A 143,389-nucleotide genomic window follows, 5' to 3' on the forward strand; every position below is an offset into this window, starting at 1 on the left:
GGCTCCTGATCAAAAATTCAGATGTTACTAATTGAACCAATGCAATGATTCACATCACAACGGTGGCAAGAAAAGTAAACTGGGACGAACTCGCAAAACAATTTTTTTTCACTTGGCAACATAGACTTTTGGGGTCGGAACTCGAAAGCTACCTTGTATGATGGAGATAAAAGGGAATAAAATAAAATTCCTGCTAGAACCCTCACTTCTCTCAGCTCGATCCCCCTAGCAACTTTGTTGTTGGGGAGGGAGGGGAATTAAGAGCTGGGAGTGCTGGTGGTCCTGAACTTATCACTGCAGTTGGTAAGTTGGTAACATGATTGTAAAGTAAATCTGGCTTCCCCATCAACATAACAGCAATAATAATAATAATTTGGAAGAGACCTTGGAGGTCTTCTAGTCCAACCCCCTGCTCAGGCAAGAAACTTATACCATTTCAGACTGTCCAGTCTCTTCTTAAAAACTTCCAATGTTGGAGCACTCACAACTTCTGGAGGCAGGTTGTTCCACTGATTAATTGTTCTGTCAAGAAATTTCTCCTTAGTTCTAGGGCAACCTTGGCTCTTTTATGACTCATGGACTTCAACTCCCAGAATTCCTGAGCCAGCCATGCTGAGGAGAAATGGAGAGGTTTTCATGCTGAGCCATGCTGGCTCAGGAATTCTGGGAGTTGAAGTCCATGAGTCATAAAATTGCTGAGGTTGCCTACCCCTGTTCTAGGTTGATTCTCTCCTTGATTAGTTTCCATCCGTTGCTTCTTGTCCTGCCTTCTGGCGCTTTGGATAACAGGTTGACTCCCTCTTCTTTGTGGCAGCCCCTGAGATATTGGAACACTGCTATCATGTCCCCCCTCATCCTTCTCTTCATTAAACTAGACATACCCAATTCCAGCACCCGTTCCTCATATCTTTTAGCCTCCAGTCTCCTAATCATCTTTTTTGCTCTTCTCTGCACTCTTTCTAGAGTCTCAACATCTTTTTTACATCGTGGCGACCAAAATTGGATGCAGTATTCCAAGGGTGGCCCTAACTAAGGTGTTATAAAGTGGTATTAACCCTTCACATGATCTTGATTCTATGCCTCTGTTAATGCAGCCTAGCACTGTGTTGGCTTTTTTGGCAGCTGCAGCACCTATACTGTACCTGTGCATTTGGTTCTTCTTGCCTAAATCCAGAAATCCTTCCCAGCTGACTTGAGTAGAGACTTAATTGCTCCAGGCTGCTCCAGATGACACAAAACCAAAAATGCATTGAGCACTAGAGGGCAGCGTTGCACTTCTTCTCTTTGACTAGTACCAGAACCAATTGGAAAGAAGGGGAAATGGGGAGAAAAGGTGGGTACATTGTTTAACTTTAGCAGATGCCCAGATCATGGCATCCGGCCCTCTCAATTCCTGGCAAATAGATGGGGAAGAAATGGAGGTAGTGACAGATTTTATTTTTCTGGGCTCCAAGATCACCTCAGATGGGGACTGCAGCCAAGAAATTAAAAGACGCTTGCTCCTGGGGAGGAAAGCTATGGCAAATCTAGACAGCATTCTAAAAAGCAGAGACATCACCCTGCCAACAAAAGTGCGTATAGTCCAGGCCATGGTTTTCCCAGTTGCAATGTATGGCTGTGAAAGTTGGACCATAAGAAAGGCTGAGCGCCAAAGAATTGAGGCCTTTGAACTATGGTGCTGGAGAAGACTCCTTCGAGTCCCTTGGACTGCAAGGCGTTCAAACCAGTCAGTCCTAGAGGAGATCAACCCCGACTGCTCTTTAGAAGGCCAGATCCTGAAGTCAAAACTCAAGTACTTTGGCCACCTAATGAGAAGGAAGGACTCACTGGAGAAGAGCCTAATGCTGGGAAAGATTGAGGGCAATAGAAGAATGGGGCGACAGAGAATGAGGTGGCTGGATGGAGTCACTGAAGCAGCAGGCATGAACTTAAATGGACTCCAGAAGATGGTAGAGGACAGGAAGACCTGGAGGAACGTTGTCTATGGAGTCGTGATGGGTCAGACACGACTTCGCAATTAACAACAAGAACCAATTGAAAAGAAGGGGAAATGGGGAGAAAAGGTGGATACATTGTTTAACTTTAGCAGATGCCGAGATCAGCAACAAGTTACAGTGAAAAATTGCAAAAAAAAAAAAAAGGTGTACTTATGCACACATGTATATGAAATTAATTTCCAACTTCAAAAAGACTGCTTTTTCAACTGGGATTTTTTTTCCCTCAACAAATCTTTTAAGGTTCCAGAACATATGCTAGCTAGGTTATTCCGATTTGTACCAAACAAAGTCAGAAGTCATTCCTTTTCTGCTATTATTTTTTTCTTTTTTTGCATTTCCATCTTCTTTCTTATTTTTTTTTCTCTTTCTTATATAGTTTTTCTGTTTATCTTTTTAATTTTTGAGTTGTGAAAATCAATAAAGTTATCAAGAGCAATATATACTGGCTATTATGTTAATACTATAGCATCAACAATGACGCACTTTGAAAATTTCTGAAGGGGCTGGATTGAAGCTCATTGCAGCTGTCCAATCAATTGACCGACAAATGAAAATAGCCAACAGTGTACAAAGACCACAGAATAACAGAGCTGGAAGCGACCTCAGAGGTTTTCTAGTCTAACCTCCCGTTCAAGCGGGAAATCCTACACAATAATTTGAATGACTAGTGTTGTGAAAACAATCCAATTTAAAAAAAAAATGACTAAAAAACCCAGAAAAATGTTTAATTTTAAAACTATGGCTGCTGAACGGAGGACAATCCAAAGGAGCATTTGAGGTAATAGGACATTCAGTAACCTTATTAGTTCTGTGGGTTCAACCCTGGAACAATTTGGTGGCCCATGGTTCAGGGGAAGATCTTGGAAAAAACAGCAGCCGGTCAAGTGAAAAAGATCTGCATACCATGGGAAGCTAAGGTGAAGGATGGAGATAACAGAGCTTACCTCTCCTGACATAAAGGATAGTCCAGATTATTTTTCTGACCTCTGAGCCCTCACTTTTTATCTATTCTCCTGTTGAAATGACCTTGTTTTTCTGCTTGGGTGAAATGATTGTGGGAGTTGTAGGTGTCCCAGGGGTCATGTGATCCCCTTTTGTGACCTTCAATGGGGAAGCCGGAATCACTTAAGATAAGATGATAAGATAAGATAAGATAACCTTTATTGTCATTTTTATACTGTGGGCACAATGGCATACATAAAAAATGAAATTTAGTTGCCCCGCTCTCAAAGTGAAACACATACATGACACACACCTAAACATACTATGAACAACATATGTATAGACCCACATAAATATTGTCCATCTTGAATATATAACGGAAAGAGGAAGCTTGAGAGTTTGCAAGGTTAATGCTGTATGGAATGAAACTATGGCCGAATCTGGATGTTCTGCTACGGATACCACGAAGCCCCTCTCCTCCCAGAAGGTAACAAGATAAACAGGTCGTGAAGAGGATGTGTAGTGTCCCAGATAATCTTACGGACCCTGCTCAAGCAGCCCTTCTGTGCTATGTCCTGGATGGGAGGGAGGGAACAGCCAATGATCTTTTCGGTCATTCTCACCACTCTCTGCACCGCCTTCCTGTCTGAAGCAAGGATGCCTCCAAACCAGACTGTGATGCTATATAACAGGATGCTCTCGATCGTCCCCCTGTAGAAAGTGGTCAGGACAGGGGAAGGAAGATGTGCTTTTCTCATGCGACGCAGAAAATGCAGGCGCTGCTATGCCCGCTTCACCAGTTTCTCACTCTTGAGCAACCAAGTCATTAGCTGCACACCCAGGAATTTGATGCTGCTAACCATCTAACAATCATGTTACTAATTTAAGAACCGCAATATTTTTTTTTAATTTTATTTTCAATTTTACATTACATTCATAAAAAATACTTCAGATAAAGAGTAAAATAAATTTACACACACAACTTTCAGTATTGCTCACCCATTCCCCCCCAAACCGCATCCATCCTCTAACCTCTTCTCTCACTTCCCTCTTTTCCTCTTCTTCCTCACTCTCCCCCTCTCCTTCTTCTCCTCAACCTTCCTACTTACTTCTCCCCTTCCTCCTATCTTCTCACTCCGGATGCAGTCCAGGGGAAATGCCCAAGCAATTCCTCTCTCCAAATTAAAACATCAATATTATATACAATAAAACTATTTCTACTTATCTGAGCTATTTAATCTTCAACCGCAATATTCACTTTGCAACAAAGGTTGCAAAATGGGGCAAGGTTCACTCAATAACTGTTTCACTTAGCAACAAATTCTGTGCTCAGTTGCGATCTTAAGTTGAGGAGTACCCATGCAAAGATGCTTACATATTATGATCATTATAAATGTGTCGCCAAGTTTAGAATGTTGAAGAAGGCCCAAGAGTAGCCTCTTTTGTTTTTTTTTTAAAATCTTTTTTTTCAATTTTACTTCAAGGATTACAGGTTACACCAACGCCTTTTGAGATATTTGCAGATATCCTATTCATTTTCTGATTGTCCATACTACGCTGGACCAAGTGATTCCATGTCACGATCCAATCTGGATCAGTCACCGGGATTAGAGGTATAGTCTTCCCAGCTTTCGGATTCGCGTTGGAGCCCATCCTCAAGGAACTTCTCTCACTAGAATTATCTAAAACTTCTCTCACCGGGGAAGTTCCTTGAGGATGGGCTCCAGCACAAGTCCAAAAGGTCAGAAGACTTCACCTATGGTCCCGGTGACCCAGTGGATCCTGCAATATTATCCTTGGACATGTATATTTGCTTTCATTAAAAATGCTTGGAATAAACACGTCCATCATCCCATAAAAATTAAAATAAATTAAAAAAGAAAACAATAAAAAACTCAAAGGCAGACTCAATGGACCACTAGGCCTTTTTGTCATCAAAATGCAACAGAGGAGGAGACATACGACATCAATATCTCCAGTCTATAACAGTCCTTTCACCTGTTCCCAAAAGGCTCCACATACATTTGCACTACTCAGGTGACTCTGATAACACAGATAAACCTCCAAGTGGCCTCAATGACTCTCTAAAAGGCAAATGACCAGCTGTCTGAAAGGAGTATAAATCCTTCCATTCCCCACCATCCCGTCAGAGCCGAAGAAGCTTCTTGGATGAAAAGTGAAACGTCTTCAAAGAAAAACAAGAAAGTCCAATTGCCTCATGAAAAAGCACCTTTGGGTTTTCTGTTATCAGTTTTCTATGTCTTGCTAAGTGCCTGAATTGCACATGACCATGACCAGAACTTTGAGGACCAGTTGTACGATTCCTTATTGAGCATCACTGTATGAAGTCAGTGAATGAACAGTTATTAAGTAAGGACTAAGTAAGTAACTCAGTGAGCTACTGCTGAGTGAGGCTGGATGACTTTGTGCCAATAACACCCTCATCTCAAACCACCTCACAGACTTGTTGTGGGGAAAATAGGAGGAAAAATTCTTGTGCATGTTCACAGACGTGAGTTAAAGATTGTTAGAATTTTCTTTGTCTAGTTTTCTGAGCTGGATCATGAATAAACACAAATGGCAACTGTTGGAAATAGTTTAGTCATTCGACCACATACAGTGGTTAAAGGCAGCCTACATTGGGGGGGGGTCTACCAGTACAGAACAGAACAACAGAGTTGGAAGGGACCTTGGAGGTCTTCTAGCAGGTTTATATAATGACAAGCAGGTTTTGATCTTTAGGTGTGCGGACTGAGGTGCTCCTGCCCTAGGCTTTGATCATGAGGGCGTGTTGGATATCTATATTTGAATGCAGGTAGTCCTTGGCTTACAACAGTTCATTTAGTGACCATTCAAAGTTACAACAGCATTGAAAAAAGTGACTTATGACCAGTTTTCACACTTAATGGCCATTATAGCATCCCCATAGTCATGATCAAAATTCAGACACTTGGCTATTGACTCATATTTATGACGGGACCAACAAAGCCAATGGGAAAGCCAGGATCACTTAACAGTTTTTCTACCGTCATTCACTTAACAACTGTGGCAAGAAAGGTTGTAAAATGGGGCAAACTCACTTAACAAATGTTTCACTTAGCAATGGAAACTTTGGGACAATTGTGGTCATTAAGTCGAGGATTACATGTATTGTCCTGAGGATGTTGAAGTCTAGGAAGGAAGATCGCCTTCAGGTATGTAGATTCCTTCCTAATTCTGGATTTATTATGAGGAGGTCAAATTGACAATTATTAAATGTATTTAATTATTTAATTTAATTTAAATTATTTTAATTTAATTATTTTAACTTATTTTTATATATTAATTTATTTCATCAATTTAAATATCCTACCTTCATTATTTTTATAAATCAACCCAAGACAGTGAACATATCCAACACATTTTTCCTATTTTCCCACAACAACCCAGCCTGTGCTGAGAGAAAAGGACTGGATTCCTCCTCCCAATTTTTACTTGAGGAGATTCCGTTGTTTTTACTGGAGTCATTGAGGTATTCTTCATTTTAGGCCAAGTTGTCAAATGCGAATCAAGGTGATGTCCTTTATTAAGGTGATCAACTTTTTTACAATGAGAAGGACACAAATAAATTGAAAAAAAAAATAATCATAAGTAAAAGAAACATTTTATTCATTGCAACAATAATACAGAATACCCTGTAATATGATAAATGCATAATAAAAACATTTGTAACAATAACATTTTATATTGTAATTATGCTTACATGCCTATTAATTACTATTTAAATGAGTACTTTTTCATTGAATGAATATTTTTGTCAATGTATCATCTTCTAACAATATATTGGAAATATCTGAACAAGAAATATCCTTCATATTGAATTTTATGGCAAGTGCTGCAGCTAGAGTATCAACATTCAATCTCGATTTCTCACTTTTCCAAAAATCATTAGCAATTGAAAAAACCCTTTCAACTGCTGCATTAGTTCCAGGGCAGCACAACATAAATTGAACAAGAATAAATAAATTTTCACATGGAATATGTTCATTTTTTGAAATGTCTGAATATTTCCACCCATCTTTTATCAATTTCAACATGTTTATTTTCCCATTGTATTAATTTTTCAGAATTTAAAAATACATTCAATCTTCTAATTTCTTCAAAGAGACAATTGTTGTCTATTTTAATGTCTGGCATTTCTTTAGATAAAAACTCAACACAAGATTCAATATCTGTCCAATATACTTGCGATGAAGTCAAAAAACACCATTGAAAACTGTTATTTCCTATGATGTTTGTTTCAGACCATTCTTTGATATACTGAAAACATGTTTGGTAAAAATTCTGCACTTCTTTGATAAACTTTTCTGTTATGCCCGGATTTGATTCCTCTAAGTCTGACAATTTTCTTTTTATAACTAAAGGAAGACATTTTCTTCAAATTGAGTTTTATATTGAAGGATAAAGTCATTCAAAATAACACTAACTTCTGTAGCTGAAATGTGTTCACCTTTAATCTTTTGAATCGTTTTGTGAAAAATAGTTGCTTGATTATGTACAAAATACATTAATATTTCAGATATTTCATTATTGAAAAATGATTCCAGGATTTTAGGACATTTGTCTAAACTTAAAAAATATGAACGGAGAGGCTCAAATAATTGTAGAACACGCTCTATAGCAGGTATTAGAGCAAGCCATCTAACTTTTGAATATCCTAAAAGTTTTTTGTATTGAACATTCGCTTCTTCACAAAATTGTTTTAAAGTAGCCACACGAACGGTAAAATGACTAAAATACAAATAAATTGTAGTTATTATTACTTCTACATCAATTGGCATGGCACATGACGCCGTGTTGATTGCATTTGACAAAATATGTGCATTACAACCTATTCCTAGTATTTTCTTTTTGAGTAAATCTTGTAATTTTACATACACATTTTTCACCCCGTTGCGTCTTCGCCCACCAAAATTTGTGTTTGTATTATCAGCTGTTAGTGCAACAACTTTGGATTTCAAATTGTTTTCATTTATTACTCTGTATAGATGTTTTGACAAAATTTCAGCAGTTTCGGCCTCAATGGATTCTAAATTTAAAATTTTTACTTGAATGCCCTTGGTAACATTAAAATATCTTACTAGTAATGGATACAATTTAGTTTCATTATGATTGGATGCATCAGATAAAACTGTTACAAATGCTGCAGTTTCCAAGTCTTCTGTAAGTATTTTGTCACAGTAATTTTTAAATACTGATTTAATAATAGCCTCGCATTTTGTCCTGGCGCATGAAAATTTAGCATTGTGAAACTTTTCCAATAATTTAGTTGTACAATCCATACTACAAAAACTTTGATTGTGAATTATGGTATGAAATGCAAATGTTCCCTCCATGCAGCTAACTCTTTTTCATCTTCAGAATAATTTGAAGTTTTAAAAAAACTTGTTACTTTACAACCGGAAGCAGATGCATCTGATGATTGCTTATGTTTCTTGGTGGTCAAGTGTTTCGTAATAGCTGCTCTGCCCCCAACTGCAATACAAAATTCTCCGCTGCAAATATTGCAGAAAACAATGTTATCCTTCTTTGGTGTGAGGAATGGAAATTCCTTATTCAATTTATCGTTGAAATGGCATTTCCTCTTTTTTGATTTTCCCATCCCTAAATGAAATTTAAAATTAAAAATAAAATATAGAGCTACATGAACAATGCAAGCACATTCGTTATGAATAAATAAAATTATTAAAACTGAAACAATAACATAAGCGAATAAACGTAAATAAAATTATATTTGGACATTATTAAATAATGAATTAATAAAATGTGAATTATTGTGCTCACCTGTGTATGATTGAATATTCATTGAGAAAGAAGTGAGTCTAATGCATGCATGTGTGCCATGTCGTGTTTTGGTAAGAAGTAAACAAAGCCACTTGCACGTGACGCACTCTTGCATGCAACGCACTCAAAACAATTCTCCTGTGCGGAGCGCATGTGTCTCATAATCGCGTCTCACCAGTGTACCGAGCCTTGACAAATTGTCATGTCAAATACAAATACGTCACATCACACGCAACAGATCAGATCGGCATAGATCGAATACTGAGATTTACAGATTAGTCTTCAAATATTGAAAAGGAGGACATGTGGGAGGACACTTTTTTGAGAGAGGACAGAAGTTACAAAAGAAGGACTGTGCTCCCTAAAGGAGGACAGCTGGTCATGAAGGAAATAAAAGTTAGCAATAGTAATAGTAGTAAAGTTGGAAGGGACCTTGGAGGTCATCTAGTCCAACCCCCTGCTCGGGCAGGAAACCCTACACCATTTCGGACAAATGGCTGTCCAGTCTCTTCTTAAAAACTTCCAGTGTTGGAGCATTTACTGCTTCTGGAGGCAAGCTGTTCCACTGATTAATTGTTCTCACTGTCAGGAAGTTTCTCCTTAGTTCTAGGTTGCTTCTCTCCTTGATTAGTTTCCACCCGTTGCTTCTTGTCCTGCCTTCAGGTGCTTTGGAAAATAGCTTAATTCCCTCTTCTTTATGGCAGCCCCTGAGATATTGGAATACTGCTATCATGTCCCCCCTTGTCCTTCTCTTCGTTAAACTAGACAGACCCAATTCTAGCAACCGTTCCTTATATGTTTTAGCCTCCAGTCCCCTAATCATCTTTGTTGCTCTTCTCTGTACTCTTTCTAGAGTCTCAACATCTTTTTTACATCGTGGTGACCAAAACTGGATCCCGTATTCCAAGTGTGGCCTTACCAAGGCATTAAAGAGTGGTATTAATACTTCACGTGATCTTGATTCTATCCCTGTTAATGCAGCCTAGCACTGTGTTGGCCTTTTTGGCAGCTGCAGCACACGGCTGGCTCATATTTAGGTGATTGTCTACTAGGACTCCGAGGTCCCTCTCACAGTTACTACTTCTTATTATACTTCTTATTAATAAGTTACTTATTCTTTTATAAAATATAATAATGTATGAAACTGTATGTTTAGCACAAATGTGTTAATGTCGAAATGTCCTAATGCTTACTATTTCCTGTCCACGGGAAGTGACCACAAGTAATCAGCAAAGATAATTATGACCTACTTGAGTAGAAATTACAAATAAACAAAGAATGGAAGTGAATGGAATGGAAATTGCTGATGAATGGAAATTGCCAGGATGACCTTTTAAATGTAAAGCAACTTCAAAGAATACAGAGAAGTTGGGAGGGTTTCTTAGGCACGACTGCATTGTAAAAGGTATAAATTGTATAGCTTGGAAACTGCTTGTTGCCCTCTTTTGAACACAACCCAACTTGGGAAGGGTTGAAGAGGCCGCATTTGCAAACGCTCTTTTTTTTTTCTTTTCTTTTTCTATTTTTTCTATCTTTTCTATTTCTTTTCTATTATTATTATTATTATTATTACTATTATTATTATTATTATGTTTTTCTCCAATAAAACTTTGTTTTGTTAACCAGACTTTGTCTTCCTATTGTGAGTATCAAAATTTGGGGTCTTTACATCTCACAGTCACCTTACCTTTGTCCGTTCCTTCTGAAAGGCACGCCATCGTCTTTTGACTTCTAACTTTTAAATTCTAACGGTATAAAGAAGGTGGGATCTAGTCGTCGTTCATCATCATCTTAAACTGGAACTATCGCAATGGCAACTCGCAATATTTCCACTGTCTTCACGGCTGAGGCGCCATTCAGGGACTCCTCTGAGGGGACAGCCAAGTTACCCAGCTTTTCGGAGACAGCCGTTGGCGCCCTTTCTGCGCGCAGGCGCCGTGTCGCCGGGTGACGTCACGGGCAACGGTTGCCCGCCCGCGCCTCCCTGACCGTTATTTTTTTTACCGCCTGGGAGCTCCCAGCGGCCACGATCTCTCGCGCATGCTCTGTTTTGTTCTCTATTAATGCCGTTGTGCTTCTCTCCGGGGATTCTGCGCGCAACGCTGGGAGGGGCCGTGAGGTGGAGGGAGGGGCCGTGAGGTGGAGGGAGGGGCCGCTCCGCGCGACGTAAAATTGTACTGGCTGTACGCTTCTCGAGGGAGGCAGGGCCAGAAGGGACTTGGCCGCTCCTCTTTCCCCGCCCCTTTTTCTCGGCCGTAGGGAAGTTGAGAGCAGCTGGGCTTTTTTGAACAGGCAGCCGTGATGGGTTTCAGGCGGTCCTAAGAGGCTGTGGGAATTGGGGAGGGGTTGGGGGGGGGAATAACATAATATTTTCTTGGTCTCCTCTTTTGGCAGAGATGGGGGGGGTGAGGGGGGTGGAGTCTCTTTTGGTGCGTAAGCGCCAAAGATGGAGGGAAACGGCACTGGGTGCCCCTCCCCGTGGGAAAGGAGCGGTGGATTTTCCCACGCTTAGCAGGCGCACACCTGGCTACCGCAAATTGTGCCTTAGAATTATAATTAGTAGTCACTCCCGCTGAGGTACCTAATGATGTTCCTCTTTCACATTAGCAGGAGCCCCAAATGACTCTATTCTCAGCCAGTGCCGCTAAGTTGTAAGAGGGTGGCAGTTGTTACCTAACTAGAGATGGGAAGGTCTGGGGGGGGGGGGAAACCCTGGAAAACTTGGGGGGACAGGGTTTTTTTCCCGTGTTTTATCTTTTTTTTTTTTCAAAACCATTTGGGGGGAAAAACAGGAAAAAAAACCCTTGTTTTTCCCCAAGTTTTCCAATTTTTTTCCCAGACCTTCCCATTTCTATACCTAACCACATCTGGAAAGCTCTGGGACCACCACCACCACCCCCCAACCTCTTTGTAAAACAAAGGGGGACTTGGGACGTGGACAAGGGAATTGAGAGAGGCTTGAAGCATACAAAGCGCTACCCCAAAGGTAGAGTTCATATTTGGGGAAAGATAATGGAAGGGGCTCTTTTGGGGGCTCCAACATTGGAGGTTTTTAAGAAGAGACTGGACAGTCGGTTTCCTGCCTGAGAAGGGGGGTTGAACTAGAAAACCTCCAAGGTACCCTTCCAATTCTGTTATTCTGGAGGTGACCCTTGCAGGCAGAAACGAGTCCCTTTGCACTCGGCCTTTATTCTCCCTAGCATAGCACATTTTGAAGTGAAGGAATATGACTTGTTTTTCTCTATTTGGGGAGGGACATAGGAATCAGAAATCCAGAGTCTGAAATTATCTACTGACACTTATTTTTTCACCCCTAAATCAGGAAATATTTACACGAGGGCTTCAGACTTTGTGTGGGAAATTAACCTTGTTTTGATTTCTGTGTTTCAAATTACTTCGATCATAAGACTTAATGGAGGCATTTAATGGCTCTAGCTCATAAGGGAGCTATTTGAGGTTTCTCAAGTGCTTAGGCGTTAAATTAGCCACCGTTGCAAGCTCTTTCATCATCACATCTTGGAAAGTCACTACATTTGCCCCTCACCGAGAAATTTCAGCGGACTTTCAAACCAGGTTTTGTTTACAGGCTCAGCTTCTACAGTGGAGTTGTGACAGGCTTCACTTTTCTCCCCTATAATTATGAAAACTAGAGGGGTTTCTTTTCTCGCTGCTTTCTCTCTGGAGAGTTGATCATCTTTTGAGGCCAACAACAAGCCAAATTAGTAAGAGATGTCCTTAGATGCACAGACTTACAAAAAAGCTTTCAGCCATGCTGTGTTCTAAAACTCTCTTGAGACAACCTTTTTGCCAAATAGCAAGGGTAATGTTAGGCTAACATCCCACTGAATCTGAAGGCCTTAAATGTAAATAGCTCTTGCCTGTTTACAGTTTAACTGAAGCATAGGCTCAGACAGATACAGAATCAGTGCTGGAAATGGCCGTTTAGAACTTTGAGTGCAAAATCATGTCCAGGAAGCTGAAGGATTTAAGCTTAAACTGAAGGAAAGTTTTCTTTTTTTAACTTTCCTCTATGAAAATGTAATGAGTGAACAAAACAGAATAGAACCGAACCGGATCTTGGAGGTCTTCTAGTCCTTCTAGTGATGATCTATAATAATAATAATAATAGTAAAGTTGGAAGGTACCTTGGAGGTCATCTAGTCCAACCCCCTGCTCAGGCAGGAAACCCTATACTATTTTGGAAAAATGGCTGTCCAGTCTCTTCTTAAAAACTTCCATTGTTGGAGCATTCACCGCTTCTGGAGGCAGGTTGTTCCACTGGTTAATTGTTCTAACTGTCAGGAAGTTTCTCCTTTGTTCTAGGTTGCTTCTCTCTTTGATTAGTTTCCATCCATTGCTTCTTGTCCTGCCTTCAGACGCTTTGGAAAATAGCTTGACTCCATCTTCTCTGTGGCAGCCCCTGAGATATTGGAACACTGCTATCATGTCCCCCCTCGTCCTTCTCTTCATTAAACTAGACATACCCAATTCCAGCAATCGTTCCTTATACGCTTTAGTCTCCAGTCCCCTAATCATCTTTGTTGCTCTTCTCTGTACTCTTTCTAGAGTCTCAATATCTTTTTTACATCGTGGTGACCAAAACTGGATGCAGTATTCCAAGTGTGGCCTTACCAAGGCCTTGTAAAGTGGTATTAACACATCATGTGATCTTGATTCTATCCCTCTGTTAATGCAGCCTAGCACTGTGTTGGCCTTTTTGGCAGCTGCAGCTCATATTTAAGTGATTGTCCACTAGGACTCCAAGGTCCCTCTCACAGTTACTACTATTGAGCAAGGTACCCCCAATACTATATCTGTTAGAAACCAAAGATCAAGTCAAACTATTTTTCCTTTCAAATTGTTTGACATTATACGATCCTTGGTATACTCTGAGTTTGGTTGTTGTTGTTTGCATATGTTTCATTACAAAACTGGGTAATATCATCAGTGCCAGAAAGAAGTGGGGTTTGCTCCCTCTTAGCTTACAGATCCATATTCTTTGTTGAAAGAATATATAATAAATCAAACATTTGCTGTATTTTCAACCAACAGTGGCATCTTTTGCATGTTTATGTGTCCCCAAAACACACATTTTTATAATTAGTCAGAAAAAGCAAAGGCATGTATTCGGAGCGAAGCACGAAAAGGCATTTTTATTTCCCTCACTGCCCGCAGCCACTAGAACTGCCTGAAAACAATCCGGCAGTCTCGGTGCAGAATCCCGGGAGCACTCAACAGATCCCAGGCCAAGAAGTTCAGAGATGGGAAAGGGGAGGGGCAGATTCTTCCTGGCCCCACCTCCCTGCAGGAGACTATTTTGCCTAGACCTGTAGCCCCCAACCTTTTGAGCATCAGGGACTGGTTCCGTGGACAGAGTTTTTTCCACGGACTGGAAGGGGCGTGGTTTCGCGTGCTGTCTGCATCCCCCAAGGGCTTTGCTTATTCGTGTGGCCCTGTTTCTGGCATGCCGAGGACCAGCGCCAGTCCACAGACCGGGGGTTACGGACCCCTGGCCTAGATCCAGCATCAGGCGAAGAAGCCGAACATCTCTGCAGCTTCAGAGAACAAAGAGAGCATTTGCAAGATAATGTTGTCCATAATACAGGCAGTCCACAACTTATGACCACAATTGAGCCCAAAATATTTGTTAAGTGAATTTTGCCCCATTTTACAACATTTCTTCCATTGGTTGTTAAGTGAATCACTGCAGTGGCTAAAGTTAGTGACACGGTTGTTAAGTGAAACTGGCTTGCCCATTGATGTTGCTTGTCAAAAGGTCACAAAAGGGGAATCGTGACTGCACAACTGTCATAACTAAGAGTAAATGGCCAAGCGTCTGAATTTTGATCATGTGACCATGGGTCATAAATATGAAAAATGGTAATAATTCACTTTTTTCAGGGCTGTTGTAACTTTGAACGGTCACTAAATGAACTGTTGAAAGCCAAGGACTACCTGTAACTCCTGGTAGGGGGAGAGAGATTTTCTCCTTGGGAGAAGAGGTTTTCTCCTTGGAGGATGTATTCCAAGGAAGGCAGAAAGCCTGCCCTCGTTTCACCTCTAGGACTTAAACTCTCTGTCTTTAACCCATACATGGCTTCTATCTTTCTGCATTAACAGAGGGAGAGAATGAAGATCACGTGAAGTGTTAATACCATTTTATTATGCCTTGGTAAGGCCACACTTGGAATACTGCATCCAGTTTTGGTCGCCACGATGTAAAAAAGATGTTGAGAGACTCTAGAAAGAACATTGCTGGCTGTGGAATTCTGGGAGTTGAAGTCCACACATGCCTTAAAATTGTCAAGGTTAAAAAACACTGCTCTAGAAAGTGTTAAGATAGCAACTTCTTCACCGGTGCTTGTGGCTTCGCTTGTGGTATGTAGGTTGTGATAACTGAATCTTCGCTGTATGCTGCAGCTGCCAAAAAGGCCAACACAGTGCAGGGCTGCATTAACAGAGGGATAGAATCAAGATCACGTGAAGTGTTAATACCACTCTTCAATGCCTTGGTAAGGCCACATTTGGAATACTGCATCCAGGTTTGGTCACCGCGATGTAAAAAAGATGTCGAGACTCTAGAAAGAGTGCAGAGAAGAGCAACAAAGATGATTAGGGGACTGGAGGCTAAAACATATAAGGAACGGTTGCTAGAATTGGGTATGTCTAGTTTAATGAAGAGAAGGACAAGGGGGGACATGATAGCAGTGTTCCAATATCTCAGGGGCTGCCACAAAGAAGAGGGAGTCAAGCTATTTTCCAAAGCACCTGAAGGCAGGACAAAAAGCAACAGGTGGAAACTAATCAAGGAGAGAAGCAACCTAGAACTAAGGAGAAACTTCCTGACAGTTAGAACAATTAACCAGTGGAACAACCTGCCTCCACCGGTAACATAGAGTGGGGATGAATATGCTTTATATGAGATGCTTCTTTGTGATCCCTTAGTGCATCTCTACATCCATTTTTCCATTTTTCAGTGATTGTCATCCCTACATATTCTGACACTCGTTTTATCCTTGTCCCCTCTATTACCAAGTTTAAGGTGTGCTTTTCTTCATGTAGTAATAGATACAATAATCATCTGAATGAAATCCTCCCACTCCAGTCCACTTTAGTTTACTGAGTCCCAAGTTACTGATGTTCGATCGCAACATCTCATGTTTGATCCCATCCAGCTTACCTTGATTCATGGATCTTACATTCTACTTCTGCTGACTGCCGTCTGCCAGCAGTTCAGCAGTTCGATTCTCACTGGCTCAAGGTTGACTCAGCCTTCCACTTTTCCGAGGCCGGTAAAATGAGGACCCAGATTGTTGGGGGCAATAGGCTGACTCTGTAAACCACTTAGAGAGGGCTGTAAAGCATTGTGAAGCAGTATGTAAGTCTAAGTGCTATTGCTATTCTAGGTTCCTATGCGTGGCACAGTGGACATGATCTTTGTAGCTCGACAGCTCCAGGAGAAATGTCAGGAGCAGAATTGTGAACTATACACCACCTTCGTAGATCTCACCAAGGGTTTTGACACAGTTAGTTGGGAAGGATTATGGCGCATTATGTCGAAGTTTGGGTGCCCTGACAGATTTATTCTGATGGTACGACAGTTCCATGATGGCATGGCGGCTCGTGTTCTGAATAACGGTGGAGCCTCAGAAGCCTTCCCTGTTACTAACAGCGTTAAGCAAGGCTGCGTGCTGGCACCAACCCTGTTCAGCATGATGTTTTCAGCCATGCTGTCAGATGCCTTTCAGAACAGCTCAGTGGGAGTTAATCTGAGGTACAGAACTGATGGGAAACTGTTCAATCTGCGAAGACTTCAGGCTGTCATCAAGGTAAAGGAGACTGTGCTACGAGATCACAGCTGATGACTGTGCCCAACCATCCTATGCAATATTGTCCTTCACAGCATTGGACTTTCCTTTCTCCCACCCCCACCTCCGACACACCCACAGCTAAACCAGGAAATGGGAATGAAGGATTTCTGGGAATTCTGGACTTTTTCCTGGAGCAAAAAGAATTCTGGCGCTCTGCTTTTCCCCCCTTTCCTCAACCATGCATGCAAAGGGGCAGCAGAGGAGCTGGGTTCTTCCCCTTCCAGGATTCAGGGAACCTGAAGGAATTTTTGCATTCACGTTTTAATTCCCCATGTAAACCCCCTTTGTTTTCCTGCCTGCAATTGGACAGTCGTGTAGGAACCTCCCTCTTTACAAAACTTTCCCTGCAACCTCACTGACTTCAGCAGTGCTGAAAGGGTTATCACAAGTGAGCACAAAGTCCTAGAAAGGCAAGACGTTCAGGGATGTCACACATTCCTGGACATCCTCTGGATGAGCCAAGGGAGCATCAATACGCTTTCCAGGAAACGAATGTTCAGGCGCATTATTTTCCTTTGGCAAGTTTGTAGAGGTAGCCCTCTGCTGGATTCTGCATGTAATGCAGGGGACCTGCAATGCAAAGGGGAGAGATTTTTCTTGTAGGCGGGGTTGGAATAGATCAGTGTTGGAGAACCGATGGCACGCATGCCAGAGGCAGCACTCAGAGCCCTCTCTGTGGGCACATGCGCCATGCCCCGGAGATGGCAACCGTCTCTTTTCAACCAGCCGCCCGCTAACTCACCGAGGTCCACGTGGCCAGATGCATCCCAGCACCCATGCACTCACTGGCCTCTGTGTGCAGGGGCTGATGGTGTCAGGCAGTAGCCCCCCAGTCCCTGCCTTGCCTTGCCCTGCGACAATGGCTCCCCTGCCCTGCCTCGCCTTGCCTCACCCCACAGGATGAGCCTCCTGCCCACTGCCCCACCTGCCAGAGACCCCCTGGATTTCCCCCAACCTTGCCTGGCCCCCACAAGTGTCCCTCCCCACAAGCAACATCGAGGTGATCACGCCCACCTTGGCCACACCCACCCAGTCTGCCATGAGCACCACAGCCAGCCCACCCAGTGGGCCACGGCCACCTGGCACCCGGTGATAAATAAGTGGATTTTGGGTTGCAGTTTGGGCACTCGGTGGCGCAGCAGTTAGAGTGCAGTACTGCAGGCCACTTTAGCTGACTGTGTTCAGCAGGTCAGTGGTTCAAATCTCACCGGCTCAAGGTTGACTCAGCCTTCCATCCTTCCGGGGTAGGTAAAATGAGGACCCAGATTGTTGGGGGCAATGTAAATATATATATATATATATATATATATATATATATATATATATATATATATATATATATATATTGCTTACTGGTGTACACCGCTTAGAGAGTGCTTGCACTTAAAGCGGTATATAAGTATCATAAATAAATAAATAAAAGGTTTGCCATCACTGGAATAGACTATATGGGAATAGGAGGGAAGTTTACCAGTTATTATTCAGAGTAGAAAGCAGAAGATGCGGGAAAAAAATAACCAACTTTGAAGAAATGATCTGTTTTTGCATGTAAAAGAAAGCAGAGATGACATCACAGCAAAGAACAAAAAAAAAAGGAAACGCCCGTAAAACAGCAAGCAAACAAAAAGTTACTTTAAAAAAAAGGCATATTGCAAAGCTACAAAAGTAAAAACTAAGAGTACAGTGGTGACAGTTATAATAATAATAGTAAAGTTGGAAGGGACCTTGGAGGTCATCTAATCCAACCCCCTGCTCAGGCAGGAAACCCTACACCATTTCGGACAAATGGCTGTCCATCTCTTCTTAAAAACTTCCAGTGTTGGAGCATTTACTGCTTCTGGAGGCAAGCTGTTCCACTGATTAATTGTTCTCACTGTCAGGAAGTTTCTCCGTAGTTCTAGGTTGCTTCTCTCCTTGATTAGTTTCCACCTGTTGCTTCTTGTCCTGCCTTCAGGCGCTTTGGAGAATAGCTTGACTCCCTCTTCTTTGTGGCAGCCCCTGAGATATTGGAACACTGCTGTCATGTCCCCCCCTTGTCCTTCTCTTCGTTAAACTAGACATACCCAATTCTAGCAACCGTTCCTTATATGTTTTAGCCTCCATTCCCCTAATCATCTTTGTTGCTCTTCTCTGTACTCTTTCTAGAGTCTCAACATCTTTTTTACATCGTGGTGACCAAAACTGGATGCAGTATTCCAAGTGTGGCCTTACCAAGGCATTGAATAGTGGTATTAATACTTCATGTGATCTTGATTCTATCCCTCTGTTAATGCAGCCTAGCACTGTGTTGGCCTTTTTGGCAGCTGCAGCACACTGCTGGCTCATATTTAGGTGATTATCTACTAGGACTCTGAGGTCCCTCTCACAGTTACTACTATTGAGCATGGTGCCACCTATGCTGTACTTGTGCATTTGGTTTTTCTTGCCTAAATGTAGCTGTCGGAAGCCGATTCATTTCAGGCTATTCCTTTCATCTGTCCGTATTTCTTTTGAGTTTGGCAATTATTTTTTAAACTGCCTCTTCTGCCAATTTAATGTGATAAAATTATACTGATGATACCGAACAAACCAGTGGCTTTTATCCAGTTTGAGCAGCAACCGTGGCTGAGCGCTCTTTGAGAAAACGCTTTCAAGCCAACCCCCAACTCCAAAACCTTCAGGCTCCCAATAGCTTTCCAAACATTATTATTCATATTATTTATTTACAATATTTGTCAGATCTCTAGTTTTCCAATGTGACTAAACTGAGAGAGAATTAAGTACTGACCAGAAATTAATCCTAACAAGTGTCTGTCCCAAATATGCTCTTTCATGTGGCAACTGGTCTTTCTTGGAGGGTTTTTTTTGAAGACATTTCACTTCTCATGCAAGAAGCTTCTTCAGCTCTGACTGGTTGGTGGGAAATGGAAGGATTTGTATTCCTTGCAGTCAGCTGGTCATTTGCATTCTTTTATTGCATTCTTCAACAGTGAAGGGACACAGCAGAAAACATCCTGCAGCCAAGAAAGCTCCACACACATTTACACTATTCAGGTGGGCTCAACGACCCTCTAAAACAGGGGTGTCAAACTCAATTTCATTGAGGGCCACATCAGCATTGCGGTTGCTCTCGGAGGGCCTAATGGGTGGGTGTGGCCTAATGGGTGGGCATGGACAGAGTGGTTGTGGCCTATTGGGTGGGCATGGACAGCTCTACATCATTTGCGTCAAGGGTGCCTGTGGGGGCCTGGGCAGGAATGGAACAGATCTGAGGGTCTCTCGCAGAAGGGGGTGGGACCGAGGCAAGTGACAAGGCATGGTTCACTGCCTGCTGAAACTCCTCCACCGGAGCCCATCAAGCTGGATATGTGAAGTAGGCGAGGGTCATTTGCTGGCCACTTCCAAGCAATGGTGCATTTCTTCATTCCTCACAAAGGGTGACACCTCCCCAGCATGCACTCAGGGGGCGGGGCCGACATAGCAGGGGCTGGTTCCTCGCTGTTTCCAGATGGCCTTGTGGAGCTAAGACTCAATGCATTTCAGCATAGATGGCCACCACAAAATTGTATATTGGCTCCTGGCCGGCCTGGGCCAGGGCCAAGGCAGTGGGGGCCGTTCCCTCACTGTTTCCAGGATGGCTTCACGGGCCACATGAAACCACTTTGCGGGTCACATCCGGCCCCGGGCCTTGTATTTGACATGTCTGTTCTAAAAGAATGCAAATAACCAGCTGTCTGCAAGGAATATAAATTTTTCCATTCCCCACCATCCAGTCAGAGCTGAAGAAACTTCTTGGATGAGAAACAAAACATTTTAAAGAAAAACAAGAAAGTCCAGTTGCCTCCTGAAAAAGCACTTTTGGGACAACTATGACCTGAATGACTGAGAAACTCCACAGACATGTAACAAGTGTCCTTGACTATTTTAATGTTATTTTAAAATGTCGTTTTTGTTCTGGCTCTTGTCACACTACAGAAAGGCAGAAGCGGCCCTACTGCTGTAAAGAAAGGACTTTTGCATATGCATGTACAGGATATAGGATATCTGAATTCTATAAAATCTTCCTGAAGCAATTTCCACACTCCAAACATTTATTTGGTTCTTCCCCAGGGTGGGTTCCTGGGGCAAAAAATAAAAAAAGAAATTGTTGACTAAAAGTGTTCCTTGCAATCTGTCTTCATTCTGGTTGCCTCCAGCCTTTGATTTTTGTTCCGCACAAAAATAACTGCAAAAGGCAAATTCTCTTCTTGTTCTTCTGTGATCTTATCAGATCAGTAGAAACCTCTGGGCCACATCTTCAGAATGTCTGCCAATGTTTTTTTGAAAACTTATCCCTTCTTTCCATTTTCTCTATTTTGATTCCCCAGGACTTCCAAATCTCTCTTCTCTCATTTCACGTTTCACTATTTGCGATGTCAATCAGCTTGACTTCTTTTTTGTTCTCATTCTCCTGCATGTCTCTTACTTGGGACAAAAAGGAAAAAAAAACCTCATTAGAAATGTAAGGCTACAAACTACAAAGAGACCATAGATGAGATTCAATGCATGAGCGCACCATTTCCATGAATGGAAATAGGACACAATTCCAAATTTATCCAAAGATGGATAAAATGGCGGTTCTACTGGTTTTCGAAGCAAAACTGGACATTCCAAACATCTTCAACTCCAAACTTCTGAAAAAAAGGATTTTCTCTTATTGATATGCCACATGGTTGGAACTGTAAAATGATAAAACTTTTTTTTTAAAAAAGGAACCCATAACTGTGTGATATATGTTTTCTGGAAATCCACTCATATTCCTGCACCATGTGCAGGATATCTCAGATTTAGCTAGGCCACAGGTTGGCAACCTGCGGCTCCAGAGCCGCATGCAACTCTTTGAGCCTTCCCCTGTGGCTCCCAGCCTCCTCTGCCATTTGCAGAGAGAGACAGAGACAGAGAGAGGCAATTGCGCTTCCCTGCTTCTCTCTCTGTCTCTCTCTGTCTCTCTGTCTCTTTCTCTGTCTGTCTCTCTCTCTGTCTCTCTCTCTCTCTGTCTCTCTCTCTCTCTCTCTCTCTCTCTCTCTCTCTCTCTCTGTGTGTGTGTGTGTGTGTGTGTGTGTGTGTAAAAGAGAGTGCACTCACAGTGTTCTCCGAGGAGCTGAAAAGCTTATTGGGCGGAGTTCCTCCCTTTGCTGCGTCTCTGCAGAAAGCAGGAAGGGCAGGAGAGAGCTAGCTAGCTCGACTATGCTGACTCAGGAATTCTGGGAGTTGCATGAGTCATAAAAGGTTGCCTATCCTGAGCTTGTTGGAGAACAGCTTGAAGCCAGCTGGCCAGGTGAGCAGCAGAGAGGAGAGGGGGGGGGGAGAGAAAGAGAGAGAGAGAAAGAGAGAAAGAGAAGGAGGGAGGGAGAGAGAGAGGAAAAAGAGAGAGAGAAAGAAAGAGAGTGGGGGAAGAGGACTGGCAGACCAAGGGCAGATAGATAGAGCGGGAGGGAGACAGAGAGAGAGAGAGAGACCCTTTTGACATCTAAAATGAAAATAACACTGCATATATCCTTTTTTACCTGTGTGTGTGTGTGTATACACATACACACACACACACACACACCTATAATAAAGGTAAAAAAGGATATATGCAGTGTAATCTTCATTTTAGATATCAAAAGGCTTTTGCGGCTCTTTGTTTTGGGTTGCCTACCCCTGAGCTAGGCGCTTTGGGATGAACACCCTTCGAATGGTGTGGGAGTATGAACGGATTTCCAGGAAACATTGTAGACTACAGGAACTGTTTGCGCTTCAGTTTGATATGCAGACAACACAGACTCATCCCCAACAACCTGCGCCTGTCTTCAACAGTGAAGAGACCCAGGGCAGAAAACATCCTGCAGCCCTACTCAGGTGACCCTGAGGACAGAAGTAAACCTCCAAATGGCATCAATGACTCTCGAAATGAATGCAAATGACCAGCTGTCTGCAAGGAATATAAATCCTTCCACTCCCCACCATCTAGTCAGAGCTGAAGAAACTTCTTGGATGAGGAATGAAACGTCTTTAAAGAAAAACAAAGAAAGTCCAGTTGCCTCCTGAAAAAGCATCTTTGGGACAACCATGACCTGGATGACTGAGAATCTCCACAGACAAAAGAAACACACAATTCTGATTGTACTTTTTTGACTATACCTTTTGGACACTCACACAGTTTTTAATCAGAACTTCACAGTGAGAAAAGTACCGTACTTTCCAGCGTATAAGACGACTTTCGCAAGCATTAAAATCAACGCCGAAGTCGGGGGTCGTCTTATACGCCGAATCATCTTATACGCTAGAAATAACGGTAGTTTCCGCATATAAGACGACTTTCTAGGCATGCGACTTGCCGCTGAAGTCGGGGGGTCGTCTTATATGCTGGGTCGCCTTATACACCGGAATATACGGTAGCTTTTCAGGAAAATACATTATATATTCAGGGTCCAAGTAAATATATTCATACCTAAATGGATCCTCATATGGGATGTAAGGTTACTGCTGGTCGTGAAGCTCTTTCCACACTCCATGCATTTATAGGGCCTCTCCCCTGTGTGGATTCTTTTATGGGAGGTAAACGACCCATTTTCACGGAACCTCTTTCCACATTCCAAGCATTTATATGGCTTCTCCCCCGTGTGGATCCTTTTATGAATAGTAAGAGAAGTGTTTTCACGGAAACTTTTTCCACACTCGAGGCATTTATGCGGCTTCTCTCCTGTGTGGATTGTTTTATGGGAAGCAAAATGACTGCCCCGGCTGAAGCTTTTCCCACACTCCATGCATGTATACGGTTTCTCTCCAGTGTGGATCCTTTCATGAAGAGTGAGGGAGCCGTTATTACGGAAGCTCTTTCCACATTTCCTGCACTTGTATGGTTTCTCCCCCGTGTGGATCCTTTTATGAGAGGTAAGTTGAATCTTTTGAGTAAAGCTCTTTCCGCACTCTTTACAGTCATACGGCTTCTCCCCCGTGTGAATCCTTACGTGGGATGTGAGTTGAATATTTTGAGTGAAACTCTTCCCGCACGCCGTACATTTGTACGGTTTCTCCCCCGTGTGGATTCTTTTGTGACAGGCGAGGTTGCTGGTTGTATTGAAGCTTTTGCCACACTCGGTGCATTGGTATGGCTTCTCCCCGGTATGGATCATTTTGTGAGAAGTAAGTTGGATGTTCTGCGTAAAGCATTTCCCACATTCCGTACACTTATATGGCTTTTCCCCTGTGTGGATCCTTTTGTGGTAGGTAAGCGAACTGCTCATGCTGAAGCTCTTCCCACATTCCTTGCAGTCGTACGGTTTTTCCCCCGTGTGGATCCTCTTGTGGAAAGTGAGGGAACTGCTCTCACTGAAGGTCTTCCCACATTCCATGCATTTATATGGTCTCTCTCCTGTGTGGATTCTTTGATGGGAAGTCAGCTGAGTGCTCCACCGGAAGCTTTTCCCACACTCCATGCATGTATATGGCTTTTCCCCTGTATGGATTCTCTGGTGCGAAGTCAACTGAATATTTTGGGTAAAGCTCTTTCCGCACTCCTCACACTTATATGGTTTCTCCCCCGTGTGAATCATTCTATGGGAGTTAAGATTGACCTTCTGAGTGAAGCTCTTTCCACACTCGTCACACTGATAAGGTTTCTCCTCGGTGTGGATTTTTTTGTGGGAATTGAGATTACCACGCTGGCTGAAACTCTTTCCACATTCCATGCATTTGTACGGTTTTCCCCCCGAGTCAGTCCTTTCACTGGGAACAAGAGACGTGCTCCCGCCGAAATGCTTTCCGTTCTCTGCATTTTGATATGCTTTATTTCTCATTTTGCCTTCTCCGCATAAAGTAAGGCCAGACGTCCAACTGTAGCTTTTTTCAACCTCTTGGCATAGATCCTCTTCTTTAATGTGAATTGTGTACTGTTCATATAAATCTAAGCTCTCTTCAAATGCTTCCCCATTTTCCACTTTTAGTTTTTCTTTCTGATCTCCTTTGGGAAGAAAATCTTGAATTTCAATGGATGGGAAAGTTGAGTTCCTCTTACTCCCGTCTTTTGACAGATTTCTTTCGTTTTCCATTGTTTCCATTGGGTATGAAAACTCCTCTCTTCTCTCTTCATCCCTGAACATTTGGAAGGCTTCCTTGTTCTCTTGAACATTATTACCTTAAGAGAAAAAAGAATGAATGGAAATTGAGGCAAGGTAGAGGAAGCAAACTAATAATTCATAGCGTAGTAAAGTGTGAATTTCCTAGTGAAAATCTGCCAAGGATTCTCCACTGTTTTGAAAGGTGTCCTGCTGACCAACATTAAATACTCTGGTCAAAGCCTTACAAAAGTTGGATTTTGAATGGCAGGTCGTTATAACGGTCATATAAGAAAACTGCACAGTATAATAATAAAACACTTCTATCTTATGAGCTTCTTAAACTGTCACAACAACATCCATTTGTGCCTAAGCAGGGGGTTAGACTAGAAGACCTCCAAGGTCCCTTCCAACTGTCTATTCTATTCTATTCTATTCTATTCTATTCTATTCTATTCTATTCTATCCCATCCTATCTTCTATTCTATTCTATTCTATTCTATTCTATTCTATTCTATCCCATCCTATCTTCTATTCTATTCTATTCTATCCCATCTTCTATTCTATTCTATTCTATTCTATTCTATTCTATTCTATTCTATTCTATTCTATCCCATCCTATCTTCTATTCTATTCTATTCTATTCTATTCTATTCTATTCTATTCTATTCTATTCTATTCTATTCTATTCTATCCCATCCTATCTTCTATTCTATTCTATTCTATCCCATCTTCTATTCTATTCTATTCTATTCTATTCTATTCTATTCTATCCCATCCTATCTTCTATTCTATTCTATTCTATTCTATTCTATTCTATTCTATTCTATTCTATTCTATTCTATTCTATCCCATCCCATATTCTATTCTATTCTATTCTATCCAATCTTCTATTCTATTCTATTCTATTCTATTCTATTCTATTCTATTCTATTCTATTCTATTCTATTCCATTCCATTCCATTCTATCCCATCTTCTATTCTATTCTATTCTATTCTATTCTATTCTATTCTATTCTATTCTATTCTATTCTATCCTATCCCATCCCATATTCTATTCTATTCTATTCTATTCTAAATAAAGGAGTATACCTTTATGCAGTGGTGGGATTCAGCCAGTTCGCACCAGTTCGGAAGAACCAGTAGCTAATTTTTTGTTGCCCAGGCTCAGAACGGATTTCCAGAAGCGGCATCCACACAGAGAACCAGTTGTTCAATATCTGAATCCCACCACTGCCTTTATGCTGTTACACCTTTTACTCGATAAATTAATTTTATTTATGGAATTCTACTCACAGCTGGAATTCCATTTAAGAAAGTGAGGAATCAGGGAAAAGAAGTTTGTAACATTTATTGCCAAGGTGGAGAAGTGGGAGAACGGGAGCAAGGAGTTGTGCTAACTACATCTGATTATTATTATTATTGCTTATCTTGAAATATTTGCTATTAACTGAGAAAAGAACAAGAGGGAGGAATTTGAGGCACAGAGACAGCAGTCAGCACAGTAATAACATTTACATCTAGTATCACTAAATGGCTTTTTTCCAACTGTCAGATGACAGATCCCCTCCTTTTCTTAGCCAGGTTAAGATCATTTTGTGAACTTTTGAAAAGAGAGAAACAAGTGGCTCTATTTATTCATAAATGTTTTTTTTCTAAGCATCTGAGGACAGGATAGGGGGCCTTACCCAAAAAGGCCACATTTGTGGAGTTCTCCAGCATGACTTCTCTGTGCAGGTCTTTCTGAACAGGATCTAGCTGAGACCATTCCTCCTCAGAGAAACACACAGACACCTCTTCTAAAGAGATAAGAACCTGCAAAAAAAAAAAAAAGCTGTACCCCTATGAGCAACCAAATTTAATTTAATTTAATTTAATGTATTTATTTATTATTTATTTATTTATTTATTTATGATTAAAGGCCTGGAGACTAAAACATATGAAGAACGGTCGCAGGATTTGGGTTTGGCTAATCTAGAGAAAAGAAGGACTAGGAAGGAACACAATAGCAGTATTCCCGTATTTGTGAGGTAGCCGCAAAGAAGAGGGAGTCAACCTATTCTCCAAAGCACCTGAAGGCAGGAAAAAGGAGCAATGGATGGAAACTAATCAAGGCAGACATGTCAAACACAAGGCCCGGGGGCCGGATGCGGCCCACAAAGTGGTTTCATGTGGCCCGTGAAGCCATCCTGGAAACAGTGAGGGAACGGCCCCCGCTGCCTTGGCCCTGGCCCAGGCCGGGCGGGAGCCAATGTACAATTTTGTGGTGGCCCTCTATGCTGAAACGCATTCAGTCTTAGCTCCACAAGGCCGTCTGGAAACAGCGAGGGACTAGCCCCTGTTGCGTTGGCCCGCCCCCTGGGTGCATGCTGGGGAGGTGTCACTCTTTGTGAGGAATGAAGAAATGCACCATGCCTTGGTGCTTGCTCCGGTCCTACCCCCTTCAGCCAGAGACCCTCAGATCTGTCCAACTCCTGCCCAGGCCCCCACAGGCACCCTTGACGCGAACGATGTAGAGCTGGCCATGCCCGCCAAGTAGACCACACCCACTCCATCCACGCCCACCCAGTAGGCCGCACCCACCCTGGCCACACTCACCCACCCCACCCCCGAGGGCAACCGCGATGCTGATGCGTCCCTCAATGAAACTGAGTTTGACAACCCTGAATCAAGGAGAGAAGCTTCCTAATGGTGAGAACAATTCATCAGTGGAACAGCTTGCCTTCAGAAGTTGTGGGTGCTCCAACATCGGAGGTTTTAAGAAGAGACCGGACAGCCACCGATATAGGCTCTCCTGCTTGAGCAGGGGGCTAGACTAGAAGACCTCCAAGGTCCCTTCCAGCTTTATTCTGATTCTATGCGAATGCTCTCCTTTTGATTCAAGAATCCCGAAGCAAAGTTTTGCAGTGGGTTAAATGGACACCTTCTACGGGGCTAAAAATCTGATGTGAAAAAAAAAAACTGTCAAGAGTTCACAGCATTTGAGGGAAGCAAGATTGGTGGATGAAGCTAATTATCTAAGGCAGTGGTTCTGAACCTGTGGGACGGGACCCCATTTGGGGTCGAACGACCATTTCACGGGGGGTCGCCAAACAACGCAGTCCGCCATTTTTTCCCTCCTTTTCCTTAGCTGTGCTACTCCCTTTTACTCTATTGGCTTTTGAAAGCCAATAGAATAGACTCTCTTGAATAGAGTCTTAATTCCATTGGCTTTCAAAAGCCAATAGGAATTGTCCAGGCTGTCTCTGCCCTGCTGAGCCCGCCAAAAGTCCCATTCTGCAAACGGTGCTGCGCCAGTTGAGTAGTCCTCGACTTACAACCGGTTGAGTAGTCCTCGACTTATGACCGGTTGGGGGTCGCGGCATTAAAAAGGTTGAGAACCACTGATCTAAGGAAAGGGAGTCTTTAGATCTGTTTCAAGTCAAGCTTCAGGTTCGTACAGTCCAGATCTGGAGACCTTTACAGATAGGCCTTGACTTACAAGGTTACAGCCTGCCTGAAAAAGGGGACCTATGACCCACATTTAAAGTTCTGAGGCTCACGCCTCCACCACCACATGGTCACATGACCACGCTTTGGGCCCACAGCAACATGGCTGCATTTACTGCCATTTGCCATGTCCAGCAGTCATGTGACCATGGTTCGGGATGGTTTTTATTTATTTATTTATTTATGAGACTTATATACCGCTTTAAGTGCAAGCACTCTCTAAGCGGTGTACACCAGTAATCAATGTATATATATATATATTTACATTGCCCCCAACAATCTGGGTCCTCATTTTACCTACCCCGGAAGGATGGAAGGCTGAGTCAACCTTGAGCTGGTGAGATTTGAACCGCTGACCTGCTGAACATAGTCAGCTAAAGTGGCCTGCAGTACTGCACTCTAACTGCTGAGCCACCTCGGCTCTTTTACCAAAAACCAGCACTAACTTCAGTTTTCGACAAAACTGCATCCAGAGCAAGCAATGGGTTCACCCTTATGACCATTGCAATCCACTTAAAAACCAGACGTTTGCTCTTGTAAATGCAGTTATTCGCTTAATAGCCCCCTCCCCTCCAAATGTCATAAATTCTCTCTTTTGGGATTCTCAAATCCCTAAAGGCTTCCAATGGATTAAAATAGGCATGCTCTGCAGCACGTCTATGGAGATTCTCAGTCACCCGTCTCATGGTTGTCCGAAAGATGCTTTTTCAAAAGGCAACTGGACTTTTTTTTTTTTTCCCTAGAAGACATTTCGCTTCTCATCCAAGACGTTGGGTGAAGAACTGGGCTGAAAAAGCTTCTTAGATGAGAAGCGAAATGTCTTCAAGGAAAAAAAAAATCCAACTCCGGTCGGCTTTTGGAAAAGCACCTTTGGGACATGCTCTGCAGGGTTAAAAATCTGATGTGAAAAAAAAAAAGAGTTCACAGCATTTGACTGGTGTAACATTTGTGGATGAAGCACAATATCTGAGGAAACAGATTATCTAGATCAGTGGTTCTCAACCTTTTTAATGCCGCGACCCCCAACCGGTCGTAAGTCGAGGACTACTCAACCGGTCGTAAGTCGAGGACTACCCAACTGATGCAGCACCGTTTGCAGAATGGGACTTTTGGTGGGCTCAGCAGGGCAGAGACAGCCTGGACAATTCCTATTGGCTTTTGAAAGCCAATAGAATTAGACTCTATTCAAGAGAGTCTATTCTATTGGCTTTCAAAAGCCAATAGAATAAAAGGGAGTAGCACAGCTAAGGAAAAGGCGGAAAAAAATGGCCGACTGCGTTGTTTGGCGACCCCCGTGAAATGGTCGTTCGACCCCAAATGGGTTCGCAACCCATAGGTTGAGAAACGCTGATCTAGATCTCTTTCAGCCCGCAGCCACTCAGATCTGGAAGATATTTCATCTCTGATCTTGATGAGGTGGCACATCCCCTTTCAAGGTTGGTGCACAACCTGAAACTTGCTCAATGACCAGAAAGGACTTCGCAAACCTTCAACTGGTGTACCATTTGCCTCTTTTCCTAGACTGCAAGGCCCTTCTGTCATCCCAAAGATGCTTTTTTCATGAGGCAAGTGGACTTTCTTGTTTTTCTTTGAAGACGTTTTGCTTCTCATCCAAGAAGTTTCTCATCCAAGATAAACCTCCAGGTGGCCTCAACAACTCTCTAAAAGAATGCAAATGACCAGCCGTCTGTAAGGAGTATAAATCCTTCCCCCCCATCCAGTCAGAGCTGAAGAAGTTTCTTGGATGAGAAGCAAAACGTCTTCAAAGAAAAACAAAAAAGTCCAGTTGTCTCCTGAAAAAGCATCTTTGGGAAAGACACTTGTTAGGATTAATTTCTGGGAATGGAACGATTTATATTCTTTGCAGACAGCTTGGTCATTTGCATTCTTTTATTGCATTCTTCAACAGTAAAGGGACATAGGGCAGAAAACATCTGCAGCCAAGAAGTCTCCACACCCATTTGCACTACTTCCTGACAGTTAGAACAATTAACCAGTGGAACAACCTGCCTCCAGAAGCGGTGAATGCTCCAACACTGGAAGTTTTTAAGAAGAGACTGGACAGCCATTTGTCCGAAATGGTATAGGGTTTCCTGCCTGAGCAGGGGGTTGGACTAGATGACCTCCAAGGTCCCTTCCAACTTTACTACTACTACTACTACTACTACTACTACTACTACTACTACTACTACTATTATGGATCATCGCACAGTCAGCCAGATGTTGGATTTGGCATTTTGTCTACCTATCGAGTCCTTACCCAGGACCCTGGATAGGCAAATGTGGATGTTTGATGGTATTACAGATATCGTCACAGGATGGAAGCAGTTCCTAGTAAGGCCGCCTTTTGCAATTGACTAATAGCGAATTTGTCAATGCCAATGGTGTTTAAGTGGTGCTCCAGTTGTTTTGGGATTGCACCCAAGGAGCCTATGACTATTGGTACTACCCTTGCTTGCTTTTGCCACAGTCTTTCTATTTCTATTTGTAGGTCTTTGTACATCATCATCATCATCATCATCATCATCATTATTATTATTATTATTCGGGTGACCTTGAGGACACAGGTAAACCTCCAAATGGCCTCAACAACTCTCTAAAAGAATGCAAATGACCAGCTGTCTGCAAGGAGTATAAATCCTTCCATTCCCCCACCATCCAGTCAGAGCTGAAGAAGTTTCATGGCTGAGAAGCGAAATTTCTTCAAAGAAAAACAAGAAAGTCCAGTTGCCCTGTAAAAACCATCTTTGGGACAACTATGACCTGCATGGCTGAAAATCTCCACACACATTTAGCAATGCACATTGGGATGAACACCCTTCAGTCACTCACTCACTCATATACATACATGGGGCTGGCCTGCATTGCCACCTACACGTTTTAATTGGTTCAGAATGCAGAATTGGTTCTTGGTATGGTTCAGTTCTGCTTTATCTGGCCTTACAAGGGTAGGAAATTTGAACTGAATTGTTGTGACCTATAAAGCACTCTATAGCAAAGGACCCAGATATTTAAGAAAACACCTGTCTCCCTTTGTATCAGTCCAACTGGTTCAATCTATGAAAAGACTGCAAGTTATAATTAAACGGTGTCGTTTATTGGTCTCTCAGAAGCGCTGGTTGGCAATGGCCATTGTGTCAAACAAACTATGCTTGCACAACTTTTATGGTCCTTCTATAAATGAATCAAAGTAGCTTTTTGGATCAATTCACAGATAGGCATATCTAATAATAGTAGTAAAGTTGGAAGGGACCTTGGAGGTCATCTAGTCCAACCCCCTGCTCAGGCAGGAAACCCTACACCATTTCGGACAAACGGCTGTCCAGTCACTTCTTGTGACCCCACTCGTGCGAGCATCGCCGGGAATGTCGTAGGTGCTCACGCACCCAAATGCGCCTGCCCCTCCCACAAAATCATCCCTTCTTTCCCCCCTCCCCCCCCATTCCAGGCTACCAATCCAGAAAGGTTGCGGAACGCTGCTCTAGACCAGTGGTTCTCAACTTGTGGGTTGGGACCCCATTTGGGGTCGAACAACCATTTCACGGGGGTCGCCAAACAAAGCTGTCCGCCATTTTTTCCCCCTTTTCTTTGGCCACGCCCCTGGCACCCGGTGATGTATAAGTGGTTGGGGGTCACCACAACATGGGGAACTGTATTATGGGGACGCGGCATTAGAAAGATTGAGAACCACTGCTCTAGACAAAATGGGCAGCACGCAAATCTAGTAAATTAAAATAAAATAAATAATACCTGAGTTGGGAGTTCAACTGTTTTTTCAACTCCATCAGAAAAAGGAGAAGAACCTATGAATACCGACTTTCCATCCTCTGTGAGCAAAAGTGACACAAGCAGAATTTTAAGACACATCGTTAGTAACATAGGGAAGCAAAGGAGATCCAAAATAACGAGATGCAAACGGCTTTCTCCCCGAGGAAGCTTCTCTTACCGCAGGAGGTGTCTTGACTTTGATCTTCATGGAAGATCCTCCTGAAAGGCAACACTTGGGAAGGATCTGGACGATCCCTCCTTTCCTCGGGGTTCACAGAGATGGACTTCAACTCTGGCCTCTGGAAATGAAGGATCTGGAGAAGCAAAGAGGTGCACGTAAGAGAATGTCTATGGAGATTCGTAGTCATCCAGGTCATGGTTATCCCAAGATACTTTTTCAGGAGGCAACTGGGCTTTCTTGTTGTTTTTTTCTCCTCTGAAGACGTTTCGCTTCTCATCCAAGAAGCTTCTTCGGCTCTGACTGGATGGTGGGGAATGGAAGGATTTATACTCCTTGCAGACAGCTGGTCATTTGCATCCTTTTAGAGTCATTGAGGCCACTTGGAGGTTTATCTGTGTTGTAGACTGAAGATAAATTTATTTATTTCTTTATTTATGAGACTTATATACCGTTTTAAGTGCAAGCACTCTCTAAGCGGTGTACACCAGTAAGCAATGTGTGTATATATATATATATATATAATATAATATTATATATATATATATATATATATAATATTACATTGCCCCCAACAATCTGGGTCCTCATTTTACCTACCCCGGAAGGATGGAAGGCTGAGTCAACCTTGAGCCGGTGAGATTTGAACCGCTGACCTGCTGAACACAGTCAGCTAAAGTGGCCTGCAGTACTGCACTCTAACTGTTGTGCCACCTTGACTCTTGAATGAGCATATCATCCAGGTCATGGTTATCCCAAGATACTTTTTCAGGAGGCAACTGGACATTCTTGGTTTTTTTTTTCCTCTGAAGACGTTTCGCTTCTCATCCAAGAAGCTTCTTCAGCTCTTACTGGATGGTGGGGAATGGAAGGATTTATACTCCTTGGAGACAGCTGGTCATTTGCATCCTTTTAGAGCAGGGATGTCAAACTCGCAACGTCACGTGATGTCGCGCAATGTATCGGAGCTTTTTCGCCATTGCCGGCAATGGGGTGGGCGTGGTTCCGGTATGATGAAACCGGCCCACGGGCCGGCAGTTTGACACCCGTTTTAGAGAGCCATTCAGGCTCCTTTAGAGCAGTCGTTCTCAACCTGTGGGTCAGGACCCCATTTGGGGTCGATCGACCATTTCACGGGGGTCGCCAAACAACGCAGTCCGCCATTTTTTTCCCCCTTTTCCTTAGCTGTGCTACTCCCTTTTATTCTATTGGCTTTTGAAAGCCAATAGAATAGACTCTCTTGAATAGAGTCTAATTCTATTGGCTTTCAAAAGCCAATAGGTATTGTCCAGGCTGTCTCTGCCCTGCTGAGCCCGCCAAAAGTCCCATTCTGCAAACGGTGCTGTACCAGTTGAATAGTCCTCGACTTACGACCGGTTGAGTAGTCCTCGACTTACGACCGGTTGGGGGTCGTGGCATTAAAAAGGTTGAGAACCACTGCTTTATAGAGTCTTTGAGGCAAACGACCAGCTGTCTGTAAGGAGTATAAATCCTTCCATTCCCCACCACCCAGGCCTGTCTTCAACAGTGAACAGACCCCGGGCAGAAAACATCCTGCAGGCAAGAAGGCTCTACACACATTTGCACTACTCAGGTGTCCCTGAGGACATAGGTAAACCCCCAAGTGGCCTCAACAACTCTCTAAAAGAATGCAAACGACCTTGGTGCAAGTAAGAGAATTTACGGGAAAAAATCAAAGCAAATTCTCACTGACTACTTAGTGGAATAAGTTGCCTTGAACATCTTTCCTTAGCAAGGTCCCTGTGAGAGGGACCTCGGAGTCCTAGTAGACAATCACCTAAATATGAGCCAGCAGTGTGCTGCAGATGCCAAAAAGGCCAACACAGTGCTAGGCTGCATTAACAGAGGGATAGAATCAAGAACACGTGAAGTATTAATACCACTCTACAATGCCTTGGTAAGGCCACACTTGGAATACTGCATCCAGTTTTGGTCACCACGATGTAAAAAAGATGTTGAGACTCTAGAAAGAGTACAGAGAAGAGCAACAAAGATGATTAGGGGACTGGAGGCTAAAACATATAAGGAACGGTTGCTAGAATTGGGTATGTCTAGTTTAACGAAGAGAAGGACAAGGGGGGACATGATAGCAGTATTCCAATATCTCAGGGGCTGCCATAAAGAAGAGGGAATTAAGCTATTTTCCAAAGCACCTGAAGGCAGGACAAGAAGCAACGGGTGGAAACTAATCAAGGAGAGAAGCAACCTAGAACTAAGGAGAAACTTCCTGACAGTGAGAACAATTAATCAGTGGAACAACCTGCCTCCAGAAGCAGTGAATGCTCCAACACTGGAAATTTTTAAGAAGAGACTGGACAGCCATTTGTCCGAAATGGTGTAGGGTTTCCTGCCTGAGCAGGGGGTTGGACTAGATGACCTCCAAGGTCCCTTCCAACCTTACTACTATTACTATGCAAGAGTTAAGAAACACCTTTAAAACATTATTAAGGGAAACTGTTAAGAATCCCAACGTATGGTTATTCTTTCATATCCCGCTTTGAACTTGCCAGCTGAAGATCCCTCACCTGAACTTCTGGCTTCTCCTTCTTTTCCTCCATCTGGCTCAGGAGGAAAGCTTCAGCCAGGGCCACCGCCTGGGAACTGGTCTCTGCTCCGCACTCCCGGACCCAGCTCTCCATCTCTGAGGGCAGGATAGCCAGGAATTGCTCCAGGATCACCAGGTCCAGCATCTGACCCTTGGTGTTCTTTTCGGGTTGCAGCCACTGGCAGCAAAGCTGGTGGAGATGGCTGCACATCTTCCGAGGGCCCTGGTCCCACAAGCCGGATGGCAGCGCACCCATTTTCCCCCTGGTTGTTTCACAGAGAACGTTCTGAAGGCCTTCCACTTTCCTCCATGGAGCATCCTTCAAAGAGGGAGCGTCCATCTCCACCTGTAGTTCACATGCCTCCTTCAGAAGGTGAGAGCTTAAGTCAGCTGGCACCATCTTTCCTGGCGCAAGGTGCTCCTGGTGGGGACCTCTTGTGGAGTTCTCCCTCCCTGGGATGTCCTTCAGACGGGGAGCGTCCATCTCCGCTTGCAGCCCAGATGCCTCCTTCGCCAAGGGAGACTTGAAGTCCATGGCCACCATCTTTCCTGGCGCAAGGTGCTCCTGGTGGGGGCCTCTTGTGGAGTTCTCCCTCCCTGGGATGTCCTTCAGACGGGGAGTGTCCATCTCCGCTTGCAGCCCAGATGCCTCCTTCGCCAAGGGAGACCTGAAGTCCACGGCCACCATCTTTCCTGGCGCAAGGTGCTCCTGGTGGGGGCCTCGTGCGGAGTTCTCCCTCCCTGGGACGTCCTTCAAACAGGGAGCGTCCATCTCCACCTGTAGTCCACAGGCCTTGGTCTTCGGAAGGTGAGAGCTTAATTCAGCGGGCACCATCTTTCCTGGCACAAGATGCTCCTGGTGGGGGTTTTCCGGGGTCCTCTCTGCAGGGACCTCTGGGGGGGACCTGTGCCCCAGTCCCGCCTCCTCCAGGGAGACTTTTGGCACGGTCCCATTTGGAACCTCATCTTCATCATCATCATCATCCTCTTCCTCCTTCACCAGCATCTGCAACGGACTTGTTCGCACAGCGCTCTCCAGCTCCGCAGCCGGGCAGCTGGGCGCTCTCCTCCGCGCCAGGCGCAGCGCCTTCTCCAGCAGCGGGCGCAGCTCCTCCAGGGGCAGCTCGTCGGCTCGCTCGACCCAGCCTTCCTCCCGCAGGGCCTGGAGCAGGGCCGGCAGGCGCTGCCGCCCCGGCCGGGCGCGGTCTTCCTCCCGCGGCTCCAGCGCCCGGAGCGCCTCGCGCGGCCGCCGCTCCAGCAGCGCCTCCAGAGCAGGCGCAGCACTTCCGGACAGGTCTGCTGCCTCCGCTCCCTCCAGCTCTGCCGCCAGCCCCAGCAGGGCCGCCCGCAGCGCCGCCCCGCCGGGCTTCCTCCCGCGCCTCCGTCCCGGTGGGGCGGCCGGGCCGGCGCCCAGCGCTCGGATGCCGCGCAGGAGCGCCATCTCCAGCCGCAGCAGCCCCTGCAGCCGCTCCTGCTCGGCCTCCGACAGCGCCGCGTCGCGGGCCAGCAGCGCCTCCCGGCCTCGGCGGGCTTGGCTGAGCTGCGCGCAGAAGCGCTCCAGGTCCGGCGGCTCGTCCAGCTTCACCGCCCAGCGCCAGCGGGCCTGGACCGGCGGGGAGACGCGCGCCGCCAGCAGCGCCTCGGCTTCGGCCAGCCTGCGCTCCAGCTGCTCCGGGGAGATGCCCAGCGCCGCCTCCGCCGCCATCGCCTGGCCTGACCGCGATTCCTCCGCCCTCGCCGGCCGGCGCCTTCTCGTGTGGTCCGCCTGAAGCCCCTGTAAGCGCCCCTTTGGTGGGGTATTCCCCCCCCCCTTGAATGGCATCTGCTTGCCCCGCCCTCTCTTCCAGGCCCCTCCTCCCCAGAGGCGCGACTTCAGCCTCCCCCCCCACTCCGTGAAGGGGGGGGGAAAGGGATTCACATGTGTTCGCCTTTCAACCGAGCGCCCGCGGGCGCCGCCTGCATCTCAACCTCTTTCGTCCCCAAAGGTGCTTTTTCTTTCACGAGGCACCTGGACTTTCTTGGATGTTTTTTTTTTTCTTCTTTGAAGACGTTTCTCTTCCAGGCCAGCGACGGGACTGCCATCTGTCAGAAATGGTAGGGTCTCCTGCTTGGGCGGGGGTGGGTGGGGTTGGACTAGATGACCTCCAAGGTCCCTTCCAACTCTGTTATCTGTTATGTTATCATCCAAGAAGCTTCTTCGGTTCTGATTGGGTGATGGGGAAGAGCTTTTTTCTTTTTTGACAGAGAGAGATTGAGAGATTGAGAGAGAGAGAGATTGAGAGAGAGAGAGAGAGAGATTGAGAGAGAGATTGAGAGAGAGAGATTGAGAGAGAGATTGAGAGAGAGAGAGAGATTGAGAGAGAGATTGAGAGAGGGAGATTGAAAAAGAGAGATTGAGAGAGAGAGAGATTGAGAGAGAGAGAGAGAGAGAGATTGAGAGAGAGATTGAGAGAGAGAGATTGAGAGAGAGATTGAGAGAGAGAGAGATTGAGAGAGAGATTGAGAGAGGGAGATTGAAAAAGAGAGATTGAGAGAGAGAGAGAGATTGAGAGAGAGATTGAGAGATTAAGAGAGATTGAGAGAGAGAGAGAGAGATTGAGAGAGAGATTGAGAGAGAGAGAGAGATTGAGAGAGAGAGAGAGATTGAGAGAGAGATTGAGATTGAGAGAGAGATTGAGAGAGAGAGAGAGATTGAGAGAGAGAGAGATTGAGAGATTGAGAGAGAGATTGAGAGAGAGAGAGAGATTGAGAGAGAGATAGAGAGAGAGAGAGAGAGATTGAGAGAGAGAGAGAGAGATTGAGAGAGAGATAGAGAGAGAGAGAGAGAGAGATTGAGAGAGAGATTGAGAGAGAGAGAGAGAGAGAGATTGAGAGAGAGATTGAGAGAGAGAGATTGAGAGAGAGAGAGAGAGATTGAGAGAGAGATTGAGAGAGAGAGAGAGATTGAGAGAGAGAGAGAGATTGAGAGAGAGATTGAGAGAGAGAGAGATTGAGAGAGAGATTGAGAGAGAGAGAGAGATTGAGAGAGAGAGAGATTGAGAGATTGAGAGAGAGATTGAGAGAGAGAGAGAGATTGAGAGAGAGATAGAGAGAGAGAGAGAGAGATTGAGAGAGAGAGAGAGAGATTGAGAGAGAGATAGAGAGAGAGAGAGAGAGAGATTGAGAGAGAGATTGAGAGAGAGAGAGAGAGAGAGAGAGAGAGAGAGAGAGAGAGAGAGAGAGAGAGAGAGAGAGAGAGAGAGGGAGAATGCCACAAAGAAGGGGTGGGGTGTCAATTTATTTTCCAAAGCACCGGAGGGCAGGGCAAGAAACAATGGATGGAAATTAATCAAGGAGAAAGGCAATCTGGAATTAAAGAGAAACTTCCTAACAGTGAGGACAATTAACCAGTGGAACAGCTGGCCACCAAAAGTTGGGGGTGTTTTATCACTGGAGGTTTTAAAGAAAAGACTGGATAGTCATTGATCTGAAATGCTGTAGGGGTCTCCTGCTTGAGCAGGGGGCTGGACTAGAAGACCTCCAAGGTCCCTTCCGGCTATATTCCGATTGATTCTGCTCTGTTTTGCGTCTCTGATGTCTTCAATAGCAATAGCACTTAGACATATATATTGCTTCACAGTGCTTCACAGCCCTCTCTAAATGGTTTACATCCTACCCCCAACAATCTGGCTCCTTGTTTTACCGACCTCCGAAGGATGGAAGGCTGACTCAACCTTGAGCCACTGAGAATTGAACTGCCGAATGGCTGGCAGCCAGCAATCAGCAGAAGTAGCCTGCAGTACTGCATTCTAAGCCCTGCGCCACCATGGCAAACAAGAAAGAACAAAGTTGCCTTGTGAAAAACCATCTTTGTGACAACTATCACCTGGATGACTCAGCATCTCCATAGACCAGTGGTTCTCAACCTTTTTAATGCCGCGACCCCAGCCGGTTGTAAGTCGAGGACTACCCAACCGGTCATATGTTGAGGACTACCCAACCGGTCGTAAGTCGAGGACTTTCCCTGCCCAGGAGCGCCGGCATGCATGATGCCGCCCCCTGCGCTGGCCGAGGCGCAGCTGGCAAGCGGCAGAGACGGCGCAGGCCGACCACCGGCTGGGCCACCAGCTGGCCCAGCCCAAGGGAGGTAAGGCACCCACCGGGCGCCACGCACACCAGCAACCCTCCCTGCGCCCGCCGGCCTCCCACCTCCCACCCCTGGCCCTCTTTTCCTTACATTGTTAGTAGTTGCTCAGCAGGAAGGGGTGGAAACTTCCAGACAGCTCGCCTTTGCTGCAGACAACTTGCAGCACCGTTTGCAGAATGGGACTTTTGGCGGACTCAGCAGGACAGAGGCAGCCTGGACAATTCCTATTGGCTTTTGAAAGCCAATAGAATTAGACTCTATTCAAGAGAGTCTATTCTATTGGCTTTCAAAAGCCAATAGAGTAAAAGGGAGTAGCACAGCTAAGGAAAAGGGGGGGGGGAAATGGCGGACTGCATTGTTTGGCAACCCCCGTGAAATGGCCGTTCGACCCCAAATGGGGTCCCGACCCACAGGTTGAGAACCACTGCCATAGACACTCAGCCCCTTTTATGCCGAGATCAGCAAAAAAGAAGGGAATCTCCCACCTGCCTCGGTTTGCATCCTCTGAGCCACAGGCGTCCGGGGATGAAATGGGGTGCACGGTGGACCTAAAACCTCAATGGCTTCCCAAACAACATCTGCTTTGGCCAGCTCTACTGAGGGAAGAGGGTGTCAAGTGCTTCTCCTTTCAAGGAAGTCACTCTAGTCTAGACAGAAGCTGGAAAGTGGTTTATTTTGGGCCGAGCAAGACTTAAAACTCCTTAACTTGGATTCAGTGGCTGTAGAGAAAATGGAGTCTCCGATATGGACCTGTCAAGAACCAATTCAAAAGTCCCAAAGGTGCTTTTTCATGAGGCAACTGGACTTTCTTTTTTCTCCTTGAAGACGTTTCACTTCTCATCCAACAAGCTTCTTCAGCTCTGAGTGGATGGTGGAGAAGCTGAAGAAGCTTCTTGGATGAGAAGCGAAATGTCTTCAAAGAGAAAAAAAGAAAGTCCAGTTGCCTCGTGAAAAAGCACTTTTGGGACCACCATGACCTGGATGGCGGAGAATCTCCATAGACCACCAATTCAAAACTGAGCCTCTATTGGACACGAAGAAGAAGAAGAAGAAGAAGAAAAGCCTTCAGAGGCTTTGGAGAATAGCTTGACTCCCTCTTCTTTGTGGCAGCCCCTGAGATATTGGAACACTGCTATCATGTCCCCCCTCATCCTTCTCTTTGTTAAACTAGTGACATACCCAATTCCAGCAACCGTTCCTCATGTTTTAGCCTCCAGACCTTCTCCCCAAAGGATCCTGAAGGAAAAAGTCTCCACATCTGAGGAACAGGATAAATATTGTACTAAATACTGTGAAGCAGGATTCAGAAGTGCAGCATAAAGGTGTGTCGTCCTTCTGGTAAAATAGCGCATTCGAATGATCTTTGCTCTTGCGGCTCTTCTGAAGAACCAAGGGTGGTTTTTTCCAAAAGGCAACCATGCTGGCTTGGTTTTTTCTTTGGAAACGTTTCTCTTCTCATCCAAGAAGCTTCTTCAGTTCAATTTATTTATTTATTTATTTATTTATTTATGAGACTTATATACCGCTTTAAGTGCAAGCACTCTCTAAGCGGTGTACACCAGTAAGCAATGTATATATATATCTTTACATTGCCCCCAACAATCTGGGTCCTCATTTTACCTACCCCAAAAGGATGGAAGGCTGAGTCAACCCTGAGCCGGTGAGATTTGAACCGCTGACCTGCTAAACACAGTCAGCTAAAGTGGCCTGCAGTACTGCACTCTAACTGCTGCGCCACCTCGGCTCATTCAATTCAGCTTCTTGGATGAGAAAGGAAACGTTTTCAAAGGAAAAAAAAACAAAAACCCAAGGAAGTCCAGTTGCCTTTTGGAAAAGGCACCTTTGGGACAATCATGACCTGAATGATTGAGAATCTCCATAAACATCTCTCTGGAGAACCAGTTCTAAACTTATAACTTGTTTTTCGTTCTCTCTCCCACAGCTTACAATCATAAAAAATTCTCTCTCTTCGTATATATATTGTTTTTTTTGATACACCTGTCAGCCCAAATATGGGAGGAAGAAATCTTTTGCCTGTATCAGCTCAATCTAGAGCAGTGGTTCTCAACCTTTTTAATGCCGCGACCCCCCAACCGGTCGTAAGTCGAGGACTACTCAACTGGTTGTAAGTTGAGGACTACTCAACTGGTGCAGCACCGTTTGCAGAAGGGGACTTTTGGCGGGCTCAGCAGGGCAGAGACAGCCTGGACAATTCCTATTGGCTTTTGAAAGCCAATAGAATTAGACTCTATTCAAGAGAGTCTATTCTATTGGCTTTCAAAATCCAATAGAATAAAAGGGAGTAGCACAGCTAAGGAAAAGGGGGAAAAAATGGCGGACTGCATTGTTTGGCAACCCCCGAGAAATGGTCGTTCGACCCCAAATGGGGTCCCAACCCACAGGTTAAGAACCACTGATCTAGAGCTATCCACAGGCAGCAGTCGCTACTGCGACATCATTTGTGCGCTAAATTTAGCTGATACAGGCAAAAGATTTCTTCCTCCCATATTTGGGCCAACAGGTTTATCAAAAAAATACTTAAGACATATCTCCTCCCCTGTCTCTTCCCTCCCTGATGCAGCTGACAAAGTGAGAAAGAGCCTGTGGTGTAGGGGTCAACACAGCAGCCCAGATTCAAATCTCAGAGTGGTATGGCTGGCTGATGAGAGCTAATCAGCTCGAAATAGCTATCCCAGTCCCCCTTTAACTCTTTGTTAGCAACCCAAAAATTTAGCGCATATATACACACACACACAAAAAAACCCCACACACACATCCAGGCAGTCCTCAATTTGCAAGCCCAACTGACCCCAAAATTTAGGTTGCTAAGTATTAAATGAATTTTGCCACATTTTACGACCTGTCTTGCCACAGTTGTTAAATGAATCGCTGTAGTTAAGTTAGGAGCATGGCTGTTAAGTGAATCTGGCTTCCCCATCAACTTTGCTTGCTGGAAGGTCACAAAAGGGGATCACATGACTCTGGGACACTGCAACCGTCATAAATATGAATCAGATGCCAAGCATCTGAATTTTGATCTCATGACCATGGGGATGCTGCAACGGTTGTTAAGCGGGAAAAGCGGTCACAAGTCACTTTTTTTCAGTGCCACTGTAACTTTTGAATGGTCACTAAAGGAACTGTTGTTAAGTTGAGGGCTATCCGGAGAGAAGAAAGAGAGAGGGAGAGAATTTTTATGATTGTAAGCCGCCCAGTTATCCTGCAGTAAAATGGGCAGCCAATAAATTTAATAAATAATAATAAACTGAGACTCAACTGGAACATGGAACGTCAGAAGACCTATCTGTCTAAAGGGTCTGAGGTGAAAAGTCTCCACACTTGAGGAACATGGCCAATATGAAGGGTTCAGAAGCATAGCATAAAGTTATTTCTTCTTGAAAATAGCACTTCTGAATTTTTAGCCTCGTACTTCTTTTCTAAAAGGTTTCCCTCAGTGATTATAAGCCACTTTATTCAGAGGTTACCACAGATCCAGGATAGGTAGAGATGGTGGCCTTGAGTATGGGGCCAAAGGGTGGGTAAGGGACGAAAACTCTGAAGAAAATGATAAATATTTAAAGAAAAAGATCTGAAGGAGAGAAAAAATGTATTTAAAAAAACACCCTTCTCAAAATTTTACCTCAGGAATTACAAGGTAGGGAAATGTAAGGCTGCAAAGGGCTAATTGTAAGAAGTTTAAAAGAGGAATAATTTGAAAAGGAGAAACATCAGCCCAATATTTTGAACACAAGAAGCACCCATCATACTGGTCCTTTAGGATGGCATAAGAATATAAATGGATAAAAAATAAAAAATAATGGGATCGCTCAAATAGGGAAAGTCCCCTTTAAATCCTATGTGAATCTTTCCAGCAGCAGTGGCTCAGTCAAGAGAAGTTATGTTCCAACAATGGAGGTTTTTAAGAAGAGATTGGACAACCATTTGTCTGAAATGATACAGGTCTCCTTCTTGAGCAGGGGGTTGGACTAGAAGACCTCCAAAGTCCCATCCAACTCTGTTATTCTCTTTTATTTGGGATATCTGAACTGGTGGTGTGACTTGGGGGTAAGCAGATGATTAGGCAGTGTCCGAGGTGGAGCTGCCTGATCATTTACAGACAAGAATGGAAGGCAACAGAATAGGAATAAGACTGGACTGGACTAGAATAACAGAGTTGGAAGGGATCTTGGAGGTCATCTAGTCCAACCTCCTGCTCATACAGGAAACCCTATACCAGGGATAGGCAACCTCGGCTCTTTTATGACTCATGGACTTCAACTCCCAGAATTCTGGGAGTTGAAGTCCATGAGTCATAAAAGAGCCGAGGTTGCCTACCCCTGCCCTATACCATTTCAGACAAATGGTTGTCCAATCTCTCCTTAAAAACCTCCAGTGTTAAAGCATTCACAACTTCTGGAGGAAAGTTGTTCTCACTGTCAGGAAGTTTCTCCTTAGTTCTAAGTTGCTTCTCTCCTTGATTAGTTTCCACCTGTGGCTTCTTGTCCTGCCCTCAGGTGCTTTAGAGCAGGGGTCTTCAACCTTGGTCCCTTTACGACTTGTGGATTTCAACTCCCAGAATTCCTCAGCCAGCCATGATGGCTGAGGAATTCTGGGAGTTGAAGTCCACAAGTTGTAAAGGGACCAAGGTTGAGGACCTCTGCTTTAGAGAATAGCTTGAGATGTCACCCCTAGTCCTTCTCTTCATTAAACTAGACCAGGGGTAGGCAACCTCGGCTCTTTTATGACTCATGGACTTCAACTCCCGGAATTCCTGAGTCAGCTATGCTATGCTGACTCGGGAATTCTGGGAGTTGAAGTCCATGAGTCATAAAAGCCGAGGTTGCCTATCCCTGAACTAGACATACCCAATTTCTCCAAATATATTGTCTGGAATAGCCTTAGAACAACTTGCCTTAAACATCTATTGTTATTAGTCAAGCTATTCTCCAAAATGCCTGAAGGCAGGACAAGAAGCAACGGGTGGAAACTAATCAAGGGGAGAAGCAACCTAGAACTAAGGAGAAACTTCCTGACGGTTAAGAACAATTGATCAGTGGAACCACCTGCCTCCAGAACCGGTGAATGCTCCAACACTGGAAGTTTTTAAGAAGAGACTGGACAGCCATTTGTCTGAAACAGTATAGGGTTTCCTGCCTGAGCAGGGGGTTGGACTAGATGACCTCCAAGGTCCCTTCCAACTTTATTTTTATTATGTTTAACCCCAACAATTCAGATAGGAAGTCCGTTAAGAATTCAAACATACAGTTTTTTATTATTCAAAACTTCCAGGTGCATCTGAAAATGTGGTTGTCTTCCTGGATTCAGCCACTTGATGGCAATAGTATAGCTAGGTGGAAATCTCTTCGGGCCCATTATTGTCCCTGGAAGTGGACACTTCTGAAGCCCCGGACCTCTGAATTTATGGTTTCGTGGATTTTCGCAGAATCTCTCCACATTCCAAACATTTACATGGCTTCTCCCGTGTGGCTCATTCTGGGTAGAGTTAAGGGACCCTTTTTTAATGGAATGCCTTCCCACACTTCTTGCATTTATGAGGTTTCTCCCCGACATGGACCCTTTTGTGGGATTTAAGGTTACCCTTCTGGGTAAAACTCTTTCCACACTCCGTGCACTTATGCGGTTTTTCCTCGGTGTGGATTTTTTTATGAGAATTAAGGTTACTGCGCTGGTTGAAACTCTTCCCGCACTGCGCGCATTTGTACGGTTTCTCCCCGGTGTGTATCCTCTTGTGGGACGTAAGTTGAAAGTTATGGGTAAAATTCTTTCCACACTCACCGCATTTATACGGTTTCTCTCCTGTGTGATTCATTCTATGAGAATTAAGGTTAGCCTTGTGGTTAAAGCTCTTTCCACAATCTATGCACCTAAATGGTTTCTCCCCCGTGTGGATTATTTTATGGGAAGTAAGGTATCTGCGCTGGCCAAAACTCTTTCCACATTCCATACATTTATATGGTTTCCCCCCTGAATTGATCTTTTCATCGGGAGCAAGGGAACTGGTCTCTTGGTAGGGTTTATTTCCCACACTGGCTTTTCCATGTTTAGAAAGGATATTATTGTAATGTTTTTCATCCTCTTGGCATGGATTCTCTTCTTTAGTTCGAACTGGGTATTGCTGACATAAATCTAAGCCTCCGTCAATGGTTTCCACACTTTCCACTTTTATTTTTTCTTTCTGATCTCCTTTGGGAAGAAAGTCTTGAATTTTAGAAGGTGGCGAAGGTGGGCAAGCCTGGCTGTCATCTGCCGATAGTTTTTTTCCGTTTGCTCCCACTGGCTTTGCAAACTCCTCTTGCCTCTCTCCATCCCTGAACTTTTGGAAGGCTTCCTCGTTCTCCTGCGCGTGATTTCCTTCAGAGAAAAGGAATGAATGAAAAATTGAGGCAAGGCAAAGGGGAAGCAAAATGAGAAATTCATAGCACAGGAAATAAAATTTCCTAGTGAAATTCTGTCACGGGGTCTGCGCTGTGTTGAAAGGGGTTCTGCTAATTCACATTAAACACTCTGGCCTAAGCCAGTGGTCCCCAACCTTGTTGGCTTTGCGGCCTAGCAAGTGGGGGGGGGGGAGAAAGAGAGCAGAGTTCTGTGCGAATGGCGAGCGCGCACCTGCTGTTCATATGAGTGGAGCTGCGCACGTGAGCGCAAGCAGCCACTGCTCGCACATGTGTGCTTGCCTGCCGCTTACAAACGGGGAATTAGTGGGCTGTGGCCCGAAGATTGGGGACCCTTGGTCTAAGCCAGTGATGGCAAACCTTTTAGAGACCGAGTGCCCCAAAACCGCCGCCTCCCGCCCACCCCCGCTCTGCGCCCCACCCACCCGCAGGGCCACCCACCTCCTCCATGGCCCACCACAGATCACCCAGGCAGCCTAGCAGTGCCATGGCAGCCACGTCCTCTGTCCACACGCCAAAGCATCATCTGCGTGTGACAGGGCGCGAGGATGGAGTCTTGTCCCCGCTGCCTGGCTGCCATGTCCTTGGCTGCGCTGTTCTGCGCGTACCGCGCTTGGGGGCGACTCTCCTGGGGGGGCTGCTGGTGAGGAGGGGGCTGTGGGGGGAGGCGGGGCTAGGGCAACGGCACACGTGCCCACAGAGAGGGCTCTGAGTGCCACCTCTGGCACGTGTGCCATAGATTCGCCACCACTGGTCTAAGCCTTACAAAATTTGGACTTTGAGTGACAGGTTATTACAACATTCATATGAATAAAACCACCCAGTATAGGAGTAGATTGCTTCTATTTTATGAGCTTCTTAAAGAATAAAAAAAAAATATACTTGTTTAAATAAAGCACATGCACTTATTTATATACACCCCACCCCTCCATTATTTTTGCAAATAACTCAAAGTGGTGAACATATCCAACAGAACGTCCTCCTCCTCATCCTCCTATTTTCCCCACAACCACCACCCTGTGAAGCGAGTTGGGCTGTGTGTGTGTGTGTGTGTGTGTGTGTGTGACTGGCCCAAGGTCATTTGCACCATTACCCCATTTTGTTCAATAAATTAATTCTACGTATGGATTCCTATCGAAGTCATAGCTGAAATTCAGTTTAAGGAAGTGAGGAATCCGGGAAAAGAACTTGGTAATATTTATTCTGGAGGAGAACAAGGGAGATAATGGCGGCAAGGAACTGTGCTAACTAGATCTACAGGTACCATGTTTCCTTGAAAATAACCAGAAAATAAGCCCAGCGTGATGATTCAGGATGCTCGCAATATAAGCCCCACTCCCAAAATAAGCCCCAGTTAAGATTGGCAGCCTGACGGATGCATTTAGTACTGTGTTTCCCCGAAAATAAGCGGATCTTTTTTTTTTTTTTTTTGCCTCCAAAAGCGGCACCAGGTCTTATTTTCGGAGTAGGCCTTACCTCACCTCCGGCACTGACAGCCCCACTCAGCCGGTCCACTTCTTCTGGGGCCAAAGTTCTGCAGCTGCATTCGGGCCTGCATTTTGCCTTTCCAGGAGGCCTAAGCAGTCGAGTACTGAGCTCGGGGCTCGGCTGCTGAGGTCTTGCAGAACCGAGCTATGGATTGAATCCATAGCTCGGTTCTTGGCTGCACAGGCCTTCCGGAAAGCCCCGTGACTGAGAAATGCAGGCCTGGCTGCAGAGGAGGCTTCGGAAGAAGAAGTGGGCCGGCAAGGAGAGGCCTGGCTGCAAGGGAAGTGGGTGCGGGGCGGGTGGTGCAGCTCCACCTCCCACCCCCGCCCTAGCTTGATTTGTAGGTGTGTGCCTCACCCCAAAACTAGGGCTTATTTTTGGGATAGGGCTTATATTAGGCCCACCCCTCCCCAAAAAATCAAGCTAGGGCTTATTGTTGATGTAGGCCTTACTTTTGGGGAAACATGGCACCATATTTTCCCGAAAGTAAGCCCTAATGCAGGGGTTCTCAACCTTGGCAACTTTAAGACTTATGGACTTCAACTCCCAGAATTCCTCAGCCAGCTTTGCTGGCTGAGGAATTCTGGGAGTTGAAGTCCACAAGTCTTAAAGTTGCCAAGGTTGAGAACCCCTGCCCTAATGCGTCTTTTGGAGCAAAAATCAACATAAGATCCGGTCTTATTTTGGGGGTGGGGCTTATATTACGAGTGTCCTGAAAAATCATGCTAGGGGGCTTGTTTTCCAGTTGGGGTCTTATTTTAGGGGAAACGCGGTAGTCCTCGACTTATGACCGCAACTGAGCCCAAAATTTATGTTGCTAAGTGAGACATGTGTTAACCGAGTTTTTGCCCATTTGACAACGTTTCTTGCCACAACTGCTGAGCCGTTACAGTTGTTAAATTGGTAACACGGTTGTTAAGTGAATCTGGCTTCCCCATGGACTTTGTTTCCTAGAAGGAGATCGCATGATCCCGTCATAAAGATGAACCAGCTGTCAAGCATCCGAATGTAAATCACATGACCCTGGGGATGGTGCAAGGTTTGTAAGTGTGGAAAAAAAATGATCATAAGTCGCTTTTTTTTTTTAGTGCCGCTGCAACTTTGAACGGTCACTAAACGAACTTGTCGTAAGTCAAGGATTACCTGTGATTCGTTGCTTGTCTTGAAATACCTGCCATTAACTGGAGAAAAACAATTGTGGATAGTGAAAACAGGGATCAGGGATTTTGATAAAGAATTAGCAGTCAACATAATAACAACATTGATTATCTGTTGCCATTTAATCAATCTCTCACCAGGAAGGTAAAAAAAAGAGTCGCATTTTCCCAACCATTTTTTCTAACCATCAGAACAAAAGCAAGGGTCCTTACTCAGAAAGTCTAAATTTCTGGAGTTCTCCAGCATGATTTCTCGGTAGAGTGTTTTTTGATCGGGATCTAGCAGAGACCATTCCTCCTTGGAAAAATACACAGCCACCTCTTCAAAAGACATGAGAACCTGTGTAAAATAGTAGACTTAGTTTTATATGTAAGTTCTCTCTTTTGGTTCAACAATATGTAAAACAAGAGATCTGCAGTGGGTCAAATGGATGTTGACTGTAGGATTAAGAATTATGGAATGGAATGGAATGGAATGGAATGGTATAGAATAGAATAGAATAGAATAGAATAGAATAGAATAGAATAGAATAGAATAGATGGAATGGAATGGAATAGAATAGATGGAATGGAATGGAATGGAATGGAATGGAATAGAATAGAATAGAATAGAACAGAACAGAATAGAACAGAATAGAAAATATGGTGTGGTGTGGTGTGGTGTGAAGTGGAGTAGAGTAGAGTAGAATAGAATATATGGAATGGAATGGAATGGAATGGAATAGAATAGAATAGAATAGAATAGAATAGAATAGAATAGAATAGAATAGAATAGAATAGAATAGAATAGAATAGAATAGAAAATATGGAATGGAATGGAATAGAATAGAATGGAATGGAATGGAGAGGAATAGAATACTTTATTGTCACTTTAAATCTACACTGATAAATGAGATTTCATTGCATACATCTCAATGCAAGAATGTCACTTCACGGATTTTGATTAATGCCAATATTTGTGCAGAAAAGCACATTATATGAGAAAGTGGAAAATATTTTGATTAAAGGTCTGGAGACTAGAACCTTTGAAAAACGGTTGCAGGAATTGAGTATGGATACTCTAGGGCAGGGGTAGGCAACCTTGGCTCTTTTATGACTCGTGGACTTCAACTCCCAGAATAGCATAGCTGGCTCAGGAATTCTGGGAGTTGAAGTCCACGAGTCATAAAAGAGCCAAGGTTGCCTACCCCTGCTCTAGGGAAAAGAAGGACTAGGGGGGAGGACATGATAGCAGTATTCCAATATTTGAGCGGCTACCACAAAGAAGAGGGAGTCAACTTATTTTCCAAAGCACCAGAAGGCAAGACAAGACACTAATCAAGGAGAGAAGCAACCAAGGAGAAACTTCCTAACAGTGAGAACAATTAACCAGTGGAACAGCTGGCCTCCAGACCTTGTGGGTGCTTCATCACTGGAGGTTTTTAAGAAGCAACTTGACAGCCACCTGTCTGAAATGGTATAGGTCAGGGTATAGTCAACCTTGGTATAGGCAACCTTGGCTCTTTTGTGACTCATGGACTTCAACTCCCAGAATTCCTGAGCCAGCCATGCTCCTGAGCCATGCTCAGTTGCATGGTTTTGTAGGGTGCAAATGGGCTCAATGCCATCTCTTCTTCTGCTAAACATCTACAGGTAGTTCTCGATCACAATTGAGCCCAAAATGGATGCTGCTAAATGAGCTAGACTGCAATAACAGAGGGATAGAATCAAGATCATATGAAGTGTTAATACCACTCTACAATGCCTTGTTAAGGCCACACTTGGAATACGGCATCCAGTTTTGGTCACCACAATGTAAAAAAGATGTTGAGACTCTAGAAAGAGTGCAGAGAAGAGCATCAAAGATGATTAGGGGACTAGAGGCTAAAGCATATAAGGAACGGTTGCTGGAATTGGGTATGTCTAGTTTCATGAACAGAAGGACGAGGGGTGACAGGATAGCAGTGTTCCAATATCTCAGGAGCTGCCACAAAGAAAAGGGAGTCAAGCTATTCTCCAAAGCTTCTGAAGGCAGGGGAAGAAGCAACGGATGGAAACCAATCAAGGAGAGAAGGAACCTAGAACTAAGGGGGAATTTCTTGACAGTTGGAACAATTCACCAGTGGAACAACCTGCCTCCAGAAGTTGTGAATGCTCCAACACTGGAAGTTTTTAAGAAAAGACTGGACAGCCATTTGTCCAAAATGGTATAGGGTTTCCTGTGAGCAGGGGGTTAGACTAGATGACCTCCAATGTCCCTTCCAACTTTTTTATTACTATTGATCATCGCACAGTCAGCCAGATGTTCAGACTGGATTTGGCATTTTGTCTACCTATCGAGTCCTTACCCAGGACCTGGGATAGGCAGATGTGGATGTTTGATGGTATTACAGATATCGTCGCAGGATGGAAGCAGTTCCTAATAAGGCCGCCTTTTGCAATTGACTAATAGCGAATTTGTCAATGCCAATGGTGTTCAAGTGGTGCTCCAGTTGTTTTGGGATTGCACCAAGGAGCCTATGACTATTGGTACTACCCTTGCTTGCTTTTGCCACAGTCTTTCTATTTCTATTTGTAGGTCTTTGTATTTTGTTATCTTCTCCAGTTCTTTCTCTTCTATTCTGCTGTCTCCAGGCACTGCCACGTCCACTATCCAGACTTTTTTCTCTTTCTTATCGACAATTGTTAAGTCTGGGGTGTTATGTTGCAAGTGCTTGTCTGTTTGAATTCTGAAGTCCCAGAGCAGTTTAATTTTATCATTTTCTATGACTGGAATGCTTCAAAACTGGAAGTTTTTAAGAAAAGACTGGACAGCCATTTGTCCGAAATGGTATAGGGTTTCCTGCCTGAGCAGGGGGTTAGACTAGATGACCTCCAATGTCCCTTTCAACTTTTTTATTACTATTATTATTATTATTATTATTATTATTATTATATTTGTTAAGTGAATTTTGCACCACTTTACAACCTTTCTTGCCATTGTTAAGCGAATCACCGCAGCTGTTAAGTTCATAATCCAGTTGTTAAGTGAATCTGGCTTCAGCTCGCCAGAAGGACACAAAAAACATGATCACATAACCCCAAGACACTGCAACCATCCTAAAAACGAGTCAGTTGCCAAGTTGTCTGAATTTTGATCACGTGACCACGGGGATGCTGCAACGGTCGTTAAGTATGAAAAAGGGTCCTAAGTCCCATTTTTTTTTCAGCACTGTTGTAACTTTGGAACGGTCACTAAACAAACTGTTGTTAAGTCAAGGACTACATGTACATGAAACTGAATTGGGTGTAGTTATTTGGCCTGCCTGGATTTGGGACGATTTCATTTCTGGCCTTAGATCGGAGGGCACCTGTCTAGTCAAGAATATTGCAAATTTTGCTCCAGTCGAAGTTCTGCAAAGACTTTCCATGTCACTGAGCAGGAGCTGTGATTAATAGAATAACAGAGTGGAAGGGACTGGAAGTCTTCTAGTTTAAACACCTGCTCAAGCAGAAGACCCTATACCATTTCAGAGATATGATACAAAATGTGATGACCCAGGGCCCCGCACAGAGGCAAAGCAGTCAGCTGGCGACAGAAACAGTCCTTTAGTAACTGCCAATGTTCCCCAAAAGCTCCCACATATGCTGGCAAGCCTTCAACAAAAGTGCAGGCAAGCAGCGCGCGCACACACAAACACACACACATATTCCTTTTAGCTGCCTTTGGCTGAAGACAATTTCAATACAGCTGGAGAAGTATACAATGTCCTCAAGGCCAGGCAGATAACAAGAAAACAAAACAGAAACTTAATACCGGTAAGTCCTTTTAAATCTCAGCTTGCCTGCAAGTCTGCAAGGACAGACTCAGAAATGCAGTCTGCAGGTCGTAAAGCAGGAAACCAGCCGGACTGGTATTCAAGGTGTCCAGGTTAAACAAAGGCAAGAGCACACAATTCACAACTGTCCCAAGACACCACATTTGTTCCCGGCAAATGCCCCACCCCACAGCATCTCTTTAAATCTTAATCCCCAGGGGTGCCTTGTGGAGTGGGGCTGGCGACGATCTCCTCCCGAGTAATTGAGCCTGCCTAATTGAGCCTGCCTACGTTGTTCTCTCCTCCTCTCAGCTCTCCTTGCTCTAGGATCAGGTGGGGGGGGCTTGCTCCTCGCTTGAACTCTGCCTCCCCTGTTCCAAACCTGAAGGGCCCTGGCCTGCCTCAGCCTGCTCTTCCCCACAGTCCTCCGAAGCCACAGACACCTCCTCCTGGACCTCAACAGGGTCCTGCTCCCCCTTCGATTCAGGCTGGAGGGAGGCATGACACAAAATCTGCATCCTTTCCCAGATAACTGAGCTGAGGTGGTGCAGCAGTTAGAGTGCAGTACTGCAGGCCACTTTAGCTGACTGTGTTCAGCAGGTCAGCGGTTCAAATCTCACCGGCTCAAGGTTGACTCAGCCTTCCATCCTTCCAGGGTAGGTAAAATGAGGAACCAGATTGTTGGGGGCAATGTAAATATATATATACATTGCTTACTGGTGTACACCGCTTAGAGAGTGCTTGCACTTAAAGCAGTATATAAGTCTCATAAATAAATAAATAACAGCCCTTCATTCATTCATTCATTCATTCATGAATCACTAAAGTATTCGACATGCCCTTTAAAACCACTTCAAAGTTTCAACCAGTCCAGAATGCAGAAAAATTTCCTGATATGCTTCTAAAGCAGTGGTTCTCAACCTGTGGGTCGGGACCCCATTTGGGGTCGAACGACCATTTCACGGGGGTCGCCAAACAACGCAGTCCGCCATTTCCCCCCCCCCCCTTTTCCTTAGCTGTGCTACTCCCTTGAATAGAGTCTAATTCTATTGGCTTTCAAAAGCCAATAGGAATTGTCCAGGCTGTCTCTGCCCTGCTGAGCCCGCCAAAAATCCAAAACGGTGCTGCAAGTTGTCTGCAGCGAAGGCGAGCTGTCCGGAAGTTTCCACCCCTCCCTGCTGAGCAACTACTAAAAATGTAAGTAAAAGAGGGCCAGGGGTGGGAGGTGGGAGGCCGGCGGGTGCAGGGAGGGTTGCTGGCGCGCATGGGGCCTGGCGGGTGCCTTACCTCCCTTGGGCTGGGCCAGCTGGTGGCCCAGCTGGTGGTCGGCCTGCGCCGTCTCTGCCGCTTGCCAGCTACGCCTCGGTCGGCGCAGGGGACGGCACCACGCATGCGTGACACTCCCGAGCAGGGAAAGTCCTCGACTTACGACCGGTTGGGTAGTCCTCGACGTACGACCGGTTGGGTAGTCCTCGACTTACAACCGGCTGGGATCGCGGCATTAAAAAGGTTGAGAACCCACTGTTCTAAAGTGAATTAAATGCTGATTGTTATCTATAAAGCACTACATGACACAGCACCCAAGTATTTAAAGGGCCACTGATCTCCCTTTGTACTAGCCCAGTGGTGGCGAACCTATGGCACGGGTGCCAGAGGCGGCACTCAGAGCCCTCTCTGTTGGCACGCGCGCCCTCGCCCCAGTCCTAGGCCTTCAGCTGGGTTTTATAAAACCTTTTCGCTTTAGGCCTCCGCCGCTGTGTACAAAAAAAAAGGTTCAATCAGTCTATTTCAACTTCTCATGGGGAAAAAAAAAGATCTTGCAAAGTTGGAATTGATTGATTGAACTTTTTAGTCCCACCCAGTTTGCTGTTACCACCGCAGCCACGCCCACCCAATGGGCCACACCCACCCAATGGGCCTCACCCACCCGGCACCCGACAATGCGTAAATGGGTTTTGGGTTGCAGTTTGGGTACTCGATCTCTAAAAGGTTCGCCATCACTGTGCTAGCCCAATTGGTTTGATTGGACAAAAGGCTGTGGGTCCCTTCAATTAAATAATGTCATCTACTGGGACATCGGAAGCTTGTGTTCTCTGAAGTGGCACCTGTCCTCCGGAATGAGGCCCCCTCTGATAGCCACATTGCTGGCATTCCTCAAAACATTAAAGATCTAGCTGTTTTCCTAATCCAGGGGTAGGCAACCTTGGCTCTTTTATGACTCGTGAACTTCAACTCCCAGAATTCCTGAGCCAGCCATGCTGTCCTAAACCTTTAATAAGGATATTATAGGTCAGGGGTCCCCAACCTGTGAGCTGTGGACCACTTGTGTGCCACGGCCTATTGGCCACAGGGCCAGGTGAGTGGCTGGCCGGTGAGCGCACGCACACAGCCCCACTCGCACGAGCATCGAAGCGAGATCACGGGCATTCACGGCCCCACTTGTGCAAGCGTTGCGGGCATTAATGCGAGCAGTGCTATGAGTGTCGTGGGCATTTGCAGTCACATTTGAGCAAGCATCACTGACGTTCACAGTGCCACTCATGTGCCACTGGCGTTTGCGGCCCCACTCACAGATCTCGGTCCCACTCTCACAAGCAATGGGTGATTGTGCACATGCATGCATGCATGCGTTCACCCCCCTCCTCCAAACCATCCATTCTTTCCCTAGACCCCCCCACTCCAGGCCATCAACCCCGAAAGGCTGGGGAACTCTGTTCTAGGTCCCTAACAGATTAGGATTTAGATGGTTTGTGGTTATCTGGATATAATATTGGTTGCTGTGATTCTTTATTGAGTTCTATTTTAGTCCTGTTGGCTTTGTTGCATAGTGTTCAGTTGGTTGGAAACAGTTGGTAAATCAACTCCCACCAGTCTCCAAACTGTGGGAAATGGCTGGCAAGTGCACGCACATGTGCGCGCACCCCCCCCCCCACTCGCGCTAGCAGTCCCGTTTGTGCATGCGTGTTGTGATTCCTCATCAACCAGTGGACCCAGCAGCTGAGTCTGGGGAATCGGAGGAGGAGGAGAAGGAGGCTGGAGTGACGTCAGAGTCAAAGGAAGGCTCTGAGGAGCTCCAAGACTTACAGTCTGACGAGGAGCCTGGCCCCTCTACTCGCGCTCAGTCTGAGACACAGCTGTGCTGGGAGGACAGTAATGACTCACAGCTGGAAGACATCCAGGATGCTTGGTCAGAAAGCCAAGAGGAATGCAATGGGGTGGCTCCAAAGGCAAAGGAGAAGGCATTAGGAAGACACGCCTTGGCTGCATAATAAAAGGGGAAGTGTGGGAGGTGCTGGTAATAATAATAATAATAATAATAATAATAATAATAATAATAATAATCCCCCAGTGAGGCACTACCTTGACGTGGTTGTGGGGCTTGTGTACTCTGAGGAAGTTGAGAGCTAGGCCAGAGGTTCAACCATACTGGACAGGTCTCATCAGAGGAGTCAGACAAAGAGTGTCTCTCCCATAAAAAATATGGTGAGACGTAAATTGCAGAATGCCATACCGGCTCGGACGTCGCCCGGGTTAACAAGGTCCGCACTAGATATTGAAGTTCCTGGATATCTGGTGAAAAATGGGTTACAGGACTCAGGACTGTTGGCTGAGCAACCAGGGCCAGCAGCTGCAGAACTACTGGAAGAAAAGGTGTTTACCCGTCGCAGATACACAGTGATGGAAAACAAAGAAATAATGATCTGTTACTACAGATCAAGTCCAACAAGACGAGGATATCTAAAACGAATGCACCAGTTCTGGAAAGAACAACATCCAGAATCAGAAATAACAGAACAGAGACTAGCAGATCAACGCCGATTTATAACACGAAATAAAGTATTCACAGAAACAGAATTGGACGAACTGCAAAGGTTTACCCAGGGCAAAGAAATCAAAGCCTTACCAGAAGTAATTCAGAATGTAGAGGCAAACCAGGGGGAGTTGGCAGTGAAGGAATCCAGCAGAGATATACAACTGTTCTCATTTGGAAACCAGGCACCTCTTCCTCAGGAAGAACAAAACCCTCTAACTAAAGAAATAAAAGAATTGAAACAAAGAATAACTGAGCATCTAGAACAGCACAAAAACAACAGAATAAGGCTGCCTGCATTGAAGCTTGTTCCAAAGAAACAGCTAGCACAAGCATTAAAAGATGCAAATACTGCAATATCAAGTATAAGCACCAATTCACTGCAAGAAACAAACCAACTAATGTACAGCACAGCTGCAGTTATAACTGAATACCTGGGATGCAAAATCAACAAAGAAGAAAAACAAACAAACAATGCACCACAAAATTGGAAGGTTAGACTAGAAAATAAGATCAGCAAGTTAAGATCACATGCAAGCAAGCTAGAACAGATGAAAGAAAAGAAGCTGAAGAACAAGAAGACCAAAGAATACCTAATCAAGAAATACCACTTAGAAACAAGGAAGATCAAGGAAGCACTGGAAATAATAAAGCAACAAATAACAGCTATAGCCAGGAAAATCAGTAGATATGAAGCTCGAATTGCAAACTATAGGCAGAACCTCCAATTTCAATCCAATCAGAAACGTTTCTACCAATCCATCAATGGAGAAACTGCAAGGAATCAGTCAGTACCTGACAAGGAAGAAACAGTGCAATTCTGGAAGCAGATATGGGATAACCCAAAGAAATACAACAAGGATGCAGCTTGGTTAAAAGAGGTGGATGCAAATAAAACAGAAGTTGAAATGAAAGAACTAGTAATAACAACAAAAATGGTAGAAAAAAGAGCAAAGAAAATCAAAAATTGGTCAGCACCAGGTGAAGATGAACTGCATGGGTTTTGGTTGAAACATCTAACTGTTATACACCCACTCATTGCCAAGCAGTTCAACAATATACTACAGGAGGAGAAATTGAAAAGTGGCTAACAACTGGGAAAACCTACCTAATAATGAAAAATCCAGCAAAAGGGGCAACACCAGGTAACTACAGGCCAATTACCTGCTTACCAACAACTTTCAAATTACTAACTGGTGTGGTAGCTGATGCAGTACAACAGCATCTAGTTGAAAACAATCTCTTTCCACCTGAGCAGAAAGGAAACCGCCCCAATAGCAGAGGAACAAAAGATCAACTCCTAATAGACAAAATGATCTTGGAAAACTGCAAGAGAAGGAAGACCAACCTGAATGTGGCATGGATTGACTACAAAAAGGCATTTGACTCTCTGCCACATGATTGGATAATAAAGTGCCTAGAAATAACAGGAGTCAGTAGAAACATCAGAAAATTTGTGCAAAGATCGATGGCACAATGGAAGACACAGTTGCAGATCAATGGTGAGAGGCTGGGAGAGGTTAATATCAAGAGAGGAATATTTCAAGGAGATTCATTATCACCATTACTATTTGTTATTGCACTGTTTCCTCTGTCAACAATACTGAATAACTCAGGACATGGCTATCAAACATCAAAAACATCTGCTAGACTATCCCACCTCCTCTACATGGATGATCTGAAGCTGTATGGAAAAACATCATCTGAAATAGAATCGCTGCTCAACACTGTCCGTATATATAGCCAAGATATTGTAATGGAGTTTGGCTTGGACAAATGTGCCACACTTACTATCAAACAAGGAAAAATAGTGAAAACTGAAGGAATCAAGATGCCCCACGAAAATAACATTAAGAGTCTGGATGAGGAAGAGTACTACAAATACTTGGGTATCCTTCAAGCTGACAACATCAAGCACACTGAAGTCAAGAAAAAGATTAGAGGTGAATACATCAAGAGAGTGAAGAAGATCTTAAAGTCCAAACTCAATGGAGGAAATACCATAAAGGCAATCAACACCTGGGCAATCCCAGTCATTAGGTACACAGCTGGAATAGTGGACTGGACTCAAGCAGAACTAAAAGCAATGGATAGGCAGACCAGAAAAATAATGACAATGAATCATGCCCTTCATCCACGCAGTGACATTGATAGACTTTATCTACCAAGGCAAATAGGTGGGCGTGGAATGCTACAAGTACATCAGATGGTTGAAGAAGAAAAAATGGCTTTGGAAGAATATCTGAAGAACAATGATGAAGATGCACTGAAATTAGTATATCAGGAAGGTTTACTAACTACTGGAGAGACCAAACTGGCCTACAAGAAAGACCAAATGAAGAACAGAATAGAGGCATGGGAAGACAAAGCACTACATGGCCAATACATGAAAAAAATAGCTGGGAAAGCAGATAATAATAAAACCTGGCAATGGCTAAGAGCAGGAAAATTGAAGAAAGAGACCGAGGGACTAATTCTGGCTGCACAAGACCAAGCCTTAAGGACAAATGCATACAAAGTCAAAATTGAGAAGACAGCAACAGACAGTAAGTGCCGCCTATGCAAAGAAGCTGAAGAAACAGTGGACCACTTGGTAAGCTGTTGCAAGAAGATTGCACAGACTGATTACAAGCAGCGGCATGACAAAGTAGCAACAATGGTGCATTGGAAGATCTGCAAAAAATATCATTTGCCTGTAAGCAAAAACTGGTGGGATCATAAAATAGAGAAAGTCATAGAAAATGATAAAATTAAACTGCTCTGGGACTTCAGAATTCAAACAGACAAGCACCTGCAACATAACACCCCAGACTTAACAATTGTCGATAAGAAAGACAAAAAAGTCTGGATAGTGGACGTGGCAGTGCCTGGAGACAGCAGAATAGAAGAGAAAGAACTGGAGAAGATAACAAAATACAAAGACCTACAAATAGAAATAGAAAGACTGTGGCAAAAGCAAGCAAGGGTAGTACCAATAGTCATAGGCTCCTTGGGTGCAATCCCAAAACAACTGGAGCACCACTTGAACACCATTGGCATTGACAAATTCGCTATTAGTCAATTGCAAAAGGCGGCCTTACTAGGAACTGCTTCCATCCTGCGACGATATATGTAATACCATCAAACATCCACATCTGCCTATCCCAGGTCCTGGGTAAGGACTCGATAGGTAGACAAAATGCCAAATCCAGTCTGAACATCTGGCTGACTGTGCGAGGATCCATAATAATAATAATAATAAAAAGTTGGAAAGGACATTGGAGGTCATCTAGTCCAACCCCCTGCTCAGGCAGGAAACCCTATACCATTTCAGACAAATGGCTGTCCAGTCTCTTCTTAAAAACTTCCAGTGTTGGAGCATTCACCGGTTCTGGAGGCAGGTTGTTCCACTGGTTAATTGTTCTCACTGTCAGGAAGTTTCTCCTTAGTTCTAGGTTGCTTCTCTCTTTGATTAGTTTCCACCATTGCTTCTTGTCCTGCCTTCAGGTGCTTTGGAAAATAGCTTAATTCCCTCTTCTTTATGGCAGCCCCTGAGATATTGGAATACTGCTATCATGTCCCCCCTTGTCCTTCTCTTCGTTAAACTAGACATACCCAATTCTAGCAACCGTTCCTTATATGCTTTAGCCTCCAGTCCCCTAATCATCTTTGTTGCTAGCGCCACCGCTAGCGTCCTGCAGTCGCGAGTGACCCATTTGCGCATGCATGCACAGGCACCAGAACTGCCACAGTGGCTTGCGGTCCACTTACGCATGTGTGCAGCTGCTGGTGCTGCCGCTGGGTGTGCACCTGTTTGGGCACATATGCAGCGGACATTTTTCTGCTCCTCCCTTTCCCTCCAGGACAATCCGGAAAGGCTGGGGAACTCTGAACTACACTGAGTACAGCTAGTCCTTAACTTACAACTTACAATTGAGCCCAAAATGTATGTCGCTAAGCGAAACATCTGTTAAATGAGTTTTGCCCCATTTTACAACCTGTCTTGCTACGGTTGCTAAGCGAATCTGGCTTCCCCATTGACTCTGCTTCTCAGAAAGTCACAAAAGGGGATCCATCACCCAGATACACTGTAACGGTCATAAATATGAGTCAGCTGCCAAGCGTCTGAATTTTGATCACGTGGCCATGGGGATGGTGCAACCATCATGTGAAAAATGGTTTAAGTCCCTTTTCTTCCAGTGCCGTTGCAGCTTTCAATAGTCACTAAACAAACTGTTATAAGTTGAGGACTCTCTATATATAATTTTCAGGGCTCTTCTGTGAGTGCACAGAGTGCACCTTTCTGGAGCACCTTTCACAAATAGGCCCATCACTGGTTCTCATCCTACCTGACAGTTACAGGAGGAAATGCTGGTGCAATCGCTAACATTTTAGCTGATATACTGCAAAGTCTCCTGAGGGATTGAGCCCATGAAAAGGATTAAATATGGAATGGAATGGAATGGAACAGAAAATGAATAGAACAGAAAATGAACAGAACAGAATAAAATAGAACAGAAACTGAATAGAATAGAAAATGAACAGAACAGAATAAAATAGAACAGAAACTGAATAGAATAGAAAATGAACAGAACAGAAAATGAACAGAACAGAACAGAATAAAATAGAACAGAAACTGAATAGAATAGAATAGAAGCAGAAACATCAGAGTTGGATAGGACCTTGGAGGTCATCTAGTCCAACCCCCTGCTCAGGCAGGAAACCCTATACCAGTGGTTCTCAACCTTTCTAATGCCGTGACCCCATAATACAGTTCCCCATGTTGTGGTGACCCCCAACCACTTATACATCACTGGGTGCCAGGGGCGTGGCCAAAGGGGGAAAAAATGGCAGACAGCCTTGTTTGGCGACCCCCGTGAAATGGTCGTTCAACCCCAAATGGGGTCCCGACCCACAGGTTGAGAACCACTGCCCTATACCATTTCAGACAAATCATTGTCCAGTCTTTTCTTAAAAACTTCCAGTGTTGGAGCATTCACCACTTCTAGAGGCAGGTTGTTCCACTGGTTAATTGTTCTCACTGTCAGGAAGTTTCTCCTTAGTTCTAGGTTCCTTCTCTGTTTGGTTAGTTTCCACCTGTTGCTTCTTGTCCTGCCTTCAGGCGCTTTGGAAAATAGCTTGACTCCCTCTTCTTTGGGGCAGCCCCTGAGATATTGGAACACTGCTATCATGTTCCCCCCTCGTCCTCCTCCTCATTAAACTAGACATACCCAATTCCAGCAACCGTTCTCTATATGTTTTAGCCTCCAGTCCTCTGTTGTGAAGCGCTAGCAACATTCTGAATGCAGACTAATTTCGGTGTCTTGTCAGACTAACAACAGTTCTGAGAGGGGATTTAAGTTAAATATTACTGATCAGCCATTCTGAACCTCTATTTCATGTTTTTTCAGAGCCAATAATATCCTATGTCAGTATTTCTCAACCTTGACAATTTTAAGGCATGTGGACTTCAATTCCCAGAATTCCACAGCCAGCAATGCTGGCTGTGGAATTCTGGGAGTTGAAGTCCACATGCCTTAAAATTGTCAAGGTTGAGAAACACTGTCCTATGTAGATGCATCAAAAGTGGCTTTTATTTTGAAAAAGCAACTGGGCTGATTTTTTGAGGAAAAACGAGACATTTGGCTTCTCATCCTGGAAGATTCATCAGTTGTACTGGATGCTGTGGAAGATGGAAAGACAGTTACTGACAGTTGAGATTAGTTGATGGGAGGGGGAAGAGGTCTGACAGATGGGGGGGGGAGATGGAAAGATTGTGTTTCCTTTGCAGTCAACTGATCTTAACACTCTCCGAGACACCATTGTGGTTACTAATTCAACTGATGGAGCTTCCAGGATAGGAAGCGAAACGTCTCTCGTTTTTCCTCAAAACCAGTCCAGTTTTCCCTTTCAAAATAAAAACCCATCTTTGATACTACTAGGACCCGGATAACTGAGAATCTTCATAGACGTCGTACGTAGAGTATATGACAAAAATCACCTCCAGTTGATCTATCATCGTTGACCCTTTGGCTCCTACCTGAGTTGGACGTTCAGCGGCTTTTTCAACTCCATCAGAAAAAGAAGAAGAATCTATGAATGCCGACTCTCCTGTGAGATAGAAAGCGAGAAATATTTATTGATTTATGTGGAAAAATTTATATTGCCGCCTACTCGCACACGGCGACTCAAGGCGGCTTACGCGGACATAGAAACACCATTTTAAAAAAGTAAAAATAGTTAAGAAAAATAATAAAATAACAACCCCACCCCACCCCTGATGACAACACGCATTCATACTAGCCATTTAATGGGCTCCATCCCGCTCTGGGGTCCCCAGACCCGCTGGCAGAACCACGTCTTCAGCGCCTTCCGAAAAGAGTGTTTATTTATTTATTTATTTATGAGACTTATATACCGCTTTAAGTGCAAGCACTCTCTAAGCGGTGTACACCAGTAAGCAATGTATATATATATTTACATTGCCCCCAACAATCTTGGGTCCTCATTTTACCTACCCCGGAAGGATGGAAGGCTGAGTCAACCTTGAGCCGGTGAGATTTGAACCGCTGACCTGCTGAACACAGTCAGCTAAAGTGGCCTGCAGTACTGCTGCGCCACCTGTTAGAGTGGGGGGCTAGTTTAATCTCTGGGGCGATGATGTTCCAGAGAAAGGGAGCCATCACAGAGAAGGCCTTTCTTCTGAGTCCCACCAGATCAGTGGTTCTCAACCTGTGGGTCGGGACCCCATTTGGGGTCGAACGACCATTTCACGGGGGTCGCCAAACAACGCAGTCCGCCATTTTTTTCCTCCTTTTCCTTAGCTGTGCTACTCCCTTTTATTCTATTGGCTTTTGAAAGCCAATAGAATAGACTCTCTTGAATAGAGTAATTTTATTGGCTTTCAAAAGCCAATAGGAATTGTCCAGTCTGTCTCTGCCCTGCTGAGCCCGCCAAAAGTCCCATTCTGCAAACGGTGCTGCACCAGTTGAGTAGTCCTCGACTTACGACCAGTTAAGTAGTCCTCGACTTACGACCGGTTGGGGGTCGCGGCATTAAAAAGGTTGAGAACCACTGTACCAGATGTATCTCCTTAGGGCAGAGATCCCCAACCCCTGGTCCGTAGACTAATACCAGGCCGCGGCATGCCAGCAACTGGGCCCCACAAACAAGCAAAACCCCATCCGCAGGATGCAGGCAGCACACAAAACCACGCCCCCTCCGGTCTGCAGAAAAACCTCTCGTTGTGTTAACCAGTCCTTGGTGCCAAAAGGTTGGGGACGTCTGCCTTAGGGGACGGGACCCGGAACGTTCCTTGCCTCCCCGCTCTACTGGGTCGGGTGGGTCAGCGAGAGACAGTCCCTCAAATAACCTGGTCCCAAGCCATGAAGGGCTTTAAAGGGGATAATCAGGACCTTGGATTGCACCCGGAAGCAAATCGGCAACCAATGCGGTTCCCGCAGGAGAGGTAATACATGTGCAACCAAGGTTTGTCCAAAACCATGCGGGCTGCTGCGTTTTGCACCAACTGGAGCTTTCGGATGCTCTTCAGGGGCAGTCCCATATAGAGCGTGTTGCAATAGTCAAGACGGGAGGTGACTAGGGCAAAATTTTAGAGATAAAATTTCCAGAAACATAGTAATTATGTTATTGGTTAAGGCAGTGGTTCTCAACCTGTGGGTCGGGACCCCATTTGTGGTCGAACGACCATTTCACGGGGGTCGCCAAACAACGCAGTCCGCCATTTTTTCCCCTTTTTCCTTAGCTGTGCTATTCCCTTTTATTCTATTGGCTTTGGAAAGCCAATAGAATAGACTCTCTTGAATAGAATCTAATTCTATTGGCTTTCAAAAGCCAATAGGAATTGTCCAGGCTGTCTCTGCCCTTCTGAGCCCGCCAAAAGCCCCATTCTGCAAACGGTGCTGCACCAGTTGAGTAGTCCTCGACTTACAACCGGTTGAGTAGTCCTCGACTTACGACCGGTTGGGGGGTCGCGGCATTTAAAAAGTTGAGAACCACTGGGTTAAGGATTCTGCAAAACAGGGCCCAGAGAATGGGGGGGGGGGAAGTGCCTCTTTCTGAGGAACGTTCTCTTACTGGGAGAGATGGCTTGACTTTGATCTTCATGGAAGATCTCCCTGAAGAACATCTCCTGGGAAGGCTCTGGTGGATCCCTCCTTTTCTCCAGATCCTCAGGGATGGTCTTCAAGTCAGCCCTCTGGAACTGAAGGATCTGAAGAAGCAACAAAGTACAAATAATGGAACGTACAAAAAAGGAAGCAGGTGCTCACAGGAACAATCGGCATTAAGCATCTCCTTCCTTTCGTATCTTCGTAACACTACAAGTAGTCTTCAACTTACCACAGTTCATTTAGTGGCCGTTCGAAGTTTCAACAGCACTGAATAAAGTGACTTACGACCATTTTGCACAGTTACAACGTTTACGGCATCCCCAGGTTCATGTGATCAAAATTCAGACGTTTGACAACCGGCTCGTATTTATAACGCTTGCTGTGTCCTGGGGGGGAGGGGGGGAAGGACACGTGATCCCCGTTTGCGACCGTGTGACAAGCAGAGTCAATGGGGAGGCCATATTGTCTTCACGACTGGCTTAATCACTGCAGTGATTCGCTTAACAACTGTGGCAGGACAGGCTGTAAAACTCACTTAACAAGTGCCTCACTTCACCAGAGAAATGTTCGGCTCCACTGTGGTCGTAAGCCGGGGACCGTCAGTATTCAGTTACAGTTGATGTACCCACTGTTTCCAATCAACTCCACAGTACACAATAAAACCAACAGGACTAAACTAGAACGCAATAAAGAATCAACCGGCTTACTAACCTCTTTCAGCGATTCACTTAACGTCGTGAAACGGGTAAAACTCACTGAACAAATGTCTCCCTGAACAACAAAAATGTTGGCCTCCATTATAGTCATAAGCCGAGGACTACCTGTGTAAAGTCAGCCTGTAAGAATCCTAACCTATGGTTATTCTTTGACGTCCATTTTGAGCTTGCCAAGTGAAGGCCTCTCACCTGCAGCTCTGCCTTCTCCTTCTCCTCCTCCGCCTGGCTCAGGAGGAACCCTTCCGCCAGGGCCACCGCCTGGCAGGTGGTCTCTGCTCCACACTCCCGGACCCAGCTCTCCACCTCCGGGGGCATGAAGCCAAGGAACTGGTCCAGGACCACCAGGTCCTGCATTTGATCTTTGGTGTTCCTTTCGGGCTGCAGCCAATGGCGGCAAAGCTGGTGGAGATGGCTGCACATGTTCCGAGGGCCCTGAGCCCACAAGGAGGAGGACAGGGCCTCCATCTTCCTCCTGGTGATTTGCCGCAGGGCATGCTGAAGATCCTGCCCTTTCCTCCACGATGCATCCTTCACAAAGGGGACACCCGGATGGGGACAGCAGAAGTCGGGGACGCCACTCTTAAGCGACTCGAGAAGCTCCTGTTGAGGATCTCTGGTGGCTTCCTTCCTCCATGGGATGTCCTTCCAACAGGGAGCATCGTCGCTCTCCAACTGCGGCTCAGGTGCCTCCTTCGCCAGGGAAGGCCCGGAGTCAGTGGGCACTATCTTTCCTGGTGCAAGATGCTCCTGGTGGGCCCCCTCCATGGCCTTCTTCCTCCACAGGAAGTCCTTCCAACAGGGAGCATTGTCCCTCTCCACCTGCAGCCCGCAGACCTCCTTCGGATGGGGAGAGCAGAAGTCCGGGATGGCAGTCTTTCCTGACTCAAGAAGCTTCTGGTGGGGACCTGTGGTGGCTTCCTTCCTCCAGGGGATGTCCTTCCAAGAGGGGGCATCCATCTCAGCTGGCATCCCACATGCAAGGAGAGACTTTAAGTCAACGGGCACCGTCTTTCGGGGCATAAGATGCTCCTGATGGGGGTCTTTGGGAGAGCTCTCCCCGGGGGCCTCTTGGGGGGACCTGTGACCCAGTCCTGCCTCCTCCAAGGAGATTTTTGGCACGGTCCCATTGGGGTCCTCTTCTTGTTCTTCTTCATCATCATCATTATCCTTCTCATCCTCTTCCTCCTTCCCCACCATCTTTCGGGGCATAAGATGCTCCTGATGGGGGTCTTTGGGAGAGCTTTCCCCGGGGGCCTCTTGGGGGGACCTGTGACCCAGTCCTGCTTCCTCCAAGGAGATTTTTGGCACGGTCCCATTGGGATGCTCTTCTTGTTCATCTTCATCATCCTCATTAGCCTTCTCATCCTCTTCCTCCTTCCCCACCACCATCTCCACCCGATCGGGGCAGCTGGGCGCTCTCCTCCGCGCCAGGCGCAGCGCCTTCTCCAGCAGCGGACGCAGGTCCTCCACCGGCAGCTCGTCGGCCCGCTCGGCCCAGCCTTCCTCCTGCAGGGCCTGGAGCAGGGCCAGCAGCTGCCGCCGCCGCCGCCACCACCCCAGCCGGGCGCTTCCTTTCTCCCGCGGCAGCGACTCCAGCGCCCGGAGCGCCTCCCGCGGCCGCTTCTCCAGCAGCGCCTCCAGAGCAGGCGCAGCACTTCCGGACAGGTCTGGTCCCTCCGCTCCCTCCAGCTCGGCCGCCAGCCCCAGCAGGGCCGTCCGCAGCGCCGCCACGCCGGGCGTCCTCCCGCGCCTCCGTCCCGCCGAGGCGAAGGCCGGAGCCGCGCCCTGGCCCAGGGCCTGGATGCCGCGCAGGAGCGCCATCTCCAACCGCAGCAGCCCCTGCAGCCGCTCCTGCTCGGCTTCCGACAGCCTCGCGTTGCGGGCCAGCAGCGCCTCCCGGCCTCGCCGGGCTTGGCTGAGCTGCGCGCAGAAGCGCTCCAGGTTCGGCGGCCCGTCCAACTTCACCGCCCAGCGCCAGCGGGCCTGGACCGGCGGGGAGACGTGCGCCGCCAGCAGCGCCTCGGCTTTGGCCAGCTTGCGCGCCAGCCGCTCCGGGGAGAAACCCAGCGCGGCCGCCATTTCCCTCGCTTCGCCTGGCCTGGCCTGGCCTGGCAGCTGGAGACCCCGCCTCTTCTGCCCAAGCCCTCCTCCCGAAAGGCGGAGCTCTGTGGGCCACGCCCCTCCCGGCCCTACTGGGAAATCTCTTTTGCAGGCCCCTCAACCGGAATACAATAGAGTACAGTAGAGAAGAGAAGAGTATAGAGTAGAATAGAGTATAGAATAGAGCAGTGTTTCTCAACCTTGACAATTTTAAGGCATGTGGACTTCAACTCCCAGAATTCCACAGCCAGCTTTGCTGGTTGAGGAATTCTGGGAGTTGAAGTCCACAAGTCTTAAAGTTGCCAAGGTTGAGAACCCCTGCTGTGGAATTCTGGGAGTTGAAGTCCACATGCCTTAAAATTGTCAAGGTTGAGAAACACTGGAATAGAGCATAGAACAGAACAGAACAGAACAAAATAGAGAACAGAACAGAACAGAACAGAACAGAACAGAATAGAATAGAATAGAATAGAATAGAATAGAATAGAATGTACAGGTATAGTATAGGGCAGGGGTAGGCAACCTTGGTTCTTTTATGACTCATGGACTTCAACTCCCAGAATTCCCGAGCCAGCTATGTTGAGGGGAAAGGGAGAGGTTTCCATGCTGAGCCATGCTGGCTCAGGAATTCTGGGAGTTGAAGTCCATGAGTCATAAGAGAGCCAAGGTTGCCTACCCCTGGTATAGGGGGTACCTTGCTCAATAGCAGTAATTGTGAGAGGGACCTCGGAGTCCTAGTGGACAATCACTTAAATAGGAGCCAGCTGTGTGCTGCAGTGGCCAAAAAGGCCAACACAGTGCTGGGCTGCATTAACAGAGGGATAGAATCAAGATCACAAGAAGTGTTAATACCACTTTACAATGCCTTGGTAAGGCCGCACTTGGAATACTGCATCCAGTTTTGGTCACCACGATGTAAAAAAGATGTTGAGACTCTAGAACAGTGGTTCTCAACCTGTGGGTCGGGACCCCATTTGAGTTCGAACGACCATTTCATGGGGGTCGCCAAACAAGGCTGTCCGCCATTTTTTCCCCCTTTTCTTTGGCCACGCCCCTGGCACCCAATGATGTATAAGTGGTTGGGGGTCACCACAACATGGGGAACTGTATTATGGGATCGCGGCATTAGAAAGGTTGAGAACCACTGCTCTAGAAAGGGTACAGAGAAGAGCAACAAAGATGATTAGGGAACTGGAGGCTAAAGCATATAAGAAACGGTTGCTGGAATTGGGTATGTCTAGTTTAATGAAGAGAAGGACGAGGGGGGACATGATAGCAGTGTTCCAATATCTCAGGGGCTGCCCCAAAGAACAGGGAGTCAAGCTATTCTCCAAAGCGCCTGAAGGCAGGACAAGAAGCAACGGATGGAAACTGATCAAAGAGAGATTCAACCTAGAACTAAGGAGAAACTTCCTGACAGTGAGAACAATTAACCAGTGGAACAACCTGCCTCCAAAAGTGGTGAATGCTCCAACACTGGAAGTTTTTAAGAAGAGACCGGACAGCCATTTGTCCAAAATGGTATAGGGTTTCCTGGCTGAGCAGGGGGTTGGACTAGATGATCTCTAAGGTCCCTTCCAACATCATCATCATCATCATCATCATCATTATTATTATTATATATTTGAGCAGTTGCCACAAAGAAGAGAGGGCTCAACTTTTTTTCCAAAGCACCAGAAGGCAACCCAAGAAACAAGGGATGGGAAACTAATCGCGGAGAGAAGCAACCTCGAACTAAAAAGAAATTTCAGAATAACAGAATTGGAAGGAACCTTAGAGGTCATCTAGTCCAACCCCCTGCTGAGGCAGGAAGCCCTCTACCATTTCAGACAAATGATTATTCCAGTGTTGGAGCATTCACAACTTCTGGAGGCAGGTTGTTCCATGGAGATTTCCCTTTTATTTTTCTTGCTGAAATTTTTTCTGCAAAGTAAGTTTTTTATGCACCACAACTCTAGACATTCTTAGGATGGCTCCCGCTGTTGCCCAGATACTGAATTAATTAATGTGTTCCTCATAGATTCCTTCCCTCATCCTGCACTTTGACTTTGTTCCCCCATTTGTTCATTCGTTCATCCGTCCATCCGTTTATTTTGATTCATTGATTTGTTCATTGATTCATTCATCTATTCATTTATTCTTCATATTTTTCAACCGCCCCCGCCCGAAAGGGGAGGAGGTCTGATGGATGCACAACGTAATTAATAAAATTACACATTAAAATCAGAATAATTTAGGATTGAAAAATTTAAAATTATAAAACATTATAAAAATGCGAAAAGATGAATTCCAAAGTGGTGGATTAATACAGGCCGGAGGGTGTGTGTGTGTGTGTGTGAGTTCTCGTGAGGTCAGCCAGCTCCATGTGGTGGGTGCCTGTATCCCTCACACAAGGCCACACACAGCTAATTTTTGATCCCTTTGCAGAAGGCCAAGAAACTGGGGGCTTTCCTCACCTCTGATGGGCAAGATTTCCACAAAGCAGGGGCAATGGTAAAAAAAGACCCTCTTCCTAGAGCAGGGGTAGGCAACCTTGGCTTTTTGATGACTGGTGGACTTCAACTCCCAGAATTCCTGAGCCAGCATGGCTCAGCATGGCAACCTCTCCCTTTCCCCTCAACATGGCTGGCTCAGGAATTCTGGGAGTTGAAGTCCACCAGTCATAAAAGAGCCAAGGTTGCCTACCCCTGTCCTAGACTCCACCAATCAAAGGTCTTTGATTAACATGGTCTGTAGCATGCTTTCCCCACCTGAACTAGTGGGAGGGGCTGATGTGATGGGGCGAAACCAGTTCCATAGGTAGCTTGTCCCTATGCCATATAGGGTTTTATAGGTAATAACCAACACCTTGAATTGGATCTGGAAGCAAACTGGCAACCAGTGCAATTTGCGGAGCAAGGGTGTTATATATGTCCTTTTTGGGGCACCCAACATGGCTCATGGTGCCCCACTCTGCACCAGCTGAAGCTTTCAGATACTTTTAAAGCAGCGGTTCTCAACCTATGGGCCGCGGCCCCATTTGGGGTTGATCGACCATTTCATGGGGGTCGCCAAGCAAGGCTGTCCGCCATTTTTTCCCCCCTTTTCTGGCGGGTGCCTTACCTCCCTTGGGCTGGGCCAGCTGGTGGCCCAGCCGGTGGTCGGCCTGCTCCGTCTCTGCCGCTTGCCAGCTACGCCTTGGCCGGCACAGGGGGTGGCACCACGCATGCGCGGTGCTCCCGGCAGGAAAAGTCCTCGACTTACGACTGGTTTAGTCCTCGACTTATGACCGGTTTAGTCCTCGACTTACGACCAGTTGGGGGGTCGCGGCATTAAAAAGGTTGAGAACCACTGTTTTAAAGGATAACCCCTGTAGAGATCAAGCCAAGTATAATCTTTTATGTAGAATCAATCTTTCGTGTATAACATAACCCAGCTATTGTTCATTTATTTTTGCTTGTTTCTGTCTGTGCCCCATTATATTCTAAATGGTGCTGACCAAAGAAAATGCTTTTGTTACTTTAAACTGGGTTGTTTCAAGAGAAAACCTAGCTAAGAAACTGCAACACTTCGCTCCTCTCCCACCCCTTCTCTCTCCTTGGATCTTAAAAAGTGTCAAATTCCCTTCTGCTTCTCTGCCATGGTTTTAAAATGGAACAGCTTTTTGCCTCTCTGTGAATTAACAAAGTTAATGGGTTAATTGCCTGCTATTGTGTAGTCAAGCTTAGAGATGCAGAAATGTAAGCTAGAATAAATAAGGAGATTCAAAGGAACTTTTTGGATGCTGAGGAATCTTGTAATGTGTATTAGTTATAAAAAGAAGAACTTTTCTGATTAGGAGCCCTTCCTTTCTCCGCTGTCTCACAGAAGTGCCTGCGTGTGGCAAGAGATTGAAGGGCCCAGCCTATAACTTTTTTTTTAAAACAAATTTTATTGTTTTTTTAATTTTTAAAACAAAGTGCTCGAGACACATTGTGGTGCTGGGTAATCAAAAATCCAAAAATAAAACATATATAGATAACACAATCGGTACATCAAATACTCCCTCTCTATTTCCCTCACATAGCTTATAGTCTATTTCTAACTTAAATTTCTATTAATCCCAGACCTGTTTTAAAGCTTTATACAATTACCATAATCAAATTTAACTTTAAATAACCACATTATCAGTTCAAGTATCCCTTCCAAATATATTCTAATTCTTTAATTTTATCATAAATCTTGTTTATTCCTTCTTCCACTAATATCTCCCATTTATTGATCTATCCCATCATCTTGTTGAAATAACATTCAATTAATTATTAGTTCAGTCCCATTCTAGAATACCTCTTCAATTTTCTTCATTCCATTATATAATAATTTTCATAGAAATAAACCTATTATTCCAAAAATACATTCTTACTTTATTTAATGTATATATTCTAATAATCAACCATTTTTGTTACTTCTAACTCAAGAGCTTAAGCTTTAAATCAATCCATAGTTCTAAAATGCCTGAAATCCAGTATATACAGTTTTAAATTTCCCTTTTTAGTCTTATTCCAGGCTTCTTTTTCTGCCAAGCAGGTTTCCACAACGCTTCCCTTGCAGCCAATAGGTCTCTCTTTGTTGCTTTTGATGCCATTTGAGGCAGTAATAAGCCTCCCATCCTCTGCATTGGACTGACCTATAACTTTGATTAAAGGAATAAAGCTGTGTTTATTTCAGAATGCCTCATGTTCAGAGTCTCAGTGGGATTTATTAGGATTCTGAGCTGAAAAACCTTACAACCCCATGTAGGTGCATTAGAATAGTCCAATCGGGAGATGACCAGGGCACGAGTGACCGAGTGATTATTTGGACTCCTGTCTCTTCAAATTCAGAAAATAGACAAAAAAAACCCTGTTAGAACTCATCTCTATTGCTATAGGTATGAATCTTGAAAACCTAACTCCCTCTTATACCAAAAAGAGTCAAGGCAGGCCAATCTTGAGTTTCTTCCTCACCCCCTCTTGCCTTCCTGGGCTAAGCTGATATTTATGTAACAGCTGCCGCATACTTTCTTCAAAACCATCCCATGCAAACCTTCAGTCCCACTTCCTGTACCTTAATGGGCTACTGGCCCAAGGCCTGTTTTCAGGGCAAGGAGGGAGGCATGGCAGAATCTGCACCCAGTCCTTTCTCCTTGTAGCTTCTTTTCTTCACAGTGCATTTCCTAAGGACACAAAAAGGGTTGAGGGGGGAGAGAACTAGATTTTTTCTTCAGACATTTATACTTTTTGATCATTTCTGATCTGAATATCATAGGTATACCAGTTTTAACTACCCACTAATATTAACATACCTCTGGCTAGGCTGGACTCAATGCTTTGTAAACTCAACGCTTTGTGAACATTAGTACATTTGATCCTGGAAAGAAAACTGTCACACAGAATTAATGACACTTGGGCAATAAATCAAAAGTGACGGACTCTGTTTGATTTTGGATAAGTGACTGCATCCCAGTCTAAATGGTCAGGAGATAACCCTTGTAAACAGTACTTTCACAATGAAGTAGGGGTTGACCTGGTTAAATCCTTAGGTAGGAACAAACATCTGGGCCTCCATAACCAAAAGACAGGAATACAGGAATTTTTTTTAAAAAAAATATTACTTAATTTATTTTCCCTTCTTTTAGAAGCTTAAGGCAATGTTTACTTCTAAATTTTGTCCCCAACAACCTCAGTGATGAATCTAAAATGACCCCATAATAGGACCCAACAGACTGAGATTTGAGGTTTAAGGCACAGTTAAACTGTCCTTGATTCGGTTTTAGAGGAAAGCTGTGTGCAATCTTGCATCTTCTATTTTCACCGTGGCTCAGGGAAACCTCTTTTTCAAGGACTGAGCTAAAATAAGAGCTATGACGTTTATTTATCACTTTGTATTCTAAAACCAAGTTAATTTACTCCAATTCCAGATTTCCTGACACTTTCTCCACTATTCTTGAAGGGGGGGGGGGCTTTCCTTTGTTTTCAGATTATCGTCAAAAATTTTTGTGCATGCACATTGCCTTCTGTTGCTGCTTCCTCCCTTTTCCTACTTCAAGCACTTGTGTTAGGATATTTAATTTAGTAGCTGGAACAGTAAAATGGACAATGGGCCAGAACACACGGTTGAAGTTGATTGGTTGGAGAGTGCTGGCTCCTGCATGAGGCAATCTATGCTATGATTGGTTATTGTGGGGGTAAAGGAGGAGTTTCCCTTTTTCTCCACTTTTTTCTTCTGTGTGCTTTGTATGCTGTTTAGATTTACCTCATGTTCCTGCATTCCTGACCATCTTGTCTGCTCATGCATGACATAATCTATGCTGTGATTGGTTGATGTGGGTATAAAGGGGGAGTTTCCCTTTTTTCCCGCCTTTTTCTTCTGTTGCTCTGTATGCTATTTAGATTTACCTCATGTTTCTGCGTTCCTGACTAACTTGTCTGTTGTAGATATAAACGTTAAAAATATTTATTTATATAAAACTACAAGTTCATGTCAGTGTCTCTGACTTCATCTGGACACCTGCTGTGCAATTTCATAACAGCTTGCATCTGTGCTTTCAGTAAATTCTACTCTGGGATCCTACCAGTTGCAGAAACGGTTGCTGGAATTGGGTATGTCTAGTTTAACAAAGAGAAGGATGAGGGGGGACATGATAGCAGTGTCCCAGTATCTCAGGGGCTGTCACAAAGAAGAGGGAGTCAATCTGTTCTCCAAAGCACCTGAAGGCAGGACAAGAAGCAACGGATGGAAACTAATCAAGAAGAGAACCAACCTAGAATTAAGAAGAAATTTCCTGATAGAACTATTAATCAATGGAACAACTTGCCTCCAGAAGTTGTGGATGCTCCATCACTGAAGGTTTTGAAGAAGAGATTGGACAATCATTTGTCTGAAATCGTATAAAATTTTCTGCTTGAGCATGGGGTTGGACTAGAAAAACTCCAAGGTTTCTTCCACTCCGCTATTCTGCTATTCTAGTTCCTTTTCCTCAAACTACTAACCCCTTCATCTCTCAAACTAGTTTGCCAACCTCTTCCATATGTTTTATTTTTTTGAAACCAACATGTCATGTGATTGCTTAACCCCAATAAGAATCTTTGCAAGATGCAGCCATCATTTCATTTTGCTGTCTTTCTTACACACCCGTGTCTTTAATCAGGAAGGCCAAGGCAGTTCGCAACTAGTTAAACTGTAAAACAGAAAGATATTGGAACACTGCTATCATGTCCCCCCTTGTCCTTCTCTTCGTTAAACTAGACATACCCAATTCTAGCAACCGTTCCTTATATGTTTTAGCCTCCAGTCCCCTAATCATCTTTGTTGTTCTTCTCTGCACTCTTTCTAGAGTCTCAACATCTTTTATACATCGTGGTGACCAAAACTGGATGCCGTATTCCACGTGTGGCCTTACCAAGGCATTGTAAAGTGGTATTAATACTTCACGTGATCTTGATTCTCTCCCTCTGTTAATGCAGCCCAGCATTGTGTTGGCTTTTTTGGCAGCTGCAGCACACGGCTGGCTCATATTGAAATGATTGTCCATAAACCCTTCCATTCCCTACCATCCAGTCAGAGCTGAAGAAGTTCCTTAGATGAGAAGCAAAGCGTCTTCAAAGAAGAACCAGAAAGTCCAGTTGCCTCCTGAAAAAGGACGTTTTGGGACAAGCATGACCTTGAGGACTGACAATCTCCATAGACCTCCCCAGATTAGGATATGGAGCAAGACTGGTTAGGGAGGTATTTGGAGAAGTAATGTTTCTCTCACCTGATGCTTTTCATCCTCTGCTTGGGTCAGGAGGAAGCCTTCGGCCAGGGCTACAGCCTGAGAACTGGTCTCTGCTCCACATTCTCTCACCCAGTTGGCCATCTCCACGGGAAGGTCAGTGAGAAAACACTCTAGGACAGTGGTTCTCAACCTGTGGCTTGGGACCCCATTTGGGGTCGAACGACCATTCCACGGGGGTCGCCAAACAACGCAGTCCACCATTTTTTTCCCCTTTTCCTTAGCTGTGCTACTCCCTTTTATTCTATTGGCTTTTGAAAGCCAATAGAATAGACTCTCTTGAATAGAGTCTAATTCTATTGGCTTTCAAAAGCCAATAGGAATTGTCCAGGTTGTCTCTGCCCTGCTGAGCCCATCAAAAGCCCCATTCTGCAAACGGTGCTGCAAGTTGTCTGCAGCGAAGGCGAGCTGTCTGGAAGTTTCCACTCCTCCCTGCTGAGCAACTACTAAAAATGTAAGTAAAAGAAGGCCAGGGGTGGGAGGCGGGAGGCCGGCGGGCGCAGGGAGGGTTGCTGGCGCGTGTGGGGCCCAGCGGGTGCTTTACCTCCCTTGGGCTGGGTCAGCTGGTGGCCCAGCCGGTGGTTGGCCTGCGCCGTCTCTGCCGCTTGCCAGCTACGCCTCGGCCGGCGCAGGGGGCAGCACCACGCATGTGCAGCGCTCCCGGGCAGGGAAAGCCCTCGACTTACGACCGGTTGGGTAGTTCTCGACTTACGACCGGTTGGGTAGTCCTCGACTTACGACCGGTTGGGGGTCGTGGCATTAAAAAGGTTGAGAACCACTGCTCTAGGACTACCATATCCAGCATCTGAGCCTTAGTGTTTCTTTCTGGTTGCAGCCACTCAAGGCAAAGGCGGTGGAGACAGCTGCAAAGTTCTCTTGGTCCTTGGCTCTCCGGGGAGAAGAATCTCCTGCACTGCTGGGGTTGGACTTTCCAAGGGAAGGTTCCTTCTACCTGGACCTTCTGGCTGAAGTCGGCGTGGGCATCATGAATGAGGTCCTTGGCTTCCCACTTCTCTCCAGGCTTCCCCAGAGACCCAAAGTGTTTGACGGGCTCTTGTGAATCTGCAGAGGTGTTTTCTCTGCGGAACGCAGCGCTGGTGAGTCTCCATCACGGCCCTTTAGGAGAGCACTTGGAGCTCCCTCTTTCGCCTTTTCCTGCAAGGAAGGAAACTTCAAGGTGAGCCTGTTGCTCTTCCCTCTTTTGCATTTCACCCCCCCACACACACACAACTTAGCAGAAGGGATGTTCCACATTTGGGTCGGGATGTGTCTTCTTCCCAAAGGGGACAGTCAGAGCCCTTCTCGGCTCCCCATGGTTTCCTTATTCCTCTGCATATATTCCAAGATGGGTCTTTCCTGCAGCCTCCCACCGGGGGTCCCCCAGCTCTCCTCTCCTCCAAAACTGCAGCTTATTCAAAGCTTTGAATAAGCCCGGTTGTTCAGAAAAGAGGCAACCACAAGCCTGATTTTTTTTGGGGGGGGGGGGGACAGCCTGTCCCAAAAGGAAAGGCTTTTTCCAGAGCAGCCCCTCCCCTCCGGGGTCTGCAAGCAGGGATTCCCTGAAAAGAGGGGGGGGTCCCCTTAAAAAGGAAATGGGGAATCCTCATCAGACAGATCCTCTATCCAGGGATTCTCAACCTTGGCAACTTTAAGACTTGTGGACTTCAATTCCCAGAATTCCTCAGCCAGCAAAGCTGGCTGAGGAATTCTGGGAATTGAAGTCCACAAGTCTTAAAGTTGCCAATGCATACATGGCAGCCTGCTCGGGTTGAGCGATGCTGCTGCGCCCAGCGCAGATGCTGCGATCCCTTTCCTTGCGCTTGCAAAAGATCCGCGCTTGGACGCTGCTCTCTCTCTCTCTCTCTCCGCCACATCACTTATAGAGTTAACGGGAGTGAGTGCTGCTTCCTAGAGGGGCAAATCCCCGGGCAATGCCTCCTCAAAGAATTCCACCTTCCCTCCCACTCAGCGAGCTGCGATAAGGGAGGGGGGGATTATCCCGCGCATGCTCAGTTGCCGTCCAAAGCAGGATCGGCCTAGGGCGCAATTTTAAAAGGGCGGAGAGAGCGCCTCCTGGTGGCTGTAGCTGGGCGTGCAGAGAAAAGTCCGCTGAAGGGTGCAAATAGTGAGAAAATGTCTGTGGAGATTCTCAGCCATCCAGGGTTATTATGGTTGTCCTATAGGTGTTTTTTGTTTTTTGTTTTCCAGGAGGCAACTGGACTTTCTTTCTCTCTCTCCCTCTCTTTGAAGAAGTTTCGCTTCTCATCCAAGAAGGATTTATACTCCTTGCAGCCAGCTGGTGATTTGCATTACTCAGGTGACCCTGAGGACACAGGGAAACTTCTAAATCAGGGGTATCAAACTGCCTCCCCCCCCCCCGGCCAAATGCATCACCAAATTCTCCCACCCCATTGTTGGCAATGGAGAAAAAGCTCTGATACGTCCTGTGACATCACGTGACGTCGAGAGTTAAACGGGCTCAACAACTCTCTAAAAGAATGCAAATGACCAGCTGTCTGCAAGGTGTATAAATCCTTCCATTCCCCACCATCCAGTCAGAGCTGAAGAAGCTCCTTGGATGAGGAGCAAAAAACATCTTCAAAGAAAAACAAGAAAGTCCAGTTGCTTCCTGAAAAAGCACCTTTGGGACAACCATGACACGGATGACTGTGAATCTCCATAGTCATTTAGCTATGCACTTTGGGAGGAACACCCTTCAAATGGTGTGGGAGTATGAACGGATTTCCCAAAAACATTGCAGACTACCGGAACCATTTGTCCTTCAGTTTGAGATGCAGACTTGGATTTCAGAAAGGCACTTGACAAAGTAGACCACAACCTACTACTTGAGAAGATAGAAAAATGTGGGTTAGACAGCATCATCACCTGATGGATCCATAGCTGGCTGACAGGCCGTACTCAGCGTGTGGTCCTCAATGGAACCGCATCTACATGGAGGGACGTGTGTAGTGGAGTGCCCCAGGGCTCTGTTCTGGGCCCAGTGCTCTTCAGCATCTTCATCAACGATCTGGACGAGGGGATAGATGGGGAACTCATCAAATTTGCAGACGACACCAAGCTGGAGGAATAGCCAACACTCCAACAGGCTTAGGATACAGGAGGATCTGGACAGACTTGAACACTGGGCGCTATCTAACAAAATGAAATTCAGTGGTGAAAAAAGTAAGGTTCTACATTTAGGCAAGAAAAACCAAATGTACAGGTATAGTATAGGGGCTACCTTGCTCAATAGTAGTAACTGTGAGAGGGATCTCAGAGTCCTAGTGGACAATCATTTAAATATGAGCCAGCCGTGTGCTGCAGTTGCCAAAAAGGCCAACACAATGCTAGGCTGCATTAACAGAGGGATGGAATCAAGATCACGTGAAGTATTAATACCACTTTACAATGCCTTGGTAAGGCCACACTTGGAATACTGCATCCAGTTTTGGTCACAGCAATGTAAAAAAGATGTTGAGACTCTAGAAAGAGTACAGAGAAGAGCAACAATGATAATTAGGGGACTGGAGGCTAAAACATATAAGGAACGGTTGCTGGAATTGGGTATGTCTAGTTTAATGAAGAGAAGGACAAGGGGGGACATGATAGCAGTGTTCCAATATCTCAGGGGCTGCCACAAAGAAGAGGGAGTCAAGCTGTTCTCCAAAGCGCCTGAAAGGAGGACAAGAAGCAACGGGTGGAAACTAACCAAAGAGAGAAGCAACCAAGAACTAAGGAGAAACTTCCTGACAGTGAGAACAATTAACCAGTGGAACAACCTACCTCCAGAAGTGGTGAATGCTCCAACACTGGAATTTTTAAGAAGAAACTTCGGACAGCCATTTGTCCGAAATGGTATAGGGTTTCCTGCCTGAGCAGGGGGTTGGACTAGATGACCTCCAAGGTCCCTTCCAACTTTATCATTATTATTATTATCCCCAACAGCCTGCACCTGTCTTCAAGAGGGAAGGGACGCAGGACAGAAACCATCCTGCAGCCAAGAAGGTTCCACACCCATTTGCACAATTCAAGTGACCCTGAGTACACAAGTAAACCTCCAAATGGCCTCAATGACTCTCTAAATCAGTGGTTCTCAACCTTTTTAATGCCGTGACCCCCAACCGGTCATAAGTCGAGGACTACTCAACCGGTCGTAAGTCAAGGACTACTCAACTGGTGCAGCACCGTTTGCAGAATGGGACTTTTGGCGGGCTCAGCAGGGCAGAGACAGCCTGGACAATTCCTATTGGCTTTTGAAAGCCAATAGAATTAGACTCTATTCAAGAAGAGTCTATTCTATTGGCTTTCAAAAGCCAATAGAATAAAAGGGAGTAGCACAGCTAAGGAAAAGGGGGGAAAAAATGACGGACTGCGTTGTTTGGCGACCCCCATGAAATGGTCGTTCGACCCCAAATGGGGTCCTGACCCACAGGTTGAGAATCATTGATCTAAATGAATGCAAATGACCAGCTGTCTGCAAGGTGTATAAATCCTTCCATTCACCACCATCCAGGCGGAGCTGAAGAAGCTCCTTGAATGAGAAGCAAAACGTCTTCAGAGGAAAAACAGTGCTGAAGGAGTTCCTTGGAGGAGCGAAATGTCTTCAGAGAAAAACAAGAAAGCCCAGTTGCCTCCTGAAAAAGCACCTTAGGAAACGAATCAAGAGAGCCCCAGAAGTTACCTTAATACTAGATTGCTGGGATGGCTGTTTTTTTTTTTTGCTCTGTACAGGCGGTTCTTGGGTTATAACTGTTTGTTTAGTGACCGTTCATAATAATAAACTTTAAAGTCATTGTATGCGTATACACAGTATACACATACAACGAACTTTACGTGACACCCAAAGACCAGGTCCCACACACATAATCCCCAAACACACTCCCACCCACCACAATTCCCCACCCCTAAAACCGCCCAAACATCCACCCAACAGATCAAGGAATACTGTCCAACAGTTCACTGATGGTGGCCTTTTAGTTCATTATTAAGTGCAATTATAGCTCTGGGATAAAGACTATTCAGAAAACGTGTGGTCCGAATTTTAAATGTTCTATATCAGCGGTTGGGTCGATCGACCTCTTTTCGGGGGTCGCCAAAGGCGGCGATCCGCCATTTTGTCCCCTCCGGGGGGGGCGGTGCCACACATGCACGGTGCGCATGGGGGCGGCGGCGCGCCTCTGGGGGCGGCGCTGCGCATGCGCCCCGTACATGGGGGCGGCGGCGTGCCTCCGGGGGGCGCCGCCGCGCATGCGCGCCGCACGTGGGGGCAGCGGCGTGCCGCCGCGCGTGGGGGGGCACCACCGCGCCTGCGCGCCGCGCGCGGTGGGGCGCCATGCGCGCTGCACCGCGCATGCGCATAATGTTTGTGTGACGGGGGTCGCCGTCACACAAACATTGAGAACCCCTGTTCTATATCTTTTGCCAGAAGGCAACAGTCCAAAGAGATTGTAAGCAGGATGGGAAGAGTCTCTGAGAATGTTATGCAACTTCCTCAAACAGCGAGATTCGAAGATGTTGTCCAGGGCTGGTAGCAATGGCACTGAAAAAAGGGAGTCATAGCCGATGTTCATGCTAACAGCCGTCGCAGCATCCCCGTGGTCATGTGATCAAAGTTCAAATACTGGGCAACTGGTTCATATTTATGACGGTCGCAGTGTACTGGGATCATGTGATTGCCTGGACTTCATCATGCTGGCTGGGAAATTCTGGGGTTTGAAGTTAAAAAAGCCTCTAGTGTTGGAGCACTCACAACTTCTGGAGGCAAGTCGTTCCACTGATTAATTGAAAAATTAATTAAAAAGATTAGACAACCATTTATTCAGAATGGTGTCTGAGTCTCCTGCTCAAAGAGGGCTTGGTCTAGATGACCTCTAAGGTCCCTTCCATCTCTGATATTCTATGATTCTATAATTTTGTTTTGGCTCAGATATTTTCATATTCCTGGGCAACAGGTATGGGGAAATAGAATAATCAGGTTGCTCTCGGTCAGCTTAGCCTCACTGAGCAGTGAGGTCAAACTTTTTGATTTTTTTTCTATATAACGCCTCTTTTCCAATTTTTTTTAACAATTATTCTGCCTTTATCGATTCGGAAATTAAATTCCATAATACGGCTTATCTATTTTTATTTTGTTAATAGGTTTGGGAATAGATTCCTGTTCTAAAATATGGCTATGAAAGCTGGACACTGAATGAGAGAATAGAAAAAGAGAAAAAGAAATAGAGAAATTAATGTAATGTAATGTAATGTAATGGAATGGAATAGAATAGAAAAAGAGAAAAAGAAATAGAGAAATTAATGGAATGGAATGGAATAGAATAGAAAAAGAATAGAATAGAATAGAAAAAAGAATAAAATAGAATAGAAAAAAGAAGAATAGAATAGAATGGAATGGAATGGACTGGACTAGACTAGACTAGACTAGACTAGACTAGACTAGACTAGACTAGACTAGAATAGAATAGAATAGAATAGAATAGAATAGAATAGAATAGAATAGAATAGAATAGAATTCTTTAGTGACCAAGTGTGATTGGACCCACAAGGAATTTGCCTCTGGTGCAGAAGCTCTCAAGTGTACATATAAACAGCAAGTAATAGGTCATAGATCACAATAAAGAACAATTGAGAAATCATAAGAAACCAATAGAAGATTATGAATTTGGAAGTGATCCAAATAGTATAGTAGACTCTAGTATAGTAGACTCTAGAAAGAATACCTAGAGTACAGAGAAGAGCAACAAAGATGATTAGGGGACTGGAGGCTAAAGCATATAAGAAATGGTTGCTGGAATTGGGTGTGTCTAGTTTAATGAAGAGAAGGACAAGGGGGGACAGGATAGCAATGTTCCAATATCTCAGGGGCTGCCCCAAAGAAGAGGGAGTCAAGCTATTTTCCAAGGCGCCTGAAGGCAGGACAAGAAGCAACGGGTGGAAACTAACCAAGGAGAGAAGCAACCTAGAACTAAGGAGAAACTTCCTGACAGTTAGAACAATTAACCAGTGGAACAACCTGCCTCCAGAAGCGGTGAATGCTCCAACACTGGAAGTTTTTAAGAAGAGACTGGACAGCCATTTGTCCGAAATGGTATAGGGTTTCCTGCCTGAGCAGGGGGTTGGACTAGATGACCTCCAAGGTCCCTTCCAACTTTATTATTATTATTATTATTATTATTATTATTATTATTATTATTATTATTATTATTATTATTATATAATAGTATATACTGCAGTATAAGATTCAATAATAGATCACCGAAGAAATAAAGACTGTAGTAGTAATTATTTGTATTATTACATTTATACCATGCCTTTCTATTTCTATAAACACTCAAGTCAGCTTACAAAAAAATGTAAGGACAAGAAGATGCAGAACACTCCTAGTATTTTTATGGGCTTTCCCTGATGTGGATACTTTTATGGGACAGAAGGTAACAGCTCTGAGTAAAGCTTTTCCCGCACTCCAGACATTTATAGCCTTTCTCTCCATGGTGGATGTTCCTATGGTAAGAAAGGTGACTGCTCCTGCTGAAGCTCTTCCCGCACTCCAGACATTTGTAGGGTTTTTCTCCCATGTGGATCCTTTGATGGTAGATGAGGTAACAGCTTTGAGTGAAGCTCTTTCCGCACTCCAGACATTTAAACGGCTTCTCTCCCGGGTGGATGTTTTTATGGGAAGACAGGTGACTGCTTCGAATGAAGCTCTTCCCACACTCCAGGCATTTGTAGGGTTTCTCCCCGGTGTGAATCCTTTTATGGATCGTGAGATCCGTGCTGCCCCGGAAAGTCTTCCCGCATTCCGTGCACTTTAACGATCTCTCCCCTGTGTGGATCCTCCGGTGGGCCTGAAAGGCACTACGGTCTCTGAAGCACCTTCCGCAGTCCGCGCACTTATACGGTTTCTCCCCCGTGTGGATCCTCATGTGGTTAGGCAGGTGGCTGCTCCACCTGAAAGTTTTTCCACACTCCACGCACATATATGGCTTCTCCCCAGTGTGGATCCGCATGTGGCAAGTGAGGTGACCCCTCTGAATGAAGCTCTTTCCACACTCCGCGCATTGAAAGGGTTTCTCCCCGGTATGGATCCGTTTGTGCAACGTCAGGTTGCTGCTCATGGTGAAACCCTTCCCGCACTCCGTACATTTGAAGGGTTTCTCGCCGGTGTGAACCCTTTTGTGAGAGGTAAGGTCGGTATTGCGTCGAAAGCTTTTTCCGCATTCCGTGCATTTGTAGGGCTTCTCCCCCGTGTGGATCCTCTTGTGGGAAGTGAGGGAACTGGAGTGGCTAAAGGTTTTTCCACACTCCGTGCATTTATATGGTTTGTTTTCTGGGGAGACGCTCTGATGCAAAGTCAGAGGGAAGTTCTCATAGTAAGTCTTCACGCGGTCTCTGCGTTCGCAAGCTTTCGCTTTTGTGTGGATTCTGCAATCTTTGGTTCTATCAGGTTTATCTTTGAACAATTTCCCATACCTTGAATTCTCTCCTTTTGTCTTTCCCTTGTGATTTTCTTGGGTCTGGAAGTCCTGTATTTCCACACTTTGAGTAACTGAGAACGTCTCACCCTGTTTGCTTCGCTGATTGTCCTCCCCTTGTTGTGGTCTCCACATGTTTTGAAACATCTCTTCTTGTCCTTCATACTTAATTGTTTGCAATGCAAATATCCTTGTCTTCTCATTATTCTTATTTTCTTTTCCATCACCTGTATGGGGGGGGGGAGAAAAAAATGAGTAATAACCATTAGGATAATGAAGAAACATTAACTCCCATGAAAACTTAAACTCCACGAGTTGCAATTATTCTCCAGCATTTCAAATCTTTCCCTCCTATTTGTTTGTTTGTTTCATTCATTCATTCTGTTCATATGGCATAACAGAATACAGCATTAATGCACACAATTCATTAAAAACAGCATTTAAAAATGTCCTTTCCTCTTTCTAAACTTGGAAACCAAGATGATGCATTAATTATTATTCGGTCCCGGAAAATAATATGATTTCTTTGTTCTGCTAATTTTCATGTTTCATTATACACAAATGCATCCCTTCCTACCTCTGAAACCCAATGTTGGATTAATTTCCATTAGAATGTATGAACAAATTTAACATGAGGCTATAGAAAGGTAAGAAAATCAATCTATTACAGAAGATGGCCTTTGGGATTTTTTGAAGATTTTTGAAGAGTTGTAGCAAGTGCACAGTTTTATAATTTCTTCACTGGAACTAGCAACTCTACCTTCCCCATTCTTACAAATGTCCCCACCCAACTGTCTTATTACGTTCATACAAAGAAGCTTGCCAAATTATGAAGACCAAAAGCATAAATTAACATGGCCACGGAGAAAGGAAGACATAAGGAGCTGACATGGCATGGAGACCAACATCACAAACATCATCCATATATTGTTACTGGTAAGATTTAACAAAAGCAGAAAAATCCACAAAAATGCTGCCTCGAAACTTTAAACAAGACTTGGCCAAAACTTTTTAAAGATGCCCTTATCAAATCTCTCCGTAACCTCAAGGTCCCCGGAGACATAGATCAATGGTGGCGAACCTATGGCACGGGTGCCAGAGGTGGCACTCGGAGCTCTCTCTGTGGGCACAGGCACTGTCTCCCCAGCCCCGCCTCTTCCCACGGCCCCCTCTTCACCAGCAGCCCTCCCGGAGGAGAGTTGCCCCTGGGTGCGGCCCACACGAAGCAGCGGAGCCAAGGACATGGTAGCTGGGCAGCGGGGACAAGACTCCGCCCTTGCGCCCCGTTGCACGCAGATGATGCTGCGGGGCACGAGCGGAGGGCATGGCCGCCATGACGTTGCTGGGCTGCCTGGGTGATCTGTGGCGGCGGTGGGTGGCCCAGTGGGCAGGGCGGAGCGGGGACGGGGGTTGGGGGGGCAGTTTTTAGGCACTCGGTCTCTAAAAGGTTCGCCATCACTGACATAGATCTTCTCGGCTTTAAAACTAAAACACAAGGTTTGCTTTTTAGTTCAGGTAGTCCTCGACTTAACTGAGCCCAAAATTTATGTTGGTAACTGAGACATTTGACAAGTGAGTTTTGCCCCATTTTATCACCTTTCTTACCACAGTTGTTAAGTGAATCATTGTAGCTGTTAAGTTAGCCGTGGTGGCACAGTGGTCAGAATGCAGTACTGCAGGCTAACTCACTGCTCACTCCAGGAGTTCGATCCTCACCGGCTCAAGATTGACTCAGCCTTCCATCCTTCTGAGGTAAAATGAAGACCCAGATTGTTGGGGGCAACAGGCTGACTCTGTAAACCGCTTAGAGAGGGCTGTAAAGCACCGCAAAGTGGTATATAAGTCTAAGTGCTATTCAGTGCTGGAAAAATGAGAATATACCATCAGAGGAAGAAGTGATAAGAAAAATCCTGGACTGTGCTGAGATGGACAAATTAACAAAAGAGATAAAAGAAAAGGAAGACACAGAGTACTATATAACATGAAACAAGTGGTATAACTGGTTGGAGACTAGAAATAATAGAGAAGAATAAATATGGAAAGGTCAAAAGTGAAAATATGTGTATAATAATGTATAATAATAATCATATGAATTATTCTTAGTAAGAAGTAGAATAGGAAGGAAGAAAAATGTAAATAAGAAACAACGGGGCAACGAGGACAAATATTCTAAAGAAGAATAAGGGGGGAAATGTAAATAATAGAAGATTACCGTTACGTAATCACTATTAAAATAAAGGGGAGGAGTATATATTGTGTGTGTATGTGTGTTATGTTTTCCTTTGTTTTGTTTTGTTTTGCTGGTTAAAAATATTTTTTTTTTAAAAAAAAAAAGTCTAAGTGCTATTGCTGGTGCTAGTAACATGGTTGTTACGTGAAACTGGCTTCCCCAGTGACTTTGCTTGTCAGAAGACTGCAAAACCTGATCACGTGATCCCAGGACACTGCAACCCTCACAAATATGAACCAATTAACAAGCATCCAAATTCTGAGCATGTGACCACAGGGATGCTGCAACAGTTGTAGCTGTTAAAAAAAAACGGTGGTAAGTCATTTTTTTTTCCAGTACAATTGTAACTTTGGTACGGTCGCTAAATGAACTGTTGTAAGTTGAGGACATTCCTGCATCTCAAAGAGAAAAGGAAGAGATAGAAAACGTTATGTACAAATCTGGACAAATCAAGGCCCTTACCTAGAGAAGCCACATTCCTTGAATTCTCCAGCATGACCTCATCATGCAAAGCTTTTTGATGGGGTTCCAGTAAGGCCCACTCTTCTTCAGTGAAAAAAACAGCCACCTCCTGGAAGGACACAGGACTCTGAAAGAAGAGAACATTCCCAGTTAATGTAACATCCGGAATGTTCTGACAAGTTCTCTGTCTTAAGCTCAGAGGATCTTCATCCCACTTTGCATCTTAAGAAGACAGAACTCTTGGAATAATTCTTCCAACAGGAATCCTTTATTAAGAGAAAATGGTTGCAGGCGTTCTAGACAGGACTTGGGTCCAAGCTCTCCCATTCGAGGTTTTAAGGGGTTCCCCAGTAGTCCCACCCAATCACCCCCCTCTTCCAGTGACAGTTTCAGGCATCACAATCCCACCCCTTTTTTCCTTTCTGCCGGCTGGATGGAGACTTCAGAGAAAACTACATGAAAGGTAAATAGCCTCCTTTGTTATGATAAGGCCTTTTGGTGCTATCTACATTCAAACCCTTTGAAGTTGTACCGAAGGAAGTGAGGGCCATAAATCCCCTTTGTTCACCCCCTTCTCTTTCTTTATGACAGAATCCAGAGAGGGCAGAACTGGGGTCTTCTATAATTGATAACTGGGGATGAAGTATAATTGGATTCTGACAGGTAGGCAACCTTGGCTCTTTTGTGACTTGTAGACTTCATAGCTGGTTCAGGAATTCTGGGAGTTGAAGTCCATGAGTCACAAAAGAGCCAAGGTTGCCTACCCCTGATCTAACACAACATAGGTGCACACTTCAAATCCACAAATACACTAAGGCAGAAGCTTGTCCACCCTAAGGATAAAACACCCAGACACAAACTGAGCAATGTGGTATATGCAGTACAATGCCGTGAGCTATGTGCAGATCTGTACCTTGGGAAAACAAAACAACTGCTTCATAAACACATGGCACAACATAGGAGAACAAATCCATCAGGACAAGATTCGGCAGTCCATTTGCATTTGAAAGACAAAGGCCACCCTTTCGAAGACAGCAAAGTCCACATTTTGGATAGAGAGGACCTCTGGTTTGAAAGAGGGGTCAAAGAGGCTATCTGTGTCAAAATTGAACAGCCCTCTCTCAACAGAGGGGAAGGGATACCACATCATCTATCTCCAGTCTACAACACAGTCCTTTCAGCAGTTCCAAGAAGGCTCCGCATCCATTTGCACTACTCAGGTGACCCTGAGGACACAGATAAAACTCTAGTTGGCCTCATTGCCTTTCTAAAGTGATGCAAATGACCAGCTGTCTGCAAGGAGTATAAATCCTTCCATTCCCCACCATCCAGTCAGAGCTGAAGAAGCTTCTTGGGGGAGAAGCGAAAGGTCTTGAAAGAAGAACAAAAAAGTCCACTTGCCTCGTGAAAAAGCCTCTTTGGGTTCTCTATCTCTTAAGTCATTTAAAAAAATGGGCATTTTACTTGACCCTTCAAACTATATCCAAGAAAATGGATAGACCACAGACCGATCATGTATTGTGGGCCAAAGGTTTAGAACAGGGGTGTCAAACTCAATTTCACTGAGGGCCGCATCAGCATTGCGGTTGCCCTTGGGGGCCGGGTGGGTGTGGCCAGAGTGGGTGCAGCCTACTGGGTGGGCCTGGATGGAGTGGGTGTGGCCTACCGGGTAGGCGTGGCCAGTTCTACATCATTCACGTCAAGAGTGCCTGTGCGGGCCGGGCAGGAGTGGGACAGATCTGAGGGTCTCTGGCAGAAGGGGGTGGGACTGGGGCAAGTGACAAGGCATGGTCCACCAGGGCAAGTGCCAAGATGGCCACCACAAAATTGTACATTGGTTCCTGGCTGGCCTGGGCCAGGGCCAAGGCAGCGGGGGCCGTTCCCTTACTGTTTCCAGGACGGCTTCGCGGGCCGCATCCGGCCCCCGGGCCTTGTGTTTGACATGTATGGTTTAGAATGTGAATGATTCAATGAGAACATCGGTCATCCCTCTCACTTAAGTTAGCTAGAAAACTAAGACTCCTGGCTCACGTCACAATCGCATTGGAACCCAGTTCAGAGGAGGAGGAACTGGGACCGTCTGACAGGGATGGCACATCTCCCTTGGCATGTTTGGAGAAGCCAGGGGCTGAGGATGATATTGTCTCAGGCCCCCCTGGCAATCGGGGAGATGGTCGACCAGATGTCTATTGGCGGGATGACTTGATCCTTCCCCACTGAGTGCTTTTAAAACAGTCCTGTTTTCCTCTGGGCCCGAGACCACTGGTGTCACTCAAGGATAATGCTGCCCTTATGATGTTCTATACACCGAAGGAGATGCTAGCAGCTGGCAGATCTCACTGGGGGAAATGGTACAATCTGGACGTTTTTAGCATTTTTAATTTTAAAATATATTTTTTAGTATTTTTTAATTGCAGTATGTATATTTTTAATTGGAAGCAGCTCAGAGCCCTTGACTGAGATGGGCGTCTATAGAAATTGAATAAATAAAATAAAAATAAAAAAAATAAAGTAAAATAAAATAAAATAAAAATAAATAAAAATAAAATAAAGTAAAGTAAAATAAAATAATAAAATAAATAAAACAAAATAATAAAATAAAATAAAGTAAAATAAAAAAATAAAGTAAAATAAAATAAATAAAATAAAAATAAAATAAAGTAAAATGAAGTAAAGTAAAGTAAAATAAAGTAAAGTAAAATAAAGTAAAGATCTCACTGGGGGAAATGGTACAATCTGGATGTTTTTAGCATTTTTAATTTTAAAATATTTTTTTAGTATTTTTTAATTGCAGTATGTATATTTTTAATTGGAAGCAGCTCAGAGCCCTTGACTGAGATGGGTGTCTATAGAAATTGAATAAATAAAATAAAAAAATAAAATAAAGTAAAATAAAATAAAATAAAAATAAATAAAAATAAAATAAAGTAAAATAAAATAATAAAATAAATAAAACAAAATAATAAAATAAAGTAAAATAAAAAATAAAGTAAAGTAAAATAAATAAAATAAAAATAAAATAAAGTAAAATAAAGTAAAATAAAAAAATAAAGTATAATAAATAAAATAAAATAAAATAAAAAAATAAAATAAAGTAAAATAAAATAAAATAAAAATAAATAAAAATAAAATAAAGTAAAGTAAAATAAAATAATAAAATAAATAAAACAAAATAATAAAATAAAATAAAGTAAAATAAAAAAATAAAGTAAAATAAAATAAATAAAATAAAAATAAAATAAAGTAAAATAAAGTAAAGTAAAATAAAGTAAAGTAAAGTAAAGTAAAATAAAATAAAATAAAATAATAAAATAAATAAAAATGGCTTCAACAATCTTTTAGGAAAGCTTCTTCTGCTTTGAGGCACTGACTGGATGGCAATGAAGAAAGAGAAGACTTGGGAGCAAATTACCCCATTGTAAAATAGATGGATTGGTTGACAATACCAAGCAGATACCAGACTGTTTTGAAGTGATCTTGGAATTCCTAAGCAGCTTGATCATTTTCCTCACTGTGAAAAATACCAGAAGTTTGGAAAACGAATGATACTGTTGGGTCTAGTGGTGAAGACACCAGGCTAGGAACTGGGGGACTGTGAGTTCCAGTCCCTCCTTAGGCCTGAAAGCCAGCTGGGTGGCCTTGAACCAGTCATTTTCTCTTAGCCCAAAACACCTCACAGGGTTGTTGGGGGGGGGAAATAGGAGGAGGAAGGTGTGTTGGATATTGCTTTTCTTTCTTTCTTTCTTTCTTTCTTTCTTTCTTTCTTTCTTTCTTTCTTTCTTTCTTTCTTTCTTTTCCTTCCTTCCTTCCTTCCTTCCTTCCTTCCTTCCTTCCTTCCTTCCTTCCTTCTTAATTTATTAGCTGCCCATCTTCCACATGGTAACTCTGGGTGGCTTACAATATGCTCGCACCCTTGAGTTATTTGTAAGAATAATAAAGACAATATATAATAATAATAATAATTTATTTATTTATGAGACTTATATACCACTTTAAGTGCAAGCACTCTCTAAGCCAGTGGTTCTCAACCTGTGGGTCGGGACCCCATTTGGGGTCGAACGACCATTTCACGGGGGTCGCCAAACAAGGCTGTCTGCCATTTTTCCCCCTTTTCTTTGGCCACGCCCCTGGCACCCGGTGATGTGTAAGTGGTTGGGGGGTCACCACAACATGGGGAACTGTATTATAGGGTCGCAGCATTAGAAAGGTTGAGAACCACTGCTCTAAGCGGTGTACACCAGTAAGCAATGTATATATATATTTACATTGCCCCCAACAATCTGGGTCCTCATTTTACCTCCCTCGGAAGGATGGAAGGCTGAGTCAACCTTGAGCCGGTGAGATTTGAACCGCTGACCTGCTGAACACAGTCAGCTAAAGTGGCCTGCAGTACTGCACTCTAACTGCTGGGCCACCTCAGCTCTTATAATCCCTTTATTATCAAAGTATAACATGATACAGTGAAATTGACTGAGCCTCCCTCTGTGCCACATATATAAATAAATACATAAATAAAATGTGGCCTTTTATTTACAATTATGGCCTCATGCTTTCTCATCACACTGCTGTCTCTGGAAGGGGTTTCAAAAATTATGCGAGAGGCATAAACAAAAAAAAAAGAACAAGTCCTAATCTACTGAATAAAAATAGAAATGGTTAGTAGGGAATGTGATAGATGGATACAGTAGTTACAAAATGAGAGGTCTGTCCAATATTCTCTGCATCTTTTCTAACGTTCTGCACTTACCAGAGCTACAGGCACAGATGTTGGTTTTGCTTTATCAAAGGGAGATGATCCCGCAAACACAAGTGACGTTGTTTTGTTCCCTGTCAGAAAGGCAAAATTAGTGGAAGCAGGCTTTTCGAAAGGATCCTTAAGAACATTCAGGAAGGAGGAGGAGGAACAGGAGGAGCAGGAGGAAGAGGAGGAGGAAGAGTCAGATGAAGAAGAAGGAGAGGAAGAAGAAGGAGAAGGAAAGGAAGAAGAAGAGGAGGAGGAGGAGGTGGAGGAGAAGAGGGAGAAGGAAAGGAAGAGAAAGACGGAGAAGGGGAAGAGTCGGAGGAAGAAGAAGGAGAGGGAGAGGAAGAAGGAGGAGATGAAGAAGGAGGAGGAGGAGGAGGAGGAGGAAGAGGAGGGGGAGAAGAGGAAGAGGGAGAAGGGGAAGAGTCGGAGGAAGAGTCAGAGGAAGGAAGAAAGAGAGGGAGAGGGAGAAGGAGAAGAGGGAGAAGAAGAAGAAGAAGAAGAAGAAGAAGAAGAAGAAGAAGAAGAAGAAGAAGAAGAAGAAGAAGAAGAAGAAGAAGAAGAAGAAGAAGAAGAAGAAGAAGAAGGAGAGGAGGAGGAGGGGGAGAAGAGGAAGAAGGGGAAGAGTCGGAGGAAGAGTCAGAGGAAGGAAGAAAGAGAGGGAGAGGGAGAAGGAGAAGAGGGAGAAGAAGAAGAAGAAGAAGAAGAAGAAGAAGAAGAAGAAGAAGAAGAAGAAGAAGAAGAAGAAGAAGAAGAAGAAGAAGAGGAGGAAGAAGGAGAGGGAGAAGGAGAAAGAGAAAGAAGGAGAAGAAGAAGAAGGAGGAGGAGGAGGAGGAGGAGGAGGAGGAGGAGGAGAAGAAGAAGAAGAAGAAGGAGGAGGAGGAGGAGGAGGAGAAGGAGAAGAAGAAGAAGAAGAGGAGGAGGAAGAGGAGGAGGAGGAAGGAAGGAGAGGGAGAAGGAGAAAGAGAAAGAGAAGGAGAAGAAGAAGAAGAAGGAGGAGGAGGAGGAGGAGGAGGAGGAGGAGAAGGAGAAGAAGAAGAAGAAGAGGAGGAGGAAGAGGAGGAGGAGGAAGGAAGGAGAGGGAGAAGGAGAAAGAGAAAGAGAAGGAGAAGAAGAAGAAGAGGAGGAGAATTATATTATTATTATTATTATTATTATTATTATTATTATTATTATTATTATTATCGGAATCTCTCAAAGGAATTTACAGGTTTTGGAAAGAATCTTACCGTACCTGTTAAGAGGTTCTGACTTGGATCTTCTCTGGAAATTTCATTGAAGATCAGCTCCTGAGATGGACGTCCTCTTGTCTCCAGCCTTTCAGAGATCACTCCCCCAAAGGATCCCTGGGCAAGAAATACCATACATGAAGAGGAGTTAAGGATATTCCCATTAGCAGATTCTTAACCCCTTGCTTCCAACTTCACAGGCCCACATTTTCATCGGTGGGAGAGACAAAAAAGGGGTACCATAATAGCTTGCTCCAATATGGCCTCTGAATGTGAGAATGGATTAATTTGCCTTACAGATATTGCCATCAAGCTACTAATTCCAGAAAGCTCAATTAGCAAACTATCTAAATCAGTGGTTCTCAACCTTTTTAATGCCGCGACCCCCAACCAGTCGTAAGTGAAGGACTAAACCACTCGTAAGTCGAGGACTAAACCGGTCGTAAGTCGAGGACTACCCAACTGGTCATAAGTCAAGGACTTTCCCTGCCCGGGAGCACCGCGCATGTGTGGTGCCGCCCTCTGCGCCGGCTGAGGCGTAGCTGGCAAGTGGCAGAGACAGAGCAGGCCGACTACCGGCTGGGCCACCAGCTGGCCCAGCCCAAGGGAAGTAAGGCACCCACCAGAAAAGGGGAAAAAATGGCGGACAGCCTTGCTTGGCGACCCCCGTGAAATGGTCGATCGACCCCAAGTGGGGTCCCGACCCATAGGTTGAGAACCGCTGATCTAAATGTTGAAGAATAGTGTTACTCTACCATCTGGAGCTGTCAGGATAGAATCTTCTCACCTGCAATGTCTCCTGTTTTGTTTCCTCTCCTTGGTTCAGGAGGAAGCCCTCTGCCAAGGCCACCGCTTGGGAAGTGGTCTCTGGTTCACAGTCCTGGACCCAGCTCTTCATCTCCAGGGGCAGGACGGCCAGGAACTGCTCCAGGATCACAAGGTCCAGCATCTCAGCTTTGGTGATCCTTTCCGGTTTCAGCCACCGAGCACAAAGGTGGTGGAGCTGGCTGCAAAGCTCTCGGGGTCCCTTGGCTTCCTCATAGCGGAAGTCCCTGAAACAGTGGCACTGACCATGCCAAGTGACCACTTCTTCCTCTAAGCTCTTCAGTCTAGTTTTGTCTCCGGGGGTCTCAGGGCAAGCGCCACGAGGAACTTCTCGTTGTCCTTCCTCTGCTGGGTATTCTTCATGCATTTTCTCTGTGTTTATTAACACACACACACAAAAAAGAAACAGAAACAAAACAGGATCGACTTTTTCCTGATCTCCAAAGTTATTGTCCTCGATAGGACCACAACTGCATAAACTCTGAAAAAAAATCTCAAAAGGTGCTGTCCAGCTACAAAGATTGCTTGCGCTAGGACAGCCGTGCCACTTCTAGCTTGCCAACTGTTCCGAGCGGGGAGGGGAATGTATGGAATGCACTGGCGGTTTCTCTCTGTTGGGAAGCAAGGTTGTAGAAGAGATGTTATGGCGAGCAGAGATCTTTTTCTCATAACAACGGCCTGAAGATTAAGGGGAGGGAAGGTTTAACTCTTTTGAACTATGTTTCTGGCGCCATATTGCCAGAGCTGGTTTTCCATTCATTAGTGCCGGTATGTGTGCTCAATAAAGTTTTGCATTAGAGATCGTGATGCCTGAGGTGTGCTTACTTCGTTGGGATTATCAGCCGGAACTATGACAGGTGCTTTTTCAGCAGGCAACTGGACTTTATTGTTTTTCTTTGGAGACGTTTCACTTCTCATCCAAGAAGCTTCTTCAGCTCTGACTGGATGGGGGGGGGGGGAATGGAAGGACTCTGAAAGAAGACAACATTCCGGGTGAACGTAACACCCGGAATGTTCAGGCAGATTCTCTGTCTTAAGTCACCTTATCTTAAAAAGGATGGGGATTTTACATAATAATAATAATAATGATGATGATGATGATGATGATGATAAAGTTGGAAGGGACCTTGGAGGTCATCTAGTCCAACCCCCTGCTCAGGCAGGAAACCTTATACCATTTTGGACAAATGGCTGTCCAGTCTCTTCTTAAAAACTTCCAGTGTTGGAGCATTCACCGCTTCTGGAGGCAGGTTGTTCCACTGGTTAATTGTTTAACTGTCAGGAAGTTTCTCCTTTAATAATAATATTAATAATAATAATAATAATAATAATAAAGTTGGAAGGGACCTTAGAGGTCATCTAGTCCAACCCCCTGCTCAGGCAGGAAACCTTATACCATTTCGGACAAATGGCTGTCCAGTCTCTTCTTAAAAACTTCCAGTGTTGGAGCATTCACCGCTTCTGGAGGCAGGTTGTTCCACTGGTTAATTGTTCTAACTGTCAGGAAGTTTCTCCTTAGTTCCAGGTTGCTTCTCTCCTTGATTAGTTTCCATCCGTTGCTTCTTGTCCTGCCTTCAGGTGCTTTGGAGAATAGCTTGACTCCCTGTTCTTTGGGGCAGCCCCTGAGATATTGGAACACTGCTATCATGTCCCCCCTCGTCCTTCTCTTCATTAAATTAGACATACCCAATTCCAGCAGCCTTTCCTTATATGTTTTAGCCTCCAGTCCCCTAGTCATCTTTGTGGCTCTTCTCTGTACTCTTTCTAGAGTCTCAACATCATTTTTACATCATGGTGACCAAAACTGGATGCAGTATTCCAAGTGTGGCCTTACCAAGGCATTTTAAAGTGGTATTAATACATAATAATTAATAGTTCTAGGTTGCTTGTTCTAGGTTTTCTTGGTTGTCCAAGAAAATGGATAGACTCCAGACCAACCACGCATTGTGGGCCAAAGAAGCTTTTTGGATGAGAAGCAAAATGTCTTCAAAGAAAAAAAAAAAAGCACCTTTGGGACAACCAGGACCAGGATGACTGAGAATCTCCATAGACACTCTGAAAAAAATATCACTCCTCCTTTTTTATGATACTTTTGCAGATACAACCTCAGGGAAGCAAGATAAGATGCTTCCAGATACTGATCAGTGGAGTGACTTGCCTCCAGAAGTTGTGGGTGCTCCATCATTCAATAGTAGTAACTGTGAGAGGGACCTCGGAGTCCTAGTGGACATCACTTAAATATGAGCCAGCCGTGTGCTGCAGCTGCCAAAAAGGCCAACGCAGTGCTAGGCTGCATTAACAGAGGGATAGAATCAAGATCACGTACAGTGTTAATACCACTCTTCAATGCCTTGGTAAGGCCACACTTGGAATACTGCATCCAGTTTTGGTCACCACAATGTAAAAAAAATGTTGAGACTCTAGAAAGAGTACAGAGAAGAGCAACAAAGATGATTAGGGGACTGGAGGCTAAAGCATATAAGGAATGGTTGCTGGAGTTGGGTATGTCTAGTTTAACGAAGAGAAGGACGAGGGGGGACATGATAGCAGTATTCCAATATCTCAGGGGCTGCCACAAAGAAGAGGGAGTCAAGCTATTCTCCAAAGCACCTGAAGGCAGAACAAGAAGCAACGGGTGGAAACTAACCAAAGAGAGAAGCAACCTAGAACTAAGGAGAAACTTCCTGACAGTGAGAACAATTAACCAGTGGAACAACCTGCCTCCAGAAGTGGTGAATGCTCCAACCCTGGAAGTTTTTAAGAAGAGACTGGACAGTCATTTGTCTGAAATGGTATAGGGTTTCCTGCCTGAGCCGGGAGTTGGACTAGATTACCTCCAAGGTCCCTTCCAACTTTATCATCATCATCATCATCATCATCATCATCTCTATTTCTCTGCTGGAAGAGGAATGCAGAGAGGCTTCAATGAGAGAAGGTCCAGGATTTAATCCAGTTGTAGCTCCTTCACCCAGGGACTTGTCACTCTAGCTCAGTGGTTCTCAACCTGTGGGTCGGGACCCCATTTGGGGTCAAACAACCATTTCACGGGGGTCGCCAAACAACGCAGTCCGCCATTTTCCCCCCCTTTTCCTTAGCTGTGCTACTCCCTTTTACTCTATTGGCTTTTGAAAGCCAATAGAATAGACTCTCTTGAATAGAGTCTAATTCTATTGGCTTTCAAAAGCCAATAGAAATTGTCCAGGCTGTCTTTGCCCTGCTGAGCCCGCCAAAAATCCCATTCTGCAAATGATGCTGCACCAGTTGAGTAGTCCTCGACTTACGACCAGTTGGGGGTCGCGGCATTTAAAAGGTTGAGAACCACTGCTCTAGCTCTAAGCAGCAAACTCTTGGATGTATTTCCATCCATGTCATGGAGAATCACCTCAGAAATGGAACACATGAGCAGAATGAGGAGTAAACCTCTGTCCATGGTTATGAAATGGAAGTCACAACTTCTAGCCTAGACTGGAAGCACCTCATCCAATAATGTAGTCCTCAATTTACAACAATCCATTTAGTGACCGTTCAAATTTACAACGGCACTGAAAAAAAGTGACTTATGGCCGTTTTTCACGCTGACGACCATTGTGGGATCCCCGTGGTTGTCGGTGTGAGAAACGGCCATAAGTCACTTTTTTTTTCAGTGCCGTTGTAACTTGGAGCAGCCACTAACCGAATGATTGTAAGTCGAAGATTACCTGTACTGTTGCTTTTCGATGATCTTCCAACTCGGGTGTTTAATGGAAAAAAGAAAGCGAGGCAAAGCCTTTGACCATCATGGTCATATCGATGTCCGGTTTATTCCCTAATCTAGATATGCCATCCAGAGGCAAGACTAATCCTAGTCGCAAAATCACAGGCAAGGAGCTGATAAAACATAGGAAGAACGGTTGCAGGATTTGGGTTTGGCTAGTCTAGAGAAAAGAAGGACTAGTTTTCAGTCAGGGCAGAAAACATCCTGCAGAAGCCAAGAAGGATCCACAGCCATTTGTGCAGATCAGGTGACCCTGAGGACACAGGTGTTGGAAGAAAAGTCTTCATCCTGGTCCAGTCCAAGCCGGGGATAAACAACATGGCTACTGCTTTAGAAAGAAGGTTGCAGTTTATTGAAGAGCCAAACAGGAAGATGGTTCTGGCAGGAAAGAGGAGAGAAAAAAAGGACTGAGCACATGTGGGGAGCGGGTTTTTATACCCTTTGGAGCCTTTTGTTTGTGGAGTTGTTCCTGTTCCTGTGGCGTGAACTTTAACCTGAGTGAGTGTGCCTTTCTAGTATTCTGATGGTGATGGGTCAATTTTATTATGTCCAAAGGTCATACCCTGCTTCCCTGGTGCTGGGGCTAATGACTCTTAAAGTTTGGTGGAGTATGCAGATTTTAGATGTCCTTGTCTTCCTAAGCTTCTAGCTTCAACTTTCCTGATGGTTTACATCAGGAGCAGAGCTGGCTTCTGCTTGGGGGAGGGAGACTTGGGGCTATCAAGAAAACTGGGCATGTTTTTCTGCCCTTTTAATATTTCCTTCTCTGGGGGGTTGACTTCCCACAATGGTAAGCCTCCAGGTGGCATCAACCCCTCTCTAAAAGAATACAAATGACCAGCTTCCTTCCATTTCCCACCATCCAGTCAGAACTGAAGAAGCTTCTTGGATGAGAAGCAAAACGTCTTCAAAGGAAAACAAGAAAATCCAGTTGCCTCTTGGGAAAAAAAAAAAGCACCTTTGGGACAACCCTGACCTGGATGACTTGAGAACCTCCATAGCCATCCATCCAGCTTCTCCAGCTGGGTCTCCATCGCGGGCTGGCAGCTGGCTTCTGCCTTGCAAACGGACCCCTCTGCCTCTCTTCCCGGCTCGGGGAACTGCCCTCCCTTGCATCTGCACGTCCGAATCGGGATCCCGACTCCTCTTTTGAGGGAGACGCTTAAAGCCATGCTGGGAGCTACTTGCAAAGCGCGAGCAAAGGCGAGGATGCTGGCCAGGTTTGCAATTCAGCCTCTCTACTGGGACCATCATTGTTTGCTCCTGCTCCCTCCCTCCCTCCCCACCATCTGGTCCTCCCTTTCTTTGCCTCTCTTCCCACGGATTCTTTCTTTCTTTCTTTCTTTCTTTCTTTCTTTCTTTCTTTCTTTCTTTCTTTCTTTCTTTTTTCCTTGGACTCGATCCGTTTTGCAAGGGAGCCGTCCTCGCATCTAGAAATGCACGGAAAGCAGTCGCGCACGGGGGAGGGGGGTGGGAGAGAAACCCCCGTCCACCTCCCCAACCCCCCCCCCCACCGCCCTTTAGCAAGACAGCTTTGCAATCTACAGGGAATTACCTTGCTTTCTCTCTCTCTCTCTCTCTCTCTCTCTCTCTCTCTCCGCGGCTCCCTTCTCTTTGCAGAGGAAAAGGGCACCACTCGGTGATCCTCCGTTCCTTGCAAGATCTTCTCGCAGTCTCCCCCCTCCTTTGCCTTTGGGGAAGTTGAGGGTAAAAAGAAAAAAGAACGGGAGGGCAATGAAGCCGAGGGGGGAAGATTCTAGCTGATGCACTCGCTAATACTTCCTCTCTTTCTCTGCTCTCTCCCCCCCACACCCTTTTTTTTTTTTAAAAAAAAAAGTGTGCATTCTGCAGCTAGAAGCACGGGTCTGCCAAGCCACCAGGCGCATGCGCGGCTTCCTATCGTGTTTTACCAGCCCGCAGTCCTGCAAGGGTTTTCACAGAGGGCGCCCCCTGCGGGAGAAAGGGGCAATGGAGGAGTTTTGCCGGGGTTGGTGGTGCAAAGATGATGGGAGGGAGAGAGAGAAAAAATAGCCTCCTAAGAGGAGAAAATCTTGAGATCCATCTCCATCGGTTTTTTTAGAACTGTGTTTCTCAACCTTGACAATTTCAAGGCATGTGGACTTCAACTCCCAGAATTCCACAGCCAGCAATGCTGGCTGTGGAATTCTGGGAGTTGAAGTCCACATGCCTTAAAATTGTCAAGGTTGAGAGACACTGTTCTAGAACTTGGCAACTTTCAGACGGGCGGACTTCAACTCCCAGCATCCCTTAGCTAAACTTGATGGTTGAGGGATGCTGGGAGTTGAAGTCCATACATCTTAAAGTGGCCAAGTTTGAGAAATAACAGGTCTAAGCTGCAAAATAGAATAAATAACAAGAGTTGGAAGACCTTGGAGGTCTTCTAGTCCAATTCCCTGCTCACGCAGGAAACCCTCTACAAATGGTTGTCTAAATAGATATTGTGCTTCTTCTTGCTAAATAACAGTAGCTTCCCAAAGTAGTTTGGAGAGAATTGGGGCTGTTGTGTCCTTGCAACAAAGCAGGTGCTGCTGTTGCTGCTTCAATGCACGCCCCCACCCGATCTCCCAAAACCTTTTACGGCCCCTTTGGACTTAGGGAGGGTCTCACATTATAGACAGCTCAAGATCCCCAGTAGTGACTCCACTTCCGACCCCCCCTTCTGGAGAATTTGTCTGTCTGAATGCAGCAAGCCCTGGCAAGACGTTATGGGCATGCTCAGTTCCATTCTGAAGCTAAGGAACTGCCAGTACTGCAATGCTGAAGCTTCCCACGCTGCCCCCTGGTGGAGTCTGTATGCGTTGCCTGGATAAGATAAAAACCTTTATTGTCATTTTTTTTTTTACCGCGGCACACATTGAAAATGAAATTCTGTTGCCTGCTCTCAGAAGTGTACACATACACAACACACTTCCTGTTTAGTGTTGAAACGCTTCCTTTATTGTCACACATGCTTTACATCCATCATATATTGCTTTCATACTTCTTGCATTTGTTAAATACTGTAAAGTCTACATCACAACGTTAAGCCTCCCTCCCCCCCCCTCGCCCTGGGAACATTCATGAGGCACGTGAGTTATTTTATTCAGTTTATTCTTCCAACAGAAGCTCTTCGCACACTTGGGAACTCTAAAATGTTGTGTTTCATTCAATTGTTAATATGTGAATTATTACAAGGGTACATAAAGCGATCAGTGGAACAGTCTTTGATCTCTAAAAGGTGAATCTCAAAACAGGAGTGTTTGCAGGAGGGTTTAAAAAAAAAAACACCAGGATGGCAGCTGTGCCTGTGATAGAAAGAGTGCAGAGAAGAGCAACCAAGATGATTAGGGAACTGGAGGCCAAAACGTATGAAGAACGGTTGCAGGAATTGGGTATGTCTAGTTTAATGAAAAGGACGAGTGACATGGTAGCAGTCTTCCAATATCTCAGTTGTTAATTGCGAAGTCGTGTCCGACCCATCGCCACCCCATGGACAACGTTCCTCCAGGTCTTCCTGTCCCCTACCATCTTCTGGAGCCAATATCTCAGGGGTTGCCCCAAAGAAGAAAGGGTCAAGCCATTCTCCAAAGCATCTGAGATCAGGACAAGAAGCAGCAGATGGAAACTCATCAAGGAGAGAAGCAACCTAGAACTAAGAGGAAATTTCCTGATAGTTAGAACAATTAATCAGTGGAACAACTTGGGTTCTGGAGGTTTTTAAACAGAGATTAGACAATGATTTATCTGAAGTGGTACAGGGTCTCCTGCCTGAGCAGGGGGTTGGACTAGACCTCCAAACTCCCTTTCCATGCTGTTATTCTATTATATGGTGCATTCGATGCACAGGCCAAGCGACAGGGCTTTGAGCATGTCTGCAATCCCCACCTTGACTTTTCTGACCCCCTGCCCAGATGTCCCAGCTCAAAGGACCCTTTTTCATTTCAGTTTCTGAACTCTTTCGAAGTTTATAATGCCCAAATCGTTTTACACTGATGGGATTCAAAAGGTGCATTTCTTCAAAAGCTCTTTTGCACCCCGAGGACTGAGAGGGTTTCTCTCTCTATGGATTCTCTGGTGAGAAGTGAGGTTTTTCTTACACAAATAGCTCTTTCGGCAGACAAAACAAGTGTACGGCTTCACCCCCCGGTGAATCTTTTTATGGGAGCTAAGGCTTGTGCTCTGGCTGAAGCTCTTTCCACACTCCAGGCATTTGTAGGGTTTCTCCCCTGTGTGGGTCCTTTCGTGGCAATTAAGGTAGGTTCTATTGCTGAAAGTCTTCTCGCACATAAAGCACCGGTACGGTTTCTCTCCTGTGTGAGTACGTTGGTGCAAAGTAAGGTGCGAACTCTGACTGAAGCTCCTTCCGCACTCAAAGCATTTGTATGGCTTCTCCCCAGTGTGGGTCCTTCGATGGGTCGTAAGGTGCGTCCTCTGCCGAAAGGATTTTCCACACTCAAAACACACGTACGGTTTTTCCCCCGTGTGAATTCTCTTATGAGAAACAAGACTGGCACTCGTGTTGAACGTCTTGGGACATTCCGAGCACAAGTATGGCTTCTCTCCCGAGTGGATTTTTTTATGCCGACTTAAGAGCGCGGTGTGGCTAAAGCTCTTTCCGCACTCCGAGCATTTGTACAGTTTTTCCCGAGTGTGAATTCTCCTATGTGAAATAAGGGACGTGTTCTTACCGAAACTCTTTCCACACTCCAAGCATCGGTATGGTCTTTCTTCCGTGTGTAATTGCTGATGTCGGGCCAGAGAGACACTCTGATTGAACTGCCTTCCACACTCTGAACATTTAAATAATTTCTCTTCTCCGTAAATTCTTTGATAAGGCAAAAGATCATCACCTGTCTGAAGAAAGTTCTTTCCATGCTCCAAGCAATTATCTGATGTCTCACTTGGATGGATTTCTTGACATGAAAGGAAGTTTGAGCTCTTGGTCCATGCTGAACATTGATAGAGTTTCTCCTCTGTATAAATTCTGTGGTGCAAGTTGAGTTTGAATTTAGAAATCAATGTCTTTCTACCTGAAGGATTTTTGTTCTTTTTCTTCTGTTTCTGGATTAGGTTTTGACAAGGATCTTCTGCCTGGAAGTCAGACAGATTCCTCCTAATCTCTGCCTTTTGCTCTTCCTGTCTCACTGATCCTTTGAGATCACCAGCAATCTCTTCCTGCTCTTCATCTTTGGGAATTCTTGATGGGATACAGTACAGCTCTTGAGCAGTGGAATCTTCCATCACCAAACCTGCTCGGACAGAAAGACAGAGAAAAGGCTAGATTACAAATCAAACGGAAAAGTGGAACAAATGTACTCCATTAGTCATTCTTGTAAATTGTCAGGGAATTGTGCAGCAGCTGTTCAAACAGAGTCAGAAACTGACACAAACATGTAGTTTTATACTGCATAAATAATATACTTAACATCAATATATACAGAAAACTAGATAGTCAGGCAAACAGGAGCATCACCACATCATGAGGTAAATCACAGAGGACACAGACCAAAAAGGCGGGAAAAAAGGGAAACTCCCCCTCCACCCACACAACCAATCATAGGGCAGATTGCCTCATGCAGGAGAGACCCAGCCCTCTCCAACCAATGAACCACTACTGTGTGTTCTGGCTCACTGCACAACCCCACTGCGCCAAATACTAAATGTAAATATTTAACTTAAATAAATATATTAATTTATTACATTAATATAATAAATTAATGTAAGCATGAATCTCTGCCCTATTTCTTTCTGGCTTCTGCTACGGTGAAAGTTTGAGAAACCTTGTGGACCACAATGTAGCACTTAGACCTAGACTTATATACTGCTTCACAATGTTTCACAGCCCTCTCTTAGCGGTTTACAGAGTTAGCCTCTTGCCCCCAACCATCTGGGTCCTTGTTTTACTGACCTCAGAAGGATGGAAGGCTGAGTCAACCTTGAACCAGTCAGGATCAAACTCCTGGAAGTGGGCAGAATTAGCCTGCAATACTGCATTCTAACCACTGTGCCACCACGGCTCTGATACCACCACATCATGCACCACAACACTATGGCACCACCTGTGATATATTCTATTCTTTTACAATCAGTGGTTCCTCTTTCCATTTGTTTTTTTGGAGCCAAAACCAGTCTAAGCATTGAAAAATGGAACATCTTTGGAAGGGGTGTTGGAATTCTTGCCGTATAACTTTTTGCCCAGGACAGGAATTCTCAGATCATCTGAGACAAAGAGCTGTCCAATATTTTCTTGATAACCTCTAGTGATGGAGATCCTTTAAGAGGCAAGTTGTCCACTGTTTAATAGCTTTCCACAATTATGACATTCCTTATTTCCAGTCTGTTTGGTTCTTGTCTTACCCTCAGGTACTATTAATCCATACCCTCTTTTCTGTGATAGCTCTTAAATTTTAGAAGACTGCTATCAGGTCTCTACTTAGCTCTCTCTTCTTGAGGCTAAACTGTTCTTTGTAGGACATTCTCCATCTTTATTTCTCTTGCCTGTACTATTTCCTGTTCCTCATACAGCCAAACCTCCCTTTACGACCACAATAGGGATTGGAAAATTTGTCACGGTTGTTAAGTGAGGCATCAATTTTAATGACCTTTTTTCCAGTCATTAAGCAAGTCACTGGCAGTCATTAAGTGAGACACCACCTGACCATGGCTTGTGATCTTTCCTGCTGGCTTTCCCATTAACTTTGCTTGTCGGAAACAATGAATAGTTGCGGGAATTGGGTATGTCTAGTTTAATGAAAAAGGACGAGGGGTGACATGATAGCAGTCTTCCAATATCTCAGGGGTTGTCCCAAAGAAGAGGGAGTCAAGCTGTTCTCCAAAGCACCTGAAGGCAAGACAAGAAGCAACGGATGGAAACTAACCAAAGAGAGAAGCAACCTAGAACTAAGTAGGAATTTCCTGAGAGTTAGAACAATTAACCAGGGGAACAACCTGCCTCCAGAAGCGGTGAATGCTCCAACACTGGAAATTTTTAAGGACGGATTGGACAACCATTTGTCTGAAATGGTTTTCTGCCTGAGCAAAGGGTTGGACTAGAAGATTTCCAAGGTCCCTTCCAACTCAGTTATTCTGTTATCTGAAATAAAATTATTAGACAGACATTCTGTGAGTCTATAAAATCCTAGGGTTGGAAGGGATTCATGAAACCATGAAGTCCAACCCCTTCAAGGCAGAAATCCATAATTAAGGCATCCCTGATGGAGGGGCCTCCAGTTTCTTCTTGAACACAGACAATGAAAAGGAGCTAACCACCTCTCTGAGTTATTGGTTCCAGAGACAATCAGATTTACATTTACATTTTTTGCAGTATTCTGCCAAAAATTGCCCTTAAGCTGGAATCTGCTGGATTATCTCCTTCCAAAATGTCACAAAATCCCAGTTTCATTTTGGAACTTGCCCACCTCTTCAAATATCTTCTGTGGTGATGTTTGAAGAAGCTAGAATAGAATAGAATAGAATAGAATAGAATAGAATAGAATAGAATAGAATAGAATAGAATAGAATAGAATAGAATAGAATAGAATAGAATAGAATAGAATAGAATATGGGATGGGATAGGATAGGATAGAATAGAATAGAATATGGGATAGAATAGAATAGAATATGGAATAGAATAGAATAGAATAGAATAGAATAGAATAGAATAGAATAGAATAGAATAGAATAGAATAGAATAGAATAGAATAGAATAGAATAGGAGTTGGAAGGGACCTTGGAGGTCTTCTAGTCCAACCCCCTGCTCAGGCAGAATAAAATCTTGCCCGGCCTTTCTGACATTTACTGGGTCCTAATGAATCTTCCCTCCTTTTATGGATTTCATTTTTTTCTTCCTATGAATTATTGTTGTGGCTTCAAACATCTGGTGTCAGTTCTCAAGGTCTTCTGCAAAGTAGGACATTTCCCAAAGGACATTGTTGAGTTTTCCACAAGCTTGTAGTGATAGAATCACTTTTTCTAAACATTCCGTGCAGATCGTTATATGGAAAAAGAAGGAATGAGGGATGGGTCATCCAAATGAGAATGAACTGGCAACTCACCTCCGACAAATCTCTCTTAGGAGATGAAAAATTAAACCCATATCTATCCTTATTTAGTTTCCCTATCACTCACCTGAATAGATTCCTGCTGCTGTTTCTCCTGCCTCATCCAGTTGGACAAGTAGATCTTCACCTTCTTCTATCCGGGATTTGATCTCAGGTTTGGGAACTTCTTTGGAAGAAACAAACAAGCTGTTAACTTCTAAACACAAAATATTAAGACTTCCCCAAACAGCCATTTTGCACCTAAGAAGCAAGAGAAGTTCTAAGATAAGGTAAGTAAGGTAAGATAAGATTTGAGATATGAGATAGATAAAAGAGATGAGATAAGATAACCTGGCCCACATTCAAAATGAAATTCTGTTGCCTGCTCTCAAAAGAAAGTATGTATCTATCCATACACATACACACATAGGCACATTTTGTCAAGCTTGAAGCTTGCTTTGCTGGTGCAACAATTATTGCTTCTTAGCTTGCCAACAAACTTGGGGGGAGGATGGGCGAATGGAATGCAGGCCCACAGATAACGGAAGCAGACTGTGAGAATCAAGGACGATCATCCAAGAAGCTTCTTCAGCTCTGCCTGGATGGTGGGGAGTGGAAGGATTTATACTCCTTGCAGTCAGTTGATCATTTGCATTCTTTTATTGAGTTGTTGAGGCCACTTGAGGGTTTATCTCTGTCCTCAAGGTCACCTAAGTAGTGCAAATGGCTGTGGAGCCTTCTTGGAAGTGTTCAAAGGACTATGTTGTAGACTGGAGACAGATGAAGGACTGCTGGTTTGAAAGAGGGGTCCAAGAGGCCATCTATGCCAAAATTGAACAGCCCTCTCTCAACAGAGGGGGAGGGATACGACATCCTCTATTTCCAGTCTACAACACAGTCCTTTCAGCGGTTCCAAGAAAGCCCCACACCAATTTGCATTACTCAGGTGAGCCCAAAGACACAAATATACCTCTAGGTGGCCTCAATGACTCTCTAAAAGAATACAAATGACCAGCTGTCTGCAAGGAGTATAAATCCTTCCATTCCTCACCATCCAGTCAGAGCTGAAGAAGCTTCTTGGCTGAGAAGTGAAACGTCTTCAAAGAAAAACAAGAAAGTCCAGTTGCCTCGTAAAAACCATCTTTGGGACCTGGATGGCTGAAAATCTCCACACACATTTAGCGATGCACGTTGGGATGAACACCCTTCATGAAAAAGCATCTTTGGGACAACTATGACCTGGATGACTAAGAATCTCCATAGACAAAAGGAGGAGCTGAAATGGCGGCCATGCTTCAGATCATGGAATCCTTCAACCCCAAGTGGACCAAAAAAGGAGGTCTCTCCACACAGAAGCATTCTGAGAAGACTTTCCACCTTTCAAAATGACCTCACTTGGAATCCACCAAGGTCACACAGAGAAGAGACGGGAATCAAGAGCAGATTCAAGGAGACTCACTGAATGAGGCCACCATCCCGTACATCTCCAGCATGACTTCCTTGTAGAAGGTCCTTTGGCCCTGATCTAGCAGGGCCCATTCCTCCTCTGTGAAATACACAGCCACTTCTTCGAAGGACACGACCGCCTGAAAGAGAAGGTCCAAGTCACAGTCTGGAAGGAAAGTCAGGTGGGACCCACAGCCTGTTCTCCAGAAGACCTTCAACAGCCCATGGGTGCTGAAACAAAAATAAGCAGGAAGTAAGCATCATGCTGGAGGATTAGCACCAGGGAGACCAGCCGGAAAAAGTCCAGAGAGACTTTGGACCTCATTCTCTCTCTCAGGGAGTTCCTGAGAATCAGAACAGAGCTGGAAGGGACCTTGGAGGCCTTCTAGCCCAGCCCCAAGCTCAAACAGGAGATCCTATACCATTTTAGACAGGTGTCTGTCCAATCAGTTCTTTAAAAACCTCCAGTGGTGGAGAACACACAACATCTGAAGGCACGCTGTTCCACTGGTTACTTGTCCTCGCTGTTAGGAAGTTTCTCCTTAATTCCAGGTGGCTTCTCTAGATTAGTTTCCATCCATGGTTTCTTGCCCTGCCCTCTGCTGCTTTGCAAAATAAGTTGACCCCCCCCTCCTCTTTGTGGCAGTCTCTCAAATACTGGGAAACTGCTATCATGTCCCCCCAGTCCTTCTTTTCTCTAGACCAGAGGGTCCCCAACCTTTTGGGCACCAGGGACCGGTTCCATGAAGAAAGGTTTTTCCACAGACCGGAGAGTGTGTGGTTTTGTGTGCTGCCTGCATCTTACAAATGTGGCTTTGCTTATTTGTGTGGACCGGTTGCTGGCATGCTGTGGCCCAGTACTGGTCCACAGACAGGCGGTTGGGGACCTCTGCTCTAGACTAGCCAAACCCAAATGGTGCAACCGTTCTTCATATGTTTTAGTGTCTAGGGCAGGGGTAGGCAACCTTGGCTCTTTTATGACTCGTGGACTTCAACTCCCAGAATTCCTGAGCCAGCATGGCTCAGCTTGGAAACTTCTCCTTTTCCCCTCAGCATGGCTGGCTCAGGAATTCTGGGAGTTGAAGTCCACGAGTCATAAAAGAGCCAAGGTTTGCCTACCTCTGGCCTAGGCCGCTTTATGACTCGTGGACTTCAACTCCCAGAATTCCTGAGCCAGCATGGCTCAGCTTGGAAACTTCTCCCTTTCCCCTCAGCATGGCTGGCTCAGGAATTCTGGGAGTTGAAGTCCACGAGTCATAAAGAGCCAAGGTGGGCTACCTCTGGCCTAGGCCTAGGCCGCTTTATGACTCGTGGACTTCAACTCCCAGAATTCCTGAGCCAGCAGGGCTCAGCTTGGAAACCTCTCCCTTTCCCCTCAGCATGGCTGGCTCAGGAATTCTGGGAGTTGAAGTCCACGAATCGTAAAAGAGCCTAGGTTGCCTACCCCTGAGCTAGGCCTTTAATCATCTTAGTTCCTCTTCTTTGAACAATTAATCAGTGGAATGGCTTGCCTTCAGCAGTTGTGGGTGCTCCATCACTGCAGGTTTTCAAGAAAAGATTGGACAACTGCTTCTCCGAAATGGTCTAGGAATTCCTGCTTGAACATTTCTTGCCTAAATGTAGAATCTTGCTTTTTTCACCATTGAATTTTATTTTGTTAGATAGCGCCCAGTGTTCAAGTCTGTCCAGATCCTTCTGTATCTTAAGCCTGTCTTCTGGAGTGTTGGCTATTCCTGCCAGCTTGGTGTCATCCGCAAATTTGACGAGTTCCCCATCTATCCCCTCGTCCAAATCGTTGATGAAGATGTTGAAGAGCACTGGGCCCAGAACAGAGCCCTGGGGCATCCCACTACACACTTCCCTCCATATAGATGCAGTTCCATTGAGGACCACTCGCTGAGTACGGCCGGTCAGCCAGCTACGGATCCATCTGGTGGTGATTCTGTCTACCCACATTTTTCTATCTTATCAAGTAGTAGGTTGTGATCTACTTTATCAAATGCCTTACTGAAGTCCAAGTAAATTATGTCCACAGCATTCCTCTGATCCACTAATTTTGTCACTGGGTCAAAGAATGCAATAAGATTTGTCTGGCATGATCTATTTTTGACAAACCCATGTTGGCTTTTAGTAATGACTTTGTTTGCCTCTAGGTGTTCGTTGATTCGTTGTTTGATTATATTTTCCAGGATCTTCCCAGGTATTGAGGTCAGGCTGATAGGTCTGTAATTTCCTGGATCCATTTTTTTTTCCTTTTTTGAGGATGGGAACTACATCAGCTCTTTTCCAGTCCTCTGGTAGTTCCCCTGTGTTCCAGGATCTTTGAAAAATATAGTTCAGTGGTTCCGATATCACATCTGCAGTTCCTTGAGAACCTTGGGGTGTAATCCATCTGGTCCTGGCGATTTGAACTCATCTAGGCTGGACAGGTGCTCACTTATAGAATAGAATAGAATAGAATAGAATAGAATAGAATAGAATAGAATAGAATAGAATAGAACAGCATAGCATAGCATAGCATAGCATAGCATAGCATAGAATAGAGACTAAAAGAGAAATAGAATAGGATAAGACAGGGATAGGATAGGTTAATGACTTTATTGTCACTTTAAATGTACGCTAATCAGCATACATTAAATTGAGATTTCGTTGCATACAGCTCTCAGAGAGTAACCACCTCCAATATACACTGCATAAACATAACAAAAATAAATAAATAAATAAATAAATAAAATGCATATACCCACACACACAGATATGACCCAGAAAAACAACACAGTGATTCACTTAACAACTGTGGTAAAACGGGGCAAAATTAACCACTGTCTCACTTAGCAACCAAAGCTTTGGGCTCTATTGTGGTCGTGACTCAAGGACCTACCTGTCCTTGCATCTCCTTTTTCCTTCCTGCCCCGTAGCCTACCTTGGGCAAGGGCCCCACCCAGGTTTCCACGGCAGGCCGCAGAAAAGCCAATCCAGACGGCGGCCGCAAAGCCATGGCGTCCGTCACCTGCAAAGGAGAGGAGAGAGAGAGAGATTCAACCACAGCCTCTCGAGGGATTCACTTTTCTGAATCCAGCCCTGAGAAAAATGGCTTCCACGGGAAGGAGACATCACACAGCCAGGCCTTGGGAGAGAAAGCCTGCATTCACACAACCCTGGTGACCTGGATTTGGAACTAGCCCAATTTCTGGGCATGGCCTCTAGCAGCGGGTCTGAGCATCTAACCAGAACAATATTGATTAGAGCGTGGGGGATGGTTGCACGTGGATTAGGACATGGGTGGATGGATGCACATGGATTAGGATTAGGGCATGGGGGAATGGATGCACATGGGTGGATGGATGCACAGGGATTAGGGCGGGTAGGCAACCTTGGCTCTTTTATGACTCGTGGACTTCAATTCCCAGAATTCCTGAGCTGGCTATGCCAGCTATGCTGGCTCAGGAATTCTGGGAGTTGAAGTCCACGAGTCATAAAAGAGCCAAGGTTGCCTACCCCTGGTTTAGAACATAGGAGATGGATGCACATGGATTAGGGCATGGGTGGATGGATGCATATGGATTACAATTAGGGCATGGGAGGAATGGATGCATATGGATTAGGACATGGAGGGATGGATGCATATGGATTAGGATTAGGGCATGCAGGGAATGGATGCACATGGACTAGGACATGGAGGGATGGATGCACATGGATTAGGACATGAAGGGATGGATGCACATGGATTAGGATTAGGACATGCAGGGATGGATGCACATGGATTAGGACATGTAGGGATGGATGCACATGGATTAGGATTAGGGCATGGGGAAGACGCACATGGATTAGGGCATGGGTGGATGGATGCATATGGATTAGGATTAGGGCATGGGGAATGGATGCACATGGATTAGGGCATGGAGGGATGGATGCACATGGATTAGGGCATGGAGGGATGGATGCACATGGATTAGGATTAGGGCACGGGGGAATGGATGCACATGGAGTAGGACATGAAGGGATGGATGCACATGGATTAGGATTAGGACATGGAGGGATGGATGCACATGGATTAGGAATGGATGGATGCACATGGATTAGGACATGGAGGGATGGATGCACATGGATTAGGGCATGGGCGGATGGATGCACATGGATTAGGATTAGGGCATGGGTGGATGCACATGGATTAGGATTAGGGCATGGGGAAATGGATGCACATGGATTAGGATTAGGGCATGGGGGAATGGATGCACATGGATTAGGGCATGGGTGGATGGATGCACATGGATTAGGATTAGGGCATGGGTGGATGGATGCACATGGATTAGGATTAGGGCATGGGTGGATAGATGGACATGGATTAGGATTAGGGCATGGATGGATGCACATGGATTAGGATTAGGGCATGGAGGAATGGATGCACATGGATTAGGGCATGGGTGGATGGATGCACATGGATTAGGATTAGGGCATGGGTGGATGGATGCACATGGATTAGGATTAGGGCATGGGGGAATGGATGCACATGGATTAGGGCATGGGTGGATGGATGCACATGGATTAGGATTAGGGCATGGGTGGATGGATGCACATGGATTAGGATTAGGGCATGGGTGGATAGATGGACATGGATTAGGATTAGGGCATGGATGGATGCACATGGATTAGGATTAGGGCATGGAGGAATGGATGCACATGGATTAGGGCATGGGTGGATGGATGCACATGGATTAGGATTAGGGCATGGGTGGATGGATGCACATGGATTAGGATTAGGGCATGGGGGAATGGATGCACATGGATTAGGGCATGGAGGGATGAATGCACATGGATTAGGACATGGGGGAGGGATGCACATAGATTAGGCCATGGTAATGGATGCACATGGATTAGGACATGGAGGGATGCATGCACATGGATTAGGACATGGGAGACGGATTCACATGGATTAGGACATGGAGGGATCGATGCACATGAATTAGAACATGGGGGGAATAGATCCACATGGATTAGGGGCCCCCCTTCTCTAATCCTGGAAGGACTCCCAGCCCGGCACCCCCAAAGGAAGCCCCAAGACCAAGCAAGAGGTTTTAGAGGCGCTCCACTTCGGAGAGGAGAAAAGGCAAAGTACTCTGCACATGCCCCGGGGTGCTTGGCCTTGAGATGCTTTTTTTTTTTTTTTTTTTTGCAAGGAGGATATTCGGCACGTCCGAGGCTCCCATCCCGGAATGTCTTTTCTCTCTCCACCCCCTTCCTGTAAGGTCCTCCGCTTCCCGCATCCACAACACGCAGGCTGGGATGATGGGGTTGGGAGGCCCCCCCCCACCTTGCAAGGGAGGGCAGGCTGAGCCCATGCTTTGCAAACCGGGGGAAGGGGCGGGAAGGGGGGGGGGCAGTTTGAGACGCTCCCGCCGCTGTGCCCACCTTCGAGTTGCAATGCCAGCGTGAGTCCGCGGAGCACAGGCCGCGCAAGGCTGCAGGAGGAAGGCACTTCCGGCTCCCCTTCGGGGCAGGCGGAGCGCCGTCGTCGCTGGGGAACCCGAAGTGTCGCCGCAGCAATGGTTGCGGGACCGGCGGAGAGGATTGTTCCAGCCCCGCAGGACGATAAGCGGGCCCAAGAGGTCCAAGAGGGCAGGAAAAGGAGGGTGAGATGGGGGAAGAAAAGGATAAATTTACCCACCTCCCTCTCCCTTTCTCCCTCCCTCTCTCTCTCTCTCTCTCTCTATCTATCTATCTGTCTGTCTATTATCTCTCTATATCTATCTATCCATATCTCTGTCTGTCTGTCTATCTATATCTATCATCTCTATCTCTCTATCATCTCTCTATATCTATCTGTCCATCCATCTCTCTCTCATCTATATCTATCTATCTATCTATCTATCTATCTATCTATCTCTATCCATCCATCTCTGTCTGTCTGTCTATCTATATCTATCATCTCTATCTCTCTATCATCTCTCTATATCTATCTGTCCATCCATCTCTCTCTCATCTATATCTATCTATCTATCTATCTATCTATCTATCTATCTATCTATCTATCTATCTATCTCTATCCATCCATCTCTGTCTGTCTGTCTATCTATATCTATCATCTCTATCTCTCTATCATCTCTCTATATCTATCTGTCCATCCATCTCTCTCTCATCTATATCTATCTATCTATCTATCTATCTATCTATCTATCTCTATCCATCCATCTCTGTCTGTCTGTCTATCTATATCTATCATCTCTATCTCTCTATCATCTCTCTATATCTATCTGTCCATCCATCTCTCTCTCATCTATATCTATCTATCTATCTATCTATCTCTATCCATCCATCTCTGTCTGTCTGTCTTTATCTATTATCTCTCTCATCATTTCTCTATATCTATCTATCATCTCTCTATATCTATCTATCCATCCATCTCTGTCTGTCTATCTATATCTATCATCTCTATCTCTCTATCATCTCTCTATATCTATCTGTCCATCCATCTCTCATCTATCTATCTATCTATGTATCTATATCTATCCATCCATCGCTGTCTATCTTTATCTATTATCTCTCTCATCATCTCTCTATATCTATCTATCATCTCTCTATATCTATCTATCCATCCATCTCTGTCTGTCTATCTATATCTATCATCTCTCTCTCTATCATCTCTCTATATCTATCTGTCCATCCATCTCTCTCTCATCTATCTATCTATCTCTATGTATCTATCTATATCTATCCATCCATCTCTGTCTATCTTTATCTATTATCTCTCTCATCATCTCTCTATATCTATCCATCCATCTCTCTCTCATCTATCTATCTATCTATCTATCTATCTATCTATCTATCTATCTATCATCTCTATCTCTTTCTATCATCTATCTATATCCATCTCTATCTATCTACCTATCTATCTATCTATCTATCTATCTATCTATCTATCTATCTATCATCTATATCTCATCTATCTATCTATCATTTATCTCATTCTATCTATCATCTACCCATCTATAATTACCTGCCTGCCTGCCTGCCTACCTGTCTGCTTGCCTAGCTACCTAGCCATCCAGCCAGCCGGCCATCTCTGTCTGTCTATCAACAGAACTCTCTTAAGTATCAAGCAAATGTCAAATATCTTAAATATTAACACCCAAGCATGTTGGAAAATTGTGAAGAAGTTATCCCATCCAACCCCCATCAGTGATGAATGGAGTGAGTTCACTTCACAACGAGCTGTTTATAACTACATTTCCACAGCTTTTCCTTTTTCCAAAACTTTTGTGTTTGTTGCTCCCAAATCAAAGAACTGCCTCATTTTGGCCAGTACATTTCAGTTGGGAGAGACAACAGTTGCTTCTCAACTCCAGAAGTTGCTCCTGGAGAGAGGTTCTGTGACTAAATCAGCCATGAATTCTGGGAAACTATACAGAAGAAGCAGGACTAGGCATGTCCAAAGACGATCTAGGAGCGGGGATGGGATGGGATGGGATGAGATGGGATGAGACAAGATGAGATGATAGGATAGGATGAAGATAAGACAAGACAAGATGATGGGATGAGAGGAGAAGAGAAGTGAAGAGAAGAGAGGATGGTTAAGGTGAAGCGAAGAGAAGAAAAAGGAGAAGAGAAGAGAAGGGATGGGATGGGATGGGATGAGATGGGATGAGACAAAATGAGTTAATAGGATAGGATGAAGATAACACAAGACAAGATGATGGGATGAGAGGAGAAGAGAGGATGGTTAAGGTGAAGCGAAGATAAGAAAAAGGAGAAGAGAAGGGATGGGATGAGATGGGATGAGACAAAATGAGATAATAGGATAGGAAGAAGATAAGACAAGACAAGATGATGGGATGAGAGGAGAAGGGAAGTGAAGAGGATGGTTAAGGTGAAGAGAAGAGAAAAGAGAAGAGAAGAGGAAGGAGAAGAGAAGAGACGAGAAGAGACAAGAAAGGAGAAGAGATGAGAAGAGAAGGGATGGGATGGGATGGGATGAGATGGGATGGGATGAGACAAGATGAGATGATAGGATAGGATGAAGATAAGACAAGACAAGATGATGGGATGAGAGGAGGTGAAGAGAAGAGAGGATGGTTAAGGTGAAGAGAAGAGAAGAAAAAGGAGAAGAGAAGGGATGGGATGAGATGGGATGAGACAAGATGAGATAATAGGATAGGATGATGATAAGACAAGATGATGGAATGAGAGGAAAAGAGAGGTGAAGAGAAGAGAGGGTGGTTAAGGTGAAGAGAAGAGAAGAGAAGAGAAAGGAGAAGTGAAGAGAAGAGATGGGATGGGATGGGATGGTGGATTCTCCCTTGACTTTGGGAGTCTCTTTTGTTCTTACTTTGGAAAAGTCCTTGGACATCTCCCAGAAGTTCTTGTTTGAGGCCACCACTCCCTTTCACCTGCCTTTTCCCTCCTGGATCTCCTTGCAAGCCCTAAAAGCCTCTTGGTCTTGCCTGTTTTCACAGCAAATCAGTGGCTCCTTCCCTTTGTGACATCACAAACAGCCAACTGCCTCCACCTTAGTTTTCCTCCTGTAGTCATGTTCAGCCTCCACATAGTTCATGCTGTAAGGTCTGGGTGTAGGAGATGACCAGGCTGAGCCTGAGGGAGGGCTCAAAAACATCATAAGTCAGAATGTAACAGAACAGAATAACAGAGTTGGAAAGGACCTAGGGAGGTCTTCTAGTCCAACCCCCTGCTCAGGCAGGAAACCATTTCAGACAAATGGTTGTCCAATCTCTCCTTAAAAATTTCCAGTGTTGGAGCATTCACCACTTCTGGAGGCAGGTTGTCCCCCTGGTTAATTGTTCTAACTCTCAGGAAATTTCTCTAGGTTGCTTCTCTCTGGTTAGTTTCCATCCATTGCATCTTGTCCTGCCTTCAGGTGCTTTGGAGAATAGCTTGACTCCCTCTTCTTTGGGGCAGCCCGAGATATTAGAACACTGCCATCATGTCCCCCCTCATCCTTCTCTTCATTAAACTAGACATACCCAATTCTAGCAACCAGTCCTTATATGTTTTAGCCTCCAGTCCCCTAATCATCTTTGTTGCTCTTCTCTGTACTCTTTCTAGAGTCTCAGCATCTTTTTTACATCGTGGTGACCAAAACTGGATGCAGTATTCCAAGTGTGGCCTTACCAAGGCATTGTAAAGTGGTATTAAAACTTCACGTGATCTTGATTCTATCCCTCTGTTAATGCAGCCCAGCACTGCATTGGCTTTTTTTTTCTTTTTTTGCAGCTGCAGCACACGGCTGGCTCCTACTTAAGTGATTGTCCATTAGGTAGGACTCCAACCCCCCTCTTTCAATTACTACTATTGAGCCAGGTACCACCTGCACTATACCTGTGCATTTGGTTTTTCTTGCCCAAATGTAGAACCTTATTTCTTTGCTCTCTGCTGGCTAGAGTTAAAAGCAGAGAGAGTTTCTTCCTAGAAAGCCCATTGACAGGCGGGTGTGGATGGTCACTTCCTGCCCTCCCCTTGAAGGTCCTGGCCAGATGCCTCCCCCAGAGGCACAATTCTTTGTTCACTGGGAAACAAGGATGCAGTTCCTGCATGCCAAAGTTTGCAGGAGTCTAATCTAGCAAAGGCCGTTTGCAATGCCTACAGAAATCGGGGTGGGGGAAGTGGATGAGTGGCCAGAAATGCTTGCTGGGCGGAGGGCCAGAATTTAACAGAATAACAAAGAGTTGGAAGGGACTGAGGGAAGTTAGCCCCCCCAGAAGGAAATATTAAAAAGGAAAATATATTTTTCACCAAAAGGATTTTTTGAAAAGCAGAAACCAAACCTGGCCCCAAATTTCTTTGTCCCAAGCAAGAGCTAGCTTCATACAAATGCAAATGTAAAACCATCAGGAAGATTGGAGCCAGGGAACTCAAAGACAAAGAAACTCTTAAGAGTCATTAGCCCAGCCCCAAGGAAGCAGGAGATGACTTTTGGGATATAATAGGACTAACCCATTACCATCAAGTATACCACAGAGGCACACCTAAACTCAGGTCAGAATACGTGACACAGGAAATAGCCTCAAAGTTCATGCCACAGGAACAGGAAACTATTCCAAACAAAAGGCTAGAGGGGATATAAAAACCTACAACACCATGTGCTCAGCCCTTCTCTCCTCTGCTCTTTCCTGAAGAACCATCTTTCTGCAATAAACTGTAACCTTGTTCCCAAAGCAGTCGTCATGTTTGCTTATTTATTCCCGGCTTGGATGAACCAGGATGAAGACTTTACTTCTAACAGGACCTTAGAGGTCTTCTAGTCCAACTCTCTGCTCCATTTCAGACAAATGGCTGTCCAGTCTCTTCTTAAAAACCTCCAGCGATGAAGCACCTAGAACTTCTGGTGGCAAGTGGTTCGACTGGTTAATTGTCATCACTGTTATGGAGGTTTATCCTTAATTCCAGGCTGCTTCTCTCCTTGGTTAGTTTCTATCCATTGCTTCTTGTCTTGCCTTTGTTTTTCTGGGCCACATACAGTATGTGTGTGTATATAGGATATGCATAATTTATTTTATTTTTTTTTGTTATGTTTATGGACAGTATATTGGAGGTGGTTACCCTTTGAGGGCTGTATGCAACACAATCTCATTTTGATGTATGCTGATTAGTTTGATGCATTGGGAATTCAAGTGACCGGGTTAAATAACATGCAGACATCAAGCCTTTCGACAGTCTGTAAGGAATTTACTGATGTGTTCAGCCCAGAGTTAGGAGAGTACAAGGGGCCCCCAGTCACCCTCCGGGTTGACCCTACAATAGCACCAATAAGGATAAAGTCTCATCGGGGGCCTTTCGCTCTTAAGCAAAGAATCAATGCAGAGTTGGACAAGCTGTTGCTACAAGGCATTTTATAGCCGGTAGATACCAGTCCATGGGAAACCCCCATAGTTATGCCACTTAAGGTAAGGTGACCAACTTTTTTACAATGAAAAGGAGGACACAAATAAATTGAAGAAAAAAATATCGTAAATAAAGGAAACATTTTATTCATTGCAACAATAATACAGACAACTTGCATGTGCAAAGTTTGCCAGCCGGGTGTTTTGGCGCGCTCAGCAGCAATTCCTATTGGCTTTCAAAAGCCAATAGGGGGAGTAGCACAGTTCATGCAAAAGTTGAAAAAAAAAAACCATCAAAAAGGTGCCGGAACGCCGTTCTGAGCGTTCTATGAGAAAAAAAAGCCCTGCAGATAGTCTTCAAATATCGAAAAGGAGGACATGTAGGAGGACACTTTTCGAGGGAGGACAGAACCTACAAAAGGAGGACTCAGCCTTCCATCCTTCTGGGGTAGGTAAAATGAGGACCCAGATTGTTGGGGGCAATGTAAATATATATATACATTGCTTACTGGTGTACACCGCTTAGAGAGTGCTTGCACTTAAAGCGGTATATAAGTCTCATAAATAAATAAATAAATAAATAGACTGTCCTCCCTAAAGGAGGACGGTTGGTCACCTTAACTTAAGGCCAACGGAGAGGTCCGGATTTGTGCTGACTATAAATGCACATTAAACAAAGCCCTCCAGCAGCACTCATATCCAGTGCCTGTAGTCAGCCACATTTTGGCATCTCTACAGGGAGGTTACCTTTTCGCCAATTAGACGCTGTTCTGGAGCCATTCAGTTTCTAAAGTCAACTAGCTGCCTCACCTTCAAACACTAGGTATAGGCAGGCCACTTTAGCTGACTGTGTTCAGCAGGTCAGTGGTTCAAATCTCACCGGCTCAAGGTTGACTCAGCCTTCCATCCTTCCGGGGTAGGTAAAATGAGGACCCAGATTGTTGGGGGCAATGTAAATATATATACATTGCTTACTGGTGTACACCGCTTAGAGAGTGCTTGCACTTAAAGCGGTATATAAGTCTCATAAATAAATAAATTAGTACCGTATTTTCCGGCATATAAGATGACTTTCTAAAGTGCGGAAATCGGCGCTGAAGTCGGAGGTCGTCTTATACGCCGAGTTGTCTTATACGCCGGAAATTACGGTAGTTTCTGGCGTATAAGATGACTTTCTAGGCATGGAACTCGGCGCCGAAGTCGGGGGTTGTCTTATATACCGGGTCGCCTTATACGCTGGAAAATACGGTATATGTTTGTAGTATGCAGTCTCCTCCTGGTTTTTTTTCAGGTTTTTTTTTTTTTTGGAGGTCATGTAAAATTAAAATTCATCTGAAGCACTTTCTATACTTTAGAATTTCTTTTCCACGTGGTTTCATTTATGGGCAATCAGATTGTTACAATGAACAAAGTTCTATCCGCTCTCTACAACTTGTGTGGTTTCTTCCCTTTTTTGCCTTTATTTACATATATACAGATAATCCTTGAATGATGACCACAATTAGGGATCAGAATTTCCATTGCTAAGCAAGGCGATTGTGCCTGATTTTATGACTTTTGCCACACTTATTAAGCGAATCAGTGCAGTTGTTGAATGAACCATGTCACCGTTAAGCGAATCCTGATTCCCCCATTGACTGTGCTTGTCAGAAGCCAGCTGGGAAGGTCCAAAATGGTAATCACATGACTCAGGAACATTGCAACTATCATAAATACATATTAGTTGCCCACCCCCAAATTTTGATCTTCTAGATACAATAATAGTTGTAAGTGCGAAGCCTGTTTTTAAGTAACTTTTTTCAGTGCTGTGGTACTTCAGTCACTAAACAAAGTGTTAAGTTGAGGACTGCGTGTAAAGTAACCTTTCCATGTTAATTGCATTTATACGGGTTCTCCCCTCTGTGGGTCTTTCTTCCAGGCATTAAGATCACTCTTCTGAAGCTTTTCTACATTCCAGACATTTAAGTGTTTAACTAAACACCAAGACAGAGGACGCAACTGACCAACAGTTCCAGCAATGGAAAAATCAGAAAAGGGAGTGACAACACTGAAAATGAAAAAGACTTTATACAAAAATCAGAAGAAATTTGAGGAAAAGGAAGAAGAACAGATTGAATGGAAGATTAAACTATCAGGACAATTGTGGGAAATTGGAGTAATAGGGAGGCGATCTAATGAATACAAATGGGCTAGTTCTTCCAAAAAAACTTCAACCAAATGATCTTTCTTATTCCAAATAATATATATAATAATAGAGGGAGAACTATTTGATGATTCAAAAGCATTGACATGGAAGGTTAGTTGGCAAAGGAAGAAAGCCAGAGTAAGGCTGAAGAAAATAATGGTTTTGATTTATTAGAGGGGATGTCATATTACTACCTAGAGCAGGGGTATCAAACTCAATTTCATTGAGGTCTGCATCTGCATTGCGGTTACCCTCAGGGGCTGGATAGGTGTGGCCAAGGTGGGTGCAACCTACTGGGTGGGTGTCGATGGAGTGGGTGTGGCCTACTGAGTGGATGTGGCCAGCTCTACATTGTTCGCATCAATGGTGCCTGTGGGGGCCTGGGCAGGAGTGGGATAGATCTGAGGGTCTCTGGCAGAAGAGGGTGGGACCAGGGCAAGTGCCAAGGCATGGTCCACTGGAGGAGCCTCACTGTTCCTCTCAGGCCATGTGGGGGGGCTGGATGGTGGTGCGGGCTGCCCGGAGCCCTGGGCAGCGGAGGTCAAATGCCCAGCCTGGCCCTTGAACACCCGCAGCACCAAGCCCAGCCTCACTTCCTCAAGGCTGCTGCTGAACGTTATCCTGGTTTCTTGCTGTTTCCAGACACCCTTGTGGAGCTAAGACTGAATGCGTTTCAGCATAGATGGCCACCACAAAATTGGGGGGCCGTTCCCTCACTGTTTCCAGGATGGCTTCGCAGGCCACATAAAACCACTTTGTGGGCCGCATCCGGCCCCCAGGTCTTGTGTTTGACATGTCTGAACTAGAGGGTTGAATATGGTGGAAAATAGATATTTTTTAGAAAATAAAGTAACATAATTGAATAGGTAAGATATGTAACAAGACTAATCGACTTTGGTATGAAAAGGGAAAACGGGAGAAGTTGCGATAAGGGAAATTTTGGTCATCTAATATAAAATATTTGCAAATCAGTTGAAAATAAAATTCTGTTTACCCAATATGAGATAATAGATATTACCAGAAAAAGAGAGGGAGTATTTGAACTTTTAAAAATTAGACCTAAACTAAAAATATATGTATATGTGTTATTATTGGTTAACCCAGACAATACCTATAATGATTTTGATTTATTAGAGGGAATACTGTATTATTAATTAGATGGTTTAATATGGTGGAAAATAGATAACTTTTAGAAAACAGAACAAGACTATATTCAAATTGATGTGTATTTAGAATATTAGATTTTGCTATGAAAAGGGAAAAAAGAAGAAGCTGAGATAATTAGACCTGACTTCCGGTGGTTTAGCGTCGGTGATGGCGGCTACTTTGTAGCCATCCTCCTGGGAAAGCGTTAGAACCGCAGAGAACAGCAGGCACCAGCTGTTCCGCGGCTCAAAACCTCCCTCCCGGGCAAAGGGGGGAGGGGAGTATCACCTGAATAAAGGTAGAGCCTCTTGGACCCCCCAGGAAGTTTTCTTTGGGGGGGTGAAAAGAGCGCTCCCTCGGAGTTCGGGTTGCCTCCGCCTCCCAGCTGTCTTTGTCCCTCGGGGATAAAGCAAGACGCCGCTCCCACCTCCGCGCTTAAAGAGACCGGGTGAGTTACTTTTAAAAGCGGACAGAGTTGGATAAAGGATTTTTTTTATTGGATTTTATTTGGACTTTAGTTTGAAAGGTTGATTTTTATTTCCCTTCTTTTTTCTCTTTTTTTTCTTTTTGTGAGAATGAAAGTAAAATGGCGATCGGAAAGTTTTTTTTTTACAAAAGCGAGTGAAATGGAATGTAATGGACTAGATTGTTCTTTTTTTAAAAAAATTTTCTTAAGGTGGATTTGTGTTTTGGGAAGATTCTTTTTGTTAAACTCTCTTTTGCTATCTTTTTTTCTTTTAAGGGATTTTTTTTTGTATTTCTTTATTTTCTTTTTCAAAGAAGGAGGAAAGAAGAAACAAAACTTTTTCTTTTTGAAAATGGTTCCTAACTTTTTCCCTTTTATTATAATGATCTCCTTTTGAAGGAGTTTTTGATTTTTTGGAGTTAATCTCTCTTTTTTTTGCTTAACTTTTCTTTCCCTCCCCCTTTTTTTGGGGGGGGGGTAATTTTTAAGAAGGAGTAAAGATTTTTTAAGATGGCTCCAAAGCATCCAGTAATTCCCACAGCTCCTAAGGTGGTTTCTTCTTTGGTGATATCATCAGTGCAACAATCTAAATTAATAGCTTCACCCTCTCCTTTGGCACAGTTATTAACGGTAAAGGATTTGCAAGACATAATCAGAAATGCTATATTTCAAATCAGGGGAGAAGTGAAAGAGATTTTAGCGGAAAATAATAGGATTCTGAGGCAAGATATAGTTTTGGCTTTAAAAGGAGTTGCCTCTGTTCTTGAAAAGTTGAACTTTCGTGTAGAAGAGGTAGCAGAGAAAGTGGAGCTGTTGGAGGGAAAATTTGAAGGCATGGAAAAAGAGATGGAAAATTTTCAAGATGAGATTCTTATGCTTCAATATAGAGAAATGGAATATGCTTTAAGAATTAGAGGCTTGAGAGAGTCTTTGCAAGGAGATCTGAGAGAGATGGTTGCAAATGACTTTGCTGTGATTCTGGATAGAGAAAAAGAGGAAATATTTAGTGCAATTGAAAAAACATTTAGAGTTAACTCTGTGGTGGCAAAGCAAAGAAATCTGCCAAGAGATGTGGTAGTTTATTTTGGGCAAAGATCCCTGCGCAATGAAATTATACAAGCTTTGTACAATAAGAGGTTTCAGATTGCTTCACAAGACGTTATAATTTTAAAGGAGATCACATCTAAAATTTTAAGAAGAAGAAAGGAGTTTGCTTTTTTAGCAGATGAACTTAAAAAGAGGCAAATGTTGTTCAGATGGGATATCCCGACTGGAATGGTGGTGAACTATCTGGGGACACGTTACAGACTTAATACTGTTTTCAAAGCAAAAGAGTTTTATACTTCGGTCCTGGGGGTATGTTCATCGCCACCTATCGCTTCGGAAGAGAAGAAGGTAGAATTGCAGTCTGAAGAGCCTATATTGATGAAAATTGGGAAATTTCAGACTGAGGGGCCTCAACAAGTTGAGATGAAGGAGCAGAGGATAACTCGTGTATTACATAAACGCAAAGAAAAAGAGCAACAGAAGAAGGAGGTTAAGGAAGCCTCACAAGTATTTGTTTCTGAGTCTGCGGGAGAAGCAAGATCTATAAACTTTTTGGAGCAACCTTTAAGGGCAGAATTCCAAGCACTTCTCTCGAGGTTTTTGGATAAGAGAGATTGATAAAGAATGTATAGATTGTTTTCAGGTTATTGATAGATTACAGTTCACTGTGGATGGAATTGGTTATTGGTAAAGAGGAGAGAAAGATTATGGAGATGGAATGAAAACTTTAGATAAGAAGTTTAAGTTTAGTAATTTAAGGAGTAGTCAAAAGAGTATCTTGTTTTAATGGTATAACTATCGTTTATATGTTTATTTTTGTGTTTGATGATAAAGAAAGAGGGAGAGATTAGATTTTATATAATATAAGTATGATATTATGGAGACTGAATGAAAATTTTAGATAGGTAGTGTATGTTTAGATATCTAAGGAGCATTTAAAAGAATATTTTGTTTTAAATATGTATAAGGGAATCTCAATGTTATAAGTAATGTTTATATGTGTGTTTTTGAGGGTGTTTATAAAGAATGATGGATAAATTTTAAATAATATAAGTATGACATTAGAAAGTGTTCAGAGTATTTTATAATGTGTCTAATGATTGTAATCATATTTTTTTTTCTTTTTATATATTGGTCTTAAAGTATTTTATAATTTGTTTAATTGCTGTAATTAATTGTTTATGGTATACAGTGTTTAAACATTAGAAAATGTTTAGTTTTTTTCTGAATAATTTATAAAGAGGAGAGAAGATTATGGAGATTGAATGAAAATTCTAGATAAGAAGTTTAAGTTTAATTATTTAAGGAGTATTTAAAAGAATATTTTGTTTTAATGGTATAATTAATGTTTATATGTGTACTTTTGAGTTTGATGACAAAGAAAGAGGGATAGATTTTATATAATATAAGTATGATATTATGGAGATTGAATGAAAATTCTAGATAGGTAGTGTATGTTTAGATATAATTTTTTTGTTTTTTATATATTGGTCTTAAAGTATTTTATAATTTGTTTAATTATTGTAACTAATTGTTTATGGTTTACATGTGTTTAAAAATTTTTCTTTTAAGTTTTAATTAAGCCTGTATTCAGCTCTGGGAAGGTTGGGGGAGGGTTGGGGTGGGTTGGGAGGGTTTGGGGAGGGGAATTTTTTTTCTTCTGTAAAATTTCAAAAAACTTTCAATAAAAAAAAATTAGACCTAAACTAAAAATATATGTATATGTGTTATTATTGGTTAACCCAGACAATACATATAATGATTTTGATTTATTAGAGGGGATACTGTATTATTAATTAGATGGTTTAATATGGTGGAAAATAGATAACTTTTAGAAAACAGAACAAGACTATATTCAAATTGATGTGTATTTAAAATATTAGATTTTGCTATGAAAAGGGAAAAAAGAAGAAGCTGAGATAAGGGAAACTTTGATTACCTAAAGCTTGGAAATTATAAATACCAAATGTTAATTTGAATATTGATGGGAAATTAAAGCTTTGGAAAAAAGCAATAACAGGAAATAGATTATATATAAGAATTGAATGCAAACACAATTAAAATATGTATAAGCTAAAAATTATTGATAAATGTAACAAAGATGTTTTTACTTAGTTGATAATAACTGTATCAGCCTAATATGAGATAGTAGATATTAAGGGAAAAAGAGAGGAAATATCTGATGTTGTAACTTGAGATTTATACTAAAGACTTATGTATGTTATTGAACTATTGATTAATCCAGTTACCACATTGCTTTTTAAATACTTAATTGTAAAATTAGAAAATTAATAAAATATTATAAAAAAAGTGTTTGGATGGAGAAATGAAACCTTTCTGATTCTGCTGAAGACTGTGAGAACCTGAGCCATTTCCAAGGACACTGAAGCAGGTGCGGAAGAAAAGCAGATAGTTCCCATAACAAAGAGAAATTGTTTATAGGCACTATGTGAGAGGGTGAGGGCTTAGTCAAAAAGGCTGTTTTTTAATTGTTTGATCTGGTGTCTGGGAACCTCAGAGTGAATTTTGTTTCGTGAGTGCTATGTATTCAATAAACAGTAAGAATTTTGGAAGAAATGATCCTGGTGATTTATTTGGATTCTTGAACTGGATGTTGACAGTGTCTTGGAAAGTGTGGATCAGGTGGTTTGGACAAAAGAGATGCTCCTTTCAAAATGTGCAAAAGAATAGTTGTTGTATGTAGAACAGCAATCCTAGCTATGTCTCCATGGGGACTCCAGGTGTAGCCTTCATATCTCTTTTTATTTCTTTCAGAAAGCCCAGTCCTACGTGAAAGTCTCTAAAAATAAGCTGAACGAAAACTCACTGAACCCTCTCGGTGAATTTTCATCTCCCTCCATCCCTGGAGAGACAGAGAGACCAGGATGTCACAGGAGACATTCAGCTTCCCTGTTGCAATAATCAAAAATAATTTCCATTGTGCTTCCTGCTGGAGCATGAGGGATTTTTTCTGAAGTTGATCCTCTTGGGATCCAAGAAGACAAACATCAGGAAGCAGGGTGAAATTGCGACTTGATGCTTCACCCTACATGACAGAAGCAGTTCTTAAATACTCCTGTCTCTGGGCATGTGGTGCTTTGTTTGTGTGAAATTTCATTGCCTCCTACTTGATCTCCCTGAGGTTTGACTTCGTTTTGTTCTGCTGAGAAAACTGTGCTTTCTGAAATGCCATCAGGTGTTGCAATGAAGAAAGGGATTCTGGTGGATGCAATCAAGTCCCAGAAATTTCTGCTCCTATTGCTTCTGGGTCTGCTGTCCAGTGCAACCAGTGGCCGAAAATGTCTCCTTAATTTCATCAGGGACAAGAATGCTATGTACAATTACTATCAGTCAGGAGATCTCAACATTGGTGGAATTATTTCTGCAACACCACTTAAGTTCAAGCCAGCTGTCTTCTATAAGCCTCCCACTACTAGTCTTGTTGGGTATGTCATAAAAGTCCCTCTGTGGCTTCTTTTTTCACTTTGAACCTCCCTGTCCATCAAGGACTATTTTCTCCAGTGCCTGCTGAGGGGATTCTGAAGGTTTTGGTTTTACAGTTCCATCTAAACCCAAAGAAGCAGCACTTGTGCTCCTAAAGTAACTCAAGACCACATGTCTTGGTAGTGTTCCAATATTTCAGGGGTTGCCACAAAGAAGAGGGGGTCAAGCTATTCTCCAAAACACCTAAAGGCAGGACAAGAAGCAACGGATGAAAACTAATCAAGGAGAGAAGCAACCTAGAACTAAGGAGAAATTTCCTGACAGTTAAAACTGTCAGTGGAACAACCTACCTGGAACTGTGAATGCTCCAACACCGGAAGTTTTTTTTAAAATAATATTTTTATTACTTTTCTAATTTTACATTTAGGTATTCAAAAAGCAACATTGTGGCTGGGTTAATCAATAGTTCAGTAACATACAAAAATATTTAGTACAAATCTCAAACTACAACCTCAAATATTTCCTCTCTTTTTCAATAATAATAATAATAATAATAATAATAATAATAATAATAATAATAAAGTTGGAAGGGACATTGGAGGTCATCGAGTCCAGCCCCCTGCTCAGGCAGGAACCCTACACCATTTCAGACAAATGGCTGTCCAGTCTCTTCTTAAAAACGTCCAGTGTTGGAGCATTCACCGCTTCTGGAGGCAGGTGGTTCCCCTGGTTAATTGTTCTAATTGTCAGGAAGTTTCTCCTTAGTTCTAGGTTGCTTCTCTCCTTGGTTAGTTTCCACCCGTTGCTTCTTGTCCTGCCTTCAGGCGCCTTGGAAAATAGCTTCACTCCCTCTTCTTTGGGGCAGCCCCTGAGATACTGGAACACGGCTATCATGTCCCCCCTCGTCCTTCTCCTCGTTAAACTAGACATACCCAATTCCAGCAACTGTTCCTTAATATCTATCTCATATTTAAGGTAATACAGTTCTTATTATATCAACTAAATAAAAACATCATTATTACACTGATCAATACATTTTTAGCTTATACATATCTTAATTTCTTTTACATCCACTCTTTACAGTCAATCAATGTCCTGTTATTGGTTTTCCCCAATTTTTAGTTTCCCATCAATATTCAAATTTAACATTTGATATTTATAATTTCCAGGTTTTAGGTAACCAAATTTTCCTTTATCTCAATTCATAACAGAATCTAATATTCAAAATACACATCTTATCTATTTGGGTATAATCTTGTTCTATTTCCTAAAAGTTATCTATTTCTACCCATCTTACATCATCTAATAATACAGTATCCCCTTTAATAAATCAAAGCCCATTATATATATTGTCTGAGTTAATCAATAAATCAAACATATTCACAATATTTTTTTTCTTTTGGGTCTAATTTTTAAGTATTAAACAAATAGCATCCTTATTTTCAACTAATTTCCAAATGTTTTAAATTTAATGAGCAAAATTTCCTTTATCTCAACTTCTCCCTTTGACCCTCTAATTAGTAATATAAAATCCCCTCTGATAAATCAAAACCCCAATTTTCTTCAGCCTTATTCTGGCTTTCTTTCTTTGCCACGTCAACGCTTTGAAATCATCAAATAGATCTCCTTCTATTATATATATTGTTTGGAATAAGAGAGACCATTTAGTTGCCATTTTTTTGGGAAGGGCTAGCCTATTTGTATTCCTTAAATTGTCTCCCTATTATTCCAAATCCCCATAATTGTCCTGGTATGTTTATCTTCCATTCAGTCTGTTCTTCCTCTTGCGCCTCAAATTTCTTCTGATTTATGTAGAAAGTCTTTTCCATTTTCAGTGTTGTCAGTCCTTTTTCTGGATATTCCATTGATTGTATTTGTTGGTCAATTGAGTCCTCTGTCTTAGTATTTGATTGTTCCACTTCTGTTACTTCCTGCATTGTTAGTTCTTTAGTTGTAGTCAGAATTTGGGTTTGTATATCTAAGCTTGTTCTTTTCTGTAACATCTTATTTCGTCACAAGCTGAAAGGATGGTTTCTTGTATTGCTTTTAACATGAAAAGAATGTGTGGCTTCCAGTGGCTGCGCCGTGACGATGGCGGCTTTCTAACATCTAATTTAGCAGAAATGACTAAAATTTCTGCTTATTTAAAGGACCATTCAGAAGAGAGATATGTTATTGTATGGAGAAGATGGATAGAATATGTTCAGAAGAAATATGGAACTACAAAGTTTCATTTATTTTATGAGTAATGGATTTGTTTATAAAATTATGATGTTAAAGTTTGAAGAGAGTTAAGGGCTAGTATGATTTTGGTTATTGTATAATTGGTAAACTTAAATAGATTATGTTTAATATGTTTCTATAACCCTGTACTTGGCTCTGGGAAGTCGGGGTGGGGGGAGGGGGTGGGAGGAGGATGGGTCGGAGGTTAAATAGTTCAGATAAGTAGAAATAGTTTCATTGTATATAATATTGATGTTTTAATTTGGAGAGAGGAATTGCTTGGGCCATTCCCCTGGACTGCATCCGGAGTGAGAAGATAGGAGGAAGGGGAGAAGTAAGTAGGAAGATTGAGGAGAAGGAGGAGAGGGGGAGAGTGAGGAAGGAGAGGGAAAGAGGGAAGTGAGAGAAGAGGTTAGAGCAGTGGTTCTCAACCTTTCTAATGCCGTGACCCCATAATACAGTTCCCCATGTTGTGGTGACCCCGAAGTGGGTGTGGCCACCAATAAGAGGGAGTAGGACAGCTAGGGAAAAGGGAACAAAATGGTGGACAGCATGGTTTGGTGACCCCCATGAAATGGTCGTTCAACCCCAAATGGGGTCCCGACCCACAGGTTGAGAACCACTGGGTTAGAGGGTGGATGCAGTTTGGGGGGAAATGTGTGAGCAATACCGAAAGTTGTGTGTATAAATTTATTTTACTCTTTATCTGAAGTATTTTTTATGAATATAATGTAAAATTGAAAATAAAAATTTTTTTACAAAAAAAATGTTTTCCTGGTCTTCATAAACACTGGAAGTTTTTAAGAAGAGACTGGACAGCCATTTGTCTGAAATGGTATAGAGTTTCCTGGCTGAGCAGGGGGTTGAACTAGATGACCTCCAAGGTCCCTTCTAACTCTGTTACTCTATTCTATTCTGTTCCGTTCCGTTCCGTTCCGTTCCATTCCATTCCATTCCATTCTATTCTATTCTATTCTATTCTATTCTATTCTAATGTGCTGTGTTGCTAAGAAGTGACTGTCTTGGTGTCTTCCGGTGTTGATATTATCCCCCTCTTCTTGTGTGTATAACCAGCATTGCTCACTGTAATTTACACTGTAATTCACTGTAGAAATGCATAGGATTGTGCATTAAAAAGAGATGCTATTACAGATGTCATCAATTGGTTTGCAATGAAAATGATTGGATGATACCTGTGTTTACTTTAGGGTGGGACCATTCATCTTCTGGTTTCTCCTGTCCTTCTTCTTTGCCACCGAGGAGATCAACCGAAACCCCAAACTCCTATCCAATGTCACTCTGGGCTACAACTTCTACGATAATTATTATGAAGCTAGGATGACCTACGATGCCATGGCGGACCTCCTCTCAACCGGGGAAGCAAGTGTTCCCAACTACAGCTGTGGAAGCGCAAGCAATCTGTTGGTGATGATTGAAGGAGTGGAGTCGGATGCTTCCAGTCAGATTTCTATTATGTTAAGCATCTACAAAATCCCACAGGTATGACTCAAGATAGGCTGGAATTGGGTTCTCTGATTGGTCTAGAGAAGTCAAGGGGGTGCATGGAGATGGTTGATTTCCCCTTCTGCTTAAAGAAGGACAGTGTTAGGGCCAAACAAGGATAGGAATGCTTGGGGAGTTACCTCTATATTCTACCCTTGTGGACCTTTGAGAAGCCAGTATGTTCCTGTATTGAGTTTTGTTTCTTGAAATTGTCCCAGTGAAGCTCTCTGCTTCATTGTGCTCTCTGCTTAAGTGTTTGAATGTGAAAAGAAGGATTTCCAAGGAAGGGCGTCCTACCTTCAATTGAATATATCTCTTCATTTTTTAACATGGTCATTCTGTAACTTCAGTTCCTTAACTGTGAGAGGGATCTTGGAGTCCTAGCAGACAATTACTTAAATATGAGCCAGCCAGCCATGTCCTACGGCTGCCAAAAACGACAACACAGTTGTAGGCTGCATTAACGGAGGGATAGAATCAAGATCAAGTGAAGTGTTAATACCACTTTATAACACCTTGCTAAGGCCACACTTGGAATACCGCATCCAGTTTTGGTCACTGCGTTGTAGAAAAGATTTGAGCAGAAAAGAGCAACAAAGATGGTTAAAGGACTGGAGTTTAAAAGATATGAAGAACAGTTGCTGGATTGTGTATGTCTAGTTTGATGAAAAGAAGGATTAGGGGTGACATGATAGCAGTGTTCCAATATCTCAGGGGTTGTCACAAAAAAGAGGGAGTTGAGCTATTCTCCAAAGCACCTGAGGGCAGGACAAGAAGCAATGGATGGAAACTAACCAAAGAGAGAAGCAATCTAGAACTAAGGAGAAATTTCCTGACAGTGAGAAAAATTAACCAGGGGAATGGCTTGCCTCCAGAAGCTGTGAATGCTCCAACACTGGAAGTTTTTAAAAAGAGTTTGGACTTCTGGTTTTTGCACTGTAGCACATGGCTGCAGGATTGCGGAGTTCTACATCCCACGACTGTTTTCGCCCTGCCAGGGGACGCTAAATGGGTCTGAAGTCACCCCAGAGAGGCAGCAAAGGAAGAGGGGCACCCCATTGATCACAGAATGGCAGTGGTCGTTCCGTTTCAATCCGGGTGAAGCCGTCTGACCCGACAGGAAAAAGGCTAGCTACATGCCAGCATCTAGTCCCAGCTACCTGCAGCCAAAGTCCAAGAGCACAAGCCAGAACAATGGCAAAGATTATGGCACTCATGACGGATTACTCGAAAGGGGTAGACAACATGGATATGACGTATTTATCAAAAAATGATAGAAAACCACATTGAATACCTACTCCTGAAGGGCTCATCTGACAGATCAAAGACCTCTAGAAGCAACATTCCAAGATAAGACAAATACTTTCCGAGAGGAAATTTATGCAATGCTACAAAGATATAAATCACAATAACTTTAAACCACAGCTTTGATAACATAAATGAATACACTTCTAACTTAAATTTACAATCAAAAAACATCCAGAGAATGATGGTAAGGAATGAACAAACAAATCAGATAACAGAATGTAAACTAGAAAAAATTATTTAATTCATGCAGTCACAAATGAAGGGAATTATAACTTAATACAACCAAGAAAAAACTTACAAGATTTGTATACAACAATAAACATGGAAAAGATACCTTATGCATCTCCTAGGGACCTTATGCATCTATTAGGGACCTCAGAGTCCTAGTAGACAATCACCTAACTATGAGCCAGCAATGTGCTGCAGCTGCCAAAAAGGCCAACACAGTGCTAGGCTGCATTAACAGAGGGATAGAATCAAGATCACATGAAGTATTAATACTGTTGAGTCCTTGGCGGGAAGCAGACACGAGAAGCAGTTGAAGTTCTCAGTTTCCTTTATTCAGCGTTCAGCTTACAAGTAGATGGCTTCAGCAGCTCCCAAAACCTCCCAGCTTCTTATATAGACGCTTCCCGGGTAAATGTGTTACTTTTCCCGCGCCAGCACCCGCGCATGCGCACGGCGCTGGCGACAGCCTGTCTGGTCCCGGGCAGCTTTGCACCTGCCCGGGACTGCCTGCAAACGCCCGAGCCGTTTGCAAGGCTCGGGACATAACACCCCTTTCCCCCGGGCTAAAACTACTACCAACATATAAACATTTATTTTATGCAGTGTTCTGCTTCTCAGTGCTCCTATCGTTACCTGGCTTTTGTTTAGCCAGCAATGTTATGTACTCCTCTAAGTATTTAGGAGACTTCTTTGCTCTCTGTGACCTTCTCAGCTCTGGGTTACTAGCATGAGTTCCCTGACTGGAGGGAGATGTGAGCCTGTTCTCCTTATTTTGCCTTGGTGCCTTCCAAGGACTGTGCCCCAATGCCTGGCCTGCTTGCTTGCCCACCGGGCTCGTCAGGCCAGGGCTTCTGTCACTTTGTGACCTGGTTGACCTGCCTAGCTGTAGACCCTCGGGCCCCTTGAAGTGATAGCCACTGCTGGGCGTCTCTGTTGAACCTCCTAGGTCCGTCCAAGACCTGTCAGGAGGCTGACCATTCCCTGAACCCCGTTCTGTGTCCGGGCTTGTGTGGGTTTCTGTACTTTCCCAAAACTCAGTTACTCCCTGATTTGGGCTAGAGGTGTTGTAGTCGGGACTTGGTTCCTCGACCACCTCCCTGTATGTTTGACCCCCTGTAGAATTTGGGGTAAGGTCAGGCCAACCTTGGGGATTGTGTGCCAGCTCTCTTGCGGGGAATGATTTGTTGGGATGCCCCCGGGTATCCTCCGTGACTGGAGTGCTGTGTGATGTGTGTGGAAGGTGAGTATGCCCCCGGGGTGACTCCCTGGCTGGAGTAGGCGTGAGTGCCTGTTGTGTGGGTAAGCTCCATGAATTCCTTTTCGGAGCAATTGCGGAACCCTGGGATGGGCCGTTTGTGGCTCCATCAGTGGAGATGGGCAGCAGCTCGTGCCCTTCCCTTTGCTCCAAAGGGTCCCCCTCCCCCCCTGGAAAAGACCCAGGAGTCTCATCTGAAAAGTCCCGCCTAGGGCGGAGTTGGTCGATGTGCCGACGCAGGACACGACCGTTGTCCAGGGCAACCTCGTAGGAGAGAGGACCTGTGATCCTGGACACAGAAGCGGGGACCCATGTATGACCAGGCCCGTAATTGCGAGCCCAAACCGGGGCACCCACAAGTAGTTGTCTAGGTGCCCTAGGATGTGAGGTAGATGAAGGCAGTCTGTCCGGATGCAACCGGTCAAGTTTAGTAGTAAGTTGACGCCCCCAGCGAAGTTCAGCTGGGCTTCTCCCTGTAGAAGTGGACGGTGTGGTACGATAAGAAAGGAGAAAGTCAGCCAACCTGTGATGCCAGTCCCCGTAGGTGAGTCTTTTCAAGGCGTCCTTTGTGATGCGCACCATACGTTCAGCCATACCGTTGGTGGACGGGTGGAAGGGTGCAGACGTGGCATGACGAATCATGTTAGCCTGTAAGAAAGCTTGGAATTCAGAGGAAGTGAATTGAGGGCCGTTGTCAGACACGATGACATCTGGAAGCCCGTGTGCAGCAAAAATCCCCCTCAGTACCTGAATAGTCTTTGCAGTGGTGGTGGAAGAGACAGGTACAACCTCAAGCCATTTTGAATGGCTGTCAACAAGGACCAAGAAGAACTGGCCCTGAAAGGGCCCAGCGTAGTCAATGTGCACCCTAGACCATGGGGACTGCGTTTCCTCCCATTTATGCACGGGAGCTTGGGGCATCTCTGGGCGAGATCGTTGGCACAGGTGGCATGCATGCACCTTAGCCTCAATATCCTTATCTAAAACAGGCCACCACAAGTGGCTGCGTGCAAGAGCCTTCATACGAACAATGCCAGGATGACCCTCGTGGAGGGATTCTAAGACCCTAGTCCTCATTGAGGAGGGAATGACAACTCTGTTTCCCCAAAGCAGACAACCCTGAGAAAGGGACAACTCGTTTCTTTTGGACCAGAAACTCTGAAACTCAGGACTAGGGCAGTGCTCAGGCCAACCGGACAAAACCCAGGAACGGACACGTGAAAGTGTGTGATCTGTACCTGTTTCAGCGGCAACATCCCTGGCACTAAGAGGGAGCTCGGGCAAGGCTTGGATTGATAGAATGTTGACAGCTGGCGCAGGGTCAGCTTCTACTACTGGCAGAGGCAATCTACTGAGGCCATCAGCATGGCCCATTTCTTTCCCAGGCTTGTGGAGTAAAGAAAAATCATATGCAGACAGAAAAATAGACCACCTAAGCATTCTAGGGGAAATGATTTGGGGAGTCTGCTTACGTGTGGTAAACAGTCCCAGCAGAGGCTTATGGTCAGTAAAGACCGTGAAATGCCTGCCATAGAGAAAATCGTGGAATTTTTTAATTCCAGCGACAACAGCCAGAGCCTCCCTGTCTATCTGAGCGTAGTTGCGCTCAGCAGAAGACAATGTTCTGGAGTAATATGCAACAGGAACCTGAGTTCCATCAGACCTGAGGTGGCTCAGGACAGCTCCTACCCCGTAAGGGGACGCATCACATGCGATGCACACAGGAAGAGATTCGTTGAAATGTGCAAGTACACTGTTAGAAGTGAGCAAGGCCTTGACTTTGTTAAAGCAAGCCTCATGTGTATGTGACCACTGCCACACTGCTTGTTTGTCTAGTAGCCTGTGAAGAGGCTCAGCTACACTAGCTTTATGTGGAAGAAAAGAATTGTAGAAATTCAGGAGGCCCAGGAAGGCCTGAAGTTCGGCCTTGGACTTTGGCCTAGGTGCTTCTAAAATAGCTGTCAGTTTGGATTCAGCAGGGTGAATCCCAGCAGCATCAATTTTGAACCCCAGAAATTCAGTAGAAGGCACCCCAATCTTGCATTTGTCTTTTTTGAGCTTGAGGCCTGACTTCCTGAATCTTAACAGAACAGCCCTTAGCCTTTCAGCTAGAATGTGTGTGGAGTCTCCTGCAATTAAGACATCATCAAAGTAGGGGCAAACCCCTGGTATACCCCGTAGTGTGTTTTCCATTACGCTTTGGAAAATCCCAGGAGCGACATTCACTCCAAACTGTAGCCTTTTTACCTTAAAGGCTCCCCTGTGGGTCACAATAGTCTGAGCTATAGCAGCATCATCATCAACAGGCAGCTGTTGATACGCTTGAGCTAGGTCAAGCTTTGCAAAAACACGCCCCCCCTTGAGGAGGCCAGAATATGACTGACCACAGGAACAGGATAGGCATGTTGCTGCAATGCCTTATTCAGAGTGCATTTGTAATCAGCACAAATGCGAATGTCCCCATTTGCCTTTAGAGGCGTGACAATGGGGGTCTCCCACGGGCTGGAATCAACAGGTTCTAGGATTCCCTGTTGAATCAGTTTGTCTAACTCAGTGTCAATTTTACTCTTTAAAGCAAAAGGGACCCTTCTTGCTTTAATTCTAATGGGAGTGACAGTGGGGTCTAGCTTTAAGGACACAGGGGGTCCTTTGAATGTGCCCAGCTGGGGGCTGAAAACATCTGCAAATTCTTTGCAGACTTCCTGTAGGTCGAGTGTTTGTAAGCTGTTGAGTCCTGTGACGTGTATCCCCAGGGCCTCAAACCAATCGAGTCCTATGAGACTCGTTCGTTCACCCCCTACTACTAATAAGTCTAGTGGACCTTCAAAACTCTTGTATTGCACGTTAAGGGTGGCCTCCCCCTTAACACACACTCTTGAATTTTGAAAATCTGTTAACACAATGTCAGAAGGCCTTAACTTGGTCTGAGTTCCACTACCGGAACAAATCTTCCTAAATGTATGCAAGGAGATAATTGAAAAGGCAGACCCTGTGTCTAGTTCCATAGATAATGGAACCCCTTGTAGCTTCACCTGACAGCTTTTTCTTAATTGGCTTGTGTGTGCCCGTCCTAAGGATGCTTCTTCGCGAAGCGCAAAACCCTACCCTATTCTGGCTGGGGAATCTGGTACCTTTCAGGCGCGGTTCTTCCTGAGGTTGTACCTTTCGTCGGCCCAGACACACAGCTGCAATGTGTCCTTGTTTGCCGCATGCCCGGCAGGTAGCGGAGCGGAACTTGCAGTCGGTTCTCCTGTGGCGACCTCCACAGCCGATGCACTTGAGCGGAGCTGAAGAGCTTCCCTTCTGTTTTTCTTCCGTCGTGGGGTGGAGACGGTCGACTTCCTCATCCGGATCCTCCTCGGAGTTCCTTTGGGCGTCTTCCTGGTGCACGGATGCAACCTCTGGACTGTTTCTGATCGGCCGCATGTTCTTGATAGCGCCGCCTGCTGCTTCTTCTGCGGTGACTTCCCTTAAGGCATCTTGGTAGGACAGTTCTTCTTTAGCGAAAAGTCTCTGTTGTAGATCTCGATGCCTTAACCCGCACACGAATCGGTCCCTCAGTCGTTCTTCGAGGTCTTTGAACTCGCAGTGCTTGGCGGCCTTCCGTAATGCGGCGATGAATTCTTTGGCCGACTCGCCGGGCCGTTGATCCCTCTGCTCGAAGGTGTGGCGCCATGCGATGACGGACATCTTGGGGTGGAAGTGCTCTTTCAGTAGCTTCTTTAGATCTGCGTAGCTGACAGACTCTACTGGAACAGGTGCTGCAAGGTTTTCTGCGATGTCGAAGGCGTCTTGACCGCAAACACAAAGCAGGGTGGCAGCCTTCAAGCTCTCTTCCCTCACTTGGTTTGCCTTGAAGTAGTTCTCCACCCTGGCTACGTATGACTCCCACCGCTCTGGATGTGAGACGTCGAATTCCGAAAGCCTTCCGATTTTCGCCATCTTCAGATCTTCAGGAGACGGGTCTATCAGCCAGCCTACCCCCGAATGCGCACCGGATTGGCGGGCAGCTGCCGAGTCGACGCCGTTCCTTTCCGCCGCTCAGGACTCCTTGGGTAAGCTTACACTTCTTCCTTTCCAGGTAGTGCAAGGCATCCCACCTCGTCGCCAGTGTTGAGTCCTTGGCGGGAAGCAGACACGAGAAGCAGTTGAAGTTCTCAGTTTCCTTTATTCAGCGTTCAGCTTACAAGTAGATGGCTTCAGCAGCTCCCAAACCTCCCAGCTTCTTATATAGACGCTTCCCGGGTAAATGTGTTACTTTTCCCGTGCCAGCACCCGCGCATGCGCACGGCGCTGGCGACAGCCTGTCTGGTCCCGGGCAGCTTTGCACCTGCCCGGGACTGCCTGCAAACGCCCGAGCCGTTTGCAAGGCTCGGGACATAACAAATACCACTTTACAATGCCTTGGTAAGGCCACACTTGGAATACTGCATCCAGTTTTGGTCACCACGATGTAAAAAAGATGTTGAGACTCTAGAAAGAGTGCAGAGAAGAGCAACAAAGATGATTAGGGGACTGGAGGCTAAAACATATAAGGAACGGTTGCTAGAATTGGGTATGTCTAGTTTAACGAAGAGAAGGACAAGGGGGGACATGATAGCAGTATTCCAATATCTCAGGGGCTGCCATAAAGAAGAGGGAATTAAGCTATTTTCCAAAGCACCTGAAGGCAGGACAAGAAGCAACGGGTGGAAACTAATCAAGGAGAGAAGCAACCTAGAACTAAGGAGAAACTTCCTGACAGTGAGAACAATTAATCAGTGGAACAGCTTGCCTCCAGAAGCAGTAAATGCTCCAACACTGGAAGTTTTTAAGAAGAGACTGGACAGCCATTTGTCCGAAATGGTGTAGGGTTTCCTGCCTGAGCAGGGGGTTGGACTAGATGACCTCTAAGGTCCCTTCCAACTTTACTACTACTATTATTATTATTATTAGAACATCAAAATTAACCTGAGAAGAAAGAAGACTTAACAAAATGGATACTGCCAGGAGAATCATTGTTTGGGAGACAAAAAGCATATATCTTATGTATAATTTATTCTCCACTCCCAACAACAACTACAAAAATACAAGGACTGCTTGACAAGTCGAAAATATTAATTTGGAAAACTATTTGGCAAAGGAAGAAGGCGAGAGATGGGCTCAAGAGACTTGACTTGCCCTACCAGATGGGATATTACACGAACAAACACTTGGTTGATTATGGCTAAATAAACAAATAACTTTGGCTATAAAGAGGCTTTATAATAAGTGGAATAAGAGACATAAGAAATATAATATTTTTTTATAAGATACAAAATGTAAAAATACTGGGATGATATAAGTGAATGAAAAGTTTGAATTTTAAAGATAAACTAAGTTTGAAAAGATTTAGGATTAAGGAATGATTGAAATATTGGGTAATTAGGCTTAATAAGAACTTTGAAAAAAGGATATATAGTGATTTAACAAATCAACTTTTACAAATAGAAATGAAATATAAATTGATTAGAAAAGATGTTATAGTTAGATGTTATGATAGATAAGTAGTATAGTATTTCTATAATATATGAAATATGAAAATACTGGGATGATGTATTTAAATTGAAAATTGGATATTTAGATGTTAATTAGAAAATTATGCTTGATAAGAATTGTTTGAATATTGAGAAGAAATTAAATCTTAAACAAGATTCATGAAAATAACATAAGTTAATAAGAAAAGGATGTATATATGGATGTTATTATTGTTGGTATAAATAGAAGAAAATGTTTATATTTAATCATTTATATATGGAAAATATCAAAAATCAAAAATTAAATAATAATTAAATAATTAAAATATAATTAAATAATTAAAATAACAAATATCAAAAAATTGTTTAATGTTGAAGAAGAAAGAATAGAGAGGGTTGGAGAAGAAGGAGAATATAGGGGGTTAGACCAGATGACCTCCAAGGTCCCTCCCAACGTCATCATCATCATCATCATTATTATTACTACTACTACTACTACTACTACTACTACTACTACTACTACTATTGAGAGAAGATAAGATCAAGGAAATATATTATTAATTGATATATGAATTATAGAAATATATAAATTAATTATTGATTGTATATTTTTCCCCAAAAAATTATGAACCAAGACAACACGCTGTACACCAGGCACTAAGGTTGTAAAAAAAATCAATAAAACTTTTATTAAAAAAATAAGAAAAGTTTGGACAACCAGTTGTCTGAAATGGTATGGAGTTTCCTGCCTGAGCAGGGGGTTGGACTAGAAGACCTCCAAGGTCCCTTCCAACTCTGATTCTATTCTATTCTGTCCTGTCCTCTCCTTTCCTATTCTATAATTCTATTCCTCTTCATTTTTTAACATCGTCATTCTGTAACTTCAGTTCTTTCAATCTCATGATGCATTCTGGAACCCCAATCTTCCCATTTACCCCAATACTTTCATTCTTTTTTCTACAGAATATTTGTTAAACTGAGAAAGAAGAAATGACTACGTTCTAAACTATACTATTGGCGTGCTCGCTTTGATCTGGTCTGTGAACGAGTCCTTCTCTTATTTTCTCTCTTCTCTCTTTCTCTTTCTCTCTCTATCCCTTCATTCCAGTTGCATCTCCTTCTCTCTATCTCCAAAATGAGACAGCTTTCACTGTGGGGCTCCTAAGCTACCAATATTTAAATCTCCCCATTTTGGGCCTTCTTGTCTCTTTCTTTCACCTGCATCCTCATTTCTTTAGGAAATCCTTTCTTTCTTAGGTCAGCTACGGTTTTGTTTCTGAAGCTCTGAGTGATAAAATTCAGTTCCCATTTGTCTATCGGATGGTCCCCAAAGAAGAATATCTGTACCATATGATTGCCAAGTTACTCCAGCATTTTGGGTGGAACTGGGTCACTCTTGTGGCTCCAGACACAGATGGTGGAGAAAGGTTCATGAAAACTTTGAGCCTAGTTTTAACCAGGAATGAGATTTGCGTTGCCTTCTCATTGAGGATCCAAGGACTGCAGGTGGCACTCCCATTATTACCCTTTGAAACATTATTCATGTGGAACAACGTCACTGTCTTCATTTACTATGCGGAGGTGCGTTTCTTTTACCCCATCATAAAAACTTTGCAGCTCGTGGTCTCGAAGCTTTATAGAATCCCCATTGTGGGGAAAATCTGGATCACAACAGCTTTATGGGACCTCACCATGAATTTAGCTTATGACATTTTCGCTGACAAGCAGATCCATGGCTTTTTCTCTTTCATATATCATCAGAGGAAAATGGTGAATAGTGACAAGTTTCAAACATTTTATGATACCATGAACAAGTTTGGGTTGGCAGCCTTTGAATGCTTGCTTTCAAAGCCCGCCTTGTCAGTAAAATGGAGGAGAAGATGCAAGAAGCGGAAGATGCTGGAGGTCCCAAGTGAAGAGTTTGTTGACAACGTTTTTTCCATGGACAGCTATCGCATTTCCAGTCTTGTGCAGGCTGTGGCAAGGACCATTGATAGGGCCCTGTCTTGGAGAACCCAAAGGATAAGACCTGGAGGTGAAGATGGGCTCAGACCCCATAGTATTTCAGCATGGCAGGTAAAGATTTTTTTTTTCCTGGGAGGTCATCCTGCTTTCTTGAGCTGCCATCCAAGGGTTGAGAACAATTGACATGTTGTGGTAGGTTAAGTGTTAGGAGTCCCAAAGGTGCTTTTTCAGGAGGCAAGTGGACTTTCTTGTTTTTATTTGAAGACATTTCGCTTCTCATCCAAGAAGCTTCTTGGATGAGACTCAAAATGTCTTCAAAGGAAAAACAAGAAAGTCCAGTTGCCTTGTGAAAAAGCACCTTTGGGACAACCCTGAGAATCTCCATAGACATTAAGTTTTAGGAGGTTTCAAACAAATCCGCTATGTCGCCACTTGAAGGAAGTGGTGAAGCTTCCAACATCGAGGAAAAGGTTTAAAGGAGGGGTCCCCAACCCCCATTCCATGGACTGGTACCGGGCCGTGGCATGCCAGCAACTGGGCCACACAAACAATCAAAGCCCCACCCACGAGATGCAGGCAGCACACAATACCACGCACCCTCCGATCTATTGAAAAACCTCTGTTCAGGGAACCAGTCCCTGGTGCCCAAAAGGTTGGGGACCTCTGGTTTAAAGGAAAGAGCACAATATGGAGAAAACACCAGGATTTGGGGGAAACAGCAATTGTTAATTGCTGGGGTGTTATGTGGCAGGTGCTTGTCTGTTTGAATTCTACAGTCCCAGAACACTTTAGAATCAAGAATCAGAATAGAGCTGGAAGGGACCTTGGAGGTCTTCTAGTCCAAACCCGAGCTCAAACAGGAGATCCTATACCATTTCAGACAGCTGACAGTCTCTTCTTAAAAATCTCCAGTAATGGAGCACTTACAACGTCTGGAAGCAAGCTGTTCCATTGGTTAATTGTTCTCGCTGTTAGAAAGTTGCTCCTTAAATCCAGGTTGCTTCTCTCCTTGATCAGTTTCTATCCATTGTTTCTTATCTTGCCCTCTGGTGCTTTGGAAAATAAATTGATCCCCTCCTCTTAGTGGCAGCCTCTCAGATACTAGAATACTGCTATCATGTCCCCTCGGTCCTTCTTTTCTCTAGACCAGGGCTTTTCAACCAGTGGTACCCGTACCACTTGTGGTACTTTGCCACATGGCAGGTGGTACATGATTGCTAGCCAAGTGTAGCAGGAGAGGGGAATGAGCCCAAGTGAGCCAAGCCTGAGGGATAGGCAGCTGCAGCTGCTGGACTGTCTGGGCTTGGCAGAAGCCCCAGGAGCCGGCAGGGCTCCAGCTGATTGGCGCTTCCAGAAGCAGTTGGGAGCTGGAGGTGAACTGAAGAAAAAGTGGGGGAAGAGAGGAGAGGCTGTAAAAGAACGTGATTTGGATGGGGGAAGGGGCAAAAGACAACAGGAAAGGTTTAATCCCTTTAAACAAATGTTTTGACCCCTTTAATTGAGTCTGTGGTTTTTAGAAAGTTTTCTTTGAAGGTAAACAGGCTTAATTTAAAGCTAAAGCTTTTTGCAAATGCTGGAGCCTTTCAGTCTAGATTTGCAACATTGTAACATGTGACACCTGAGGCAGCTTAAAGAGAAAAAAAACAGAGTTTGTGTTTCTTTATTTTCTTGTTTTGCACTTGATTCTTCTGTCTTTAAGGGTACAGGGAAGGGATTGGGGGTGCATTCTTACTACACTGTGGAAGAGCTCAGAAGGGCCAACCAGATAGCTCACAAGTCTACAAACTTAGCAACTTTAAGACCTGTGGACTTCAAATCCCAGAATTCCTCAACCAGCCATGAGGGCTGGGGAATTCTGAGAGTTGAAGTCCACAAGTCTCAAAAGTGCCAAGTTTGAAGACCCCTGAATTAGCTGGTAGTGGTGCATATTAATAAACATGGATAAATTCATCATACATTTGTCAGTGAAAAGGGAAAGTGATTCAGCAAAAGAACAGCCACCGAAAAAATTAAAATTGGTATTTTTTTACTTTTTTTCTACAGTTTGTAATATTTTATTAGATTCGCATACCTATCTCTGGGTGATTCACACAATTAAAGATGAGAATAAGAAACAGTTAAAAATAAACAACTAAAAATAAAAACCATTAGAAAAACCAATTCTAAGATTGTGCTTTCTATTAGGTCGAAGATTTTATAGGCAGATGGAATTATTAGACTCTGTTTCCTGTTCTCTGAACATGGTTGGTTTTTTCTTCTCTTTAGCTTCACTCTTTCCTGGGAAACACCCAGTTCTACAACTCCTCTCTGGTAGGAGTGAATTTGGATGAGAAAGGGGAGTTGAGTGCCAGTTTTGATATTGTGAAATGGGAGACCTTCTCCAATGACTCCAGCCATGCCACAAAGTTTGGAGAGATACACAGACATTGGGGCTCCTCAGAGACTGATTTCATCCTTGATCAGGATGGGTGGTCCAGGCATTTTAATCAGGTAAGTGCAATCCATTTATCTCATTTGGGTGAAATTCGAATTTTTTTTTTTAATTTGTTAAAGTTCAAAAACACTGGAAGGTCATATATATCCAGTGCTTTTTTTTTCTAAAAAAAAAAGGTGTCGGAACTCACACACATCATACAACCCGCCTTGCCTACCCTATAAGGTTCCATCAAAAAAAGGTTCTGGAACTCTGTTCTGGGCGTTCTATTAGAAAAAAAGCCCTGTATATATCTATATTATATTTGTCTATCATCTCTATCTCTATCTGTCAGTATGTCAGTCTGTTTGTCTGTCTATCTGTTGATCTGTCTATCTGTCTATCTACCTATCCAGGATTATATTTAAAGCAAAAATAATATAACTATATTACTATTGTGTATAGTATATATTTGATAAATATAGTTTGAGGGGGAAAAATCTATTTGTTAAATTAATGCCACGAAGAAGAGGGAGTGAAGCTATTTTCCAAAGCACCTGAAGCCAGGACAAGAAGAAACCTGTCAAGGAGAGAAGCAACCTAGAACTGAGGAGAAACTTCCTGACAGTTAGAACAATTAACCAGTGGAACAACCTGCCTCCAGAAGCGGTGAATGCTCTAACACTGGAAGTTTTTAAGAAGAGACTCAACAGCCATTTGCCTGAAATGGTATAGGGTTTCCTGCCTGAGCAGGGGGTTGGACTAGATGACCTCCAAGGTCCCTTCCAACTTTTTATTATTATTATTATTATTATTTGCCGCCTATCTCATCGTGATGCTATTCTGGACAGCTTCATACAAAAAGAGCTAAATAGGAAAAAGGAAAGAGACAAGAAAGAAAGACTCTCCACTGAATGGCCTAAAAACAACAAACAAAAGAAAAATACGTAGGAACTGGAGAAAATGATAACAAAAACAATGAAAAATCACTAAAGGGGAGGGAAAGCTGTGTTCACCATCCTGAGGTTCTGGAGGAAATACAGATTATATATCAAATAGATAAGCAATAAGAACTATTCTATGTACAAAGGTGATAGTTAACAATATGTTGAGTGTCCTTCCAGAGAGATTACAAGAAGCATCCTACAAAAAATCCAGAAGAAAAATAGTTCGCCAACCTACTGAATCTTTCTCTTCTCAAAAGCTCATTTTCCTAGACAGCATCTCACATGTGGTAGTAATGCCTTTTTGTTGTTGTTAGAGATTTTATCATTCCAGGTGTGCCGGAAGATGTCATCCAGGAGAAGCCAAAATAGTATTGGAAGGAAAGCCAGTTTGCTGTTATGGCTGTTCTTTGTGTGCAGAAGGGACCATCTCGACTCAGGAAGGTAGGTGTCTGCTGAAAGCTGGACTTTGTGAACTGGGCCAGGAATGATTAAGATGCATTCTGAAAACGGAATCGCTGCAATAACTAATTAACATCTGAAACATGTGCTCCAAGAGATTTACAATGAAAGAATTCTATCCCATTGTTCCATTGAAAAATATGACACGAGGAAATGGATTTACAATGATCAGAATAAACATTTCACCAGGAAGTTGACATACGGAAGTCAATATGGCCTCAATATCTGGAAATACTTCATTAGATCTTTTTAAACTAGTTGAAAGTGCAGAGTTTGAACCCAAATGTCAGTGAGAGAGTCATGAAGCAAATAGACAGGGTGACTGGTTATAGAATGGAGGTCCACAAGCAAGATCCTACTCTAGAGAAAGCCCATTTGTAGTACACATCTACCCTGCTCCAGTTACCAGATAAGAACAGTAGCACCTCTATTATTGGCCTGGGATCTGAAGGAAGAACTAAAAACCTTGTACTCCCAGACTGTTGGATGTTTCTGTTAGAAATAGATAAGCAATAAAGCAATGAAGTCAATCCAGTATCAAAAATTAGCAAACATTTGCAACATCTTTGCAAATATGGGTGCACATGAGGTGGACCCAGACCAAAGCATGCAACAGGTTTTTATACCCCTTTCCCCCGCAATTAATAGTGTTCTAGTTTTCCATTGGCTGGATACTAACAATCTTACAACCTATCCAGAGCGCTTGTTAACAAAAGTTCCTTAGCTACAGGGCAAAATCTCCCTAGCTACAGGCAAAAGTTCCCTAGCTACAGGGAAAAATCTCCCTAGCAACTGCTCAGAAAGCACACACACCCTCCTTTCTTATCTTTTCTGGACTTTTCTGAACTACATTGTTAACTGTAAGAACAACACTAATTTTTCAAAAAGTTCTACAACTTCCTCTATAATTAAACTTTATTTTAGAGGCTTCATATTTCATAGTTCCAAAATGAACAAATCGTTTCTATGAGACAGAATGCTAGTTTGGTGTCACCAGTTTGATATAATAGTTAAGTCATCAAGCTAGAAAGTGGGTGTCCATGAATTCTAGTCCCACCTTAGCCAGCTGGGTGATATTGGGCCAGATTCACCCTCTCAGCTCTAGAAGAGAAGCAA

At 44.1% G+C, this 143,389-nt stretch overlaps 3 protein-coding genes and 1 long non-coding RNA gene across 11 annotated transcripts; all 4 read right to left on the reverse strand.

Moving 5' to 3' along the window:
- Positions 1–17,021: 17,021 nt before the first annotated feature.
- LOC120310184 (zinc finger protein 724-like) lies at positions 17,022–36,378 on the reverse strand. 3 transcript variants are annotated; one of them, XM_039348312.1, is made up of 6 exons: positions 34,672–36,378; positions 32,126–32,261; positions 31,930–32,006; positions 26,379–26,505; positions 23,085–24,770; positions 17,022–17,203 (listed from the first exon to the last, which is right to left on the reverse strand). In XM_039348312.1, the coding sequence occupies exons 1-6, from the start codon at positions 36,130–36,132 to the stop codon at positions 17,139–17,141; spliced, it is 3,552 nt and encodes a 1,183-aa protein (XP_039204246.1). In that variant the 5' UTR covers positions 36,133–36,378; the 3' UTR covers positions 17,022–17,138. The 3 variants fall into 3 exon arrangements, with proteins under 3 accessions (XP_039204246.1, XP_039204245.1, XP_039204247.1); XM_039348311.1 differs by lacking the exon at positions 17,022–17,203 and adding an exon at positions 20,424–21,076; XM_039348313.1 differs by lacking the exons at positions 17,022–17,203; positions 31,930–32,006; positions 32,126–32,261 and adding an exon at positions 20,424–21,076.
- A 7,684-nt stretch (positions 36,379–44,062) lies between these two features.
- LOC120310185 lies at positions 44,063–66,452 on the reverse strand. Its single transcript, XM_039348314.1, has 5 exons — positions 64,479–66,452; positions 63,539–63,674; positions 61,482–61,552; positions 48,089–48,215; positions 44,063–45,189 (listed from the first exon to the last, which is right to left on the reverse strand). The coding sequence occupies exons 1-5, from the start codon at positions 66,366–66,368 to the stop codon at positions 44,336–44,338; spliced, it is 3,078 nt and encodes a 1,025-aa protein (XP_039204248.1). The 5' UTR covers positions 66,369–66,452; the 3' UTR covers positions 44,063–44,335.
- A 3,827-nt stretch (positions 66,453–70,279) lies between these two features.
- LOC120310188 lies at positions 70,280–73,038 on the reverse strand. The gene is made up of 2 exons (XR_005557290.1): positions 71,692–73,038; positions 70,280–71,562 (listed from the first exon to the last, which is right to left on the reverse strand). It is a non-coding gene; the product is annotated as an uncharacterized LOC120310188 (long non-coding RNA).
- Positions 73,039–81,430: 8,392 nt separating this feature from the next.
- On the reverse strand, positions 81,431–113,727 carry LOC120310186 (zinc finger protein 420-like). Of its 6 annotated transcripts, none has more exons than XM_039348319.1 (7): positions 97,428–97,658; positions 95,817–96,250; positions 92,081–92,490; positions 91,299–91,410; positions 90,071–90,150; positions 85,324–85,450; positions 81,432–82,858 (listed from the first exon to the last, which is right to left on the reverse strand). In XM_039348319.1, exons 3-7 carry the CDS (start codon positions 92,483–92,485, stop codon positions 81,549–81,551), a joined length of 2,034 nt encoding a protein of 677 aa, XP_039204253.1. In that variant the 5' UTR covers positions 92,486–92,490; positions 95,817–96,250; positions 97,428–97,658; the 3' UTR covers positions 81,432–81,548. The 6 variants fall into 6 exon arrangements, with proteins under 6 accessions (XP_039204254.1, XP_039204253.1, XP_039204250.1 ...); XM_039348316.1 differs by having other exon boundaries at positions 92,081–92,729; XM_039348320.1 differs by lacking the exons at positions 85,324–85,450; positions 90,071–90,150; positions 91,299–91,410; ... (1 more) ...; positions 95,817–96,250; positions 97,428–97,658 and adding exons at positions 100,013–101,121; positions 104,000–104,098; positions 105,371–105,497; positions 108,239–108,367; positions 113,681–113,727 and having other exon boundaries at positions 81,431–82,499.
- Positions 113,728–143,389: the final 29,662 nt, after the last annotated feature.

This window comes from Crotalus tigris, unplaced genomic scaffold (genome assembly GCF_016545835.1).
Source record: "Crotalus tigris isolate CLP2741 ecotype Arizona unplaced genomic scaffold, ASM1654583v1 scf7180000018127.1262416, whole genome shotgun sequence".
Classification (NCBI taxonomy): domain Eukaryota; kingdom Metazoa; phylum Chordata; class Lepidosauria; order Squamata; family Viperidae; genus Crotalus; species Crotalus tigris.

What these genes read in the sequence shown, in the direction of transcription:
- LOC120310185 (XM_039348314.1), bottom strand. Translation starts at nt 66,368, where the DNA reads ATGGCGGCCGCGCTGGGTTTCTCCCCGGAGCGGCTGGCGCGCAAGCTG. An exon ending in CCGCTGAACGTCCAACTCAG is followed by an intron (nt 48,216 to 61,481) that starts GTAGGAGCCAAA and finishes TATTTTACACAG; the next exon opens with GTTCTCATGTCTTTTGAAGA. An exon ending in CAGAAATTTAGACTTTCTGA is followed by an intron (nt 45,190 to 48,088) that starts GTAAGGACCCTT and finishes TTTTCTCTGAAG; the next exon opens with GAAATCACGCGCAGGAGAAC.
- LOC120310186 (XM_039348320.1), bottom strand. Translation starts at nt 113,701, where the DNA reads ATGTCCAAGGACTTTTCCAAA. An exon ending in TGTCCAAGGACTTTTCCAAA is followed by an intron (nt 108,368 to 113,680) that starts GTAAGAACAAAA and finishes TCTCCTTTGCAG; the next exon opens with GTGACGGACGCCATGGCTTT. An exon ending in ATAAAAAGATTCACCGGGGG is followed by an intron (nt 82,500 to 100,012) that starts GTGAAGCCGTAC and finishes ACTTTGCATCAG; the next exon opens with AGCGTCTCCCCAGAAAACAA.
- LOC120310184 (XM_039348311.1), bottom strand. Translation starts at nt 36,132, where the DNA reads ATGGCGCTCCTGCGCGGCATCCGAGCGCTGGGCGCCGGCCCGGCCGCC. An exon ending in AAGTCAAGACACCTCCTGCG is followed by an intron (nt 32,007 to 32,125) that starts GTAAGAGAAGCT and finishes TTTTGCTCACAG; the next exon opens with AGGATGGAAAGTCGGTATTC. An exon ending in CCATATGAGGATCCATTTAG is followed by an intron (nt 21,077 to 23,084) that starts GTATGAATATAT and finishes TTTTGTCCCAAG; the next exon opens with TAAGAGACATGCAGGAGAAT.